General features: G+C 34.5%; 1 protein-coding gene across 1 annotated transcript; it reads left to right on the top strand.

The window, feature by feature from the left end:
- The first annotated feature begins 28,674 nt into the window (after positions 1-28,674).
- On the top strand, positions 28,675-113,028 carry LOC118192700 (uncharacterized). Its single transcript, XM_035363700.2, has 8 exons — positions 28,675-28,973; positions 40,202-40,381; positions 51,589-51,656; positions 60,849-60,959; positions 76,461-76,542; positions 79,646-79,903; positions 86,850-87,044; positions 110,827-113,028. Exons 1-8 carry the CDS (start codon positions 28,728-28,730, stop codon positions 112,426-112,428), a joined length of 2,742 nt encoding a protein of 913 aa, XP_035219591.2. The 5' UTR covers positions 28,675-28,727; the 3' UTR covers positions 112,429-113,028.
- Positions 113,029-144,179: the final 31,151 nt, after the last annotated feature.

The following is a 144,179-nucleotide window of genomic DNA, read 5'->3' as shown; positions in this document are numbered from 1 at the left end:
TAATTTGAGAAAATTTAAGCATTTCTGTTGTGATAATAATAAATTTTTGTTCATTTTTCATCGGACTTGTGAATACATTTCATAACGAACCCGTACGCACGCAACAATTTTTGGTGTCAGGAGTGGGGTTTGAATGCCAATAACAAGAGGGATGGAAGAACAATTGAGACATCTCATTACTGCTTTTGCTGCTTTCCAAGAAAAGATGGAAGCTGGCCAAACATCTTTTAAAGAAGAAATGAAATTGGGCCAGGAATCCCTCAAGGAAGAAATGAAAACGGCACAGGAACAAATGAAGTTGGGCCAGGAATCCGTTAAGGAAGAGATGAAATCTCTTAAAAATGAGATGAAAGCAGGTCAGGACGAAATGAAAAGAGAAATTACCTGCGTAATAGAAAATAAATCTGAGGCTATGGAAGGCAGAATAGACGCGGTTGAAACTAAAGTTGGACAAATAGAAGAAAGAGTTTCTTCGGTAAAAGAACAAGTAGAAGAAAGAATTTCTTCTGTAAAAGAACATATAGAAGAGTGAGTTTCTGCCGTCGAACAACAAATTGATGATAGGGTTTCTGCTGCCGTCGCCAAAGAAGTTGACAGCCTAAAGAAGTGCATAGCGACGGTAGGAAACAATTCTGAAGGTTTCAAATTTTTATCGATGCCTGCTCGTTCCGTTCTGAAACTATCTACATATGATGGGAAGACCTCCTGGCAGGTGTATAGGACACAATTTTCTATCGTTGCGGATGCGAATGGATGGGATTCCCAAGCTAAGGCCTGTCATCTCGCCGCTTCTCTGAGAGCAGACGCAGTGGATATCCTGCAGACGCTTCCCGAAAATCAAAGGCTAGATTTCGAAGCTCTATCCGGCGCTTTGGAGCTGCGCTTCGGTGAGAAATGTTTAAAAGACTACAGCAGGCTCCAATTAAAATCTCGTCAACAGAAGCTCACCGAAACGCTTCAGGAGCTCGCCACGGATGTTGAAAGGCTGTCACATCACGCCTTTTCGGAGTGCCCGACAGAAACAAGGGAAATCCTGTCCCTGCAATATTTCATCGATGGCATCCGGGACCCTGAAATACAGAAAGCACTGCAAATGGCGGATGTTAAAGATCTGAAAAGCGCTTTAGTGTATGCCATGAAATTTGAGGCAGCCCAGCAAGCCACCCGTCGAGACCGCCATCCAGTCAGAGCTGCTCAAGTCCAGGAGCCAGGGGATCAAGTCACTGCTCGTCTAGACGATTTAACTAGACAACTGAACGCCTTGAGACAGAATATTGGTGACAAGAAACCGACCGTAAAGTGCTGGAACTGCGGTGCTGAAGGACACATCCGACGAAACTGCAGAACACCCCAGGCCACGGATGCTAAGACCGCTCCTAACAAACAGCAGGGAAACTAATTAGTGGCCATCTCGCGGGGCGGAGGTTGCCAGATCATGAAAAGCCCCAGTTTAAACGCTTCAGATTTCTGCAGTGAGAGGCGGCAGTAATGGACTTTTCATAATAGGACATATTAATGGAGTTCCCTGCAATATGACGATAGATACAGGAGCCAACGTTACCATCATCCGAAAAGATTTGGCTCAACGACTAGGAAGCAAACTTATCTGGACGCCGCCCTGCGTTACCCTACAGACTGTGTCCGGTGAGAAGATCAACATCGATGGAAAAGTAAATGCTAACATCACGTTTGGAAGTGCCGCTTACCATCACACGGCATATGTAGCAGAGATCACTGATTCTTGCATACTCGGATTGGACTTTCTAAGGAAATACAATTTTTCCTTGGACTTTAAAAATAACGAATTGCATTCTACATCTGAGGACATAGCGTTATTTGGAGTCAATGATGAAGTTAAATCTGTCCATAAAATCACAGCACAAGACAATATCACAATACCGGCAAGAACAGAAATTTTACTTCCTGGATCCATAGCCGAAAACAGAAATTTCCGCTACGGCATCATAGAATATCCCAATAACTGTAATAGCCCAAAAGGAGTACTAGTAGCCTCAACACTCGTCGACCTATCCAGAACGGTTATCGCGGTGAGAGTCGCCAACGTAACTGAGAAGAGGAGAATTATTAAGAAAGGTGAAGTGGTTGCAGCATGTACTCCAGTAACCACCGTTGAAAGAAAGAGTAACATCCAAGAATCCGTGTCCTCAGAGAGAATTACATCGGAGTTATTGCAGAATGCGCAATTAAACGATAAAGAGAGGAATGCTGCCGATCGCGTCATTAAAGATCTTCAAGTTGTTTTCTCCCGCTCGTCTTCTGACGTGGGTCGAACTAGTTTGACACAACATAGAATAGATACCGGCGATCATCCCCCGATCAAGCAACATCCAAGACGTCTACCGTTTGCTAAACAGGAAGAGGTGCGAACACTGTTAAAAGATATGAAAGAAAGCGATGTCATCGAGCCTTCAGTAAGTCCATGGGCATCTCCCATCGTCCTAGTCAGAAAGAAAGACGGCTCAACATTTTGCGTCGACTATCGCCGGTTGAATGAGGTTACGAAGAAAGACAGTTACCCTCTTCCTAGAATTGACGACATTCTAGACACTCTTTCTGGCAGCAAGTGGTTCTCAACACTTGATTTAAAGAGTGGGTATTGGCAGGTGGAAATACAGCCTGAATACCGAGAAAAGACGGCATTTACTACGGGACAAGGGCTTTGGCAATTCAAGGTGATGCCGTTTGGACTGTGTAATGCGCCGGAAACATTCGAACGTCTTATGGAAACTGTTTTGAAAGGCCTTTCCTACGAAGCCTGCCTCATATACCTGGACGACATCATCATCGTCGGAAAGAGTTTTGAAGAACATTTAGAAAATCTTAGGAAGGTGCTTCAGAAACTGAAAGAAGCCAATCTGAAGCTGAGTCCCGCTAAATGCAAATTGTTCCGAAAGGAAGTGACTTACCTGGGACATGTGATCTCTGCAGAAGGTGTGCGCACGGATCCTGAAAAGGTATCAGCCGTTAAATCCTGGAAACGTCCCGAAAATGTCGATCAGCTGAGAAGCTTCCTAGGGCTTTGCACCTACTATAGGAAATTCGTGAAGGACTTTTCTTCCATCGCAAGACCCCTACACAAGCTGACAGAGAGCAAGCAAAGATTCTTGTGGACAAAAGAATGCGAGGATGCATTTAACAACTTAAAGAAGGCTTTAACATCTGCTCCAATCCTGACGTATCCTCAGCTCGACCGACCATTTATTCTTGACACCGACGCGAGCAATGAAAGTGTCGGTGCTGTTTTGTTCCAAGAAATAGACGGCCAAGAACGTGTAGTGGCATACTGGAGCAAGTGCCTGTCTAAACCGGAGAGGAATTATTGTGTCACCAGGAAAGAGTTGCTCGCCATAGTCAAAGCCGTAGAACAGTTCCATCACTATCTATATGGCAGAAAATTCCTGCTCCGCACCGATCATGCATCATTGACCTGGCTTTTAAATTTCAAGAATCCTGAGGGTCAAATAGCCAGGTGGATACAGAGACTCCAAGAATATGACATCACTATCCGTCATCGTAAGGGATCATCACACGGAAACGCCGACGCCCTGTCTGGAAGACCTTGCCAAGAAAGCTGCCGATATTGTTCCAGGGTGGAAGCGAAATACGAGCTGCTGACTCCGGTCGCAAGACAAATTACAACATCAACATCGGCTGATCGAGAACCGTGGAGTGATGATGAAGTCAGGAAAGACCAGCTGGAAGACCGCGACATTAAACCCATAATTGATTTAATGGAGTCATCAAACAGAAAACCTACCTGGCAGGACATTTCTAGCTGTAGTCCTACAACCAAACAATATTGGGCACTCTGGGATTCACTTCACATTCGAAACGGCGTCTTATACCGGAAATTCGAATCGGATGATGGGAAGACGTTCCGATGGCAACTTATACTTCCAAGATCCCGCATTCCTGATGTCCATAAAGAGTTAGATAGCACCCCTACTGGAGGTCACTTTGGAATAATAAAGACCTTGCAGAGAGTTCGTGAGCGCTTTTACTGGAATAATGCAAAGGATGACGTGCAAAAGTGGTGCCGATCTTGCGATGCCTGTGCAGGTCGGAAAGGACCGAGGAGACGCAGCCGAGGCAAGCTGCAACGTTACAACGTAGGGGCGCCTTTTGAACGTATCGCCTTTGACATCCTGGGACCTCTGCCACGAACTGCTGATGGCAACAAATACATACTCGTTGTCATTGATTACTTCACCAAGTGGCCTGAAGCTTATCCTATTCCTGATCAAGGGACTGTCACAGTAACTGAGGTAATGATACAGCACTGGATTTCCAGGTTCGGAGTGCCTCTTCAGTTACATTCCGATCAGGGAAGGAATTTTACCTCGGCAGTAATCAAAGAACTATGCAAACTACTCGGCATTGACAAAACTCAAACGACGCCATTGCATCCCCAGTCGGACGGCATGGTAGAGAGGTTCAATCGAACCATCCTTAATAACCTCTCATTAGTGGTTTCCAGAAACCAACAGGACTGGGACAAGAAATTACCACTCTTTTTACTGGCTTACCGCAGTGCTGTCCACGAGACTACCGGCTATTCTTCTTCACAGATGCTCTTCGGTCGTGACCTTCGTCTGCCTTGTGATCTATTGTTTGGCCGCCCTCCGGATGCTCCTTTATCGTCTGAGGAATATATTCAAGATCTCCAGGCCCGGTTGGAAGTGATGCACAACTTTGCACGAGAGCGAGTCAACCTGGCGACGGAGAAGATGAAGACCCGCTACGACACAAGAGCTACTGAACATCAGTTCCACGAAGGAGACAAGGTGTGGTTGTGGAATCCGACTCGACGGAAAGGACTTTGTCCGAAATTACAGTCACCTTGGGATGGCCCGTATACAGTCCTAAAAAGGCTGAATGACGTCGTGGTTCGGATTCGTAAGTCTTCGAACTCTAAAGTCGTTCATTACGACAGGTTAGCTCATTACTATGGCCATAGTACGTAATGTAAATAATTGTAAATAGTATCAGACCATGGTCCTTTTTGTTTATAAATGTGTATTTGATTTGATTTGTATTTAGTATTTGATTTGCATTTAGTATTTGATTTGTATTTAGTATTTGATTTGTATTTAGTATTTGTTTTGTATTTAGTATTTGATAGCATTTGATTTGTTTAAGTTAGTTATTGCATTTATTGTTTATATTGTTTGATATTGTAATGTAACGTTTATGCCTCAGTTGCATTTATGCCACAGTTGTAAGTTTAGCTTCCTGTCCAGGGATTGTACTGCCCGGGACGTGCAGTCCTTGGGAAGGGGGCAGTGTTACGAATTTGGTAATTAAAAAGCTAATGTTAGTTCAATTATAAATTAAATGGTTTTATTTCTCGCGCAGTGCAGCGCGTGACGAATATTAAAAGAAAGCTAAGCCGGAAAAATTAAAAATACAAGAGCGCGTGCATTAAATGAATAAATATCTCTTTTTGATTTCGAGAAAGTACTAGAAAATTCTAGCGCGTGATTTTAAAATCTTATAAAAGGAGGAAAACATCTCAGTTTGTAGTAGTTGCTTAGTTTGTTGTTGTTTAGAAAACTGCCGTTGTTGATTATAGCGAATTCGCGGATTAGCGTTCTTTAGCTGTTTTGAATTACGTTCTATTGTACATTTAAGTAGTTAAAAGATAACTACTGTGAGATATTGTGATACTGCATGATAATTTGAGAAAATTTAAGCATTTCTGTTGTGATAATAATAAATTTTTGTTCATTTTTCATCGGACTTGTGCATTCATTTCATAACGAACCCGTACGCACGCAACAATATTTTAATTCACTATATACAAAGCGTATTCTTAGGCCGCCGCCTTCAACATGAACAAATTTTACTCTTTTTTTACTATGCGAGCAACAGCGTCCTCTAGCCTTTTCTTTCAAATTACACAGCACTCCCCACCTGAACTCGGTGGAGAGTTCATCTAACAATAATATATTCTAGAATATTCAATTAATATTTCGACAATCAATGGTTAAATAGAGAAATGGTTAAATATAACAAACATGTATACATAATTATAAGCACATAAATTTTACAAAACATTAAATGATACCTATCAGCAAGGTCAGGAGAATCAAACCTAAAAATACAAAATACAAACATTAGTTAAGTTCCATATTATATAACAATTGTATAGGCCTTTTTAAGGTACCAGTAGGTGTTTTAATTATTCAAGATCTTATTTTACCGTCTCTATCTGTCATTAATTCCAAAATTTTACCTATTGTCCAGAGATTTCTGGGATATTTATCGTCATGAATCAAGACAATATCGTTGATTTTAAACTGAGATGCGTTAGTGGAGGATAAATATTGGCAGATCTCAGATTAAAAAGATACTCTGATCTCCAACGCTTCCAAAAATGATTTAAAATATCTTCATGGTATTTATATCGTTTAATAATTGAATTTCTTTATCCCATCAAATTATTTGATGTTATTTTATTAGCAGGCAGAGACAGTAATCGTCTACCAACCAGAAAATGAGAGGGTGTTAGTGGAGAAGGTTCATTGGGATCGGTAAACACGTAGGTAATTGGTCTACAATTAATCATTGCCTCGATTTCAATGAGCACTGTTTCAAGCTCTTTCACAGTAAGGGATGATCGACCAATAATTTTGTGTAAGCTGAATTTTATGTTTCGTACCATACGCTCCCAAAACCCTCCCCACCACGGACCCCTCTCAATAAAAAATTTCCAATTTATGCCTCTAGACGAAAATAATTCTTTCACAGATGAGTCACTCAAAGTTTTGAAAATATGTTTTAGTTTTTTGTCAGCTCTTTTAAAAGTCTTGGCAATATCGGAGTATACAGTGGCACACAGTCCTCGGCGAGCTAAAAATCTTCGGAAAGCTAGCAAAAAACTTTCAGTGCTGAAATCAGTTACTATCTCTATATGTAAGGCACGAGTGACCGCACACGTTAACAACAGCATGCAAACTTTACCTTGCCTGTCTTTCGTAAAAAATGGACCGGCGAAGTCCAACCTGGTCACAGCAAATGGAGGCGACTCTTGGGTTCTGTCTGGAGGAAGTGGAGAGATATCCTGTACCCCAGGACGAGCACAATATCGTCTGCATATCAGACGTTTGATGATGATAGTCTTAACACGCTGTCTTACCTTAATGATCCAATATTTGTCTCTGATCTGAGTAAGTGTCGAATTAACTAAAGCATGGAATACCTTTTCATGCGACTCCATGATGATCAACTCGGTAAACTTGCACTTAGAGGGTAATAGAATAGGATGTTTTAAATTCTCGTGACAGTCTGCAAATTGAATGCGACCTTTCAACTAAATAATTCCCTCCTCATCAAGTCTTGGATTAACCCATTAGCGCCCAGTGTCCTCATTTGAGGACGCTGTAAAAAATTGTTATTCCCTGCATTAAATTAAAAAAATTTTTTATATGTACAATTTGGTCCAATAGATGACACCACCATACAATGGGAGATGTGCAATTATTTTGGAACTAAATAAAATTGCGCGGGAAAGATAAAGTATAATTTACCCGTTTTTTGGTAATCGCGTTGTTTATTTTATGGTCCACTGTATGGCACTGGATTTATGAGGTAAATTCTTTCAATTTGTTATAAATATAATCTAGATAGCCCATATTGTGTCATTAGCATGTTTGTTAATATTTATTGTTGTAAATATATCCGTAATAAACAGGAAAACATATCCGTCCTCGTTTGAGGACACTGGGCGTTTGAGTATAGTTTTTATGCAGTATTCAGATTTATTTTTTAAGTGTTTGTTACTTTTGTTGCAGAAAAACTATAAATAAATCTTGAAAAATGAGTAGAAATAAAATATTTAAAAGCTTAGAAGAGGCAACTGCTTATCTTTTTTCTGAAGAAATAGAAGCAGATATTATATCGATGCCTCCGGATGTGGATGATCTAACAGATGAAGAGCAATTCGATGATGATAATTTGGGTACTCCAGTTGTATCAGATGTTGCAGGTACATTAGAAATTACAATGCCAGATGATAATGATAACCCTATTATTTCGGATAAGAGAAAGGAAAACAATTCCCGTAAACGTAAAAGAGAGTCAATTGTATGGACGAATGAAAGCCCGGCTTACACATTTGGGAATTTGGAAAATTTGTCCAAGAGAAATTCTGATATATTGACAGCGCAAACTAATAATATGAGTCCAGTTGAGCTGTTTGAAGAATTTTTTACTGAAAGTGTTTATAATATGATCGTAGAGGAAACTAATCGATATGCTCACGAAATGAAAAATAAATTGAATTATAATGTGACTAAAGATGAAATAAAAACATTTATAGGATTTCTGATACTTTCGGGCTATCATACTTTACCCAGTGAACGGGACTACTGAGCAGAAGCAGATGATTTAGGAGTAACAATAGTGAAAAATGCTATGACTAGAAATTTCTACTTAGAGCTCAAAAGATTATTGCATTTCCAAGATAATAAATTACATCAATATAACAAGAATTATAAATCATTTAAAATACGTCCCTTGTTAGAAATGCTTTCCAAGAATTTTCAAAAATGGGGCATTTTCCATGAAAATTTGTCTGTTGATGAAATGATCGTCCGGTATTATGGTCATCATACACTGAAACAGTTTATAAAATCTAAACCTATTAGATTTGGGTATAAACTCTGGGCTCTGTGTGGCAACGATGGATACTGTTATAACTTTGCACTGTATTGTGGAAAGGAAACAAATACTTCCGAATCTGACAAACTGCCTTTAGGTACAAAAGTGGTGCTAAATCTACTATCTATTGTAGAAGATCCGAAGAGCCATCGTGTTTATTTTGATAATTTTTTTACCAGTCATGCGTTACTAAAAAAATGAAAGAACTGAAGTTTAGAGCTAGTGGAACAATTCGAGAAAATCGTACTGAAAAATGCCCAATAATGGATGACAAGAAAATGAGTAAGAAAGAGAGAGGGTTTTACTATAGTAAATTTGACACAACAAATGAAATTCTTGTTGTCAAATGGAAAGACAATAAGTGTGTTTCATTGGCCACTAATTTTGACACAATAATGCCGCTATCTTCAGTACAAAGATGGAGTGTAGAGAAAAAAGAAAAGGTGAAAGTAAATCAGCCTCATGCTATAAGTTCCTATACCTCATTTATGGGGGGTGTCGATCTTCATGATTGGCTTCTTGAGAAACATTCTATAGCCATACGAGGAAAGAAATGGTATTTTTGTCTTATTACTAGGATGATAGATATGGCTGTTGTAAATGCCTATCTCATTTATAAAAGGATCCATCGTTCAATGTCAATCAAAGATTTTAGGAGATACATTGCAGTAACCTATTTGAAAAAAGGAGCCGACTGAAAAGCAATCCTAGGAAGACCAGTACAAAGGAGGATAACATGCAGATCGAACGTGCTTCCTGACATAAAATTCGACAAAATACAGCATGTTATTGGTAAAAGAGATAAACAAAGGCGTTGCCAATATGACAATTGTGCCTCAAAGCCAAGAACATATTGCATGAAATGCAATGTAACATTGTGCATTCAATGCTTTCCTCTTTTCCATAAAAAAAATCTATCTTAAAAATGTAAAAAAAAAAAAAAAAAAAGTTTTCTTACACGTCTTAAAATAAATTTTGATTTTTAACATTATTTTGTCTATTAGTTTGTTTATATATTAAAACTAAATCATTTTATGTAAAAAATTTTGATTTTTAAAAATTTTACATTTTTATATACAAACGCCCAGTGTTCTCAAATGAGGACGGCTTAAAAAATATGGTTGCAGTTAAAATTTTTCAAAATGCTTTTGAAATACTTTTAATTTATGCATTTCTAACAATGTCTATCAATTTCAAGGCAAAATTTCAAGAATTGTTAATTTGGGCGTTAATGGGTTAAGGGAGTAGATGGAAGAATCGAAAATTGAAGTTTTATTTGATAACTTAATTATTTCCACTTGATACGATTCTCGTTGCGTAATTTTTACCCAATAATGTTCAGCTGCTTCAATATCAAAAGCACTTAAAGGTCCATTCTCTGTAGACCTTTTCAGAAGCCTCCCAATAAATCGTAATGCATAGGCAGTAATTCGAAGTAATTTTCCTAAAGAACTGAATTTTTCTATATGCAAAATTGGGGATTCATTGTTAATTACAGGTGCAGTCAAAATAATACTTTTCCTTAACTCTAACGATTCTGAATTTGTTTGTAATTTCTTTTGTTTTGGAAAGTTTTCAGTAGGAAAACGTAACCAGTGTGGCCCATGCCACTACAGATCATTCTTAATTAGTGACTGAGCACTAATTCCTCGAGTCAGTAAATCGGAAGGATTTTGTTTTCCTTCGTAGTGGTTCCATAATTTTTTGTTGCATATACCCTGTATTTCTGTAACACGATTGGCGATAAATGGTTTCCAATTATTTGGCGAACCTTTGATCCAAGTAATGGCGATTTCGGAATCACTCCAAAAATAAACATCCTCAATTAATTCACCAAACAATTTTCTTAAACATCTATACATTAGAGCAGCCACGAGTGCTCCCATTAACTCCAAACGAGGAAGCGTGATTGCTCTTAATGTTGCAACCCTGCATTTCGACATGATAAAGGAAGTTTTAATTTTAGAATCACTCGTACGGTATCTGAAATATGCGATGGCCTCATATGCTTTAAGGGGGCTCATACACCTTAAAGGCCCGTCCACACGAGGACGCTCCCGACGTAGTTGACGTAACGTTTTTGACGCCGGCGTAAATTCGCAGGACGCAGAAGACGTAAAACTGAGTACGCTCCTGTTCAGCTTTTTGGCCCGCGACGCGCACGTATAGCCAATAGTCGACCGAGTTCTTATCACGTGTCATAATCAGAAAACCTTCTTGCTTACCCGTTTCAATATGGCGTCAGAGCCACACAGAGATGAGTTTTTGCTTAGAAATATAACTGTATACGGCAATAAAATAATCAGCATTGTTCACGCCATCTTCAGATTTCTCAAACCGTAGATATTAGTATACATTTAAAATTCTCATTAAAGGGGAAAACTGCATACTTATAAAGCAATGATCCGATTAGTATATCCATATGCATCACCTATTTATAACACCGTAAGTAATAGGAACCTAAATAAATTACAGTTTCTACGAAATCAAAGTTTCTGCCTTACAAAATTCTCCTTAATTATTATAAATATTGGCTATATCATGTGTAATAAAAAGCTCTATAAATATCCCAATATTAAATACACCAAAAACTAACTTTAGCAATATAATAACTTCTAAAATAAAGCAGTTGACTGTGAAAGAGTATTCAATAAAATACAATTATGAAATTTTGGAGGCAAGTTACAACTTGTGTCATACAGCAATCATTTATTGAAGTTTAATTAAATTACCTTTGCAGCGACTTCTACTTGTTACATTATTTATTACAAGAACTACTATCATAGATAGCTGAGTGGTCAGCGCGCTGCTTTGGTGGCGGAGGAATGGAAAGGTGGCAAGTTCGAACCTCACCCGTAGATGGTGTAATTCAGTTAGCTTTTCTCATTTTGAAACGTGTTTTTTATATTTAATCATGAATCATTATATTCTTATTTTACCTATCATTATTGTTTTCATTTCTTATTTTATTCATTATTACTATTGTTTTTAATTTAGTTTAAAAATGTGCAGTGCAAATAGAAATCCTTATGTAAAAATATATCTGCATCTCTTTATCATATATCATCTATAAATTCTCTATTTTTACTTTATTGCATATTTTATCATGCACATAATTTCTCATAAACTGTCCAAAGTTTGAACCTCATTCTAAATTCAAAAATAAATAAAAAGAAAAACAAAAGACCAAGGGAGAGCGAGTTAAAAAAATATGAAGTTGGTTTTATTATATGGTGGATAGTGTATATAAAGAGAATTAAGTAATTTAATTCTCTTTATATACTGTATTCCAAACCAATTTTATAAATCCTAATTTTCCTACGATATAGAATCTGCAAGTCTGTCAAACTGGTCGATACTCATCCTGAAGGAATTAAAAAACAAGTAATATACCCCCTCCCCGAAAAAAAAAATTAAGTCAATTCCTACTTAGGTCCACAAAGAAAAGTTTAAAAATACAAAAATAAATAAATAAAAATACAAACATAATTTTTTTAAATTAAAAATTAAAAAAAATTTAATATGTGAAAAAGCTGTATTAACATCAAGTGTCATTCACTGCAAGTTTAAAAAATTGTATTTGAACTTGAGTGGATGAATAAAAAGCATTTTATGTACTGAAAATTTGAACAAGATATAGGGAGAGTGTGAGCTAATAGTAGGAATTTAATAATTCCAGATATTCTTTTCGCAAACGAGGCAGTTAAAAAAAAAAAAAAAAAAAAAAAAAAAAACTCAAACTCTTTGAACAGGTCGCTCTAAATAAATCTTTCGGACCCATTCTTGCCATTTTTTGCGGTTTTGCCTCTGCTTAATAATTGCACATAATAGTAAAGTTTCAGCTATAAAAAAAATCATCTGATTCGGACAACTTGCCGCAAACATACAGAAGAACAGCGAAGTAATAAGATACAGCTCTGTCGACGCTATATTACAGCGTCACGTAATTTTTGCGCAAAATAATTCTATTGGTTAAACGCACTCTTCGCAAGCGTACTCGTTTGGACGCTTTTACGCTGGTAACGTAAAAGCGCGTTCGTCAGCTACGTTTCGAGCGTACTCGTGTGGACGGGCCTTAAAACCTATAAGATCTTCGAATATGTGACTGTTGCAAGAATTTGAATAACTTATTTATTTTAAAAGCAATTACTTCCAACTTTTTACAGCTGAGTATATAATATAGCTGCTTTCTGAAACAATGATCAGAAAGTTTGTGTTGCCACAAATATTTTCATAATTTAATCCGCTTTGTGACAAAAGTTTTCGTCATGTTTCCACCTTGCGCGCACAGTTTAAAACATTCTAGTGCATAATTAAATTGCATATTTAATATAGAGCTTTTATAACATTTGGAAACTACCTTGAAACAAAATTTCTAAGAATTTCATGTTAAATTTTTATTTTACTTGGAGTTAAGTTTATAAAATGTATTTTATTAAAAAATCTGTAATATTTTCTTGCATAAAATTTTTTAATTTAAAAATATTTATCAGATTTTTGGTTCAGTTAGAAAATAGTGTCCATATAAAGAATTCCATACAATTTCAAGTATGTACCATTAATCATTTTTAAAATATCATGCGCGCAAGATGGAAACGTGACGAAACATTTTGTCACAAATCGGATTAAATTACAAAATTATTTGTGGCAACACAAACTTTCTGGTTACTAGTTTCCAAAGCAGGTATATCATGCAGTCAGCTGTAAAAAGTTGGAAATAATTCCTTTTAAAATAAATAAAATATCCCAATTCTTGCAACAGTCACATATTCGAAAATCATAAGGTGTTTAAGGTGTATGAGCCCCCTTAAGACTAGCGTCCGAAAATAGGTGAAGGCTTATATTCATTGGATCGACATCAAAGAAATTTCGCTGTATCGATATTTCAGTTAAATCATTACGTTCCTCCCGCCAAATGTTGAATTTTTCCTTAATCTCTGCAGGAAGGACCTCATCCCAGTCAGAACCAGAACACCAGATTTCTTGCATAATAAATTTTGCCCGGATAACAAAGGGCGCAATAAATCCAAATGGATCGTATATTTGGGCGATACTTTGCAAAAGTTTCCTGTTTGTAGCAAAATCGTTTCCAGTAGAAAAGTCAATTTTTTAAATTTAACTTTACATTGTCCTCAATGGAATTCCAAATCATGCCTAAGAAATTTGATTCACTAGTTATTTTGTTATCTGATGCCTTAATCCCATTTGAGACTCATAAATAGTTTAATGCTTTAGAATTAGTTTTTAATTTTCTGAAATTCATCCCAGCATCCTTAAATATGTTAACCGCATCTACAGATAACCGATATGCATCTTCAACCGTTCCTGCTTCAAACCGTTTCCTGCTGTTCCTCTGTTCCTGGTCGTCGACATAGACAGAAGAAATCAACATTTTGAAACTGTCCGACATTTTATCTTTATATTTCCGAATGTGATATTTTATAGCGGCGCCCATAATGAAAGGTGATATAGTCAAACCGAAAGCTACGCGATACATTTGCATAATCTTAAAGGAGTGATTATTTTCATTAAACCAAAGAAATTTTAGAAATTGTCTATCACCTTCAGCAATTCCTATCATCAAAAAAGCTTTCTCAACGTCTCCACAAAACGCTATCTTAAACTTACGAAAATTTAACATAATGTCTAGTATATTTGGATTTAGATTAGGTCCTGATTCAAGGCAGTCATTTAACGAATTCGTGTCCTCTGTCCTTGAGCTAGCATCGTACACAATTCTTACCTTAGTAGTTTCACTAGGTCGTATCACTGCTCGGTGCGGCATAATATAGGAATGTCCGAATAATGATACAAATTTATTTGTATCATTATTCGGACATTCCTCCACAATTCCTTCTAATATCTGGTTCTCAGTTATATTTTTATATTCCTAAAAAATCTCCGGAGTTTTACTTAGTTTATTATGAAGGTTTGCGAGTTGTTTCTTAGCTACCTTAAAATTATTTCCCAGATTATTCGGACTGTATTTCCAGATTAAATTTGCCTCATATCTTCCGTTTTTAAACTGCAAATTTCTTTCAAACTGGTCTATTATTTCGCAGTCAATATCGGAAAAATCATCAGAATCATTAATTCCCATATGTTCTAATTCCCCAAAATCTCTTAAATCTTTCAACACAACCGTGTTTGTCATTACCGTTAAATTTTCATAACAATTTTTATTTTTTTTATTTTTTATTTTTCTCGATTCCTGCAGCAACCCAACCAAACACAGAACTGACTGCGTACAACCCTTCAGATATTTTAATTCTTTCTGAATAAATTACATTCCAGAATTCATCCCAGCCAATTAATATTTTAACATCTGTGTTATTTTTTCTTGAGCAATCGACGATCTGCAACCCCAGATGCTCCATGAAGTCTGCAATTTGTTTACTAGGCACACTGATGGGCGCCGAGGAAACAACATCCGAGATCAAACATTCAATTTTTATTTTATTATTTTGTTTCCAATTCTGAATTTCGATTTTAACGACCGGATAGGAATGTTTCATTGTCTTTGTTGCACAATGAATAAACAGAAAGTCTTTCATAACGGATTGGAATAAGTTTTAAATAGTCGGCCAATTTTTTCGTTATAAAGGATCTGTGACTGCCTTGCTCAAGAATGAATCTAGTTAATTTTGATTTACACTTAGAACAAGCATAAACTGTACAAATTTGTAATAATATTTCCCTGGCATTACAGTCATTATTATTATCACCTTGAGGAACAGAAGCAATCAATTTTAAGTTTTGAACTTTATTTCTTTCCTCAGAATTCAAATTCAGAGATTCAGTTTCATTTTCGGAATAACCTTGTTCCGACTTTTACAGGGGATTTATTAGTGCAAATCGATTCATTGTGATACATACCGCCACATTTATTACATTTAGTTTTATTTCTACGCTTTTTTGATGTATGAAATTTTTTAAAACAAGAATAGCAGCAGTTTTCGTATCTTAGTTTCTTTAATTTATCAGAAACATTCACTTCGCATTTAAATGACTTGTGCAAATTATCACAAAAGATGCATTTTCGGTTAACTGCAGTATGAAATGCAGCCGTGGGTGTATTTTTTACATATTTTCTAGTTTCATATTTTGATTGATCGACTCGCGGAGGCACAGGATTTTTCTTTTCATTTAATACTAGATTTGAAACTTCCCTGCATTCTATTTCCGTTTTAATAAATTGTGTTAATTCCGAAACTTCAACTTTATCTTTCGATCCTCTTTGCCGATTAAATTCCGAAACTAAATCGTCCGGAATTAATTTTAATAATATTGAAATTAGTAAATGTTCATATGAGCCAGAAGTTACTTCTAAAGTTTCCAAATTACGAATCGAAACTTCTAATTCGTCATACAATTTACGTAAAGCCTTTACGTTAGCAGAATTTTTAACGGCTTCTAAATTGAGAATTTTATTCATGAATGAGTTTAATGATCAAGTCTTTTCGACCATATCTGTCCTTTAGTGATGCTACACAACTATCATAATTACTTTCTTACTCAATGCCTGAAACAACATTCGAAGCTTGTCCCGTTAAGAATGTTTTTAAGTATGCAATTTTTTGTATTTTTGAAAGCGTTTCGTTTTTATCTATCAAATTTTCGAAACTATTCCAAAATTCATTCCATTGTTTGGGGTCTCCTCAAAATTTATCAATCATTAATTTTGGTAATTTCAGCGTACTATTCCCACTAGAACCTGAACTTACATGCAAATTTCCATCACCACTAAACTGGTTTAAATCAGAACTTTGGGAATTCCTTGCTGGCGGTACTGCGGTAACCGCATCTAGAAACTGCTTAATTTGATTACAAGCAATTATACATTTGTCATTGTATTCTTCGCTTATACTATAATCTTCTTCAATTAAGTTAACATCAATTAACTCTTGTATTTCATCATCAAGCGTTCTCAAATTATTTTTCTTTTCGGTGTAGGGTTTATATTTGTTTTAACTAACATTTATTTTAAGTTTAAACTATCTTTCCTGTCAAGCCTTACTTTCCCCTGGAACTGCCAATGCCAGAATATGTAAATTTGAGTAGAACGCGCAAGGATTCAAATTATCAGCGGAAGTATTCTGATTTAAATAGAAGGAAACGAGTTCGGTGTGATATTCTTACTGCACGAGCGCGGAGGTAGTTAGCGAGAATTGAAGAACCTCGCGTTGCGGCCTATGTGCTTGGCAGGAAGTAGTGGTAATCGTTCCAGTGAGCTTCAAGTCTGCTGAATTAGCAGCGGTATTGTAAAACGCGGTGAGTTAGTTATTTTAGAGAGCCTCGTAGTTAGAGTCTTGTCTTTTGTTTCTTTTCAGGTTATTATTTTTATTTGACTGCCGAGTTGGCACCGTCTGTAAGCGTCAAGAGGACGCAATTGTAATTTACGTTGAATAAAAAGGGACTTAAACCCTTTACAAGACTCTGTGTTTTATACAGCTTTCACAGTCACCTCTTGGTTGCGTGCAAGTTGGAGGCGCGCAACGTTATATTGGCGCCCGAACAATTATCGAACTGAAATGGCCGAAAATTGGATGGAAGCCGCTGGACAACACCAAGAAATGACAAACCAGTTGGAAGGATTTGGATACCTGGTCCAGACTTTGAGAGCGTCAATCAAGCCAAACGTCCATTTCGACGGAAAAAATTCGGTGGCGGTATTTCTAGAAGGTCTAGAAAACCACTTTCAGCTCTACCCTGTTCCTGAAAGACAAAAAGTTGCCATCGCCACATCAGCACTAAGAGGACAGGCCACGCTATGGTGGAAAAACGTAGGCAAATTTTTATTAGGGGAATTTGGAAGCCCGACATATATATTTGAAAATTTCAAAAAATCGTTAGTAAAGGCCTTCCCCATAGTGAAAGATTGCGCACGGCTGGAAGCCGAGCTATATAGTTTCTATCAACGGGATACAGCAGAATTGACGGACTTTATTCTACGAAAAATCAAGCTAACGGATATGCTGTATGGAAAGAAACCCGATGCGGAGATAATTGAAATAATATTACCAAGATTGTTACCCGCTGTCCAAGACTACTTTGAAATTAGAAACCCAAGCACATTGCAGGAACTTTTCGAATTGGCGGTGAAGTTTCAAAATCGCAGAATAGCGGAAAAAGCGAGAGAGGAAACATATTCTCAAAGTACCCGAAGGAAGGAGGAAACCAGAAATGGAAATCGCTCTTATGGGGGAAAGAACTATCAAGCTAACGCATCGAAACTCGAAGGTCAAGGCCCAAAAAGAAAATTTGAAAATAAACATCCGCGTACCCAGAAGACACAGATTGAAAGGAAAGCTTTAAACGACTAGAGGGGCTTGTGAAAGGGAGGGTCCAGACCCCGGAAGTTTTAAAAAAACCCTCAAATAGACATTTAAACACGGTCATCGTAAAAAACTCACAGCTACCAATTATACAAGTCCTGGTTGGCGATGTACCAGTAGAAGCCCTCATTGATACAGGAGCAGAAGGAAATTTTATGAGTGAAAATTTCTTCAAAAAGAATTTTTATAGCGTACGACTATTTAAAACCAGAAATACGGAAATTATAGCGGCGTAAGGAAAAACATGTCACTGCATCGGGAAATTATAAAATTATCAAAAAACTTACAGGTATAGAGGAAAATCTCAAAGTATTAATTTTTGTGGTGAAAGACCTGCAACACTCTCTTATTTTAGGTATGGACTTTTTAAGGGCCGCGAGGGCCAACTTAAATTTTCAAGATAGTTCCGTGGTGTTGGAGATGGACCAGAGGGTGGTGGAACATGTGGAGACACCTGATTGGACCTTAGCCATCTGAATGACCATGAAAGTAAAGCAATACAGCAAGTGGTGAGTAATTTTTCTCATTTGTTTTCAGAAAAACCAGGAAACTGCCAAATCGTGACGCACAAGATTCAATTAAATGCCGAAAAACCTTGTAGGACTAAGCCATACCGTTATGACAAACAAAAAGACTTAATCATCGAAGAACATATTCAGGAGATGTTAAAGAATAAAATAATAACGCCCATAAATAGTGAGTACGCGAGTCCAGTCGTACTATGTAGGAAAAAGAACGAGTTTCCTCCTTCGGATAAAAGGGCTTGGAGGTTTGCTATTGATTACAGAAAACTAAATAGTATTACCAAATTTCCAGTTTACCCTTTGCCGGTTATAGACGAGATCATTAGACAGATCAAATCGACAAGATATATGTCTACTTTGGACTTAACGTCTGGCTACTATCAAATAGCTATGAGACCCGAAGATATACATAAAACCGCGTTTATAACGAAATCGGGCACTTATGCATTTTTACGCATGCCTTTTGGGTTGTGTGGAGCCCCATCAACATTCCAGAGAGCTATGGACATTGTTCTAAAGCCTGTCCTAGGAAAATCAACTTTAATTTATCTAGATGATATAATTATAACGAGTAGTACGTTGGAACAACACATTAATGACCTCGAACAAGTTTTTAAATTATTAAAAGAGGCCGGTCTTACAATTAACGCCTCAAAATGCAAGTTCGCAACTAAAGAACTTAAATATCTCGGTTATAAAATTTCGCAAAAGGGTATAGAAACGCAAGATTCAAAAATAAAAGCTATTAAGAATTTCCCACCGCCCAACACCGCCAAGAAACTTTCTTCTTTCCTTGGACTATGTTCTTACTATCGATCTTTCATAAAAGATTTCGCTAATATTGTTGAACCACTCTTAGTAATCAAAAGAAAAAAGAGTAAAGTTACGTGGACAGCGAAAGCTAACACAGCTTTTGAAAGATTAAAAGAAGCGCTTATTAATGCCCCTGTTTTAAAATTCCCTGAGGGGGACGAAAACCTGGAAATTGCAGCAGATGCGTCAGACTATGCGGTGAGTGCGGTTCTTATGCAAAATAACCATCCGCTGGCATTTTTTAGTAAAACATTGAATCAGACACAAAGGAATTATACAGCTACAGAAAGAGAAACATTAGCCGTATTAATGGCTGTACACAAATTTCGAGTTTATTTCGGCAAATCGCCAGTAACAGTCTTTTCGGATCATGCGGCTGTTGGTAGACTTTACTCGGGGAAAAACCTAACGCCCAGGTTAATAAGATGGGCTTTAAAACTCCAAGAATATAATATCACAATAAAATATAAACCGGGTAAGGAAAACAATGTAGCTGACGCACTTTCTCGTATAAAACTGGACGATGAAGGAAATGAACTTAAATGCGCTGTGTTGACTTCAAAAATTTTAGATTCTAGAGATACGGTTATTACTGAACTGAAAGCTGATCCTGAATTAGGAAATATCTATGCTTATTTGAAAGACCCCGAAAGCTTCGAGCACACAGATATCGATGCGATAAGAAATAGAGCAAAAAACTATGAAATAATAGATAATTTATTATTCTATACGAAAACAACAAACGAAAATCTTGAGTATAAGCCAGTCATCCCAGCCTCGCTTCGATTAAGCATTTTGAAGGAGTTGCACGAAGAAAAAACAGCGGGCCACCTAGGGGTCAGAAAGACTATAAAAAGGGTACGCGAGGCGGTATATTTCCCGCAATTATACAAAATAGTAACGGCGTATGTCAGGTCCTGCAATCAATGTCAGTTAATAAATGATATTAATTACAGCCCGGCCGGGTACTTAAATAGCATTCGCGCTACATTTCCGAATGAAATTTTAGGCATAGATCTCCTTGGTCCCTTCCCCCAGAGCGAGTTAAATAAAAATCGTTTTCTTTTAGTAATAGTAGATCATTTTTCAAAATGGATAGAAATTGTTCCACTTAAACGCGCGTCAGCCAAAACAGTCGCAGATGCATTCTTACACAGATACATTTTAAAATACGGTGCACCGATAAAAGTCATTAGCGATAACGGAAAACAATTCATTAGTCAAATATTTGAAAACATATGCAATGGACTTGGCATACGCCATATCAAAATGGTTCCGTATAGACCACAGGCTAACATAGCAGAAAGAGTTAATAAAAACATAGTAAAAATAATTCGCAGTTACGTGAGCACACATCACAAGCGCTGGGATGGCTACATAAATGAATTAGCTTATGCTTTAAGAACGGCACATCATGATACTACGGGAAAAAACTCCAGCAGAATTATTTTTAGACAGAAAGTTAATTACGCCTTTAGATAAATTATTCTTTGTGCAACAAAGAGAGCAGAAGTTTAAACAAAAAGATGTGCAAAAGCTCATTGATCAGGCGCTTAAATCCTCGGATACGGCAAGAAATAGGCAGAAACTATATTACGATAGAAAACGCCGTGAAGCAGATTTTAAAGTTGGGGATAAAGTATTGAAGCGGAAATTTTCTTTATCAAGTGCCCCAGACAATTTTATGGCAAAGCTAGCTCCAAAGTTTGAAGGCCCCTATGTAATTCAGGAAATCTTATATCTTAAGAACGAGAGAGGGGAAATCTGTAAAGCAAGTCCCGACCAGGTGAAAAAATACTATAATCCAAATGATTTTGAAATCCTTAAAAGTTTCTTGCAGGACTCAAGTCTAAGCGAAATAGAAGGTCCAGAGACTACAACAACTATTCCACCACCCAAGAAACAGAGAATTGAAGAGAAACCTAGCACTTCTACAACCCGGACGTCGGTACCAAAAAGAAAAAATAAAAACTTTCAAACTCCAGCATTTAAGAAAAACAAGAATACAGATGCACCGCGTAAAGAAACCGTGGTAAAGAGGAAAACACCATCTACAACGTATTGCAGGAGAAATTATACATCAAGGAGAACGCTCCCAGGGCCAGAGAGTCAGGTGCCAGCAAGGCCGCCGTTCAGGAAACTGAAACGGAAACAGGAGGAACGAAAATACCAGGAACAACAGAAGAAATTCAAGAAGGACTCCAGACCGGAGGACGTCAAGACCAGCCGTCCAATGGAAAAACGGAAACGACAACAACCCGACGATTACTCCGCCAAGAGGCCAGCATGCAGAGGACGCAAAAGAAAAACTAATGTGGACGACACTCGGGGGTCAGTAAGGAGAAGATTGACGTCCATGAAACCTAAAACTTGGGAACAATATTGCCAGAAAAGAATGACGGAGTTTCAATCATCGAAAACTCAAAGGTAAGTTAAAATCTTCTATAATTTTTTTTTTTCACTTTTGTTCCGAAATGTTATGCATAAGTACGAAGGTCTATGTTTTGACGAAAGTCAATATGTCTCGGTTGAGACTTAGTTTTGTTTTACTTTATTTAGCTAAGGCAAAAGTATTATTTTCTTTAAGTATAAAAGCTAAAAACAAGCATTTTCTGTTGGTCGAAAGACTAATTCTGTTATGTTAAAGCCAAAATTTGGCCGAAGATAAAAATAACTTCGTATTCTTGTATTAATAAGAATTTTAGTTTCAGTGCCGCCAGCTTGGCGAAGAATGAGTAAAGTAAAAATTTATTTTCTCTTATTCATTTTATGGTAAATTGTAAAAATCATATGTATTAAAATTTTGTAAATGTACGTAAATACTTGAATGTTATGTAAAAGTAGAATTTAGTCTAGAAGCATAAAATTTTAGATGCTAAAAGTAAAATGCTCAAAAGCAATGAATTCAAAATTTAAGTATTAAACTGTAGATAAAGTCATGCTTTAGAGCGAAAGCCTGCATGTTTAAAGATGAATGAGGGGGAAGTTAGAATGAATGTGTTTTGTAGGGTTCTCCACCTACACTTGAATTTCTAAGAATGTTAAAGTAGCTCATCGAGTTGTAGAATGTCGAGTAAGGTGTGTCTATTTGGTCGTTGAATTCTAACAAATCATGGTGGTTAGGGGAAGTGTTGTAAGACTAAAACACGAATATTCCCGTTTGACACCACACACGGTGGAGAGCCAGGGTAAAGTTAAATTAATGCTTGAAAAATTGAATGAATGTGAAGTAAGCAATAAATAAGAAAAACGAATCGTTTAAAAACAAAAATTTATTGTGTCAAGAAAGTGTAAATTATAATGTATGTAGAAAGATACTGATACTTATTCCTTCCAGATGCTGGAAGGAAAGACCAAGCTTGATTGATGAAGTCCAGGAAAAGTTGCTGTAAGAAGAGAGCTTTGTAACGATCAACAGAATTTTAGTATACAAATGATTACATAAGATATTTTTTTTGTGTAAACGAGGTTCTCGCCAGTTAGTTCAGAATTAGAGAAACTTACAACAGGTCGTTTGTAGGACCTGCTTCCAAGTTTTCCAAATTCTGGCAGCGGCAAATGTAGGGTTTATATTTGTTTTAACTAACATTTATTTTAAGTTTAAACTATCTTTCCTGTCAAGCCTTACTTTCCCCTGGAACTGCCAATGCCAGAATATGTAAATTTGAGTAGAACGCGCAAGGATTCAAATTATCAGCGGAAGTATTCTGATTTAAATAGAAGGAAACGAGTTCGGTGTGATATTCTTACTGCACGAGCGCGCTAAAAGTTAGGGTAGTTAGCGAGAATTGAAGAACCTCGCGTTGCGGCCTATGTGCTTGGCAGGAAGTAGTGGTAATCGTTCCAGTGAGCTTCAAGTCTGCTGAATTAGCAGCGGTATTGTAAAACGCGGTGAGTTAGTTATTTTAGAGAGCCTCGTAGTTAGAGTCTTGTCTTTTGTTTCTTTTCAGGTTATTATTTTTATTTGACTGCCGAGTTGGCACCGTCTGTAAGCGTCAAGAGGACGCAATTGTAATTTACGTTGAATAAAAAGGGACTTAAACCCTTTACAAGACTCTGTGTTTTATACAGCTTTCACAGTCACCTCTTGGTTGCGTGCAAGTTGGAGGCGCGCAACGTTATATCGGTTAATAATTCAAACAATTCCCGTATTTCTTTAATCGAATTTTCCTCCTCTTGAATTTTTAATTTATCTTCAATCACTTTAATTAACCTTGTAACAGACGATCTCAATGTGGAACGTTTACGTTTCAATCTGTCTAACTTAGCATCCATTTTATTTAATTTAAATACACCCACAACAGCAATAAATACTTACTAATTTACTACAAATAATCACTAAATAATTAATTTAATATTTCCCTACCTTTATTTGGAATTCCATTGTCCCTTGAATATGAAATATCCATTGTTAAATCCAAATCGAAACACTCAGATTGAACACCTAAAATCTTCATAAAGCCTTAATTCCCGCCCTCATGCGCTATGAAATATCTTGTGCATTTCTAAATCAAATGATGGTGGATCAGTGAGTTTACTAATTTTAACACTTTTACATTTTTAACAATATTTTGATTCACTATATACAGAGCGTATTCTTAGGCCGCCGCCTTCAACATGAACAAACTTTTCTCTTTTTTTACTATGCGAGCAACAGCGCCTTCTAGCCTTTTCTTTTAAATTACATACAGTACTTGATGTGGCTTGGCAAAGGCTACCTCAGGCAGCTATCAATGAACTCAATGATAGCAGGCTCGCCGGATTGTGGCCTGTATCACTGCCCTATGTGGGCACAGTAGATACTGAATAAATTGGTTCATAATTATTTTATGTGTCTGTTTTTTTTTTTTTAATCATTTGCATATCTATCTCACAACTCTCGATCCTGCAATTTGAAAGACGCTACGAGCGTTCTTTCTTGGTGTTGCAATTTCACTATTGAGGAGTGTATGATACATCTTTATGAAATTTCTTGTTTACTTTATATGGCATATTTTTATTTATGTATATGAATTTTAAGTCGATTAAGTTTGTACAAAGTTCTTTCTATTTTGCCAGACAAAACTCATTTTTCTGAAATTCTCATAAAATAAAAGTGAACTCTTATTTCAGTAATTCGTCGTAATTAGAATTATTATTTACGGTAATTGTTTTTCCAGTTCCGTTTGCAAAATGTTTCTTTTCTTTTTTTTTAAATTAAACTTCTTTATTTATTGTCAAACTATCTATAAAATCAATTGTTAAAACATGCCTGTCGGTCGAGAGCCTTAGTCAATTATAATAACACATTTGATAAAGTCATAGTTTAAAGTACTAGCTACACTAAAATACTAAACAGGAAGTATAATATTAGAATACAATATATTTAACTAGCTATATCTGTGCGCTATTTCGGAAAACATAGCCTTTACTTGGAGTCAGAATTTTAACAAACCCCATAGTAAGATGGGTATAGCTAATGGGTCATAAATTGCTTACAGCAGGACGATTATGTGGGCAGCTTTCTTTTTTTTCCTGATTTCTGAAGCGAAAAGGATTAGATTGGCTTGGATTATGGCAGAGCAACTCATAGCTATCTGCTTAGTCAGAGAAATCATCGTCGAACACTTTTTAAAAGAAACGGGCTTATATTCGCTTTAAACATAGGAAAACGACGAAAAATCCCAAGGAGTCAACCTGTTCGCGGGATTGAAACCCAAGTTGAACTATCAGTGTTCAGAGATATTACTGTTCAGCCACTTGTGGATTCTAGGAGCGAAGAGGACGTGTAGGATAAATACAATTACATTGTTTCGATTGATTAAGTTAAAAGCTATATTTTATCCTTAAGTGAATAAATAATAAACTATTTTGCCTTATTAAATAAAATAATTGTAAATTCTTCCTTATATATTAAGGTGACCAGATTTTAACTTTGTAAAAAAAAAAAAAAAAAGCGGACACCATTGACCGGGGGAGGGAGATTCTTGATTAAAAATTTGGTCTATATGGAGCAACACAAATTTTCTTAGAAAACGCAAAACGCAAAAATAGTATTGTAATATATATATATTTCAACCTAAGAACAATTTACAAATTACATTTAAAAATTATGTATAGTATTATTTTATTCTTTGGCATATTTCTCATTTGAGTGAATTCTTTTAGTAGATTGCTGTCTTTTTTTTTTTAATAACTTTTGGACAATTTGTGATGTATAAGATCTGAAGGAATGATTGTGATTATTAGCATGAAAAGACATAAATCCTTCTGCTAATGCTAATTTCTTTTCTTCGTCTCCATAAATTGTTTTCCGAAAGAATTCCTGCATTTTGGAGGAAGATGCAGTAGTATTTAAATATTTTTTATGTTTCTGTGTCTCCGAGTGCTTTGAAATATCATTCTTCCAGCCGGGAGAAATAGAAAATTCCCTATTACATTTCTCACATTTTACCATGTGATCGCTTTTTTTAAAATTTTTTCTTTAACAAAAGGAAATTCACTTCTTAGATCATCTTTGAATTTGCATCTTTTGTTCTTGCTAATTATGTTAAAAATCTAAAGAAGTAATTTATTATAAATTTATAAATTATATTATAAATTTTTATCTATATATATTGTTTAATAACACAGTAAGTAGGTACATAATTACATGAACATATTTTATTGTTAGTTTAAAAATTAAATTAATTTGTTTGTTATAAAATTGTAAAGTCCTATAATTCTTTCTAAATAATAACAGCATTAACTTGTATTATTTTTCCTCTGAATTTGTCGTAACATAAGTTGTAAGCTTGTAAGCGTCACATTCAAGACCGACGCTAGACCTTCTGCCGACACTATAAAATATAAATAATAAGAGTACTGTCCACTAAATTCAAGAATATTTATGTGCTTGTGAAATACATAAATAAATTACGTACCTAAGTTATCTGGATAGCCGATTTGTTGACATCACTTTGTGGTGTTGCGTGGCCCCAACTTGTCCGCAACAATAGTAGTGACTGCTATAACCTGGAAAGTACACAACTCTTAAGAAGGGTTTAACTCCCTTTTTATTCCACTTTAGAAGTTACAGATGCGTTCACTTGACGCTCACAAACTACGCCCGTCGGTTAAATAAAAATAAGAAAGTACATCTAAAAATGAATAATAACAAGTCACTACCTACGAGGCTCTCTAAACGTAACTAACTTAACCGCGTGTTAAGATACAGCTGAGATTTCAGCAAACTTTCTGAATAAAAAGTTGAAAGATTCAACTAACTGCCGAAGCAAGCACACAGGCTGAAACGCGCGGTTCTTAAATTTCTACCTAGCAACCTTCACGCTCGTGAATCAAGAAAGCACACCTACAATCTCGTTTCCCTTCTATTTAAGTGAAAATTACTTCCGCTGAAAATTTGAATACTCTGCGCGTTCTACTAAAATTTACATACTCTGGCATTGGCAATTCCAGGGGAAAGTAAGGCTTGACAGGAAAGATAGCTTAAACTTAAAATAAATGTTAGTTACATTAAATATAAACCCTACAACTTGTTTAACTAGCACTAGCACGGAGTGTATCGTTTGAGAGACAGTTACAAAATGTTTTCGTCAATGTCAATGACAAAAAATGCCATTAAGTCCAAACAACGGTGGTTGAATTCTAACAACTGATCAACAATGCGAACTTTGATAAGCAGTTCTCGATAATCAGTTGTCAACAATTATCTGTTATTATTAAAATTTAACATTATAAAATTAACAAAAGGAATATAAGACACACATATCCTGGCGAAGTAGCCACATGGCCGCCGAAAAGCGTATTCTCACTCCGTTCCCTAGCTTATCGTGCATTCTTTCCAAAAATCGGGACTTTTTTAAAACGTCGCGGGACGCGGGACAAATTGTTAAAAATCGGGACTGTCACGCCAAAAGCGGGACGTCTGGTCACCTTATTTTGTATATATAAAATATAATTTATAACTGGAACAAACTGTATGATGCATATATGTATTACTCAACGTTTAATGCTGTATATTCAGAGTTTATTGCTCGTTTGAAGAAAACAAATGCTTTAATTGCAACTTGGGAAGTTGTCACATGACGTAAAAATTTTGCGGAAACCTCAACGCTTACTTTCTTACATAACCAGTAGAAAGCTCAAGTAACTGAACACCCGTTTTACTTGCAATAATCCAATATTTTTAGTATTATGCATGTAGTCCGTCGAGATGACTGTAACATCTATCTCATCATCAGCAGTTTTCAACCATTTTTGCCCCATGCATCCTTTTTAACACTACTGGAGGATTATCCCCCTCCCCGATGCCAAAACTAGAGAAATACATACGCATTTATTTAAACTTATTTTATTTTTTAATGTGTTTTATAAGGTAAGCAAAAAATGTATAGGAAATGATGCTAAATACTAAAACTTGAATAAAAATAATTTTTCATATTTATAAATTAAATAATTAACAGGTAACTAAAAGGCTGACCGTATTCCCCACTGAAAGTGTTCCCTTCTGGTTGAAAACCTCTGTACTAGAGATAGATTTCGTAACCATAAATCTAGACAACAACATTTATCCCGAATAGATGTTTTTGTGTATTTTTTGTAAATTTAATTGGGAGAAATTGCGAAGCTTCAATTCTGTCTTATTCTTTCTGTCACTTTACCCATCTCTCTGCTGCATTTTTGCAAAACTTCAGTTTCTTAAAATTGAAATTCAAGCGGAGCGAGAATAAGAAAAAATAACTAAAAATTGTTATTGATGAATAGTTATTATAACTATGGCAACAGAAAGTTATTATTATTATTATTACTGCTATTATTATTAAGCTATTACTAACTTATTTGTGAAAGGAATAAGTTAACTTACTGAATTTTCTCCAAAAGGAAATTAAAATGAGGTTATTTTATTTAAGCTAAATTTTAAACAGCTAATCAGTCCCGGAACACCAAACAAAGGAGAAGCAGAACTGACACAAACAACAACTACAAGCCGTACTTTTTAAGCTCTGGCTTTAACTCTTTCCTTATTGGATATCTGTTTTTGAAATAATTAAATTTTTATAGCGAGTGACTCCGAATAAAATGAGAATGGAACAGAACATCTACAACTACAACATAAAATCTACAAATTTTATAACTATTTTAAGATTTATTTCTTATCATTAAAATTGAAAACATTTAAACTATCATACGCGGTATGTAAAACTTACTTCTCCACTTTTATCCGGATTCATATTTACAGAAATCTATCTTGCATTAGTTTTAGTGGGCAAATATCTGACTAATAAAAACATTCGATGATTTCAATCTAAAAAGAGATTTTTTTTTCTTTACAGAAATTCAAGCTGATATTTCATGATTGCTTCAGAATTCCGCGCTCTATAAAATTCTAGAAATGTCATCGTCGTCCTATTCCTCACCTTCTTCACCTCGCAAGCCCTTTAAAGTGAAAAGAAGGCCCGTTCCGGATTCCACAGTCTCCGACCTTAGCGCATACTTGGAACAATGTGTTCAGCAAGATTCATCAGGATCCTTGGACAGTACGCCATCATTTCGCAAACGCAACCTTTTCCCAGACACCGTGCACTCGCCAACAATCCGAATGCAGCAAATACTGGATGTAGTTGATGATCAGTTTTTGGTGGGTGAAGTATTGTTAGCTATGGAATTTCGCTTATAATTCTCCTTTCGTTTGAGTCCATCAGATCAATACTTGCATTTATTAAAGCTATATTAATTCCGAATTAAATGTGCTAGAAAGAGAATATTCCATTCTAGTTTGCAACAGCTGAGTTAAAATGCGATTGTCATAACCTTTAACCCAGTTATTGTGCACATTTTTTGAAAGGCTTGAGACCCATTTTTAATGGGTCGATAAAACATTCGTTCTCTGTATTTATCATCTCATCAAGTTCTAATCAAAGTTAGTAGCATTAAATGTTTTTAGCTGCTTTTCTTACTTCCACTTTCTAAGCTATTTCGTACTAACCGACCTACGGTCCGATTCCATACTTGGGCGGCACAGTCAATGGAGAGCATACTTTGTTATTTTGAGGAGATGAGGGTCGAGAAGTACTTCTAACTGCTTTCTCGAAGAAGAAGTTATGAAACAAACTAAGATAACCAAGTCATTGAGCGATTAGATACTAATGCTTTAGGTTTAGAGAGTTCCCGCACCGAATTTACATTCAGCCACTGATTACTATCAGAATCAAAATCCAGTTTTTTTTTCTTTCTTCTTTCTCATATGCTGTGGCGGTGGAGGATGTTGGTATTAGATTTTCCACCGAGCAGGCATTATTACGTTCGGTTTTCGCCTTAGGTCAGAAGCCTCTTTGATGGCGTTACGGCGTGATCGCCTTCAAGATTGGAGACATAATTGAGCAAAGTTATTATCACCTTTATGGTACCCAAGGCTCTTGCCAACGAAAGAAGAACGCTGCCAAGAACAAAGGCACCTCCTTGCCACGATGAATTTCGTGGGCTCGCTCTGATATCAAAGAAAAAAGATTAGTCACAACAACCGTAGCAACAAAGATGTCGAGACAAGCTTGAAGAATATTATTATCGATATTCTATTCTTGAAGATTTTGATGATGAATCTGAGTTTCAGGATTTGGCAGATGAATCATTGGTGAAAATAGGAGCATATATAAATTTGATTTATAAAAACTCATAGCTCAATGATGATAAGATGTTAAAATCTGCCACATTTTATGTGGATATAAAATTTCCAAGGTATGATCTTACAACGTTTCCAAACCAGTTTTAATTCCTAGTTGAGTTTTAAATCTATATTTTTTAAGTACAATTGATTTTAACACTTCTCACTGACATTCAGAAATTGCAATATCTTCAAAGTGCAGTTTTCTATGATGATGCAAGACTTATTAGGGAATTCGCAATAACCTCTGATAATTATAAACATGCTTGGGACATTTCTATCAGTGGATGTGATAATCGGAGGGAATTAAGATTTTCTCAGTGAAGACAATTTTTTAATTTAAAATTTTCAAAACCTACATCTGATTCCATTGGAATGATGAGAGATACCTGCAAATAAGAAATTGAGAATTTTAAAAAACTCGGTTTAGAAAGTAATCAGTCAGTGGAAATTCTTCTGATATATGCCTTACAAGATAAGCTTGAAGATTTGTAGAAACATTAGGTATTTTTTGAAAGCAGACAAGATGAAAAATAGCAAACGCCTTCGCCGAGAATCGAACCACGGACCTCTGGAATACCGGCCCAGCGTGCAGAACCACTACACCACGAAAGACGCTAGGAAAGTGGGAGAAATACCTTATATACTCCCCTTTCTAAAGAGCGACTAGGGTTTTAGGAGACCTAGTCGCCAAATCCTGGGTGCGGAGAATCATCATCCACAACCCTTTTAGTTCGGGCGCCACTGTAGAGACATTAGGTATTTTTTGAAAGCAGACAAGAGGAAAAATAGCAAATGCCTTCGCCGGGAATCGAACCACGAACCTCTGGAATACCGGCTTAGCCTGCAGAACCACTACACCACGAAAGAAGCTAGGAAAGTGGGAGAAATACCTTATAGATTCATTTAAAATCAAATGGAACTAGAGGATAAGAATTTTTCATCTTTAAAAATGTTTGTTGTGTTTTTAGGAAAACAAGCTAGAAGACTTCAGAGTGTAAAAGGAAATTATACTCAAGACAGATCAGCAAAATCCATTGACATAACTCTTTTTTAAAACAAGTGTAAAATTCAAGAAAGAATGTTGTATGCTTTTCCAATTACCACAGCTTTTACGTTAATGCGAGAACTTTCTTAAAGTGAATGATAAATACTGGAACTTCATACGAAAAGCAAACCTGAGTTTTAATGGTCTGAATTGACCAAATCATAATGTTTCCTCATGCCAATTCACTATAGCTTGCAGGGCATGTAGACAGAAACATCACACAATTGTTCACCTCTTTCAAAATGCTGAAAAATATTCACCTGAAAGTAATTTACTCCATCCTCAAATCAACCTTTGTGTCAAACTTCAGCTAGCACCTCGGAAGAGCGGCAGTTTTACTTCACAAGGAATGTAAAGAATTCTAATTTAATTTTGCTTGCAACAGCTGTTATAAGAGTAGAAAATAGTAAAGGATAGTTTCTTGAACTCCGAGCTTTAATTAATAATGTTTCTCAAATATCTTTAATCACTGAATTGTGTTTTAATCGAATAAAGCTTTCATTTAAAAAATCTGAAAATACTCTTCTAGGACTTGAAGACACAGATGCCACACATGCTATGAAAGTAGATAAGTTAAACTTTACTCCTCATTTTAATAACGAAATTTTTTTTATAAATGCTGTAGTAGTCAAAAAGCTGACATCAAAATTACCAAACTTTGATATATATAAGAACTCAACTGAAAGGATTTCAATTAGCAGACCATTCTTTTCCCATAATCATAATCAGTAGAATTAACATCATTCTGGATGTAGATACAGTCTTAGATTTAATTCAAACTGCAAACTTATTGGGAAATAAAAACCAACCATCCGTTCTAAATCATTTCACTCTGATCCGTTTTAAATCGATTTCAGAATTCCTTAATCAATTGTCATGCTTTAGTAGGCATTGAAAATTTAATTAACCAATTCTGGGGAGTCAGTTCCAGATTTAAATCCCACTAGTCGAAATTCTGATGGTAGATTTGTTGTCAGTCTCCCATTTGTTAATTAAGCTCTCTTGAGTGATTCAAGTAATCAAGCGAAGAAACGATTCTTTTCCTTGGAAAGAAAATTTCGAGAAGAGAATCCAGAACACAAAACTCAATATATACACTTCATGGAGTATATCAAACTACGAATCATATGCAAATTGTTCCAAATGTCAATTTTTTAAAATCACCTTCAGGAGTTTTTTATTTACTTCATTTGGAGATCAAAGTGAAGCTACCAAATTAAGGGTTGTGTTTGACGTTTCTGCAAAATCTTAGTCAGGTGTTTAAATGTTATTTAACATATTGCTCCCAAACTTCAAAAAGAATTTTTAGATATTTTATTAAAATTTAGAACTCATTGTATCTCACTCACATGAGATACTGAAAAAAATGTTTCGACAAATTCTAGTCAATAATAATGATGTCGATTTCCAGAGAATCTTTTGGAGAGAAAGCCCTGAAGAACCGCTTCGTGATTTCCATATTTTGGCAGTTACGTACGGCACTGCTTGTGCTCCATATTTGGCCTTTCGAATATTAAAAAAAAATTTACATGGAGGAACAAACAAGTTTTTCAGAAGCTTCGAGAGTCACATTGGAAGGTACCTATGTAGATAATGTTCTCACGGGAGCAAAGAATATTGAGGAAGCAAAGCAATTAGTCTCACAAATTATCGAACACATGAAGAAAGGCGATTTTCCCAATGAGAAAATGGTTACTCAACGATCCTTGATAAAAAAACAATTCTATTAAAAACAGTCAGGTAACTTGTTTTTGCGACGCTTTTGAGCATGCATATACTGCAGAAATTTATCTAAGAACGGAATTCGAAGATGGACGATTCCACGTTTTATTGATTACATCGAAAAGAAAAGTTGCTCTCGGGAAGACAATAACATTGCCAAACTGCCAAGAGTTATGTGCAGTTCTTCTTTTTAGACTCATTCAATGTTCTTACATAAATTTGTTTCAACATCCTTAGTGAAGAATATTTACATTGATAAGACGATTTTTATCCTCGGACTCAATAGCTTTAGACTGGCTGAAAGATGGACAAGCTTTGTTGCTAATAGGATATAAAAAAATCAAGACTCAACTTCAGTAGCTTCATAGAAGCACGTGAAAAGTCAAGAAAATCCAACAGGTTGTGCCTCGAGAGGTATTTCTGCAGTAAAACTTAAATGTCTTTGTGGTAGGTTCTCAATGGTTGTATCAGAAGAATAGTTTCCCTCTGGATAGAGATACACCGAAAGCATGCATGGCTGATATCCAAGAAGAAATCGTTATTGTGAGTCAGCATCACCATTTCAGATACACCTGAAGTTACTACTATTTTAGAAATTATTTCCGAATACTCATCGTTTTCAAAATGCATTAGAATAATCTCGTGATGTTTAAGATTCATTAGACACTGCTAAATCTACATTCAAAGAATCAAAGGAGTATTATCCCTGAGGAGCTTGAAGCAACTAAATCTATAGTTAAACTCATTCAAAAATCAGAATTTAAACTTTAGTAGGACTATTTATAAAAGAGAACTTCTTTGACCCAGAACTGCAAAATGATTCTAGTGAATATTTTCCTTGATGGAGATGGGATTGTTAGAGTCGGAGGACGGTTAATAAACTCAAAATTAGAGCAAAATAAATAAAAATAAAATAAATAAATAAATAAAAAAAATTAAAAAAAATCAAATTTTTGTGCCAAAGAATCATTCACCACCTTGTTGGTGCAATATTATCACAAAATTTATTTACATGGTGGTTCTCAACTTACTTCGTGTTGTACCCGTTTAAAGTATTGGATACCTTTTGGGAGGGATGCAGTTCGATGAATTCTATCTAAATGTTTGACTTGCTTTGGATTGAAGTCGAAACTATGCAGTATCACCATGGGAGACCTACCTGTTCATGGAATTAATGTCGGCAGAGCATTTCTTAACGTTGGACTTGATTTTAACAAACCGTTTGTAACAAAATCCAATCTGACGCGCAGTAAAATAAGAATGCTTACTAATATTATAAATGCGAATGTGAGTTCGTTTGTTATTTTGTTACGCTTTCACGCCTTAATTACTTAACCGAACATCATGAAATTTTCAAGAAATATTTTTGATATATTAGAAAAGGTTATAGGCTATAAAATATCTTCGTACGACTTTAATTAGCCGAGATATTAATTAAAAACTACTTTTCCCCTACATTTTCCCCTTACTTTGTTGGGGTTTCTCCCTATTAAAGGGATTTGGCTACGCACCAATTTATATTTTTACAAATATCTATGAAACGGTGGCTAGTTAAATTTCGAGACATACACTGCTCGACAATGAAAATGCAACACCAGGAGTGGTCAGAAAGTGATGAAATTTGGAAAAATGACAGAGACAGCAAGCAGCAATAAGTGATCTTTATTTCAAAATGATAGTCAGAATACAGAGCGAGAACGGCGTTTGCTCAGTAGGATATGGATATGGAGAAATGTGGTGGACACACATTGTTTAACCATTGGCAATGCGGGTATTGTCCAGCCACACTAGATATCCAGATAAATTACACCCCACAGGACTTACAGGGGATGCTGCCAGGCGTTGCTTGCAATGCTTTGTATTTTACCAGACCGCGGGCAGTGCCTTTTCGTTTTCCCTTAAATATACATTGGTGTTTTTACAGTTGGTGCCTTTCGCACGTACATGCTATGGAGAGCAGCTCCAGGTCTGCTTGCATACTATGTTTTAAGTAATAGCTTTGTTATATTAGGAACCACCGCGGGCAGCGATGCACGAAGAAATACGTCTCGGCATAGAGTCGATAAGAGTGCGTATGGTGTCCTGAGGGATGGCTCTCCATTTCCTTTCAACCATTTGCCACAGTTCGTCTTCTGAACGAGGCAGGGCAGAGTCTGCAAACGGCGTCCAATCACAACCCATACATGTTCGATTGGTGACAAGTCAGGAGAGTACGATGGCCAGGGAAGCATATGTATACCTTGCAGAGCAGGTTGACAGATGCTAGCACTGTGTGGTCGGGCGTTATCCTGCTAAAAATTTGCATTAGGCAGCCCCTGAAGGCAGGGGATTGCCACCGGCCGCAGTACATTATCCAAGTATCGTTGGGCCGTCATAGTGCCCTGAATACGAACTAGAGGTGACCTGGAAACGTAGGCAATAGCTCCCCAAACCATTATGCCACGTTGTCGCGCAGTGGAGAGTTCCACAGTTACTGCCGGATTAGATCTGTCTCCACGTCGACGCCACTCACGTATGCGGCAACTGCCACTGGATAAACAGAAGCGTGACTCATCTGAGAACAGAACGTTTCGCCATTCTCTCATCCACATCGCTCCAGTCAGGCACCATTTTAAACGTTGGCTCTATGTTGTGGGGTCAATGGTAGTCTTCTTAACGGACGCCGGGAGTGCAGGCCACGTTCAACCAATCGACGGGAAATGGTTCTGTTCGCGGGAACATCCAAGGCATCTTGCACATGCTGCAGAATCGCGGTGTGAAGTGACTTGCGGGACCGCCACAGCTTGTCGGCGGATCCGTCGATCCACGCGTGCTGACGTCACTCTGGCTGCACGCACCTGCACCCCTCCTTCTTCCTATATTTCCTTGTTCTAACCATGTTCGCCATAGCCGATGCACCGTGCTCGCATCCATGTGGGTATCAGCTGCGATTTGACATAAGGACCAACCCGCCCTTCTTAGTCCAATCACCATAACCCTCGCAAAATCGTCTATCTGCTGGAAGTACCTTCGTTGACGGCGTCCTGGCATTCTCTCCTATTACACGTATCTTCCAGGACAAAAACCAACTTTCTTCGATAATTCGTCTGGCAGAAATAACGGCACAAATATTGTCCATTCTACACGTTCCTTCCCTTATAACTTACTTCACGTGCTGCGCATTTCACATCATTCGCATAACTCAGTGACGTGCGTATACTCTAAAATTTGCATAAATTTCTGACCACTCCTTCTTGGTGTTGCATTTTCAATGTCGAGAAGTGTATATCCGCTGATTGCAAAAATTTGTTGGAATCCATCGCTACCATTCTCATCTTCTTACGACTTTAATCAGCTGAGATATTAATTAAAAACTGTGAAAACGCTAATTTGAATGCGACTCAATAGCGGCATTAGGGATTTTTTTTAGTCTTCCCGTGTGGATCCAATAAATTAGTGATAAAAATTATAACTTTTGTCTAATTATCCAAATTTCTCAAATTTCTCGAAATTTAGAAACTTGTGTCGCTCTCTGAATGATAGGAACAACGGTGGTGTAACTGTTTTAGTCGCTTAATTATTTCCAGCTTAATCACAGATGAAACAACATTCCGCTTGCTATTGTTAACTCTTTGTTGACAGGCTGCGATTCGAAAGCGACGGAGGGGGAAGCTGGTATCCGGTCGACTGTTGGGTTGGCGAAAAGCTCAAAGTTCACGGATTTACACGTGGAAAATCATTTTAAAATTAATAAATCTGTAACTTCTGTCATTAATTTTAAATTCACGCGGAGTTGAAACTTATTTAAGGACATCAACGCGAGCGAAGTCGTGGGTAAAGCTAGTTAAATCATATATTTAATCATATTTATATTTTTATTCTTTTTATTTATTTATTTATTTATTTTCACTAAAGCAATTAACTTCGAGGTTGTTTCAGACTTATCAACAGATACCTTTCGAACGGTTTCAAGACGGTTTATCTCCAGATGTGGAAAACCCGTAAATTTGTATTCAGATTACGCAACGAATTTTCGAGGAAAGCAACCTATATACAGAGGCTGTTCACACATTTTTTAGACGACGTATATTGTATTCACAAAACTAAATTACATAAAATTCTTGTGTTTTAAATGTTCTATTTGACATCCCTTATTCTGAGCTATCTTTCGACACCGCAATTTCCAGGATAATAATGCCTTTTGAAGTGGCACAAGAGATATTCTATCCCATTCCTCCCGAACAGCTTTCCAGAGTCCTGTTAGGGTTTGGGGACAACGTTTGGATAATGCAGTTTTTAAAAGTCCGAAAGCACAAAAATCCATAGGTGACCCATCGGGAGATTTAGTAGGGATATCAGTTAAGGGTATGGCCTTGATACCAGTTTTTTGTTCCATTTCTTTTAGAAAATTTACAGTGGATTTTGATGTGTGACTGCTAGCTTTGTCCTGATGGAGTCTCACAGATAGATGGCACTGTGGGTAAAGCGATGGTATTTCATTCAGAAAAATTGGCGATAAAATATATTCCTGATAGTATTTGGAGTTAATCTTGACATCTTTTGCACTCTCTTTATTTTTAACTTGCCATTATAAGAAAAACCAGCAACAATCATGAATCCCTTAGAAAAATGTTCTTTCGATTCTTTGAACCATGTACTTAAACTTTTTTCTCCCATTTTATGATAATAAATGGCTCTTTTTTGTTACAATCATTTGAATACACCCATGCTTCATCTATTGTGACAATTGTCTTCCATTCTTCTTTGGATAAGTGTTTCTCATATAGAATTCTGCAGCTTGTCCTACATTGAGCGATATGCTTTGGAAGAAGACGATGTACAATAAGTTTTTTCGATTTCTTAAGATTTAAAATAACGTTTATCATTTTGTTTACAGTGGACACCGAGCATTCTAATGATTTTGCAACTGTCCTTTGACTAGCGAGATTTTCTTTTAACATTAAACAACGTATCTTTGCAATAGTCTAAGATGTCCGTTTTTGTCCTTGGATATTTGTTTGGAATTTTTGTCCCACTTGAGGCTCCAATTTCACGTTTTTTTCCTTTCTTGTTGATGATATTACCTATCGACGTTTTAGATATTACAAAACCATGACTCTCACATCATTTTTGGATAACAGAGTATGCATTTTTCTCTTCGGAAAGCGTGTAAGTGTAGCCTTCGAACCACTGCTTTGTTAAATTCGCCATTTTGAATAAAAACAAAACTTTCAATCCACAGACGATAATTTTGACTTTTAAAAACATAGTAAAATTGCATTTATTTCTTTTGCAGCAAACAATTTTTTATTACCGCTTACCAAAATCGTCTAAAAATGTGCGAACAACCTCTGTAAAAGAACAATAAATGTTTTTCAATTCTGCTAAAATTCAAAATTTTGCAGCTCAGAAATCTATTTTATGGTATTTTATCCCACCTTCAGCTCCACATTTCGGAGGACTGTGGAAGGCTGGAATAAGGTCTGGGAAGCAACATTTATTCAAAATTTGCAAATCGACTAAATTAGTTTTTGAGGGACTTAACACTCTAGTAATACAGATTGAACCATGCCTTATTTCCAGGCAACTGACTCCTCTTTCTTCACATCCTCAGGACTTAGAACCTCGTACTCTAGTACACTTTTTAATAGGTGTTCCTATAACGCCGCTTCTTGAGAAAGCTGCATCAAAATCGGTTTGCTTAAAGTCAAGATGGCATCTGATTCAACGACTTCATAATCAGTTTTGGTAAAGATGGCAAAAAGAATATCTCAGTCAAGTAGAACTACTAGAAAAGTGGATTTTGCATGTAGAGAATATTCAAGTAAATGACGTAGTGTTTCCCAAGGAGGATTCTCTTCCTTCTCTGAAGTGAAATCTTGGAAGAATCAGAGGTTTTCCTGGAAAAGACGGAAGCGTTCTAGTTGTCGAAGTAAAAACTTTGAATGGGCTTTATCGGCGTCGGATTTCCAATTGCTGTCCTCTTTTTAAGTAGTCATCCTAAACTTGAGAATTCAGGTGGGGGAGATTTATGCTAAGTTTCAAAATGTTTTTAAGCCTTATTTTATCCTCCTGTATAGGTGGGCTGTCCTCGCGCCAGATGTTTTTTCTGCGTATTTATTTTAAATTTTGTTTTTGTGGCAACAGCTGCAAAAAACAAAACTACTCAAGAATTCAGTATTTTATGAAAAAGTCAACATGAAAAAAATTCTATTAGTGCATTTAAAAGTCTAAATCTTATTTATTTTATCAATATTTATTTATGTCAAAGACAAGTGTTTCCAGATAACTAAAAGTCTATAAAAGTTCATAGTAAGCTATTAATAAATAATTAATTATCGAATTTAACACCAAATAGGGAGAAACTGTAACTGTGAACTGGAATGTTGTTAAGGCCAACACTTACATGGTTATCCTAATAGTATCGTATCTACACAAGGACGCAACATCTCCTCGTATTGGAGATGTTGTGTCTCAGTTGTCACAGTGAAACTCATTCGAAAGACAACATTTCTTGAATATGAGAAAATGATCAGCTGCATTCTGCCTGTGAAAATATTCTTTGGTAGTATTGCTTTATGACTGTTAATAGCGCTAAAAATTCTTAAATCTTGCTCTGATTTACACTAACAGAGTACTGATGCTTCCTTAGCAGCATTGTTATAATGCATTATCTGTATTTTATCAGTACTTTGTTCACTGGTTACCAATAATTAGCAGAGATCAGAAAACGCCAATAAATAATTTCCAAAACTAATAAACATGGATGAAAATTAAAAGAAGTACTTTACTTGAAAGTTTCAAAAATTTTTGATAAAAGTTTTTTCAGATGTTACCATCTGAATTTCCATGTACTTTCTCCAGCATTTAAGTTTATAACAATTAACTGATGCCCATAGCTTTATTTGTATTATAAATATCAGTTAACAAAACTGAAGCGAGGCAATTAATGAATATAATAATTACACAGTCATAGCATAAGATGTAAAATAATTTTTAATTTCTTCAAATGATTTGCATCTTCTGGAGTATTAAAAAGAAAAAAATTATTTCCTAATCATGATTTAAGATTTTTAGTCATAAAAAGCAAGTGAAGTTTATATTGAACGGTGTAAATTTCTGAAATCTTTTAGTTTGCAAGCGTTTAAAAGGAATGTGTTTAAATATCCTTGAAGGTCTAACTATTTACTATAGGATTTCTATCTTTCTTGCCAGTGTTTTAGGATTTGCTTCAGCCTAGTATACGATGTCCAGAGTCTCTTGAAATAGCTTTTAAAAATCGCTGTTGGGACAGACTGAATTTAATTAGATTTACGAAATAATTTTTAATGTCATGTTTTTGTGGATCTAATCTACACCGCTCTTTATGTATCTTATTAGGGTATTATACAATTTTTACCCTATGGATTTTCATTAACGAAAACGAAGCTCATTTATTTTTTTATTATGTTTTCAGAGAACATGGTTTCGCAAAAACTACGAAAAAGTTGAAGGATGTGATTTTCTAACAGTAGAATTAACATGCCTACTGCAACAGCATGTACCTGGAATACAAGTGAGCAAAACTTATTCGCCTAAACTTCTAATAGAAGTGTTGAAGATGTTCATACAGGATCTTCTCTTCAAATTTGAAAAGGTTTGTGTTCATTATTTATCACTCCCATCGAAATGAATAAGGAAAATAAAGAAAAAATTATTTATATGATTTTTCATTCAGTTAGCAAATGAAAGAACAAAAGACTAAATAAATGTTGATAATTTAGAAGTAAAACTGATATTATGCCTTGTAACTGAGCAAAAATGCAAGCTTAGTAACCTATTAAAATTACCACAAATCATTAAATTATTATTAGAATTAAAATACATATGTTAAAGCAACGAAACGTGAGTGAGCTAAAGTAGCAACAGGTATGCACGCAATATGGAAAGGAATGTCTGAAACAGGAGTTCTCAACTGCGGAGGAATTCACCCCCCCAGGGGTTGGGAATTTCATAGAATAATTTTCAGGACGGGAACTATGAAACTAGGTTCAATTAATGAAACCGAAACTATTATGACAGGTCAGCCTTTTGTTTACCTATTAAGTGCTTAGTTTTAATTTATGAATATAAAAAACTGCTTTTGTTCAAGTTTTGGTATTTATCAACATTTTCTGTACTTTTAGTTGTTCAATTAAAAAAGCACATTAATAAATAATCTAAATTTAAATAAATGTATATGTATTTTTCGAATTTAGAAAGAGGAGGGATTGATCGGTTACCAGTGGTGAAAAAGTCCATGGGGCAAAAACGTCTGAGAATCACCTCAAAACTGAAACCTTCCAGTACTGAAGAATAATGATTTTTAAATCTGCAGTTATGCTGTAGCTAAAAATAAAATTCTCATACATTATTTCCTTTTGATTATGTTTCTCATACGTTTTATTACTTTAAAAAACTGTGAAAATTTGAACAGTAGCATTAACTTCAAATAAAAAGGTGAAAAAAGGCGTCTTTTCATTTTAAATCAAGGTGGTATAATGAAAAATTAGTTACATATTTTATTACAGATCAAACTGGAGTTTATTCCTCACATCTGTCGCACAGATTATTGCATATATCACGTCCACGAAAGTCCTCACACGGCCATTATTTTGACAATCGTTGGACGCAGACATATACTTCCAGGTACAAAAGTGTTTTAAAAGGAGCAAAAAGATTCATGTTTTGGTATATTAAAATTTAATAAAAAAATCGTTTCGTATAAAATACAGAATATTATTTTTTTTTACGTTCCTCTGGTCTCTATACTTACATTTAGGAAAATGTTATACTTATAAAAAAAAACCACTAAAAGTTTGATTCTGGTACAAAAAAAAAATTAAAAGAGATATTTAATTTTCCAATCTGCAATTTTGATGTCATTTTCTACTTGAATTAAGAGGTCATTTTGTACTTGCCATATATTTGAATAATTCCAGGTTGCTTTTTTCCTCTTAAATGCCATTTAGTGTTATTGTGTTAACATTACTAATGTGTAATGTTTTTTAATTTATAATTTTGTTAAATATGGTAGGCCGAATGAATTTTCATACAAAGAATTCATTAGCTTCGAAACGTTAGAAACATGTTATTAATATTCTAATGTAATTTTACTACGTTAGAATCCTAATCTAAAAATCATACAAAAATTCACTCGAAATAGTTTTAAATTTTACTTTGCGCAAACAAATTACGATGTTGGTAATATGAAAAAAATGAAGCCTAATAATGTCTTCTAGAACAAGAATTCCGTAAGATTCCATAATCAATATGTGTTGTTTGAAAAAAAATATATTGATCAATCCATTTGAAGAATAATGTGTGTATATATATATATAACAAGCAAGGTAGTTAGTATAATACTGTATGACCAATTTGGTCTAGAAAATTTTTTGCGCAATATGCTGCAAAATTAAGTAAATTAGAAATTGTAGTAAGCTCGCCTAAAAGTTACCAGGAGCTGTGGCTCCAAAAAAGTTCAACACATTTAAAAAAAACAATGTCACTGAAGGGTGAGAAATAATGCTACACTAGAAAATAAACACAGTAAAATACTAAGCTTTGGAAACTAGTAATGGCAAAAAAATACAGTTAAATACCTATCGATGTGACACTTGAAAAATTAAAACATATGAAAATCAAACCAAGGAAGAAGTTGAAACATAAAACAAACAAAATCAGATAAAAATAGAAAGCGGAAAATGGTAAATTAGCTGAATTCGAGGTCCAATCTGGCTTTTCAAGGGAAATATCTAATTGAACGTCGAATCAAGCTAACTCCATTACGCGTTTTGCCGAAACAGACAATTGAAACTTTTTCGCTATAAAATTTTTAATTAGACAAAGTGTCTTGGAAAATTTATTAGTCTCAATTCTCTGTTCCAATTTCACGACGCGTCCGCACAAAATGACACATTAAGGTGTTAAAATATGTAAAAACTATTCCGATTACATCAAAAATCAAGACAAAAATAAAAATAAAAATAAAAATAAATAGCGGTTTGCTAGTAGTCCTAAATATACAATAACATACGGGCTGGACCTGCAAGCTTAAATATTTATACCTTTATAAAATTTAGAAATCTGTAATTAAATTTAAATAAAAATTTAAATGAAAACAAACACAGTGGGTCTTGCTAAGACCAAGAAAAAAGTTGTAGTAAAAGAAACAGAAAAAACTGATCTGTGGCGATGCAGAGCTCTCCCTCCTAAAACTATGTTGAAAAGGGGTTGTAATTCCCTTCTGTGTACTTCAGCGTCATCCCACTCGTCGTGTGACGTAAGTAGGGAGAAGCGATGTCTTTTGGGCATCAGCCAATACGAAAAGACTGTACGTTAGCTGTAACTCGTCTCTAATTTTCGAAGGGAGTCGGAAAGCTTGGAAAAACGTGAAAAGATTTCAAAATGGCGTCAGTCAAGTTGTTGGAAAAAAAAATTGTTACTGAAAGTGAAAATGGCTAATTCAGCTAAAACTACTTAACATGGCCACTAAATTAAGAGTAAAAGAAAAAAAAAACAGTTATTTTGTTAATAAAAAGTCATAATTCTTCAAGCTAGCGGGCGATCAAGCTACTATGAAAAACGAAAAGGCCCGATTCGTTAATAAAAGTAGTAGAAATGGCCATCAAAGAAATTTAAAACTATTTAAAAAATAGTATTAAAAGTATTGTGCCAAAATTTTTTTGGAGGAAAGAAAATGTAGTAGCAAGAATTATCTGTACATTTTTACATTAGATTCTCTGAATCACCCATCCACTTTATACCGTCCCATTGGACTTTAAGCATAAAATATCACTATCTAAGTCAAAAAATCTAAAAATAGGTAAGGCTAATGCCAGCTTTTTTAAGGTATTTTTAATTATTTTATGAGGAATTAGGTTACTTTTCAAGATAGTTACGAAGTATAGTATTTCTTCTTGTAGGTGTTTTGCAGTATTGCAGATTCTTTTTATTCTGAGTAGCTGTGAATAAATTATGTTAAGGATGACTCTTTTGGAAATATTTGAATTCCAGTTGGTTAATTTTAGTGTGGAAAAATTAAATTCTCTTCTTTTGTCGTAAACTTTTATAAAATTGTAATCAATAATATGTAAATCAAGGTAGACTACATTATGCTGCTCTGTATTTGTTTTATTTAGTTTTAAGCATGTAGGGTAGATATTAGCAACTTCTATTTGGTTGTAGTTATTAAGTGCAATGACATCTTCAATAGATGTGTTGGTAAAATGTATGTTCTTCTGTACTGAGTGAACGGACAAAGGTCAATTCTTTTGTAAAAAGGATAATTCACAGACAGAACTTGAAAAATTACCACCCATTGGGATTTTCTGCACTTGTTTAAAGATGCTATTGTTTAATTGAATAAAATTATTGAAAAGCATGCTGGAGAGGAAAAGTTGCTCTTTTTCGTTGCTAATAATGGTAGAAATTTGCGGAAATAAATCTGGAAGAGCAAGTAAGCTTGTAAATATTTCTTCAAGTGGTAGAGAAGTATACAGGTTTTCAAAGTCGTAGCATTGGATATGGTCTATTTTAAGTTAATTTACAGTTTTTAGAACTAGTTCGTTACTAGAGATCATCCAGTTGTAATGCAGATCCTTAAAATCATAGTTATTAAATTAGGTCACGTATCATACGAAGTTTTTGTGCAAAAAGATAATCTATTTCTTTAAGATAACTTTTGATACTATTAGCTATGAACCTGAATTTTATTGGAGACTTATGAAATTTTGGTAGGGCATAGAGATTGGCAAACCTGTTGTTATATTTCTGGGGATGTATTTTAAGCTTTTTATGTAGTGCGTTAAATTTATTGAGAAGAATCTTAGTGCTGGTAGTGATTTTTTTGGTAAGTGCAGGTGTTATTTAACTCTTTATGCAGAAGGTTGAAGTAAAATTGTTTTCAAATAACACTAAAATTGTTGCTGGCTTTATCAATCTTCGTGATGATAAAGATATCTTGCAGTTTTTGAATAAGATCCTCTAGATGCTTTTTATTGTGTGAAGAGTTGAAAAAAGGTGACTTGAACAGCAAATGTTGAAATTCTTTAATTAGTGCAGCTTTCCATTCAAGAAAAGTTGTAGTAGGTAAATTGTATCTATTACTAGCTCATATGATAAATTTATCAAGATCATTATTGAATTGTTTGAGGCAAACGTGCTTATTAATACCGAAAGTAGGAATAAATTTGGTGCCAAGTTGCATAAGGGTTCGCAATTCTATATCTTCAATGATATTAAGATCTCCAGTAATAACATGTTGGTGGAAAGGATCGACATATTTTTTGTAGACAAGCATTAGGCAATTACATTTGTTTTCAAGTTCTGTCTGTGAATTATTCCTTTTTACAAAAGAATTGACCTTTGTCCGTTCACTCAGTACAGAACATAAATTTTACCAGCACATCTATAGATATATTGATGATGTCATTGCATTTAATAACTATAACAAAATAGAAGTTGCTAATATCTACCCTACATGCTTAAAACTAAATAAAACAAATACAGAGCAGCATAATGTAGTCTACGTTGATTTACATATTATTGATTACAATTTTATAAAAGTTTACGACAAAAGAAGAGAATTTAATTTTTCCACACTAAAATTAACCAACTGGAATTCAAATATTTCCAAAAGAGTCATCCTTAACACAATTTATTCACAGCTACTCAGAATAAAAAGAATCTGCAATACTGCAAAACACCTACAAGAAGAAATACTATACTTCGTAACTATCTTGAAAAGTAACCTAATTCCTCATAAAATAATTAAAAATACCTTAAAAAAAGCTGGCATTAGCCTTACCTATTTTTAGATTTTTTGAGTTAGATAGTGATATTTTATGCTTAAAGCCCAATGGGACGGTATAAAGTGGATGGGTGATTCAGAGAATCTAATGTTAAAATGTACAGATAATTCTTGTTACTACATTTTCTTTCCTCCAAAAAAATTTTGGCACAATACTTTTAATACTATTGTTTAAATAGTTTTAAACTTCTTTGATGGCCATTTTTACTACTTTTATTAACAAATCGGGCCTTTTCGTTTTTATATTAGCTTGATCGCCCGCTAACTTGAAGAATTACGACTTTTTATTAACAAAATAACTGTTTTTTTCTTTTACTCTTAATTTAGTGGCCATGTTAAGTAGTTTTAGCTGAATTAGCCATTTTCACTTTCAGTAACAATTTTTTTTTCCAACAACTTGACTGACACCATTTTGAAATCTTTTCACGTTTTTCCGAGCTTTCCGACCCCCTTCGAAAATTAGAGACGAGTTACAGCTAACGTACAGTCTTTTCGTATTGGCTGATGCCCAAAAGACATCGCTCCCCCCTACTTACGTCACACGACGAGTGGGATGACGCTGAAGTACACAGAAGGGAATTACAACCCCTTTTCAACACAGTTTTAGGAGGGAGAGCTCTGCATCGCCACAGATCAGTTTTTTCTGTTTCTTTTACAACTTTTTTCTTGGTCTTAGCAAGACCCACTGTGTTTGTTTTCATTTAAATTTTTATTTAAATTTAATTACAGATTTCTAAATTTTATAAAGGTGTAAATCTTTAAGCTCTCAGGTCCAGCCCGTATGTTATTGTATATTTAGGACTACTAGCAGACCGCTATTTATTTTTATTTTTATTTTTATTTTTGTCTTGATTTTTGATGTAATCGGAATAGTTTTTACATATTTTAACACCTTAATGTGTCATTTTGTGCGGACGCGTCGTGAAATTGGAACAGAGAATTGAGACTAATAAATTTTCCAAGACACTTTGTCTAATTAAAAATTTTATAGCGAAAAAGTTTCAATTGTCTGTTTCGGCAAAACGCGTAATGGAGTTAGCTTGATTCGATGTTCAATTAGATATTTCCCTTGAAAAGCCAGATTGGACCTCGAATTCAGCTAATTTACCATTTTCCGCTTTCTATTTTTATCCGATTTTGTTTGTTTTATGTTTCAACTTCTTCCTTGGTTTTATTTTCATATGTTTTAATTTTTCAAGTGTCACATCGATAGGTATTTAACTGTATTTTTTTGCCATTACTAGTTTCCAAAGCTTAGTATTTTACTGTGTTTATTTTCTAGTGTAGCATTATTTCTCACCCTTCAGTGACATTGTTTTTTTTTTTTAAATGTGTTGAACTTTTTTGGAGCCACAGCTCCTGGTAACTTTTAGGCGAGCTTACTACAATTTCTAATTTACTTAATTTTGCAGCATATTGCGCAAAACATTTTCTAGACCAAATTGGTCATACAGTATTATACTAACTACTTGCTTGTTAATATATATATATATATATGCTCTTCACCGTCACGCAATCTTTTAACACGAAACCTTCTTCTAAACTTTTATTTTTGGCTAAGTACAAAAGCAAATACTTCCCTCTTCAATTTGCGTACGGTTCTTGAATATTATGTTCAACATTTAAACTAAAGATTTCGGTGAATTTTTAGTGTGTTCGAGTCATACATTTTACATTGTGTTTTTATAATGAGAATGACATTTTATGAAATTTGAGTATGGGGATTGGGGAGTATATAAAAGTTAAATTTCGTAATTATTAAAAATTTTATTTTTTGAAAGTTTAAAAAAGCCAAAATATGAATACTTGTGACATTTAAAATGTGTTTGTAACAGACAGTATATATCTACGACAAATAATTTCGAAAAGAAAAGCAGAATACGGACTTTTGTCGGTGAATTGTATATACATATATACACTCCGTATATACACTCCACCGACAAAATACTACATACATTCACTGCAAAGTTCATACTACATACACTGCAAAGTTAATTAATTAATACTACATACACTGCAAAGTTATGGAAATCTCCATTAAAGAAAGAAATTTTTAATTTCAGTCTCAATCTTTCTGCACGTTAATCTTTATTTCCGATTCAAAACAATGTTTGCAATATAAATTACTGTAGTACAAATTGATATTTTTAGGTGGTCAAAAAATACGCAGTAAAGAAAAGAAAAAAAAAGTTTATGTCAATAAATTCAAAAATGATTCAACGAAGAAAAAGATTGTTTAGACTGCTTACCTGAAAATTTAATGTGCTATTTAATCAAATATTCTTTCACCAGCCTCTCAATATCTAATATTTCCTTCAATTTATCAGCTCTGTAAGCAATTCTGCGAAACTTGAGTAAAAATAATTTATTTCAGCAAATCTCGCAAAACCTGAAATAACGAACTCTTCATACAGAGCTTCCCGGATGACTACTAAATCTTGACTCTTTCTTCTGTGTGCATTAATTTCCTTTTCAAACTGAACTAAGAACAAAGTTATTTAAAATAGCGGATTCGATTTCACATGAATGCAATTTCGGATCTATCATTAATTTGAGTTCTAGAATATCACTAGATTGTTGTTAATAGAATATGTATGCGTTTTTGTAAATGTTCCTCCTGCCCGTTCTAGGGAATCTGTAGAAACCGGGATTTCCAAATTTGTTCCCTTACGCGCTGGATTTTACGCACTGCTACTTTACTCTTTAGCATACGTTAAAGGTTCTGGTCAGATGAATTTAACCGTTAAGTCCACATGTTTTTTGAGCAGCAATTTTATTGCTGTGGAGAGAATAGCGAAGTATATATTGGAATAAATAAGGCATGAATTATTGTCTTGTATAGTTGATTACACAATCGAAGTAAGTTACTCGAAACACCTATAAATAAACTTTAAACTTTTACTAGTTAATTCCTGTAAATTTAGACAGTAAAGGCATCTGAAGTAGACTCGGTGACTTTGAATGAACCTCTAGCTGGTTTTGAAACAGTTACCAGTTTATTTTTAAACGACAGCACATCAGTCTCCTTTTCTACATAATTTCCGCCAATTTATCGTATCGTACAACCAGTTTATGAATCGCCTCTTCATAGAAGTTTGCCGCCTGATTTGACAACCACTGCAACACGGTCGTTTTGATCTCATCATCGTTGTTGTGGAGAAGACCGCCCAGATGCTTCATCAAATGCAGAAACAGGTGGTAGTTACTAGGCGCTAGATTGGGACTGTACGGAGAGTGTTCAAGTTTTTGCCAACGTAACGATGAAAGGATATCTTGAGTTCATTTAACCGACATGTGGACAAACATTGTCACGAACCAAACGATCCCCGTTCTCAGCATGCAACGCCTTTTGTTTTGGATTGCACGAGGCAGTTGGTTTAAGGCCTTGCAATACGGCGCAGAATTTATTGTGTCAAGACGAGGCAAAAAATCCGCAAGCAACACCCCTTTCCTGCCCCAAAGCATAGTATACATGATTTTCTGGACTGAAACTATTTGCTTGAACTTCACTCTGATATTGATTATGAATGCCGCCATTCCATGAATTGCTGATTCGATTCTGGTGTAGTCTAAGCCACCCAGGTTTCGTTCCCTATGACTAATTGGCTTAAAAAAATCATCGCCTTCCATACTGTACCGCTGAATGAAAGTTAAAACACTACTTAAATGACTGTTTTGTACACCTCTATCAACATTTGTGGTACTCAGATTGCCTACAGTTTTCGATAATTTAAACGTTCACTCACAATTTCATACAAAACGCTGCATGAAGCCCACGAAAAGTCAATATCATAAAGCGTCTGGTCTGTTTCACTCGTTCGTCAAATTTCTGCTCCAAATCTTCTAAAATGATAGAAAATCTCTCACTTCTTTCATCATCATGAGCATTCGTGAGCCCATTTTATAAGCTCTAGACCATTTCTGTATTATTACATTTTACATAATGTTTTCTTCGTACTCTTTAATATCCTGACGATGAATTTCACCTGCTTTCACGTCTTTAGCACTAAAAAACAAATCACCAATCGTATTTCACAGTCGACGGTATTCTCAATTAGCAAAGCTATTTTATATACTCAAAAACAAATGTTAACATAGTTGATAGTTTCCGTAATAACGCCTACGGCTTACCAACAGATGTAGGTACACAGGGCGCATGAGCAATATGGCGACCGCAGTGCTGCCTCGCTGGAATTTCAAAACGGGTCTTACTTTAAAAACGCATCTCGTATATGGGAATAACTTTAAACTAGCTTATAAACTATGAATTCAAACCTTTCAGATTTAAAAAAGTAAACCAATGTTACAGCTATGAGGCTCGCTGCAGGGTTTGGGTGCCGACATTCCTGGCGAGCGATTTTGTGAAGTCATTGATTCCGTACTGCGTAATGTCAAGTCAGTTCTGAGAGCAAGAAGATCAGATCAGTATTGAACCAATCGTCCTATCTCATGACATTTTACATATTTTATGAAATAAATACAATAAAATGTAGAAACTTTATTAATTTTACTAATACAATGAAATAGGGAAACTATTAATGTAACTGCACTAAACTCCCGATTATCTATACTAATGCACAAACATACTTCGATAAGCGAAAGTCCTGGGTATTCCAAAAATGGCCTGTGAAATTGTGATTAATGCACTGCAAAGCTGAGATGTCTCGAAAAGTTCGAATGTAGTTTTATTTCTCATATAGTTTGGCCAAGAGGTTGTTCAAAGGTTTCCGTGTCTCATCATGGTAATCGTTGCTGTTTCGTTTTGAACCTCTTCTTTGCGCTGCTTAAGTGGATCTTGTTGAGTCACTGCTTTAAGATGCCTTACTGTGATAAAATCTTACAAACCTTTTATCTTTCGTCATACACAATCCTTGTGTTTTCTTCATTTATATATTCAAATTCATAAACAACTGGAATAATTTTAGCGACGACAGTTTCTATTATATAGGCAGTACCTTCTTATACCACACAATCAGGGATTGATGTTTATAGAAAGGAATTAGCGTTAAGTTTTTAACTTAGAATGAATCAGGAGTAATAATGGCATTTACTGCATGAAGATTGCAATTTCTTACAAGAAAGTTAGTACGCGTTTTGCTGCACAGTCTTTTACAGAAAATGATTTTTCACAGCTTAAACCCATTTGGTCTTTAAGAAGGCATTTCTTATGGAATAAGAGAGAAAAAAGAGTGTCCAACTTACTGAACAACTTTGACAGTTTGTTGTTTGGGAATGGAACAACTTATGCCTTTGGTACATTTCACACTTTCACAAGAAAAGTCCAAAAGCTTTGTGATGAGTGGCACAAACTACAACATCTCGACATGCGATAAAATGACCTCCGGTTGATAATCCTTCATTGATAGTTAAACGTATTTAATCAATGTATTGAGGTAACTTCTGTATGTTACTGTTGGTTCATTGAAGGAAAATGATCTTAAAAATCCTGTCATGAAGCATCCCGCACAAAACATTCACTTTCGGGTTGTAACGCTCCAACTCCCTTGTAGCATAAGGATTTTCGGATCCTCAAATCTTCTGATTCTGCATAAATTAAACCAAAACAAATAGCTGAGAAAACTTTGATATACGTGTAATAACATTACAAACATTTACAGCACTACCTCTTACAAGGTACTCGCAATAATAGCATATTTGTGGACACCCTATATTTTTGCAATTGTTTACAGAATTAGAGTAATAATCATCAATTTTAATAACAAACATACTTGAGCTAAAAACATTTTTGTGAAAGAAACGCAATCGAAAAATAAATCTTCCATTTAATAAAAAATTGGTAGATCTAATAATATTGATGAGAAAGAGTATCATATCTAAAGCGGTTATTCTAATTTAATTTAAAACATATTTAGAATAAACTATCACAGCTAAAATAAAGTATGTCGTAAGTAATGTATTATGCAAGGAGGAAAAAAATGTTCTAAATCAATATTTCCTTTCCAAATGTTTAAAAATATTATAAGTACCAATTTTTAAAATTTAGTTTCTTTTAGATCAACATTGAAATTGGAGAATTATCTGGGTCTGAATTTGCAGTAAAAATTGAGGATCATAAAAGAAGGTAACATTCGAAATTTTTTTAGAGGACTACTTGAAATAAAACTTATTTACTGTCTTCTGAATAATAAACTCAATCTTGCTCTAAAATACGAACTGTCAAAGAAAGAAATACATTCAGTGAAAAATCTGCATTTAATAGTGATGACTTATTTCTAGAAAATAATTTGGTGTACATATTAACCCAGAACAAACAAATTATTAACAATTATTATTTAACAATTTTTTGTAATAATACTGCTGCGTACGTACGGGTTCGTATTAGACGGAATGCACAGAGGTCCGATGATAGGTAAATAAAATTTATTTTTTCTAAATACACGCTTCAAAGTTGTAGAATTTTCCGCATAAGTATTCGTACAGTGGTTCACAGTATTACAGAGTACAATCAGTAGTTACGCTTCAAACTGATAAGAACGTTACGCAGTGCAAAGCGCATCTAAAGCTAACCCGGAAATATCTCCAATTCACGCTGAACTAACAACTCGCAACAATAATAACAACAGCAACTGAGAGCAGTTCTTCGACCTTATATAGTTTTTCAGCCGGCCGCCGAGATTTTTTTAGTATTTTCTGCTTCTCGAAATTACTGGAAAGAAATATTAGGGTCGAATTACTGTTGCAGCTAATATACTGATACAATTACATTTATTCAATTACTATACCTATTATGGTGGAAGAGGGAACAGACCAGGCGAACTTTTCGCAATTTCTCACCAAATTTGAAGATAAAATAAGTCGCCAAAACCGTTGTTAGCTTGGCAATATCTGGCCAAATTACCGAGCCAATTTACTCAATGCTAAATGAACTTGCCCCTATATTCTTACTTTTCCGGCATAGGTCTTATCTTTAGATTTTTATATGTTATACTATACAGAAGAAGTACAACAATTTTACTTAAAATTTCTCTAAAATTACCTAAGTACAAAATTCACAACATTGCCCCATTCCAAAGGACTCACGTTCTAGGCAGTAAAGTCCCTGGACGGGGAGCCCTACTTACAACTAAGGAAAATCAATGCAATACTTAAAAAATAATTGCAATATATAATATACAATGTACTAAATCACTAAAGGAGTGCACAAATTTACAAATTTAGAAATAAATAGGACCATGGTCTTAGTATACTACTTACATTATTTACACTAAATACTACTGTCATAGTAAGGAGATAACTTGTTGTAATGAACGACTTTAGGCTTAGAATTCGGTGATTTAAAGATACGAACTACGACGTCGATCAGCCTGTTTAGGACTTCGCAAGGATCATCCCAAGGTGACTGTAGTTTAGGAGAGAGTCCCTTCTGTCGAATCGGATTCTACAACCAAACCTTGTCTCCTGCATTGAATCGATGTCATGTAGCTCTTGTGTCGAATTGTGTCCGTCGCCAAGTTGACTCACTTTCGTGCAAAATTGTGCGTCATTTCAAACCGTGCCTAGAGATCATGGATCATGGATCATGAGTAGTGCCTGATGTGATGAAAGCGCATTCGGAGGGCGACCAAAGAAAGAAAAACGCAAAGCAGATGAAGATAACGACAGAAGAGAGTATCTGGGATGAGGAACAGCCGGTATTCTCGCGGACAGCATTGCAATAGGCCAGTAAGAAGAGTGATAACTCCTTGTCCCAGTCTTTTTGATTTCTGGAAAACATCAGGGAGAAATTCTTAAGGATGGTTGGATTAAACTTTTCTACCATACCCTCTGACTGACGATGTAAACGTGTCGTTTGGACTTTGTCGATGCCAAGTAACTTGCAGATTTCTTTAATAACAGCCGAGGTAAAATTTCTTCATTGATGGGAGAATAACTGAAGAGGTACTCCAAATCTGGAAATCCAACGCTGTATCATAACCTCTGTTACCGCGACAGCCTCTTGATCAGGAACAGGTTACGCTTGAGGCCACCTGGAGAAGTAATCATTGACAACGTCGCACGGGCATCGCATGATTGGACTACTTTTGTACGTTTTCCTTTGTATTACTCTAGTAGAAGTACTCTCAAACTCTATGTAACGTCTTCTTTATTCCGAAGTGGCCTCCTGTTGCACTTCTATGTAATTCTATAAGGATGTCTGAGAAATATCAGCTACCATCGGAATATCTTTCCATCACCCGATTCGAACTTCCGGTAGAAGACGCCGCTTCGAATATGGAGTGAGTCCCAGAGAAGTCAATATTGTTTTGTCGTAGGAATATTGTTTGTCGTAGATCGAAATGTCCTACCTGGTGACTTCCTGTTTGAAGACTCCATTAATTTAATCATGGATCTAATGCCGCTGTCCTCCAACTGATCTCTCCTGACTTCTTCGTCACTCCATGGCTCTCGATCAGCCGATGTTGATGTAATGTTGAAGTTGTCGTGTCACCGGATTCAGCAGCTCGTAGTTTGCTTCGACGCTGGCGAAATATAGGCAGCTTCCTGGGAAGGGTCTTCTAGATAAAGCGTCGGCATTTCCATGTGATGATCCCTTCCGGTGCCGTTTGACTATGCCATATTCCTAGAGCCTCTCTATCCACTTGGCTCTTTGGTCTTCAGGATTCTCTAAATTTAAAATTCTAGATCAACTATACATAATCCCTGAAGAGCAGGAAATTTCCGCCGTATAGATAATGATGGAAATGTTCTACGGCTTTAGCTATGGCAAGCAACTCTTTCCTGGCGACACAATAGTTCCTTTCTCGGTTTAGAATCAATAGTTCCTTTCTCGGTTGCACGTGCTCCAGTAGGCAGCGACTCGTTCTTGAACGTTTATTTTCTTGGGCCAAAACAGCACCGACACTCCCATTGCTCGCATCTGCGTCTAGAATAAATGGTTTGTCGGGCTGAGGATACATCAGGATTGGAGGAGCTGTTAAAGCCTCCTTCAGATCGTTAAATTCATCCTCACATTAATTTGTCCACAAGAACTTTTGCTTGCTCTCTGTCAGCTTGTGAAGAGATCTTGCGATGGAAGAAAAGTACTTCACGAATCTCTTATAGTAGGTGCAATGCCTTAGGAAAATTTTTCAGCTGATGGAAATTTTCGGGCCGTCTACACTCTTTAACTGTTGACACCTTTTCTGGATCCGTATACACACCTTTGGCAGAGATGTCATGTCCAAGTTAAGTCACTTCCTGTTTGAATATTTCGAATTTAACAGGGCTGAGCTTCAGATTGGTTTCTTTCAGTTTCTGCACTTTTCCAAGATTTTCTAATTGTTCTTCAAAACTCTGATTCATCCAAATATATTAGACAGGCTTCGTTGGAAAGACCTTCTAAAACAGTCTCTATGAGACGTTCAAATGTTGCCGGCGTATTGCATGGTCCAGACGGCATCACATTGAACTGCCGAAGTCCTTGTCCGGTAATAAATGCTGTCTTTTTCATGGCGTCAGGATGCATCTCTACCTCCCAATATCCACTCTTTAAATCAAGCGTCGAAAACTACTTGCTTTCAGAAAGAATATCCAGAATGCCGTCAATTCTGTGAAGAGAGTAGCTTTCCTTCTTCGTAACATCGTTCAACCTGCGATAATCAACCCAAAATCTAGTTAAAGCTTCTTTGTTTCTGACCAGGATGAAGGGAAATACTCATGGAGTTGCTGAAGGTTTAATGACTTCGCTTTCTTGCATGTCCCTTAGAAGTTTTCCTATCTCTTCCTGGTTACCAATTGGTAGACGTGCTGGATGTTGCTTAATTTGTGGATGATTCCCTGTATCGATTCTATGCTGTGTCAAACTGGTTCGAACCACATCAGAAGACGAGCGGGTGAAAACATCTTGAAATTCTTAGCAACTCTCATTGGGGCAACTGTTCTCGATAAGTCGACGAATGCCGAGTAGTACACCCCGCGGGCTATTAGAGATCTTGAAATATTACATTAAAACGTACCGCAAATTTCTGTTTTCGGCTACAGATCCAGAAAGTAGAAATTCTATTCTTGCCGGTATTGGGATATCGTCTTGAGCTATGATTTCGGGGGTAGATCCAACTCTTTCAATATTAAATCCGAATAAGGCTATGTCATCAGAGGCAGAATGCAGTTCGTTTTTTTTGAAGTCCAAATAAAAATTGTATTTCCTTAGAAAGTCCAATCCGAGTACGCAAGAATCTGTAATTTCTGCCGCATATGCCGTGCGATGGTAAGCGGCATTTCTAAACGTGATGTTAATGTTTAATCTTCGGTCGATGTCGATCTTCCCGCCGGACACAGTCTGAAGGCGAACCCAGAGCGGTGCCCAAATGAGTTTACCTTCCAGTTGTTGAGCCAAATCTTTCCGGACCTTGGTAATATTGGCTTCTGTATCGATGGTCATATTGCACGGAACTCCATTGATTTGCCCATGATAATGAGTTCATTACTGGTGCCACTCATTGCAGAAATCTGTAGCGCTTTAAAATGAGATTTCTCATTATTTGGAAAACCCCGCCTTCCGAGATGGCAAATAATTAGTTTCCCTCCTTCTGACTGGAAGCAGTATTTGCTTTCGTGCTCAAGGGTGTTCAATTCCTTCATACGTGCCCTTCACCGAAGTTCAGCACTTCAGAGTCGGTTTTTTGTCACTCCGGTTCCGTCCCAAGGAATTGACTTGCCTGGTTACATCGTCTAAACCAGCAGTCACTTATCCACTCTCTCCTGGACATAAGCAGCTTTAATTGAGTGGTGGTGTCTACGAGTTGCTTGCTGGGCTGCCTCGAATTTCATGGCATACACCAGAGCGCTTTTTAAATCCTTCACATCCGCTATTCGCAGAACCTTCTGTATTCCAGTATCCCGGATGCCATCGGTGAAGTATTTCAGAGAGAGGATTTAAATTTTTTCTGTCGGGCATTCCCAAAAAGCGAGATGAGACAGCCTTTCAACATCCGTGGCGAGCTTCTGGAGTGTTTCCGAGGACATCTGTTGACGAAATTTTATTTGAAGTCTGTTGTAGTCCTTTAAACACTTTACCCCAAAGCGCAACTTCAACGCGTCGAATAGAGTTTCGAAGTCTAGTCTTTGGTCTTCAGGAAGAATCTGAAGAACATCCCCTGAGCCTGCTCTCAGAAAAGCGGTAAGATGACAGAACTTGGCTTGGGAATCCATCTATTCGCTTCCGTCAAGCGTCCGTATATAAGAAATTACTTCTTATATACCTGCAAGGAGGTCTTATTATCACATGGGAATAGCTTCGGAGAAGGATGAGATAGCATGGGTAAGAGATCTAAAACCATTAGAGTTACTTCCTGCTGTCGCTATGCACTTCCTTAAGATGTTGACGGCAGAAACTCTCTCTTTGATTTGTTCATTGATGGAAGAAACTCTTTCTTCAATTTCTCCAACTCTATTTTCAACCATATCTATTCTACCTTCCATAGCTTCGAATTTGTTTTTTGTTATGCAGGTAATTTCTCTTTTCATTTCCTATTGACTTGCTTCAATCTTTTCATGTAACGAATCCGTCTCTTCTTTAACCTGAGCAGTTTTCATCTCTGCATTTAACAGATTTCTGAAGAGCTTTCATTTCTCTTTTAAGAGATACTTGACCAGCTTTATCTTCATTGACCAGCTTCCATATTTTCTTAAACGACTTTCATCGCCTTTTTAACGGATACTTGGACATGTTCTATCATTCCTTGAGCGGTTGTCTTCTTTAACGGATTATTCACAAGCTTTCATCTTTTTTCTGAACGCAGCAAAGGCTTCCCCCTAACTGCCTTAATCGTTCCTCCAGCGTTCTTGTCACTCACATTCAACCCACTCCTGATACAAAAAAGTGTTACGTGCTTACGGGTTGGTAATAGATTGGGATGAACGCGTATCCGATGATAGGTAGATAAAATTTAATTTTTTCAAATTAAACACTTCAAAGTTCTGAAATTTTCCTAAGAAATAATCGTACAGCTGTTCCCAGTATCATAGAGAGTAGTTTCTCTTCAAACTTTTAAGAACCTTAAGGACAACGCAATGCAAAGCGCATCTAAAGAGAAATCTAACCCAGAAATATCGCCGATCTCACGCTAAACTAACAACTCGCATCAATTACAATAAGAACAACTAAGAGCAGATGCTCTCTCCGGCCTTATATAGCTTTTCAATCGGCCACCGAGGTAATTCTAGTACTTTCTGCTTCTCGAAATTAGTGGAAAGAAATATGAAGGTCGAATTACGGTTGCAGCTAATATAGTGATCAATTACATTTAGTCAATTACAATACTTATTACGGTAATACAGGGATCGGAGGAAAATGTCACTAAGTTTGACGACTTCTCGCCATATTTGGCGATAAAATAAGTAAAAACCGCTGTGATAAAATAAATAAAATAAATAAATAAAACCGCTGTGAGCTTGGCGATATGTTGCCAAGTTACCGAGATACCTACTTACTCAATGTTAAATGGACTTGCCCACGTATTCTTAATTTTCCGCATAGCTCAGCTCTTAAGATTTTTACATGTTATGTTATACAAAAGAAATGCAACAATTTTACTTATAATTTTACCTAAATGAACTATCTAAGCACAAAATTCGTAACAATACATTTTTAAAATATTAAAATTGTCAGCCTTGCTTCACAAAGAACATTTTGTTTTCTAATGAAAAGAAATATGACCTTTTTCATTAACATTAAGAAGTCATTTTATTTGACATAAAAGGTATGCTAGTAGCCTGAAGGTTCATTTCAAGACTTCCTTTCACGAATAAGTATTTCAAACTCTACAGAAAAACGGGCCAAAGGTGAATATTAGCTTTGATGCATAGAACGAAGTTTCTAGCCTCGTTCTCGTTTCCGGAACAGGTTTAGCAGAAGTCACTTTTCTAGCTCAAAAGTGTGGTTTGTTTGTTTTAGTTGACTACGCCAAAGCACGCGAGGGGTTATGTGCCTAAGGGGAGGGATGCCTTCGTGGAGGACTTTCTAAGGAAAACTGGCTCGTATACACGTTACACATGGCTAAAACCACGAAAACGCCCATATAGTAAGCCCTCTGCCAGCTACCAGTATTCAGCAACTTCATCGCTCAGCCGCTGGTGTGAGCCCTTCGTAGCTAAAAAATTTGCCAGGGAAACCCCAATTCATGGCATTAAAAGAGACGCTAAGAAAGGGAAATATCATGTTCTGTTTGCTTCCTATAGGAAAAACATCACTAACAAACATCAAGTTATTACTAAATTACGATTTATTTACATGAATATAAAAGGATAAGAAAGAAAAAGAAGAATAATCATAATAGCGTCAAACATCTACATCGGCCGTCGTCTGCTTTCTTATCTATGCGCTCATCTAGATGGCGCTTTAGCATTATATGAGTTAATCACAATTGCATGGCCATTTCCCACATTACTACGATATAAGTAAATGAATCTAACACAACGCGCACAGAAGACGAAGGAAATCAGAACTAGCTTCGAAATCAAATTTTACCCTAACTGCCTTAATCGTTGTCTATAACGTGTTAAAGGAGATAACAAAATATAACATTACTTTTATGCACACGTTTTCCCGCACAATGCTTGAAAGTAAGAAAAAACAGCTTACTTGTCTGCGCTAAAAGAAAGAAAGGAGAGTAAGGCCTTCGGTAATGTAGAATAAACTTTCGATAGCAGGTGATACTGGAGAAGACGTCCAAAGTTCGGTTAATACGACACTAGTTAAAATAACCACAGGAAAACTGAATAACCAAATCACAATTAACAGAAAAATGCTGTTAACAATTTGTCTGTTAGCAATGGGATTTGGAGAATAAGCTGATTTAGCACCTAAATTAAACCAGCATTCAAAACAAGAACACATTTCAGAGCAAAAAGAACAATGTTAAAGATATAACAGTTAATAAGAATAAATGTAGTAAACTTGCAGAATTAAAACTATCTCGTCTGGGCCTGGCTTTAGGAGCAGCAAAGTTTTAGAAATTAGGAAGGCACTGTATGGCAGAAGTTAAGAACCGAAAAGAGTCACAGACTTAGAGGTGAAAAGCCTAACATTGACACAGTCTTAAAGACAGACATGTAGGAAAGTTTCTATGTATTACCAGCAATACACGAAAAGCTGGCTTTGTGTTTATGCAATATGTGGAATATCTAGCGCTTTAGGGAAAGTATGAAATACCTTAGTTATTTTAATGTTATACTCATACTCTTCCTAATAACTTTATGCAGTATCTAGATATTATATGCAATGGCAAATAGTATTTACACAAAGAATAAAAAGAGAAATACTCAATCAAAGATTTTTATTGAAAAGATGAACATTAAAATGGTAAAAATGCAAAATAAAATATAAGACATTTTTCTTGAGGAAAATAAAGAGAATAGTGTGGAGGTTCCTTATTAATAGCCATCTTCGCCTGTTCACTTCGCTCATTAGCTTCTGGTGACTAGTTTCGGTTAAGAAAATGTTTTTTTCAGAAGAGGCTCGCACTTTCCTTAAACACTTCATGGCATATCAGTATGCAATGATTTCGTTTTCGGACATTACACCTTCTATTTTCATAAAGCACATTATGGGCTAGAATCTCCGCTGAAAAAATTCAAAGTAGCATATTTTATTACTTCTGAAAGATTGAAACGTAAATCATGTAAGGCAAGCGTCGAGAGTGAAATTAGAAGGAGTATTTCATACTTTTTCGATTTGTCTTTCGGCACTGCATTTCTATGTATTTCTATCTCTAGGAAACGTGTTAAGTATTAATAATTTCGTACTAAATCATTTTACACTTTGAAATCCACTTTTCTGTATTCTTTATATTGCCGAAGCACTCTATACAATGCCTACTTTTGTATATTGCCGGTAACATATATAAATTTACTATTTACAGTGGTATGCATTCGATTAGGAAAGGCCTATTTTAAATAAAAAATTGCTTTTCGATTAAAAATATTGTATTTTATATCTTATTTAAGCAGTTAAGATTTAGATCCTTTGTATTATGCAGGTGAACAGGTCGGTAAGCCATAAGAAACTTAAAAGCCTGTATACTTCTTTAGAACCCTAAACATGAAGTAGCAAAAAGCTTATAATTTACCATTTGTAAACAATTCATGAATTTATTAATTTAATTGTAAAATTGCATAGTGAATAATTTGAATTACTGAAAGAAAATGGGAATTGAGAAGATTTTATATAAGAGTTGAAATTTTAGTTTTCGAAAATAATTTTTAATTCTTTGAATATATATTCCTGGTATTTAATAAAATATAAAGAATGATTTCTGATTAAATTCGGTTTCAGAGTTGTGGAAATAATTAACGAGTACGAGCGCAGGCTGGCGGAGACTACAGAAGAACTTTTCCAATGCAGAGCGCACATCATGCGCTTGGATTCGGAGCTGACTGCAGCCTTGTAGGTACAACTCTTCTTTCCTCATTTATTACGAAATAAATTTCTGTAAAGCGAAATGAGTTGTGTTAGTTTTGGAGGTTTTGAATTGCAAATTTTTACTTCGTTAACGTCAAGATCCTGAGAGCACGGCAGGATTGTCATTTGTAAGGGACAGATTAATTCAACAATATGTTTATCAAAACTCAGAAAAAATAAACTGTTTGAGTGCTCAAAATTTCATGCTTTTTATAACTCCCAGAGTACAGAATAGTTAGCAGAGGCTTTTGCCACAGGTACAGGTAAAGTGTTGGGAGCACCAGAACTTCATTAAAGATTGCACAGGCATAGCTCCCAATCACTAACCGAATAGAGCAAGGAGGGAAGGACAGAAGACGAATAAAGCCGATGATAGTTCTTTTGAGGGAGATTTAGAAGTTTATTATTAAGAGAGGAGGACAGAAAGGGGGAACGATATTTAGAAGAAAAAGAAGAAAACTATAAAAAGGGTTACTGTGTAGTGAGTAAATCAATTATTAGCCCACCGGATGAGACCAGATCTCGAAACTTTGTACCGTTGGGAATGGAGGGAAATCTAATAAAACAAGTTTTACATTAAGCTAGTATAAAATATATCATATGGCAAATTTAGAATAATTCTTAAAAAAGAAAAAAAAACAGAAAAAATATATAGAGAATAATACATCAAATATACAATAACACATAATATGTCATTATAACAAAATTTCAAATTCGGAATAAAATGCTAAAACATAGAATAAATCATGACAAATACAGAATAATACTTAAAATATAGAAAATATAGCATAGTACATAAAGTATAGAATAGTGCACAATATATCATATAACAAAATTAAAATTTTAAATAAAGTGCTAAAATATAGGATAATACATGATGTATCACACAAATTAATAAAATAGAAGTATAAAATGTAGAAGAGAATAAAATTGTATTTTAGAGTTCATGATTACAAATCGTTTTCAGTATTCATTAGGCAGAGTTCATGAGTCATTAAAGTGTTCATGAGTTCATAAAAAGTTGATGGTTTAAGTTCATATCTTTTACATGACTCATACAATATTCATTGCTCATTTTTATCATGACATAGAAAATCAATATTATGACTCACCTTTTCAGTTCTAGTTTACTGTCCTGACTCAGTTTTTATATTTCATTTTGTTTATTCTGGATTTTGTAAGGCTTTTGTTGTTACGATCAGTACAAGTAAGTATTTGTTACAAAAGATCGATAATTGATCTTTAAAATTCTACAAGGTCGAAAATTAAATATTTTGTTATATTTCGTTTGTTGTAAATGGGGTTACTCTGCATAGATTTGATCTAAGTGTTTTAAGTTTTTGGTGAATTTGTTTCATATTAGAATGAAGATGTTGAAGTTTGATGATCATTCTTTTTGAAGGATATATCAGTATTTCTGGGTGTACGAATATGAAAATTTTTCGTGAGAGAGCATGAGAAAAGATAGTGATCACCGTCTCCTTTCTGACCGCATATACAGAAGTCAGTGTCTATTAAGTTTCTTTGATGAAAATAAATAGGATATGGCCCATGGCCAGTAATATAACATGTTAAAAGGGATTTTGTACTCTTGGTGTCAGTATTGCATTTGGGGTAGAACTGGTAAGTACGTCGTACTGTAGATGCGTTATTCCATTTTTTTTGCCATATTTGAGTAGTTTGTTCTTTTGTGGAGAGTCGAAGATAAGATTTGGGGAAATTTTATATAGAGAAAATTGCTTTCTTGATTAAGAGCAGCTTCTTTGGCAAGTTTGTCGACTGTTTCGTCACCAGCATTTCAACTATGACCTCTTATCCATGCTATATGAATTTTTAAATTATCTGTTATTTTAGAGAGGTTATTGATGTCATAAGCAATAGAAGATTGATTTTCTGGGTTAGAGATAGCATAGATGGTAGACTGACTGACAGTATTAAAATTTAACTCTATAATATTATTTTCATTTGCTAATTTGATAGTTCGCAGAAAGTTCAGCTTAATGAACACTGTTTGCATCTTTTAAGAATCCTTTACATATAATACTTGATTGTAGAAATTTTTGCTTGGGAATAAAGACTACACAGCCAACTTTATTATTAATTTTTGAGCCGTCTGTAAATACTTCAATTGAATTGTTTTTAGTTTTAGAGTTTATTGCTGTGTTTATTTTTGTGTGTGATACAGCAGGATGTCTATTGTAAGGAGCTATTGTATTATATTGTATGCTTTTACCACAACATGCCTGTGTTCGAATAGGGGGCAGGCTCAGTGATGACTAACTGGTAGCCGTAGCTAGACTAACAAAATTTATTATTAGTGGCTGAAATTCTTAATCTCTATTTTTCCTACTTTTAATTACCTCAGGACTACCTTCATGGGAATTGCTACTTCTTGAATCTTAAAACAACAGATATGTTGATCACTTTTGGGCATATTCATTAATATTTACAAAACGTACATATGGACCGCGACCGCAAGACATATCTTAGATTGGCCCTTGAACGTGCAGAAGATGGCCATTGGTGGTATTTAAAGTGTGGGTCACGACACTCCAGTGGATTGGGAAACAATTTTTGATGAGTCGCAAAAAATTTTAAAATACACTTTTGCATTAATTATATATATTTACTTTTAATTAAAATTTAATTGCCTGTAATTAAAATAAATTAAATTTTATTCTTATAACTTCATTTTAACCTTATTTTCTTCTAAGAATCGCTTTTTATTTTCCTCTTGTCTTTAGTCGGATCTTTCTACACGTGGGTCGCAATAAATTGCAACTATATACATGTCGGTTGCGAGGTTAAAAGTTGTAATCGTTGCACCTAGTGAAATACTTCAAATCGATCAATACGAATCTTCTCATTTGGGTGATGGCAGGGAAAGAAGGATAAGTAATCATCAGGTACAGGTACAAGTAAAAGTATGCAGACATCAGCGATGTACTAAGGGTCAGCTGGTAATGCCTTCCCACATTAATTCTAAAAAATATTTGTAAGCCTTATAAGAGTTTACATAGAAGGTTGAGAAAATGAACAACTGAAGCTTTCTAAAGGATTTAGAGTTTACCTATTATGGTAGATCGTGCAATCCCACCGTACACCCCACATATAGTATTTAATAAAATAATGATTTAGGACATAAAGGAATTACAATATAGTTTCAATACAATTTGAAATTCACAAATTAAATTGAGCATCTATTTTGGTGTAACAAAAATAATATATAAACATAAGAAGTATCAGATAAACATAATGAGATAAATACAGTAAATACTAGAAACACAGTGTTATAAGGAAATATAATAATAATACTTAGATTTGTCCACGGAGTTATTGCAGTGATAAAAGGTTCCTACGGTTTATGTAGTTCACAAATGAAATCCTTTTGAACGTATTCACAGGCTGTAAATGTTCATTAAGTTTATGCAGTATGAGAACTTATACTTGACGAAGATCTAGGCCGTAGGAAGAGTTGAAATTTTTTGAAACTTCGGATACCGATGTTTGTCTTCAATTAGTAACCTTTGGAATACCAGAAAATCAGTTTTTAGGGATTTTATGTGATTATCCTCGGCTAAGGGACGTCCTGTTATATAGTAATTTAATGAAGGATCCGAGTACAGAGATGTAAAGCATACGTTGGGAATCAAGTTATATGTGCGTCATCCCTCTGAAGCATTATTTTGCAAATCTTCCCAATGAGATTCAAAAGAAGCAAGTTGTTTTAGTTGGTAGTTGAAATTTGAGCAAGGCCATGGAAGTGTGATTTCAATACCATCTTGATTAAGAGTTGCTTCTTTGGCTAATTCATCTGCCTGATCATTACCAAAATGGCCATTATGTACTTTGAACAATGAAATTTGAATTTTGTAGTTTGGAATTAAGCAAGAAGAGAATTTATGACAAAAATCAATGGGAAGAAAAGTAAGGTATTCTTAATCGCTAAAATAGCTGCTTAGAAGTCAGATTTTATGCTAAATTCCTTCAGAGGTTTTAGAATGGCTATTTCAATCGCTACTTTTATAACTGACAATTCAGCCTGGAAACTACTATTATTATTATCGAGATGACCTTCTATTTGATGCCCATTTATTTATTTATTTATTTATCACCACCAAGCAGGCTTCTGACCTAAGGTTTATATCAAACAAAATAGTTCTTACTCAGCATGAGATCAAGTACAATCCAACAGCCGCCACCGCAGGTGTTGGGCTGTATATTTTTTTTAAAAAAATCAGAGAGTACATATAGCAGCAGTATTTCATAAACAAAGACAACTTGCATTCATATGCTACATATAATTCAGAATTATAAGTTGGTACTCAGTATAATATAAACAAATTTGCCGATTAAATTTTACAAATATTTAATATAATAAACAACAACAAAAATACAGTAAAAAATAAAATAAAAACAAAATCTGAAAAGTTTCACATTTTAAATTACGTCCAAAGAGACTTTTTTTAACGTTCTGTGTGTTGCCTTTATTTATTAAACCATAAATAAACATACATAATAATACATGTTCTTTGCATTTAAACCATAAAATTCAGTTCAACAGCAGTGTCGCAAAATAATTTTAAAATGAGCCTATCTTTAGAATTTCGATACACAGTTCCGCGAGCTGGAGATAAAAAGTTCCCTCCCCCGTAGAGTGTTGCCATTGCTCGCTTTGAAATCCTTCAGTTTGTTAATCAAAAATTAGTTAAAGCTTTACAAACTATGAAATCAATAATAAACAAATTCCAAATTTCAAATTTGGGCTTCCACATGCCTATATTAGCAGTAGGATTACGTCATTCAAAACTCGATAGCTCTATGTACCGTTGTTTTATTACAATGCGAGAAATATACATACATTTATGTAGATTTTTCATTTTTTAATTTCTTCAAATATAATTCAGGACTCTAACATTTGGTGGCAACAGTTTGAAAAGTGAAACAGACATTTATAGTGAACCAACGCAAAATCGCAAAACGAAAACAAAAGTCCTTCAGGGACAAAGCCCCTTTGGACTAATAAGAGCAAAAATAAAATAAATTAAGAGGAAAAATAATAATAATAAAAAATCTTTTTAACGTTTTGTGTGTTAATCCAAAGGGGCTTTGTCTATTGCTTTTGTTTTGCGATTTTGCGTTGAATCACTATAAATGTCCGTTTCACTTTTCGAACTCTTGCCACCAAATGTTAGAGTCCTGCATTATATTTGAAGGAATTAAATAATGAAAAATCTGCATAAATGTATGTATATTTCTCGCATTGTGATAAAACAACAGTACATAGAGCCATCGAATTTTGAATGACGTAATACTACTGCGAATATGGGCATGTGGAAGCCCAAATTTGAAATTTGGAATTTGTTTTATCGATTTCATATTTTGTAAAACTTTAACGAATTTTTGAGTAACAAACTCAACAATTTGAAAGCGAGCAATGGCAACGTTGTACAGAAAAAATACTTTTATCTCCGGCGCGTGAGACTGTGTATCGGAAATTCTAAAGATAGGCTCATTTTAAAATTATTTTGTGACATTTCTATTGAACTGAAATTTATGGTTTAAGTGCGAAGAACATGATACTTAATAAATAAAGGTAACACACAAAACGTTAGAAAACGCCCCACGCCCCTTTGGACGTAATTTAAAATCTGAAACCTTTCAGATTTTTTTATTTATTAAATATCATGTTCTTTGTACTTAAACCATAGAATTCAGTTTAATAGCAATGTCGCAAAATAATTTTAAAATGAGCATACCTTTAGAATTTCCGCTACACAGTTCCGCGCGCTGGAGATAAAAAAGTTCCCCCCCCCGTAGAGTGTTGCCATTGCTCCCTTTCAAATCCTTGAGTTTGTTAATCGTTAATTCGTTAATGTTTTACAAAATATGAAGTCGATAATGAAACAAATTCCAAATTTCAAATTTGGGCTTCCACATGCACACATTTGCAGTAGTATTACGTCATTCAAAATTCGATGGCTCTATGTACCGTTGTTTTATCACAATGCGAGAAATATACATACATTTATGCAGATTTTTCATTATTTAATTCCTTCAAATATAATGCAGGACTCTAACATTTGGTGGCAACAGTTTGAAAGGTGAAACGGACATTTATTTAGTGATTCAACGCAAAATCGCAAAACGAAAACAATAGTCCTTCAGGGACAAAGCCTCTTTGGACTAATAGAAACAAAAATAAAATAAATGAAGAAAGAAATAATATAAATAGAATAGATATATATAAATAAATAAACATAACAAGGTATATACACTGGTGTGCAAAAATTAAGGACGAAGTCGAAAAATTAGCATATCAGCTGAACGAAGAGGCAGAGCGGACACAAAGACCAATCAGGAGATTAAGTAAGGTGATGTACGGTAGCACATGCGCAGATATGCAGGTAGACGTAATGGGGGAGTGTCTGAGTAGTATAAAGCATGTTGTCGGTGTAAGGTCAGTATTTCTGGAAAAGAGATTGCACGCCGTATAGCAGTTAAAATCACATCGAGTTGCTGCCTGAGCGAGAAATGGCGAATAATCAATCTGTTAGACGACATCTGGATGCTTTTACCCGAGGTCGAATCATTGGGAAATTGGAGGAAGACCGCAGTGTGACAAGTGTGGCTGCAGAGTTCGGAATGGCTCACAGCATCGTTTCACGACTTTAGAGACAATTTCAAACTACAGGAGCTTACAGTTATCCGGGGGTTTAGAAGTGGTCGTCCACGAGGAACCACACCCGCAGATGACCGGTATATTGCCTTACAGGCCAGAAGAAACAGGCGGCAGACAGCGGGAGAAATCGCTAGACACACGACACAGGCGACTGGACGACCGATATCGCGTTTTACAGTGGCCAGAAGACTGCACGGTGGTGGTCTGTTTGCACGACGCCCTGTACGGTGTGTACCTCTAACGCCTGCCCATCGGAGAAGGCGTTCTCTGTGGTGCCGGGAACACCGGAATTGGAGAGACAATGAATGGGGACGAGTACTCTTTACAGATGAGAGCAGATTCAGTCTGAGGAGCGATTCTTATCGCATACTCATCTGGAGAGAGCGGGGAAGCCGCAATCATCCCTCGAACATCATTGAAAGGGACAGGTATGGAGGTGGCGGTGTTCTCGTTTGGGGAGGCATCATGCTTGGTAATCGTACAGACCTTCACATCTTCGACGCAGGTTCAGTCAACGGGACCCGTTATTGTAACGAGATTCTTCTTCCATATGTGCGTCTTTTTAGAGGCGCTATAGGTCCGCAGTTCCTTTTCATGGACGACAATGCACCATGTCATCGCACAGTAGCTGCCGAACAGCTCTTAGAGAGTGAGGATATTGAACGTATGGATTGGCGGGCACTATCTCCGGATCTCAATCCCATCGAGCATGTATGGGATTTTCTAGGCAGACGCTTGGCAGCTCGTACCTTACCACCCGTAACGATTGCGGAGCTTCGATTGGCGCTGCAAGACGAATGGGCAGCAATGCCTCAACAACTCATTGACACCCTCATTCTCAGCATGGACAGACGCTGTGAAACCTGCCTAGCAGTCAGGGGAGATCATATCCCCTATTAAAGACCGGATGTTTCTTGCTGGACACCCATCACAGGGATGTTTCGGCCTTCAGTCGCATTGCGCTGCATGCTACGTTTTCAATAAAGCTTCTTTTTATCCCTCTGATTTCTCTTTTAGTAAGTGTTGCTTACATTACTCATGTCCTTACGTATTGGAGATCTTACATTATTAAATGTGTCGATTTGGAAAGCCTTTGTACAAAGTTATATTGAAAAAACCGTCTCGTCCTTAATTTTTGCACACCAGTGTATAAATAGAATAGGTATATATAAATAGAACAGGTATATATAAATAGAATAGGATATAAGACTTATATCAGGTATATTTGAATAAATAAATGTAAATGTAAATAACAAATAAATAAATTAATACGTAAAAAAATTAAAAAAGTGTTTATACATCGATTACTTAGCTAGTTGAATGAGTATGAATATTGAATGAGTACTCAGCTAGGTGATGATTATGAATATGTTTCTTTACAGAATTGTAATATTATTGTCAGTTTAGTAAGAGCTCCCTTAGGTTTTAATGGTTGTGAAGTCCATTGTTTCAAGTAGTGATCAGATGGCTTGGTCAAGTTAAAAGGTTTTGTAAGACAACAGTAAAAGGCACAATGAACCGGAGTTGCTGGCCACAGTCACAAGTATCCAGTTCTGCAATACCAAAGCGATGAAGATATGCTATGAAAGGTCCATGGCCTGAAAAAAAGGTTGTCAATGCAGAGAAAAATGTAAGCATCTTAGTAGAGACATGGGGGCAAAAACGAAAAGTCCGTCTTCCCGTTGTTGCAATATTCCATCTGGATTGCCAGTGATTTATTAAGTATTTGTAAGTAATCCTTTTAAGAAAAGAGCTTGGCAAGGACAAAGGATGTTCCGGAAATTTCGTGCCAGTTGCTGCTTGCTTGGCAAGTTCATCAGCAAGCTCATTGCCAACTATGCCCGTATGTGCTGGAACCCAGTATAAGCGTGGACGAAATTCTTGTTGAGGAGTAATTTTTGAATTTCTATGACTAGCGGATTTCTGGAATTTATACCACCAATTGCCTCCAAACTAGATAGAGATTCACTGCATATATGGGCTTGTGTATCGAATCTATAGGAGAGTTGAATAGCTTTCTTTATTGTCGTCAATTCAGCTTGAAATATTGACTTCCGATTACTTAATCTTCTTTACAATCTTCTTTACACAAGTTTACACAGCATTTGCCTGCTTCAGTACGCAAACCACCTGTGTAAATGGCGATCCCGCGAATTGGCAACTGAGGCGATCTAGAGCAATTATAAGAATCGAGGCCATTATAGGAGAGGTGGCAAGGATAATCTGAATTTTTGCCTCGTAGTCCGAAACTGAAAAGTAAATGTTCCATAGAGTGATATGTTTATCAAGTCGTAATATACAGGAATGTATTTCTTCTCGCTCCGCAGTTAGGTCGAGAGGATGAATATAAGTTAATACTTGCAGGGCTGCTGTCGAAGCTGTGCGGTACCTCCTACTGATTTGTAGAAGAAGCATTCTTTGTATGGAAAGAAGTTGAAGACATTTATATTTAGTTAAAGAAGTTGCCCAGATTACCAGCACAATGTAAAATTATTCTTTTTGTGACTGTCTGATACCAAATTTTTAGTAAGGAATAAGAGACACTTTAGGTTTTAGCCGTGGTCCGCATCTTATTATTTTCAATATTCCAATTCGATTCTTAATATTTTTCAGGTGAGGCAGCCAAGAAAGTCTGGAGTCAATTGTGAGACCTAGATACTTCACTTGTTGAACTATCATAATGGAGGTTAATTGTGGGCTTTCGTTTAAAAGGGGCTACAGCTCCTATTGTCATAGCTTAAGTCTTCGAGATTGAAATAGTAATTTGTGATCTCTAGCCCAGTTGCTGAACTTATCAAAGCAATGTTTTGCTGATGATTCTAGTTTTGATTTCCCGTTGACGGTCATCTGTATATGCTATGATAGAACGATTAGGTGCTATTATTGTCCATGCCAAAATCTTGTGCACAACTGTTGTTTTTTAAACTGTATTCTTGCTTGTTAATTGAAACTGAAGAATTTTCATTTGCGGATGTTGGCATCATGCCGGGTTGTGGCTTTGTCCATATATAACAATTTTTTGAGTTGATTTCTATAAGTCTGGCATATTCTTTCATGAGCACCGTGGTCAGTAGGAAATGAAGAACCAGTTTCTTGGTTGTGAACATAATTTACGCAGAGTTTTGCGTTTGAGAAACACTCTCTATGAGAGTGCTGTTTGGCGCAAATGGAACAGCAGGAAGCGACTATTATATCAAAGGCCCTGATAATGAAGACAACGGGGAAGTGAAATGTAAGAACGGAAAGAACACGAGTTGAATACAGTGAAGACTTTTGATGAGGTAAAACAGTCACAAGAATTTGAGTAAACTTCTTGAATCAATTTATTTGTATTATCATATCGGTGGACTGGAGAACACAGAGAGACACCAAGATTATTATTTATGTAGCTCTTAGAAAAGCAGGGTTAATATCTTCAGCAGTTGTTGAATAAGGTGCATTAAACACTATTATCACTATTACTACTTTCGAGTTTTGAAGTACGAACAGTCACGGAAGCTTGCATTAATCTTTTTAGTGCTTGATTGGTGTAAATCTTCTAAGTCTGCTTTCTTTTCGACACTGATTAAAAGCTCTTTAAAGTTAATAGCACGATTATTGATATGAACGCCCAGTTTTTTGGCTTAATTTCCGAACTTGGTTGATTTCTGATATCTTCAGGTGTTCTTTCCGAATCTTTAGGTTTTAGGCATAGAATATGATCTTTGATTTGACGTTTTGGAACTTGTTTTGAAGGAATATTTTTGGTGGAGGCAATAGCGTAAGAATTTGAGGATTGTTCTAGAACGTTCGTCTCGAAACATTTTCGAACATTTTGTTGTTGTTCCCTTACTTTAGAACTAATTGTAATGCTATGATGTTGGAAAGACAGTTGCTCTCTCAGTTCCGAGATTGTGCTTTCCTGCTTTGCTAGAGTAAATTCCTGGTCTGCCACTATATTACGAAGAGCTGTTAAATGGCTAGAAATATCTTTATGTTCTTGGGCATTAAGTTTTCTATTTTTGGAGATATTTAGTTGGTTTTTAAGTTTAGCAGAAATTCGCAGAATATCGTTTAATTTGGTGGAATCAGCATTATTATCAGGATACCTAATAACAGAATGTGAGATCTTAGTAATATGGTCAGGAAGATCTATCTTTAGAAGCTATTCGTAGGGGTTTACAAAAATTTCATAGCTCGCACAAAAAAAGTCGGACAATAAGTCAGAACCTGTTGTACGATTTCAGCCTGATAATCTTTCAAACAAGTTTGTAATCTAGGAAAATCATGTATTAACTGAGCTGATTATGTCACTATTTAAATGAGATGCACTTCCTTAATTAAACAATTACATCTAACAGTATTCGGAGCCATCCAGGGAGTATGAAATAATCAAAAAGTCCAATTATTTTTGTGGATAGTAACACTATTACACAGTAAGAATTTGATAAAAATTTGTGATCCTTGGCACTTCAATTTACCACTTTCACAAACAAAAAGGAATTAGGTCCGCATTTCACGAGAACAATAAAAACTGCAATATTTGTTAAAAAAATATATATATCACGTGTACGAAACCTTTGCAACACTATGTTCGCCGTAGACTGCCGAATCTTGTGATGTAAGACTGAAATTCACTTGTGCAATTTTAGCGGCACTTACAACAAATTAAGCGAAAGATCATGAAATTGCATCTACACAACACCGGAGGAGAGAGAGCGAAGAGGAGAGAGAAGCGAACCTCATATTTTCCCCGTCACTTGCTCTCATTCAAAAACTCAGGTACTCCATTAGACAAAGCCATACTGTCAGAGGCGTAGCTAGAGGGGGTGGACCCCCCTCCCGGGCGGTGCATTTTTACAGGCGGCATTTTTTGCATGAAATATTTTTATAGGGTTTAGCCAGGTGTGTGGCCGAGACAGGTGAAGAATAATTTGATTTAAATTTTCATATGGAAGATGAAGAAAAGAGTTTTAGCTCTAGATAAATTATTTAAAGAAATCACCTATTGATTTCAACAACTACATGTATTTAAACTTTTTTTTTTGTTCCGTAGAAACTTTGAATGTAAATTATGAACATTAACTAGTATTAACACGGTGTCATTCATAAGGAAAGAAAGTCTTCCTCGTTAAGAAAGAAGTATTCCAGAGTTTTATTTCTTTTTTGCTAAGAAAATCGACATAAGGTCGCGGAATCCTTTGAAATTTTTTTAGTTTATTCTGAATTACAATCGCCAGAGCAAAGTTCTAAATACTGTAATGCCAGTGTGAACTTTCCCTTAATTGCTGAAGGTGTTACTACATGTGAGATGCGTTTTCAAAATAAAAATCATTTAAAAAGTATGAAGAACTTCTTTAAGAAATACAGAAAACTACATATATATATGTATATTCCATTCAAGAAAGCTTTCCTTACTATATACATGACAATAGGAGCAATCAAATAGACTTCTACCATATCACTGAAAGTTTTGCGAACAAAACAAACGAGCAAACTAATAATATAACTTTTTAAAATGTTGGAATTAAATTTTTTTTTCAAAAATAAACGCAGAGTTTTAATTTATTTCCCTACATGTTGTTTTGACATTTTTAATAGTTACTTGCTTATATATTAAAAGGAGTGGCAAGTTCAGAGTCATCCAAGAGGAAATCTCAGGGTCGCCCCGGCACGCAAAAGTTCTAGCTAGGCCATTGCATGCTGTAACTACACTGCTGCCAGTAGCAGATGTATTCATTTGCACTGACGGTCGCCATGGTTTCTTCAGAAACTAACTAAAGGAAAATAAGGGGAAAAATTGATAATAAAAATATTTTCATATTTCGTTCACTTCTTTTCCCGACAATTTCTTACATCTAACAAAGAGAACAATACTGCTGTAATTCTTCTCTAACAAAGATGCAAAAAATACGATTCATAGTCATACATTTTTCAGTCTGATGCCAAATGGAATCTACATAAAATATTTCGATAGAAAAATAAACTAATTATCTCCCATTATATAAGTAACAATGACACGCAGTTTTTAATGATTTTCGTCTTTCTAATCAAATGGTCGTAAAAGCTCAAGTTCCATCCGATATTTCACCTATATACAATTTTAGTTAATTAAATGTGGCAAAAAATGTATCATAATTGATCAGAAATCAATAATGCGAACAAACACACAAACATACATTTTTCTTTATACGTGCAGATTTTCTAAAACCTACACGTTTTTTATCAACAAACTTGACGATTTGAAAGCGAGCAGTAGCAACACTTTTCGAAATAAAGTATTTTTATCTCTAACGCGTGAGACTGCTGCCTATCGGGAAAATGAGCGCGAAAATTAGCGCTTTCAGAGTTTTTAATTAATATTTCGGCTGATTAAAGTCGTACAAAGATGGAAGTAGTCGAAATGGCTTCGCGAATTTTTGGTATCGAGAATAATGTATTTAATATTTGGCAATGGTATAGTTATTTCATTATAAAACTTAGAATTTTTTTATTAACAAACTCTAGGATTTGAAAGAGAGCAGTGGCAACAACTTTCGAAATAACGCAAATTTTCATCTCCAGCTTGCGAGACTGTTGCCACTCGGAAAAATGAGGGCGAAAATTATCGTTTTTCAGAGTTTTTAATTAATATTTTGATTTTAGCTACTTTTTTTGGAAAAAGTGGATGTCAGCATTTTCCAGGATCCAGAAAAGAATTGTAAAACGTCTGGTGACGATAGCTATAAGTAGTGACTGAGTTATTAAAGAACAAACAAACACACAGAATTTCTTCTTTATATATGTAGATTGCTTGAAACAGTACTCAGAGCTCAAGCTTTTCTCTTCATACCTGATTATTCAGGAGATCTGTATAAACCATAACTCACTTGATAGCACTTTTTTGCCGAGAAAAGAAAAGAGAATGCCAAGTGAAGTTAAATATGATTACCAGCCAAGTTTGGGCTTTGAATTGCAATCGATACTCGCTATATGGACTACTCCTTCCAATAACCATCCCATGACAAAGACCGCTACAAAAATTCTTAATTAATGAGAGTATATTGGGTGATACAAAAGTAGCAGAAAATGCAAAATCAATAATTTGAAGAGTATAGGTAGAAGAACGATTTGATTTTAACGGAAATGCACAAAAAGACATGACACGTTTTCATGATGACCAAGTATTTTATTGCCAGAATATCTACGATTGGCAGAGAGAGGTTGTGCTTCACTTCCGGACGCAGTTAGGGTTACAAATATTCAAGACTATCACTGCACATACGGGCCTTAGACGTGGCACGACATAGAATTGAAAATCTTTAGCCGTAATTCATGTCACTTAATGGCGAAACTAGTCTTTTAAGATAACGAATATTATTAATCGACGATTAATTTTCAAATTCATGATGGCTTTATATCTCTGATTTCAAACAACCCAAATTTGCAAGGTATAATGAGGTATAATGTCAGGAGATTTTGATAGCTATTCCAGCCGGAAAGAGCGACTAAGTATATGATCATCGCCAAATGTTGATCTCAGCAAGCGCTGGGAAGGACCTATGTAGAGGTGCAATATGCTGCATGAATAGTACACCTTATCTCTTTTGCAAGAAGGGAATGACGCTGTTTCTTAAAACGGCTGCATGATGCTCACCTGTGACCAAAAGAGTTTGAAATACACTGTGGCCTTTCTGAATGAAAATGGAACCTATAATGAATAACTCAGGGGGACCTCTAAGGTATTTCCTCCTTCCTTTCCCCATGTCTTCGCGGTGTGACTGGAAGCATATTCAACGCGTATTCGGGAGGTACGGAGTTTAAGTCCCGGCGATGACAATGCACATTTTTCACTTTCTAGAACTGATATAACCTAAATAATCTACAAGGGGCATCCGAACTAAAAAAGGTAGTGGACGATAATTCATCACTAACAGAATTTGGTGACTGTTTTTCCCCATCCCCAGTCGCCCTTTAAAAGGGAGATTATCTATGGTCTTTTCTCCCCCCTTTCGGAATGCCTTCGCAGTGTAACTGGAAGCACACTCAACGAATATTCGGTAGATCCGGAGTTCAAATCTCGGGGCGGACTGCACATTTTTCACATCTCTAGTATCAGAAAAACCAATGACTCTAAATCCCCACATCATGCTGTCCCCTTTGGCAGATACGAAGAGGTTTCTTTAATTGCACGAGGGTTCCTTTTCAACCAGATGCGGCAAATATATGCATTTATATTTCCGCTAAGAAAATAACGAAAAGTGCTTGTCGTTAGCCCATAGGATCAGTCTGCAGTGTTTGAAAACCAGCCAGCAGTGTTTCCCAGTTGCTGAAACATCGAGTTTTCAAATTCATGATGGCTCTCGAAATTGGTTGGTTTCAATTCTTACACGTTTTATATTATCTAAGGATACTTCTTGGTGATGATCCTGAATGACTTCCATACAGTTCTATACGAAAGTCCAATTCTCCATAATCGCCACTCCCGTATCGACGAAAAATGTAATTATTCTAGCATTAAAACTTTTCATAATTACAAAAATATTGTCCATAGTTTTCAAATCATTGAAGTTTTACTTTTCTTGTTTACGTTGGATTACCTAGCGTATTAAATCCTCTTCCCTTATAGTGACCATTCATTATAGCGCCCTTTTTCTGCAGAATACAGTCATTCTAATGTTCAAATCTACTTCCTAACGATTTCATTGAGCAATCGCTTCATAGATGACAGCTAATCTTAATATTTAAGGAGTGTAAATGACAGATGGTCGAACATACACAGATTTTTGTCAGCGCAAAAGCAAAATTTTAATTCTAAAAATATTAAATCCGATGTTTGATTTTAGATCCAGAATTCAGTACTTGGAAGAAGGAGAAGCATGGTCCAAGGATTTAGATGAAGTTCCAGCTAGTCAAGAAGAATTCGTGGTAAGGAAAATATTTGCTATAATTTGATATGCCTTTTGTACCAATTTTCATGGTAAAATTCTATGATCACAGTAAATTTTGCATGAGCGTAGGTAAAATCTCCTAATCAGAGAATTAAAAATAAGATCTCCATCGTCTGTAGAGGACGTATGAAAAAGGTTGCAAAATAAAGTATCTCTTGAATGGTTGGTCGAAGAACCTACGATGCTCAATTTCAATGTTTCTCACTTCAGGTATTCTGAAAGGTAGCAACAAATATCGTGTCACATAAAGGCTTTTCCTTTCCTTTTGTAAATGTTCGGAAAAGGACATCAGAAATCGCCATATTTTAATACTTCTTTCTATTTTCTTCATTCATTATATTTGATAGGGAGAAGTTTGGGGAGGGAATAGGTCCCCTCCCCCCAACTTTTTTTTAAATTTTTTTATTTTTATTTATTTATTTATTTATTTATTTTATGTGAACTGCTGATGGAAAGGTTAAAGGAAACCTATTTTATTGACCGCATAGTAAAAGAATAAAATAGAACAATTTTCAATAAAACCTTCATTTGGGGAAGCCTGAAGTGGGACATAACCGAAGAACCATGGTTCCAGTTTAAGAAAAAATGAAATAAAATCAGGTTTTGTCTAAAAAAATTTTAATGACACCACAGAATTTAACGGAAAAATATAAAATTTAAATTCTTTCATACGATTCCTTCAAAGAAAATTTCAATCGATAAAACGTTTTTTATCAAAATAAGCGTAAATATATTTAAAGATCTAATTGCGCAATATGCAAAAATAAACGTGAAGAGGAAAAGCTGCCTTAATTATAGAACTTTTACATTGATCTTAAGGAGCTCAGTTACATTACTAGAAATGTTTTCGAATTTTAGTAATTTTTACAAATGAGAATAAAGAAAAACTTTCTTAATACATTTATGCTTTTCTGGTATGAAAAGTAATTTTCGAGACCATATTCAGACCATACCTGCACGACCATATTCAGAAACTTGCTTTCAAAACTATAAATATATAGTTGCCTATAACAATATTTACTTATCGAGAACTTTGACTATAACCCCCCCCAACCTTCTATTTACAAACGTTCGTTTTAAGACGCTTTTTTTTCTTTTACCAAAGACATCAGTCAGCAGCTTTTTTTGGTTAACGAAAGAGTTTCGAAATAATTAAATGATTGTCATTTTTACGAGCAAAGTTAAATATCGAAAATAGGGTTCAGCATTTGTTTTCTGCAAATAATTACAGATAAGTATGACTAAATATGATATAGTGTTTAGGTACAGATGGATTAAGACTTTTAGTGGCCCTAAGCAAAAAATTTCAACATACTGAGACTTGTTTTTTCTCCGTGTTTTTCTATCTGGACCTAGGTTTACTTGTACCATACATGCCATGATAAAACTTGCACTAGGAAACTTTTGTGGTACGCTCTTTCCTTAAACCTCTAAGCATCTTTATGTAAAGCCTCCTTCCTCTCCTTGATGCTCTAAGCACGTGCTTATTTTCAGTCCAGTTTTGTTGACTTAAGAGGTTTTGCAAAATGTCTTGGTGGTCTGCGAGAAATGCACAGTAAAAAACAAATATATCAGTCTAAGCAGCCAAACGTGCTGTAATGTTTCAAACTTTTCATATTACGTAAGCGTTCGACTTCTGTATTATGCCAAGCATAACTGCAGTCACAAGTAATTTTATTGTTAGAAATAACCACAAGCATCATTATCTATGGTAGAGATTTTCCCATGCATAAATTGATTGCAAAGGCTTTTACATCTTATATCATTTCGAATTCGAAATATTTCCTAGAAACGCTCTACTTTCGTAAAGAGAGAAACCTGCAATGTTATCTAAGGCAATTTTCATTGTTTGAGAGCATATCTCTTCTCTCTGTGTCGTTCTAATTTCTTTTCCTTTCTTTCTTTCCTTTTATTTTTTATTTATTAATTACTTTGTGCGAAACACTTTTCTCATTACTATTTCATTCTGCAGACACAGAAAATTTAAATGTTGCATGTTTTAATACATTATTTATAAAATGCCACGTTACAGAGGCCGTTCGTATCTATGATCCACCATTCAGGAGATGTTAAATCGGGCAAGTTTTTGCATTGCATTTAATTAAACAGCTATTTTATATTATCAATCATTACTGTCACTCCTATCCTTCCGGTTTCCTGCCAGAATGTAAATTTAGCTCGCGTTTCTTTAAATAAGAGTTTGAGATTGTTTTAATCAGAGCTAGTTCCACTTGTTAAAGGCCATGTTGCTAGCTGTTAGTCTACGATCACCATTTCTGTCTACGGCTTTGCTTTATTAGTGACGGTAGTACTGTCACGCCGGTGTAGGTTAAGAACCAATTTGCGAGTTTAAATCCCTTTGGCTAAATAAGACTTAGATTTAGTTTTAATTTAATATTCTACTTTTGAGTTCACCCCATAAATGCTAGCAAGTTTGTAGGTACCGGGAGAGCCATCTGTTCAACTTACTGAGTTCTTAATAAAAGGGTCTATTTCATCGTTAATGGGTTTCTATTTGCTTATCTAGAAATAGCGATAATTTGCTTTCTTCTACTTAGGAGTCTTGACTTAGTGTGTGTTACCAAAACAGGAAGACTCTACAGTGTAGAGTCTATACTTTTTTAAAACACTCTGTATATTTCATAAATTTGCTCGTATGAACTCAATAGCAAGATTAAATATATTATAATGAGCAATAGCAAGATTAAATATATTATAATGAGCAAAATTCAATATATAATTGCGATATAAAATTCTATCCCATATTGACGGAGGTTTCATAGAAAGTTTCTATATGCATTTCAAGAAAGACGGATATCGAATTTTTCATTAGGGAGCAAAGACAAAAATATTCAGAATACGTTTTTCATTTGGAAAAAAAGGGAGGGGTTATCGAAATGCATAAATTTTCTGTTATAAAATAAAGCTAATGTAAAGTTTAACTTTTCTAATTCTAATTTAAAACTGGCATACTTCTATTTCCATATATGTTAATTTTTGTATGGTGTGAAGCACATCAAATAAAGAAGGGAAGCTTATTTCTTGATGCGTAAAGTAATAAATTCTTTTTTTAATTTCAGCAAGAATTAAAATCAAGGTTGGCTGCGAATGAAGCCTATGCGAGCAGCTTGAAAGAAGAAATGGCAAAAGAGAGACAGAAGAACGAGATGCTACAACTCCAGCTAGGAAATTCTAAGAAAGAACAGGCACTAGTTGAAGAAGAGTGTATGAAAGAGATTGCCAGCTTGTCTCGGAAATCAGAGCTGAACTCTATGATTGAGCAAGCGATGATGTCGATGTTAGGAATCAGTGGCACAGATTCCGACCTGGGATTGAAAGTAAATTCTGCAAAATTTCTGATTGTTTTGAAGAGTAATTTGATAAAACTAGATTCGAAACTAAGGCATTCTGACGGCATGTATGCTACTACTGAGATACAAAAATTTACACATTCGGTTCCCGATAAACTTTACTGGAAGTGGTGATTTGGTATCCGGATGTAATATCACATCTATGGATGAGAAACGCAATAGACAACTTTTATCAACAATACTTTCCCCCAAACTTTTGAATGGCAGGTTTCCAATATTTTATGAGGATGGAGATGAAAAAAGTTGCTTGAGACTGTGTTTCGGGTAGATTAACGAATCACTAGAAAAGAAGAATCGCGGGATAATTATGTAAAATTCATGGAAACAAAGATTCTCCCCTAAAAATTGCCCTCGAAGAAGTGTTGAGGCAATTTTGACGGTGAAATATTATCAGCGTGTAATTATAATTGAGTAATTTCGTAAGTTTATAAACTTTTAAATCATGTACTTAATTTCCATTCCTCTAGTGAAGTCCATTTCACCTTTCGATGTAAGCGCAACATAAATAATTTCAGGACTTTGAGAAATATTACAAAGTTGAAACTGATGACCACCTCTGAAAGGGATCAGTGCATATTTGAACAAAGATAAGCATTTGTACTGAACAACACTTCTCTAAGGCGACCATAATCACAGAAGTTCGGAATCTACTTCAAGGAATCTTGCTGCATTTATTATTAACATGTATACTTACGTTTGTTTGCATTTTTGTTTTGAAATTAAAGATAGCGTTCATCAGCATTAAAAATTAATATACATGAATGTATAAAATGTGATAGCATACTACATAATAATCAAATCTAAAAACCCGATAGTGTGTTTTCTTTCATGATAGTTACGTGGTAGGATTCAAAAGAACGTTTAATTTAATAAAAGAAACTTTGATACTTAACTTATTATTCAGCACATATTAAACATTGCTAATCTAAACTCTGTGACTTTGTTTTACTAAATTGCCCTCAAACCTTATCGTTCTGTAAAAAAAAACAAAGAAAGTGATCGTTAATGGTACCTCAAAGAATTCTCTATGTTTAGGTCCCTATACTTTTCCTTAATCGGAGTTTGGCTCTCTCCATTTTCCATTTCCAATTTCATTTTCCATTTCCAATTCCAATTTCATTTGAAAATTTTCTGGAATTATGAACTTTCTGAAATGCTATCCTCGTAATACTTGAACTGCGCATTTCAAAACATTGCTAATTTTTGGCATCAAGTGAAAGAATAATGATGATAAAAAAACATTACAAAGCTATAAGAAATATAAAGACTTTTGGCTAAGGTTACTGCACCTTTCTATTAGATTTGAGATTGCTGGTTTATTGTAACCTCTACAGATAACTCTGTAGGTTCTAATTATTAGGTACCACTGATTTCTTTTCCCGAGTTATAGAGATGGAAGAGATATTTCTAGGTTCACGCACACAAGAACTCAATAACATTTAACTAAAAACTTATCTTGAATGAATTTCTACTGGAGAATTGACATAAAAATACAGAAAACAGTCCACTTGACTACGCTAAAATTCCACTTTAGAAAACAGTTCACTTAGAGTAAAACAGTTTACTCTAAGAGAATCCATAAGTCTAATATTAATTTGCTAAGCTTTCAGTCATCACCTGCTGCTTTCCAGCGTCTCAATATTCTAGCTTGCTCCACAACACCTAGGTCCATATTCGGTTGAAATTCAGATAGCAGTCAACTTTAGACAGTCTAGAAGATCAGACATCAAACAACTTCTCAATTACAGTTAACCCATTTATACCCCTACGTTCGTCCGAAAAATCTATATAACTGTATAAATAATCTATATAATTGGAAGAAACGAGCTACATGACTAAGTCAGAAGTGATTAAAAAATGCAAATTAAAAAGATAACTTGTTCATTAAAGTATCAACTAAATTATCACAAGGCAGACTACCAATTCTGCCTAACATGGCCTCATAGCTCTAATTCAGGTAGACATATTTCAGCTTCAGATATGAATTGTAAAGAAAACTGACAGCACTGAGCTTCTACATTATTTATATGCTAAGCGGAAATCTATTTAGAAGAATTGGTATTTTTCCCTTTAAGATTTAAATCTGTTCATTCCTAACTCATTTCAATATCAGCTAAAACATTCTTGGACTTCACAGGAATAAATTGCGGAAGGATTTAACGTAAAGACTCTGGAGAGATAAAGTAAAGCTCATTGCAAAACTTAAACTGAAAAAAATAGACGTAGTTTACATTTTTCTCAGGCATCTATATTTTGCAAAATTCAGTTGTCTTCAAACTATATTTTATGGAACCCCTGAAGTTCCAATGCAGTTCTTAAGGTTTTATGAGGAATTCTCTCCCTCCTTCCAGCATGCCTTAGTGGTGTAACGATTAGCACACTCTGTGCGTATTCGAGAGGTCCGAGTCCCGATGAGGGCATTGCTCATTTTTCATGGCTGCTGCTTGCAAATAACCTAATGACTCTACAGTGGCACCCGAACTAAAAAGTGGTGGATGATAATTATTAACCACCAGGATTTGGCGACTGGGCCCCCTAATACCCAGTTGCCCTTTAAAAGGGGGAAGTGTATGAGATATTCTCTCCCTCCTTCGTGGGGTAACGGTTAGCAAACTCGGCGCGTATTCGAGAGGTCGACTTTCGAAACCCGGTAAGGGCATTGCTATTTTTCATGTCTGCTGCTTGCAAATAACCTAATGTCTCTACAGCTTCACAGTCAAATTAAAAATTCGAAAGAATTTTTAAAAGCTACTCAGATCGCAAAGCTAAGCATCTAAAATAATTAAATATGTAGTGCTTTCTTACTTCTCTTGATATTGTTACGAAATAATATTATATAAACTTCTTACAATGTAAGGTATTTCTCCCGCCTTCCTAGCGTGCCTTCGGGGTGTAGCGGTCAGCACACTGAGCCGGTATTTCACAGGTCCATGGTTCGATTCCCGGCGAATGCGTTGCTAATTTTTCATCTCTCTGGCTTTTCCAATTAACCTAATGTCTCTACAACAAGTAATAATAGGATGTATTTTATTACTATTTTTCATATAAATTCATTATTCATAAATTTTTAATTTTTATTATTTACCAATTATATTTCTAAAAACTGTAAGGGTTTCCAAACTAATATGTTATAATTTCCTGAGCGGACATAATTTAAAGACCCCTGACTTAGCTTAATAGCTCTAGGTATTGAGTGAATACGATAACTTTTTTGTTTACTATTCATACCATTTTCTGAAAAAGTAAAAATAATAGAAGCTCGAAAGTTTACATAAACAGCTGAAATAGTGAAATTCATTTTTTCACTTTCGTTCTATCATAATGTGGATTTGATATAGAACTTTTTTGTTGCTGAAGATCCGAAACATATCTAACAAATGCTAATCGTAGTTAGCATCAGTTAAATGTGCTTCGGATCGGAACAAGAAATGATTAGTTATACTGTGCTTTGGATCAAGTCGCTCGGAATTATGGAGCAGTTTGTATCGTCGAGTTTTCGTATTTTCAATTTTTAAGTATTTGTCACCCATTTCGCATATATTTCATCTTAGTTTACAGTATAATTTTCAATAAATTTTGTATTCACTTTTTTTGGCGGGGGGGTAGCGCTAAGGAACATGAATGTATTATATTGTATTATATTTTCCCTGAATGTGATCTGTAGGTACTTAATACACGCTGAAATATTTAGATATACATTTACTGTTGAAATGTTTAGGTATCCCTTTACTACTGATGCATACTACAACTAAGATTAATATATAAAAAGCCTCGACTGGCATGATTGGCATTTGCAACGGTGAAAGGGTTTAATGTTTTTAAAATCATGTAATTGCTAAAGGGTTTATTTTATATTTCGTCAGCCATATTATTGATATATTTTCGTACTGTCCTCTTGCTCCTCAGGGTCCGCTTACTGGTTTAGGACTAGGAACGGGCCCTCTAGATATTTTCAACCTCTACTCAGCGATGTTTTCAGCTTCTTGGGATACTGCTCCTTATAGGAAGTCAAGTGATGTTGTCTCTTTTTCTAGATCACTATTTCTCAACAAAGGTTTATTGGAACCTTAGAATTTTGCAATAACTTGGAAAAAATCTCAATGAATAAGTTAATCATAATAAGATATATTTTTCATCATTTTTAGTTCAATGCATTTAATTTTAATTTATACATGCAATATACTGTCTTAAAAATTTCTTGATTACCATAGTAAAATTTTCAACATTTTGCATCATCAAAAAATGTAGCAATCATGAGAAATATATTTAGCAACAGGTTTAGCTTTCATCAGGAGAAACGTAGTTAACAACAGGAAATATAATAAAAGACATTTACGCATCTGTTAGAAATTATTTGTCAAATAAATTTTAAAAATTAAAATAGTTTTTTTTAATTTTAGGCTGACAAATATTGCTTAATATTCGCCTGAATGAAAACCTTCATTTGGTCTTAAACCAAGGTCTCTTAATCTCTTTAGTTTTTTCCGGGAAGTATTATTGAGAATTTTTTTTATTATACCAAATATCTGAAAAAAGTAAGACTTCCTTGTGAATTTCTCAACAATTATAAGTTTATAAACTTTGCTTATTATTAATGTTAAATTATTGAAGATTTATTATTGGTGAATTAATTAAGATCTTATATGAGAGATATATAATTAATAAAATATCTTATATGTATCATAATATACGGGCTTTAAGGGAGAGTACCCTGAGACTTGAATATTATTTAAAGGACTGCAACAAATAAAAGAGCCCGTAAGCGCTGCTGCAGTCAACGAATGTTGGCGGAATGGAGCTGATACTAGATTGGACTCCTCCCTTCATCATCTGTGGTTCTAATAAAATAGAGGATTAAACAGAATTAATTTCGTACTAACAAAATTACATTATAAGCGAAAAATTACTTTTTTTTTATCATTAATGTAAACTGTAAACAAAAGAACGCTAGTGTTAAAAATAATACTTACTTTTTATTAGTACCAAACGAAAAATAAAAACGTGCATTTACCAGTCAATATTTGAAAATAATATTTGTCAAATGCCCTATTGCACAATGCATTCTTCCAGAGAGTTTTCAAAGCTGTCCATATTTGTTATAACATTATGCAAGAGATATTTTGTGATAATAGTTATAAATGCTGAACTTGTATATGAATTATTTATGGTTTCAACAAAGCACAGTGAGAACGCACCAGGCAGAATGAGCAGGTCTTTTTTTTTTTTTTTTTTTTTTTTTTGTAGATATTCATTTTTCTTTATAGTAAAATCTCTGCTCACTGGGTCTGATTGTTTTATGGGACTATCTCGAGCAAAACTTTTAACTGAAGACCCTCATAAGAGCTGCCATCACCATTATACCTGGGTCCCTGGCTATATGACAACAGATGAAGGGCTTTTAGTGTTGCTTGGAAGAATATGTTGAGCAATGAGACAGTTATTTGACAGAGGTCTGTTCAAACACTGACCCATAGCCAGCATTCCTCTAATTACTATTTGACTTGAAGAATAATGAGTAAAAACCAGAACCAATTCCCTTATAGTATGATTTTATTGATGTACTGTAAATTACACCATTGCTTTATAAATATGATATAATAAATCTATATAAGATTTTATAACTATCTGAAATGTGTACAGGAAGCGTCTATTTACGACAGAGCTGGAGAATCACTGAAATAGCTGATCATTAAAAGCAGTAGAACTTCAGTTGCTTGAACACTGACAAATCCAAATTTTTGATAACTCGATACAAATATTTCCCACAAATAAAATTTTCAAAAAATTAATTTTAACTTTTAATCGAATCGACAATAAATCGAATTTCTTTAATTCGAAATATTTAATAAATCGATTATTATTTTTTTTTTAGAATTCCCGAAGCGAATTATTCTCAAATTATAACACATCAGGCCTTCTTTGAGAATTGTTATACGAAAGCAATTTTGCACTCTCATGGTTTCCTGAGCGATCCCACAAGTGACCGCGCTTCTGCTTTAGTATTTCAGATGTAACTTAAAGAAGTAATATAAATCAATAATTTCTAGAATTTCAAGGATCTTTAGAATGAAAGCGAATCGTTAAATTCGGATGTAAATGATCGGGAGTAGATATTGAAGCTTTAAACACTCTCGCAAACACAAAAATATGTACACTTTATTAATTTAAAGAAAAATATTTAAACACTCCGAATTATCAGACTTACGACTTTTCTTTCATTTTCTTCTTCACGGTAGAAAAAGAATCAGAATGGCAGGGCACCTCCTAATAGTCAGTAGCATCAATTTATAACAGAAATGCATTCTATATTTTACTTGAAATATAGCAAGAAAATTCTTCTGACATTCAACATTTTTATTGCATGTTTTAAAATATTTCGCATATTTTCTTTAAAGAATAAAAATATAACGTATTTAAAATATTACTTTTCTTAAATTTTTATATAAGAGTTTTACATAATGTTTCTCCAATTGAAAAAAAAAAAAGAAAGAAAAAAGAAATACTATAAAAGAAAAATAGACTTAATTTTTACTAATATATTTAATGGAACATAGGCCATATTATTCTCCATCAGAACCATGACATTTTATGTAATCAAATTAATTTTCACAACTCTGTTATCTGTCAACAGTTCTTATGTATTTAAATAACTTTCAGCATCAAAGATTACAGGACTCAGATCTAGAAATCGTTGTCATTAAAGAACTGAAGCGAATTTGCTGCATAATAGTAAAAAACCCATTAAAAATATTAGAATAGCCTCGAATTTTATTGTGCAAATATATTAAGGCTTCCTTTCTATAACCTAGTGTTAATTAGTTTTAATAAATAAACATGCCGAAATAGTGAATGTTTTTTAACATTCATCAATTCCTATTTTAAATAAATATAAATTCATGATACTAATTTACAGGCCAGAAGTCCAAATATAGAAGAATGCAAAACTGTAGTTAAAAGTTGGTTATCTCTGATGAGAGAAGCCATAGGCCAAAACCAACAAGAAATTAATCAAATTATGCATGAAGTCAATCTGAAAAATGAGGAACTTGCCCAGATGGAATTCAGACTTGAACAAGCTCAGGAAAGACTAGAAGATTTAGAAAAACAGGTGAGTTACCAGTTATAAAAGTTGTTGCACATCGGAGCGGGTGTAATTTTTTCACCTAACATGTAAACCTGTTAATTTTATTTACTATACTTGCCTGTTCTGGCAAAATAAAAATTCATAAACAAGATTATACTCGGATATTGATGGGTGAGAAGAATGGAAATGATACAGAAAGAATTCTAGGGGTTGTTACTATATAAAAAAATAGATATTTAGTTTATATTCACCCTGCCCTCGTAGCTATAATAAGAATAATAAAAAGAAGAAGAAGAATAGTAATAAAACATCTAAAATTTTTTTTAAAATTTAAAATAGCTGTAAACTTATTATGTCACATTTTTAAATTATAATTTGTTGCAAACATTTATTTATAAGTAAAATTTCCGAGCTTCCCGATCATATCCTTCACGAAACTTTCAGATTTCATCAAACATGTGAATAAAAACATAGAGAACATTGTCTCATTTTACAGTCGTCCTCAACATCCAAAATAAGGCGTATGAAGAAGGCTCCAAAACAGGCCGTATAAGTGTTGGGAGCCGTAAACAGGCGCGTCCCCCAACATTTGCAGCCATAGACTATGGAAAGCTGCTGCCTAAGTTATAATATAATTTTATGATAAGACGTTTTCCTGTCAAGTGGCTTCATATTTATACTGCATTGCATTTATAATTGTACCTTTTGTTAAATTCAACAAATGGCGGATAGTGGTGAGAAGCTTCACCTGTGCGATTCAATTTGGAAGTTTCTGGTGCTCCTCCCACTTTTACCTGTACCTCATTAGGTGACAAGATCACTCATCCAGGTTCCAAGGATGAGTTCCCTACCTCGTGTATAGCAAATGAAATGGAATTTTTAAGCATAACTTTGATTTTGCTAGCATAGTCCGTGATTTGAATGCGAAGCATTCGCGTAGAATATAAGTAGCAGCAAATATAGCAATTACGTAGCGCTGGGTTTTTTGCGAAGTTCGGTAAGTGAACTCGCTAATCATACTATAGAAATGATCCTATGAATGTCAAGTGGGTGGGTTACGTCATATGAGAATGACAAAGCACCTACGAGGGATATCTAATTAAGGGAAAGGATGCTTTCACGGAGGATCCTTTAAGGCAAACTGGCTGCTATTTACTTTATACATGGAGAAAGCCACCCAAACCAACTATGCGACCAGCCCATTCGGCCTAGGTTCGAATCTGAATCGAAGTACCTGTATTCAGCGGTTTGTAACCCCCTGGCATTAGTGAAACCTCCTAGAAAGCGGCACGCAGGTGATACGGCAATGATTATTGCTTGAGTAATGTTATGTAAAGTGCTGTCATGTACCATCGCTAACAACTAGTGCTTGGCAGTAGTAAATGCATTATACTATTAGATAGACAATCCTCATGTTGCTGCACAAATGGTAATGGAAATGATTTAGTACTCAACAGATGAGGAGATGATTTAGTACTCAAGAGATGATAGGGTTTCAAAGTATATTAAGATACGCTTTGTATGGTAGTTTTTACCCTACCGAAACAAGAAAAACCTTTAATAGCAAATACCGAAACTACGTAGGATATTTCCAAATTTCAAGCAATTTAAGTATAATAATTATTTCTTCAGTTTTCATTAATATTACAATGCAGTTTTCCAAAAAAATCCACATTTAATTAAGTACATTTATCTCAACGAGAAACTACTCAAGCCGTCCTCAAAGAACATTTTCATGTCTCCTTTCTGTCTTCTTATGGATAATTAAATTTAAAATTGAACAACCTGTAAATGTGTTTTCCAAATGTGGGAACAGAATACATTTTTCAGGCATTAAATGAGTTCTGAAGGTTTCACACCCTCTTTCCACAAAAGGAAAAGGATTACTCTTGGTATCTTCCCATGATTCCAATAACAGTGCTACAGAAATGTGACTGTATCAGTCTAACAACTGAATCGAATTAAACAATATTGCACGAGATATCTTCACAAATATATTACAATGCAGTTTAATATCAAAGTACATATCAAGAAATCTGACCGATAGCGTTGCTTGTAAGTTATAGGAAGTGAATAAAACTCACGTACTAGAGTTTTGGATACATCCCTCGTACACGACAACATAAAACAAAATACGATAGTTTGTCACGACTCGAGACAAATTGCAGTGTTCTGTTGTGTCTGGATGCTTAACGTTCTGCAGGCCTAACTATACACAAGACCGAGTTTTTGCTTTAGTATGAAATAATGAGCAAGTCATAATAAGTTTAAAATAAACTTTTTATTTAAGTTTTGAAATTAAGGCACTAATTGTGCTACAAACCAACCTCTGCTACTTGCTTGCGTTTAACTTGACATAAGATGAAGTTAACTTCAATGAAGGTAACGTAGTGTGAGATTACAAACAAAATTGATTACTTAAGGCTCAAGATAAATAACGGTGCCTATTTTAAACGTCGACTATCAAGCTTCTAAATACGGAATAATTTTGGTAGAGCTCGCGAAAGTACGTAACCGCAGTGCGAGGCTGCCAGAATTTCTAACTCTGAAACATTCAAATTCTCAGCTCAAATGCACAACTAATTTGCCTTCTGGTCAAGATTACGGGAAGAATAAGTCAAATTAAAGGTTCAAATCATAATAGCTGGTCAACTAACATAAAATCCTACGAGGTAATACAACGGAACACAAAGCGGCATGAATTCGATAGCATATGCGAATCAAATTCTGGAAGGTGAGTAAAGGAGTGACGGAGGACGTGAGCACCATCCCTTTACCATTACGGTTAAGCGGTACTGCACGAAGTCCGCATTTATCTAAAGCAGCGATTTTCAACCTTTTCACTAACGCATACCATCTAAACAAAAACTGAAAAACTTTAGTACCACCACTAAATTTTACCGTGATTTTTCAATTTCTCAATAGAAATATTAAAAAAGATATATATTCTGCCATTTGCACAACCTATTCGCTATTTGTATATGCACACAAGAAATATTAGATTAAAATTTGGTTACCATTTTAATTATCAAAATTCGAGTTATAATACTTTAATTCTAAAATTTAGTGTGAAATTTGGGCCCGTTTAAGAGAGATCAGTTTCTTTTACTGTCTAGTCTTATTTCACTTAGTTTTAACCTTAGCATCCGCTTTTAATTTTGTTCTCTATTTAATTTTCAAATATAACATGGACGAAAATCCTTGTTCACACAAATAGGTTGTCCGAAAAAGGCAATAAAAATTTTATGGCTTTATTTAAAATGCTTTTAATTTTTTTTTTTTTTTTTTTGTTTGGCGAAAAATTAACAAGTGTGTTATTTTTTAAATCTCCAGTTCGAGTTCGATCCCAAGATATTTCTATCAATTGTTCTTTTCCCTTACGAGATAAAATTTCAGGTACACAGCTCAAAAGAAAAAAAAAAAAAAAAAAAAAGGACAGTTTTATATCTCCCGTTCTACTGGGCCGATTGACAAAATTCAAATTGCGTTCTTCATGTCTCGAAAGCGCGACTTAAGATATATATTAGATTTATATATAGCACTATTCTAACATAGGTATTTTGGCACAAAATCGGACTTTTTCTAAAATAACATACCAATTTTTTTTACATATTTCGATTCTATGACTCAAATTACGCCTAAATATGAAATTTTGTAAAATTTGGAGCGAAATTTACGGAGAAATTCACAAATTTATGTTGGCACTTTTTTGTTAGTTTGCGCCAAGAATACTTCACTTGGCGAACTTCTTAATATATGGCAACCTAGTTTCCTTTCCCGTGAGAGGAAAAAAAGTCACCATCGTTCCTTTTTTCCAAATAATATTCTTTATATTATATTTTTAATTATAACTTATTATTTTAAGTAATTTTTTCTTTTTCGAATTTCATTTTAATTGTTTAAGTTGCATTTTTTTTTTTTTTTTTTTTTTTTTTTCGAAAAACTGTTTTAAAAATTTCTATTTACCTATTCGAACTGCGTAAATAAAGGTGCAGCGTTTATTTTTTTTCAAATAGTTTTCTTTATATATTTTTTTGTCATAGTTATTATTTTAGGTAATTTTTGTAGGTAATTTTTAAATTTTTATACTTTTATTTTAATTGTTTGTGTTGCATTGTCTCTTCAGATAATTGTTTTAAAATTTTCTATATATTCCTTCGAATTGAGCATTTTAAATATATTTATTAATATAAATTTTGCAGAATTTGATTTTATTTATTTGAACTGCGTTTCTTTCGGAAGAATACTTTGTAACCCAGACTACGATGCCCTTGAAAACTGCATATATTAAAAGAGAAAATACAGTAAAGCACAGTTAACACGCCTTTCAATGTTCCGTTCAGAAAAGATATATATAAATCAGAGAGATGTATAACCGACATTTTAACTTAGGATGACTTGCATACACTGCAACAACAACTTAAAACAGTTTTATTATTGTGCCCATTGCTTTACACAATTTTATCCTACATTTGGTTTCTTAAAATGTTATTCATATTTTAGTCAAATATTTTATTTTTGAAATCGCAAGAATCAAATATCATAAGATTAAAAGGTTTTAAATTAAAAAAAGTACTAATACTAACTTTTACGCAAAATTTTATTTTATTTTATTTTATTTTTTTTTTTTCTCTTTTTCTTCGGGCATTCTACTTTATTCTTGCTCTTTTTCTTTAGGCATTCTGCAAGTATATTAAAAAGTATCCAACTTTTCGAAATACCTTGATATTTCTGACAATCATTTTAAATAAAGTTATCGCCTTCCATTTCATAAAGGCCCACAAACGGCCGAGCGGTAAAGTCGCTGAACACTGGCAGTTCACTCCGGGGTTCGAATCCCGGTAAACGGGCTGGCCTCATGGGCGTTTTCGTGGATTTTCTGATGAGTACCATGTATGACAGCTGGTTTCCCTTAGAAAGTTCTTCACGAAGTATTTCGTCAGAGCCTTTATCAGTCTTTAGAGGCTAAACATTTTGAAGGTATGATATGAAAGGAAAAATTGGTTTATCAAGAGGTTTTGGTTTATTTAATTATGACAAAGCACACTAGTGCTATCTGCCTAAGGGGAGGGAGGACTTCGTGGAGGACTTTCTAAGGGAAACTGGCTCGCATACACGTTACACATGGGGAAAACCACGAAAACTCCCATACAGCCAGCCCGTTTGCGGGATTCGAACCTCGGACCGAACTACCAGTGTTCAGCGACTTTACCGCTCGGCCGCTGTTTCATCAGGAGGGAAAAAAAACGTCTTTAGATGACATCCACATACATTATTGGATAAACTCCTGAAACTTCAAATAATTCGACTGAGAAAATCATGGGATTTTCCATTTATGATACGATATGATGTTCTATAACGTAATTTAAATTTATACAACCATATTGTCTAAAACCAGTCGCTCTTCACTTTAATCTGCAATGATATCATTTTTGTCTTTTCTGCTAACACAAGCTCAATTGTTGGTATTTGCTGGTGTACACGTCCAAGTGTTCTCTTTGAACGCCTAAATTCTTTGAAGTATCCTGAAAGTATATTCAAAAGCGTCCAACTTTTTGAAACATCTTGGTATGTCTGACAGCCAAATTTCCCTGCAAATTTTTGCTTACATTTCTTCTTAATTTTCTTTCCTTCTACAGTTATTTTCAGTGCTCACACAAAAAATTAAGATTTTTCGATTGTTAGAGTTAAATAAATTTTGCATTCTTGTCAATTTTTTAAAATATCAATTACATGAATTGCGTTTCAGCTGAAGACAGCTTTTCATTTTCTAGTCATTTTAACTATAAATAAAGTTTAAAGCGAAGTCCAAAAGATAAATATTTTAATTAAAAGATTTTTGCTAAATGACAAAGAAATAAAACAGTCCAGCAGGGTTTATTCTGTACCACCGAGTGATCAGATTCTTATATCGGCTGAAACAATCTAAATCATATTAAAGATCATGTTTTTTTATACAATCTATAACGCGAAAGAAAAATTAGCTTCTTAAAACATTCTTTCTAAGAGGATTAATATAAAAGATTTATTTATATATATATTTTTAAAGCTGGGACTTGAACCAAACCGTCAAACTTTTAAAGTTTAATTTACATGGTGGTTATAATTAAATTTTCAGTTTGAAATGGCCATAAAAGGAAAACTACCGGACCAAATTTTATCAAACTTGGGAATCGTGTAAAGGAGGTTATGGGAATTTATTTTCCGCGGAAAAAAAAAAAAAAGAGTTCAAAAACTCACCACAAGGGTGAAAATGGCGCTGTATACAATATTGTTAAATGAAATAAGACACGAAAACATATGTTTAAAATGTGTTTAATATTTTCCGAAACGTGTTACAAAGCATGTTCAATGTAGCGTCCAGCATTTTCCGAAAGCAAGTTAAATCCTGTTACTGCATTCTCAACAGCAGCTCTTAGCATATCAGGAGGAATGTTACGGACATGTCAGTGTATCACATTTTTTATTTCTGCCAAATTGTTTAGATTATCACCATAAACAGTGCTTTTGAGATAACCCCATAGCCAAAAGTCACAGAGGTTGAGGTCTGGTGGAAAGAGAGGAAGTGTTGGTCTATAATTTCCTATAAGACGTTCATTCATGAAATATTGCCTAAATAACTGTGCGATACACGTGAGGTGGGGCCCAGCCCTGCATAAAAATCGTAGTATCTAAAATGCCACGTTACTGCAGTTCATGTATCACGAAACATTTTAACATTGACTCTAAGTAAGCTGCAATCACAGTAGTCCAGCTGTCGACTGCTCTTCAGAGAAAAATGGTTCAGTTATAAAACTAGCTGTCATTCAACACTAAACGGTGTGGAATGACTGCTATGCAATCGAATGCAGTAGGAGAATGCAATGGAACTAGATAGATAACATGAGGAATTTCTCTGGCCCAAATCGATTAAAAGCGTTTTGAATCAGTATCTTCATGTTTTAGTGCCGAAGTCAGGCTTCAAAAATTACAAATTAGCGATCTGTAAGAAAACGATTTCCAGATTGTACGCACTTGTGCGAGTGATTTGCGATCTCACATTTTCTAATCGCTAATTCGTGGTTTTCACGGACGAATTTCTCACTTACACGGATGGCGCACTCGACGTTTATCGAATTTAACGCCTTTAAATAATAATTTGCCTACTTCAAAGTTTCTTAAGGGTATACAACATATTAAACCCGTGTAACAAAAGGTTAAGTTAGATTCCGACTCATATTTCGTTTAACAATATTGCATACAGCGCTATTTTCCCCCTGGTGGTGAGGTTTCGAACTTCCTTTTTTTCGCAGAAAATAAATTCCCATGACCTCCTTTACACGATTTCCAAGTTTGATAACATTTGATCCAGTACTTTTCCTTTTATGACCGTTTCAATGTGGATCTTTAATTATAACCACTCTGTATATTATTAAATTTTAATTTGAAGCTATGCGTTATATGTATACCATGCGTAAATTTTTCGCTTTTATGGAAAAATAAAGAATCGAAGCAAATATACTTAGGATAATGGATCAAAACTGAAAAAATTTCCCCTCCCTCCGAAAATGAAATATTGAAACTTCGACCTTGAATTTATTGGGTTATCGAAATATTTAATTTGACTTATCTTCTAAGTCCTAGTTCCGACAACAATTCCGTCATAAATTCCAAATCACTTAAGCTGAAGTAAAAGATTTAGTATATACTCGTATTTACTGTACGTTAATAAAGTAATCTGAGTGTAATAAAAATAGATTATAGAATTTACGCTGATGCAACTTTTTGTCTGACTGCACAACATGTAATGGAAGAGAAGGCTTGTAGAGGTCTGTTTCTGACATGCCTCTACAAATAGATGTCATACTCCTTTTGTCACTTTAATGTGAAAAAACTTTCCTTTGAGAGGCAACTTTAGTTTTGGGGAAAGAAAAAAAATGACAAGAAGACAAATTTGAAGAACATGCAGGACGATTGAGTACACATACTTATTTTCGGAAAACAAGCGGTTCTCCGACTGGTTATTGAATAATGAAAAGATGCATTGTCATGCAATACAAAACATTTGGAATACGTTTTCTGACTGAAAACGTAAGATTAAATGTCATCTGCTTAATTCACAGCCATTTACAAGTCAACTACTCGGGCAATTGCAGAATCGTTTTGATCCTGAGCTTGTAAGACAAACTTAATATCACTGGATTTAAACACTTCTTTAATCTTCCGAGAACGTTCCTTCCTTAGCTCATATTCCAAGAATATTAAGTGAATACAATTATTGCAAAAGAAATTGAATATTCATTTTCACTACGGCTTGGTAGTTTACTAACGAGTTAACAAAACTTAAATTCTGCTTTTTGTGTCTAAGAATACAACATTATTTTAAATATTTACAAATAAAATATTAAATTGGAGATTTAATTGGAGCCTCATCAGTTGCCTAGCATTTGAAGATTGTTAAATACTAATTGCTTGTTGCGAAGACTAACCCAGGCTGCATGGTTGGTTTTCGTAGTTTTCTAGGTTCTCTTTACAAAGATTCTCTATGAAAGCATCTTAATCAAATAGCTCCCATGTTCTTTCTACGTTCAAATAACCAGCTAACCTAGTTTAAGCGCGATTTCCAAGTGAAGTTACTAGCAAAACCCAAATACTCATTAAAAATTATGTAGCTTGCCAATCGGAAGTAACATGAAAGATACGGCGCCAATAATTGAATTGCTGTTACGGTGTGCTGTTTCTAAACATAGATGGTCATTCCTTAATTAAATAGCCCACCAGAGGCCGAGCGGTAAAGACGCTGAACACTGGTAGTTCGGTCTGAGGTTCGAATCCCGCGAACGGGCTGGCTGCATGGGCGTTTTCGTGGTTTTCCCCATGTGTAACGTGTATACCAGCCAGTTTCCCTTAGAACGTCCTCCACGAAGGAATCCCTCCCTTTAGGCAAATAACCCTCGTGTGCTTTGCCATAATTAAATAATCCAATCCAATCCTTAATTAAATATAATTGATTTGTAACTTCTACTAGAACTGACGGTAAGAATTGAAGTGCAAATAAATAATATCGTGTGCAATCTTGATTAATATAAAATTAAAAATATTTGCATTCAGACAGAAAGTTTTTTGAAATATTTGCAGTTATTTTATAAGGAGGATTTATTAATAACCGTAATAATTACTTATTATATTACTGATGATTAGGATTCAGTTCTTGGCAATTACATTCTAAATTAGAATTTTAAGGATATAATGAAAATACGCTACGCACAAAAATACGTTTTAGGATAAAAAATTAGTTGATTTTTTATGTTTTAAAACTTCTTAAATTCATTTAATAAACATTGTATCCTCGTTGTTAATTGAATCCAGAATGTTGTGTGTCGTTTATATAATTATTCTTACTTGTCCACAGAACCTGCTGACTTATTCAGCCATTAAGTAGCTGCAGATCATTTCTACATAACCATTGAACTTCCATTAATTCAATCTCTAGAGCAAGGATGTCAAACTCGCGGCCTACAACAAATATTTTTGCGGGCCGGCCAATATATCGGCAAATAATAATATATAATAATAACATATCGACGAAGAAAAAAATGAAATGTTTACTGCTAAGTAATTAACGATAATTTATTCAGTGTTGTTAGATTACTCACAGCGAGCTGACATACATACTTCTTAAATTACAAATGCGTGTGAGTAGCTTGCTTTCAGCTACCTTCGGCTTTTGGGTGACACCAACGACTTCATATAACAGGTATACTACTATCTCGTTGGGTGACACGTGCACTCAGAACTTGTACGCATCCCCCGATAGCCGAATGTGGCCGAACTCATGGTCTCAGTTTTCCAATCATAGTTTTGTACGATATATTGGTGCATGCATGTGCATGCACTTTGCTTTATTATTAATTATTACTTAATTCATATTGTTACGGATTTCATAGTTATTTATTTATTTAGTTTTTTTTTTTTTTTTTTTTTTTTTTTTTTTTAATTTAGAACTGTAATTAGATTTGCTTCCTGTTGCCTTAGCAATGCAGACGATTTTTGAAAAGACAGCTGCGTTGGAAGGTTAAAAATAGAACAGCGCGTGCATTTAATACCTAATAAATAAATATCTCGTAATTGCTGTTGCCATCCACAAAAATCCAGATATTTATAGATGTTTCCAGTATATTCGAGAAATTAATTATAAAGCTTATAAAAGCCGAGAACAAACAACTCAAATATATTTTGTATTTTATTTTGAATGAGTCTTATACGTATAATCTTTGATTTGAAATGAGCATTTTATTGTGCAGTTTAATATGTTTTACAATTGTATGTATTTTACTTAATGCACTTTTATTGGTTTTGAAATATATATTCTATTCTAGAATGGATTGTATATTGTTTGTTATACATGTTGGTGTGTTTTATTATTTTCAAAACTGAATATTTTGTTGCCTTTTTTTTTTTTTTTTTTTTTTTTTTTTTTTTTTTTTGTTGTTGTTGTGTGTGTGTGTGTGTGTGTGTATGCATAAATACAAAGAAAATCTCATCTCAGTAGTAACTGTAGTTCTAGCGAACTGTTTGTTTACTTAATGCTGTGATTGATTTGTAGCGATTTCGCTGTGAGATAGAATTAGTTTCTCTGTTTTGAATTGATTTTTGCTAAACGTTTGACATTTTGTGATATTGTTAGAATATTTTTGAAGAAATATTTCAGCATTTTGATTTATCTCTTGTGGAAAGAATAAATTTTTGTTAACTTTTTAACGTTAACCGTGTTTATTCCAGCCCTTTGTATTCAGTATGTCTATATCAAAACCAAGTGGTAGTAAAATTAAACGAAAAATTGTATTTTTTGCGGCCCGCCTAAAGTTAAACCTTGTTTGTTTGGCCCAAGTGTACCTATGAGTTTGACATCCTTGCTCTAGAGGGTTGTATGTTTATATCATAATTTGACTTTTATAAAAATGATTATTCTAAATCTTATGTTTCTATAAAAGTATACTGTGCTTTAAAAATGTGGATGATAGCATCAGCCGCTCTTTCAGCCACTTCAAAAGCAACAGTTTGTTTAGAAATAAATTATGCAGTTAATGTCATAAAATTCAAATAAACATCAAACGAAATTCTCAGTTTTAGACAATTCGATTTAAACGAAGTAAAGTAGCAGACGATAAAACGCCGAACGTAAAATTTACTCTTTCAAAAATTTACTGTTATTTTTTTTTTTTTTTTTTTTTTTTAAGATAGAGAGAAATTGAAAAAAAAATAGTTAAAAATTTGAATACTATCATCTATAACTTAAAAAAATAGCTTTTCATATTAATAAATATTTATTACGCATCATTTGAGGGAAAAAATGTCATATAATTATTTCTTCCTAGAATTTTACTTGAAATTTAAGGTTAAAAATAGCTGTGGCAATTCACTGTAACAAAAATCCATAGACCACATTTGGCGTTATTATCGCTCAAAAAAAAAGATGCCAAATTTCAAAACGCGAAAATATGTAAATTCGTATATATCTTAGAAAATTTTGAATAAAAAAGTCTAATTTTTTTTCAGATATGCTTAAAAATACACCTACTTTAAGATGATGGTAAAAATTTTATAGTTTATAGTTCAAAATTTTTTTCGAAAAATTTATAAAAATTATTTAAAAAATAAAACAAAAAAATGGGTAAATTTTATTTGGAATGAACCTAAATTTCGAAATGTGAGAGAAAAAATCAAAACAAGTTTAATAAAAAAAAGAGATATTAATAAATATTTGCCAAATTCAATTAACATTGAGGAGCTAAAATTTTGAGAGCTAATATTTTAAAAACTACTCGTACGATTTTTACAAAACTTGGTATTCTGGCATAATTTGAGTCGTAGAATCGAAATATGTAAAAAATTGGTATGTTATTTCAGAAAAAGTCCGATTTTGTGTCAAAATACCTATGTTAGAATAGTAATTTATTTCCTTAGTGCTACATATAAATCTAATATATATCCTAAGTCGCGCTTTCGAGACATGAAGAACGCAGTTTGAATTTTGTCAATCGGCCCAGTAGAACGGGAAATATAGCACTGTCCTTTTTTTTTTTTTTTTTTTTTTTTTTTTTTTTTTTTTTTTTTTTTTGAGCAGTGTACATTTGAACAAAATTTATTTCTAATCCAATTTTCGTTTTCATAATCCTCGGGAAAATACATGTTGACATTATTTATCAATGGAGAACAATGATTTTTAATGTCGGATGCTAATTCTTCTCTTATTGTCAAATTGTTTTCGGTTAGAAAACTTTCTAAAAGTGGTAAAAGGCTTAAAATATTATTATCCAATTCTTTGATTATTAGCTCAAGTTTTCTTATAATTGAATTTATATTATATCTAGTGGTAAACGAATTAACATTTTTGTCTTTGCCATCCTAAATTTAATTCATTTACCTTTCCAACAAATATCACCTAAATATGCTAAACACGGCAACCATAGTTCACTAAATTTATAAACATTTTTGCAATCCAAATTTTGAATCACAGAGGAAAATTTTAATTTCTGGTGGAAGTTCAAAAACACGATTTAAAACTTTGGATAATTACCTCACTTCGGAATGTAACAAGAGCGTTTCATGTTCCCTGCCCATCTCTTGGCAAAAATCGTAAATATTCTTGAATTTAAAGCTCGGCTTTTAATAAAATTAACAACTTTCACAGCTTGATTCAAAAGGATTTTCAAGTTTTCGGTGATTGCTCTAGCTACTAAAGCTTCACAATGAATGGAACAGTGAGTAAATTTAGTTTCAGGTGATCCTTTCTTTATTTGAGAAATAGCACCGGAATGGTTTCCTATTAAAGCCCCAAGCTCCGTCACTGTATACGGCACTTATTCCAAGGAATACCATTCTCAGACATAAAATTATCAATTACTTTGAAAATTTCATTTGCAGTTGCTTTACCATGAAGAGATTCACAAAATATATACTTTTCGACAATTCATTTATCTTCCTCGAAAAGTATGTAAACTAATAATTGAACAAAATTCGTTATATCAATACTTTCATCCAACTGCAATGAGAAGTATCACTCTATTTTATTTTTTGAATGAGCGTCTCTTTTAGGGAATTTGACATTTCATCAATTCGTCGACTTAGTATCATTTGATAATGAAATAGTATTAAGTTTATTACCCCCTTTTTCTTTGAATAATATTAAAACGATATCTTAAAATGCTGCTAAAATAAGGTTTCTTTCCAATAGTGTGAGCCTGCCCAGTCTTGGCAATTTTTTGGCTTACTAAGTAACTAGCTTCCGAAGCTTTTTCACTTGAAGCAACAAAACCATACATTACTTATTTACTATTATTTTTGAACTTAGATAATTTTCTCTTAAAATATTCTTCAGATATGTCCTTTAAAATGGATGCTTAGATTCAAGCTGTCTAATAAGAAACGATGGTTTCATACTTTGATTGTATTCACTGCACACAAAACATTGAGGTTGAGGATCCATTTCATCTCCATTCAAAGTAAACTCAAATGATAATAGATTGTACTGTATTCATCATCTGTCAGATATCACTTTTCCTCTTAGTAAATCCTAGCTATTTTTCATTTTGAAAATTTAAGTTTGTTTTATCACTTTTTCACAAATATTTAAATGCACAGTTTATTACGATTTCTTCAAAAACAAACGACGATACTCTCAAATCGCACAGAAAAGTAAGGAATACAAAACAACAAGAAGACAATGCAAATCGACGTAATAAAATTATTCTAATTGAATATAGAGCAATATAAGCCCGGATATGGTGGAGACATAAAATGTACACATGCTAATAAATCGGTCAACTCTAAAAGAATTAATACGATATTATTATATTTTTATAGAAACTTGTTTTAATTTCTTGTTAAAAAATACCCATTTCTATTACTCCTTTTAAAAACATCATTTGTAACAAATTTTGTTATGTCTATGGCTGAAAGAATATTTTTGAAAATAAAAACGGATTATTTTGCTAAAGTCTATGAGCGGCTATTGACACTGAACAAAGCTCAGATCGCATAAATTTACGAATGTTAGAGCAATAACTTAAACAGAACATTGGGGACATTAATTTTTGAGTTTAATAGTTAAAAATACTTTTTTGTTTGCGTACCACCTATTTTTCTCTTGCGTACCACCGGTTGAGAATCGCTGATCTAGAACAAATCCCATAGATGGTAAACTGGGGCGAAATCAGAATCCCGCATCGAACGCCGAAATCCAGCTCCTTATGCTTGCAGTTGTAGCAGATAACATAAACATAATACAAAAATAAAATATAAATAAATATAAAATGCTAAACAAAACAAAACAAAAATCTGAAAGTTTTCAGATTTTATATTACGCCCAAAAGAGCTTTTTTTAACCTTTATTTATTAAATGTCATATTCTTCGCACTTAAACCATAAAATCCAATTCAACAGTAATATCACAAAATAATTCAAAAACAGCATATCTTTAGGATTTCAGATACACAGTACTGCGCGCTGGAGATAAATATGTTATTTTCCCCGTGTAGTATTGCCATTGCTCGCTTTGAAATCTTTGAATTTCTTAATCAAAAACTCATAAATGCTTTACAAAATATGAAACAGATGATAAAACAAATTCTAAATTCGGGTTTCCAGATGGCCATATTTGGGCGGAGACATACGTTATTCAAAATTTGATGGCTCTAAGTACCGTTGTTTTATCACAATGGAGAAACATACATACAATTATGCAGATTCTTCATTATTTAATTTTTTAAATGCAATACAGGGCGATAATATTTGGTAGCAATAATTTGAAAAGTGAAACTCCAGAAAATTCCAAAACGAGATTAATAGCCCTTCTGGGCTAATGCCCTTTGGGCTAATAAAATGTCCGATGTATTGGCAGTTTTTTAAAAGTCATACCACAGTCATATAGTCATATTTATGTTTATAGTCTTATTGCAGTATAGGTCATATTTTGTATATATGTCGTAATCTTTTAGTCTTGTGATCTTATAGTCTTGTAGTCATATTGCATAGTTATGCTATTAAATCTTTATTTTAAAACTATGAATATTGTAGTTTAGGGGATATGACTTTGTTCAAAATCTAGTTGTGATAATTTATTTATAATTTTAATAACTTGTTTGATTAAATGATTTTGCTTTCTCAAGAATTTGCGGAATGGCCTTCTGTTTGCAAGCGTGATGGGATATGCAGACCGTCAGTTAGTGGAGAGTTCACAGTGTAATGTTCAGGTGTTCCTGTTATCTCCACAGCTGCACTGGTTTGTAGTTTCAATGGCATGTTTGGCAAAGTGTTATGGGAAGGGGCCGTGTCCTGTGATGTATCTGATTAAAAGTGGATTGTTAATTTTTCGAGCTGTGTCTACATATGCGATGTGATAATTTGTGTGGCAGCCTGTATTGCTATTGCCCCATTCCTCTTGCCACATCGATACAGCTTGCAATCTGAGTGATATTTTTAAATGTGCAGTTGGCTTAGGGTATTATTTTGCTTCCAGAATCGATGTCTATTTCTGCTTCTTCAGCAAGGCGATCTGCTGTTTCCTTTCCAAAGTTTCCTATTTAAATTTTGTCGATTCTAGTTTGGTTCGAGAGTTTTTATACTAATGTAAATCTTCTTGTGCTATTTTAAAGATGAGTGAACTGTGCTCTGGATTCATTATAGCATAAAGTGATGATAGCCTGCCCGTTTTGATAATGCTGTTACTCAGGCTAAGTTTGTGCATCTATCTGATTGCTTGAAATATTGCTTTGGCTTCTTCTTGAAAAACAACACTGTTGTGACTACGTAGGTAGCCTTTCCATTTAATAAACTATCTGATGATATTTCAGAACTACTTATGCATAGCCTACTTAATTATAAATTACTTAATTAAGCATTATAAATGGTAGCCTTTCCCTTTATAAACTATTTGATGATGTTTCAGAACTACTTATGCATAGCCTACTTTTTTTTAGCCATCCGTATTAATTATTGTACTTACATTTGATATTGATGGATTCTGTTCCTTTAATTTGACAATTACCTCTAAGCCTAGACGGTTTATTGCTTCTTCGTACTCTGATGGTAACAAGTAGAAATCTAAAAAAGAAGCTGCTCTACGTAGTTGTTTAACCAACTGTTGCACTGCTTCTTTCTCTGAACTTATATGAAGTGGTAAAAGGCCTGCAAGGACGTTTTATTACATCTTTGGAGGTCCTTCAATAAGCTTTTGTTAAATATAATGCAAAGAGCCTTTGCATACCAAGCAGATGCTTTATTTTTTGTCTTTGCATAGGTTGAGCCCATACTGCTGCGTTATATGTTACCATTTTTTCTATGATTGTTAGGTCTAGAGTCTTTCATATATGTTAATTTAAGTTCCCTTCATATCCTTGTATTTGTCTTAGCGATGATCATGGTTCGTGTTTTAAGAAGTTGTATCCATGTTAATTTGGTATCAAATGTAAGTCCTAGGCATTTGAGTTGTTTTACTGTACGTATTCTTTCTCCATTTATTGTGATGTGCGGCTGTCGTGTAAGTGACCTAACGTTTTGGGAATAAGCAATATTTGTGATTTATGTTCTGTCATTTTCAGTTTAAGCTTACTGCATAGAGAATGGAACAATGAACATGTCTCGATGGCATTTATCTGCAGCTTGTCTTGCCACTATTAAGGCTGCATCGTCTGCATATGGAATGAATTTTGTGTGTTTTGGTCATGGCTGTGCTTAAACGTAATTAAAAGTTAGATTCCATAAATGAGGTCCTGCTCAAGATTCTTGTAACATCTTCTTGTTTGTTCATTTTGTTGTATTCCATTACTATGCATAGCAATAAGTCGATAGTCCAATAGATAGTAACTCAGGGAGCATTTAGCAAATGTTCCGAGAGCATTTAGCATTTCTTAAGGCTCTTTGTATGGCCGACCACCAAAGCATATCAAATACACTTTTAAGATGAATATTTATGAACGCTGTGTGGTGGCCACGATGCTTATTGTCTAAACTTTTGTTTCGAATTTCTACAAGAGCGTGCGTAGTTGATTTTCCAGGTCGGAAGCCATGCTGATTTGGTCTTAAGAACTTGACTGTATTAAGGTGGTGCCTGAGCCTATTCATTAATAGTTTCTCGAAAGCCTTCCCTAACGCAGAAAGGAAGCATGTGGGCCGGTATGAGTCTGCATTGACTGGGCTACGGTTTTTCTTTAAAAGGAAGATTGTGAGACCTATCTCTAACTGTGCACATGCACTAACTTAGATCCTACGATGAACCTGGCGAATTCTCGCACAGGCCGTGAAATAAATACCAGCACAGAAGAAGGGTGAAAAATAACCCTTTATTAACTCAAACTAAAATAACAGACAGCACGGACTTCGTGCGTTACAAAGACACCGTTCACTTACGGCGATAACTTAAACATAGACGAGAATAGAAAATCAAATCTGAAAAATAAAACGAGTGCAAGAACGCACTTCAAAAACTACTCCTAAGAGATGGACTCACAGAGATCTAACCGGCGTGATACTAAACTGATAAGGCCAAAAGCTTACTCGAGAGACCGCGAAATAACAACGAAACGTGCGCTAGGCTAGCGAAACACGCTCTGAATAAACTGAGATAATCACACGTTTAAATAGCACTTCACTTAACTTAAAATTTCCATGCTGGCGAGAGAATGTGAGGGGAAGTTTGAGAAGCTGAGAACAAGTAAACTTAAAATAAATTTGTTATGCAAATTAAGAAAAACCCTACAAGATTACTTGTTCTATTTTAATTAAGGCATCTACGGAAGATACCAGTAGAGAGAAGTTTATTAAAGTGTACTCTGAAGATGTTGATATTATTATCCATGACTACTTTGACGATCCTGTAGTCGAGCCCATCTGGGACCGGTGCTTTCATGCTACTAAGCTGTCGTAGGACCCGTTTAATTTCTATATTGGTGAAAGTCTGTCATCAGTTCTACTGAAACCAAGTTCAAGAAGATTTCTCTTACAACTATGTGCAGTTGTATCATCGTATATGCTGTCCTAGTAAATTCTAGAAAGTGAGTAACACGAGATAATGGAATGTTTCAAACTTCACAGATACGTTATATTTTACATTTGCAAATCATACAAATAGAATCAGCTCTGCCCTGTTCTGAGAGTTGCGGAAGAACCTGAAATGTTATACTTTACACCTGTTTTTTATTATATACGTAATGACTCCTGAAAGTTTCGCGGTAATTGTTATTGTCACCTTTCCTTGCAAGTCAAACTGCTATAAAAAATCTACTGGCTTTGCACCGGGATCTAAATGCGAATTTGCTAAGAACTATTTACTTGTAGACTTGGTTAATTCTTGGATTTGCCAGGAATAGCGAAAATAGGGAACCGAGTATACAAGATTAGAAATCACTACTGCGAATTGGAAAGTGAATTAAAATTCAGTACTTTCAAAAAGGAAATAAAAAGGTGCTGCTAATCGTTTTCTAGTTCATTCAGTACTATAAGTAAAAACCCACAGTTAATAATAAGTTAACGAGAATTTCCAAACCTCAGTAACTGTTTAAACTTATTTATATCATATTTTATTGATCTAATGAAGCAGCGGATGTTTTCACCAAATTTATCCGAAATCATTTGAAAGAAGTGCCCCATTCACTTCGACCACATAATACATATAGCATGGCCAATGTTGATCGTTTCGCTAAACAAGCCCCTTTACCAATACTCGCCAGCCAACGTAATAATATTGTTATCTCTTACGAGTTTGTAGATTTGGATCAATTGACGATAACACTTGATAAGGAATAAAAATACAATTTATTTGCCAGTATTACACAGGAAAGTTCAAAAGACACGTTTAAGTTTGTCGAAAAAGTAATAAACACGCTAAAACAATCAGCAACACAGCCTCCTGGCTGCAACGGTGAAGACAGCTTCACGGCAAAGCACTAAAGTACAGCTTGCGACTTGGTCGATCGCTGTCAAGCCAATCTCTGAACTCGACACTACTACTGATCTACTAAGATATTACTTCCTCCCGGGACAGGCAGGGAATATAGAGCTTTAACCTACCTTCAAGAACATTCCCAAGGAAAACCGCTAAGAAAGCGTTCCAGAATGTTGTATCTCCATCTATGGCATATCGCTAAATTTTATCGCCAAATGGGCAATTTCGCGCCAGATCTGACAATCTTGCTTTTGCTATTTTTTTGGTAAACCTAACATCGCTTTGCGGGGAAGCTATCTTAATGCAGTTACGGCATTTCAAAACAATATGTTTAAATATTTATCAGACAAAGACCGCCCACAAGAATCATGCTTTGGACCGATCTTGTGGAACGCCGCAGTGGATGGAGCGCTTAATCAACTGAACAGTCTCAACTGTAATATATCTGCAAAAGCATATGCAGACGATTGCTCGATAAGAGTAGGGGCAAGTGCCAGATGAATATTAGAGAGAGGAGGAAATCATGCGTTAGACTGTCTCATGAACTAGTGCTCCCAGTATAAGCTTATGCTCTAATACGAAAAACCAGTTGCCATGGTGACTGGAAATCCCAAAACCCTAATCAGAGTTCCAATTTTTCCAGATTAAAGAGCACTTAGTCAAGATAAGTAAAACATTAAAATATCTTGGAGTTATTTTAGATGATCCATTCTACTGGATTCTGCACATAGAAAGAATGAAACATAGTACATTTCGACTGTTCAACAGTCTGCTCTGGATGATATGGAAAACCTGGGATATCTCCTCGACACTTCTAAAATGTTGTATTCCACTGCGACGGTGCCAATCGTCTGCCATGGAGCATCAGCTTGATGTACCACTTTATATGCACATAAAGTCATAAAATTCTTAGCTTGCAGAGGCGGATAGCTTTCTTAATCACAGCAACATAGAAGACTGTACCGACAAATGCAATACTCAGTCTTGCAATCTTGAAACTACTATCTGGTAGTGCAAGAAAGGCGCATAGCTGCAAAAGTTTTAAGTTGAAGAGTAGACGTCATCACACACGATGCCGCCTACCTGATCACTAACTGTGAGAAGACAATACCAACGGCAAAAAAACCCATCCTGCATGATATAACCATGAGGTCTGTATGAGTGATAGAGTAGAAGGGATAGCAGAATTTGAAATATATTCAGATGGATCAAAATTAAGGACAGTACAGTCAATGCCTTCTCCACGAAGATGAGGAATAACTATATTTTTCAGTGATAAAAAACTAAAGAACTTAAGTCTGTCTTTCAGGCAGAATTATTCCCAGTTCTCAAAGCAGTAAAGTGAACTCTTTGGAATGAAAACTTTGGAATATGAACAGACAGAATGTTTAGTATTGAAACTATTGGCTCCTATGAAAATTAGCTCGGATGTGTTATTAGGAAACTTCTCCTTGGTAATAATGGTCTTATTCCCTGCAATAGAACAAAGCGCACGAAGGGAACGAAGGAAATGAAAAGGCGGACATGTAGGCAAAAGTAGCAACAACATGACATACATGTTGCTGGTTACAGGACATATTCCCAACCCAAAACCAACATTAAAAATAAATGCGAACAACAGCTGGCAAAGGCAGTGGGATACAGAGATTAAAGGTGCAAATAATCCATAACTATTTTTCATTACTCTCTTCAACTATAATATCCGAAAGCTCAACCATAATATCCGAAGCTTGTTGACACAACTGTACACTAAATACTGTTTTACACTAGCCAATCTACATAGGTTTGGCCTTACAGGCTCAAACCAGTGTCGCTTTAACAATTTGAGACATTACTTATTGGAATGCACCCTAACACAGGATATACCTCTCTCAGAACCCTTTGAAAATAGTCTTCAGACCTGGAGAACTCGACTAGTGGAAAATGAGAAAAGTGTAATGGAAGCTCTTAAGATAATGGCAAATATAGGGTCCGGCAGAAATAATCTATTACATTTCAACGGTTGTTAGCTCGTGCGGCCCTGCAGTGAGATACAACCGGGAGGAGTAGAGCGGAGAAGGAATGATTCGAGTTTAGTTACAATGGAACGTTGGACCAAGACGCATCGCGCTTTTTGTAATTGAAGCGTATTTCAAAAGTAGTGATAATATGGTAGCTACGCAGTGGAAGTTTCGACAGCAGTTCAGTTTGGGAGATATGGGAGAATACCAGAATAGCACCTAATTCGGAGATGGATTGATCAATTTTGTGATATTGCAATTGCCCCAAATAAGAACTTATCGGGAAAGGCCTAGGACAGTGCGGACACCAGAAAACTTTGAGTGGGTAAGAAATGCTATTGTCCTAGGCGTTGAGTAAGTAAACATGCTCTAGTTTTACATTTGTCAAACAGAAGTGTGCGCCGCATTCTCTTCAGCGATTTAAGCTATCATCCGTATAAAATGCAGCTGAGTTATCCGCATCCCGAAAATAATTCGGTACAGAACTTATCGACGTATTGAACTAGAATAGGGATACTTTCCCCAACTTGATTATGCCAGATAAAGCGCACTTTGGACTGACAAGAAAAACATGCGATACTAAGGTAATGTGCAACCACAGAAACTCCATGAAAAACCACTCCATAGTGACATGATGACAACGTCATGTACAGTTTTCGCAGGCAGAATCACTTCAAATTTTTGGGACATCCCGTGGCCTGCCAGATACCTCGATTTGAGAGGTTGTGATTTCCTTCTGTGGAGATCCCTCAAGAGCCGAGTGTTTGCATCACGTGTCCCCAACTCAGAGAATCTACAGCGTGTCATCAGTGAAGAAATCAAAGCAATTCTACCTAAAATGATAATGGAAGATTTTTCAGGGACAGACGATTTACCTTCATGCCTTTTCCGGGATTAGAACCCGGGCTCTTCGATACGACAGCGGGAGTGACTAACCACTTTTCTGTATGGCTGCATGACGGTGAAAGACTAATGGATAATTTCGTTCGTCGAATCCGTCAGTGTATTATAAAGGACGGATGTTATCTCACAAATATGATTTAAAAAAATAAATAGACATAAAACAAAAAATGGTTTTATGTTATGTATGAATTACCACTTTCGTCCTTTACAGTCTCTATGTAGTGTTACAGTAGGACCCTATAATAAAATGATGGCTTGCTTCTGCCGGACTCTTAACGCTAATGCTGATAATATTTAGGCCTCCTTTTGGATAATATAGTATTCCTATCTCAGAATTGTCTATTGCGATGTGAATTGCTTAATTTCACAACTTTTAAATTGTAATGTGCATATTTTCCTCTAGTTGTCGAAGCTATTATTTTGTAAATAATATATAAATAGTTATGTGAATTATTATTTTGATACTTGCATATATTTTGGGCACAGTATGTGATCCTGTGAAATTGATGTAAATAATATCCTATAATTTTTAGTCCTTATGATATACTGTTCACATGTAGCAACACAGGATTTCAAGGTATTTCCTTCGAGGACCTTGTATGCCCATGCAACTCAAGACATTTGTTTAAATTATGCCGCTTGTCCTCCGGGCTTTGGCCGTGATATACACATAAAAATGTTTTCCTCCATAAGACACGCAATAACAGCTTAAGCATGATAGCAGGCCTAGTGTCCCAATAGCGGTTTTCCCGACCGATGCAAGACTCCCCCCCCCGGGTGTTGATTTAGGAGAATTCCTGGGAAGTACTGATTAGAATCTGTGCCTAGGCAGTCTCAACCACGGGGGCATATAAATTGTCTTCACAGGACTAGAACCCGAGTATTGTACTTAGGTTGGTTCATGCTTGGCATGGACCGTACTGGTACTATCGTGTCTGTTCCTCTGGCTGTGGTGGAGCGAAATAGTAGATAATCACGACCTTCTCGATGTGGAATTTGGCCCTTATAGTCCCAGTGACGGGAACTGACGGAGTAAGGTAAGGCACCGAAGCGAATTTATCTCTGCGAGGGAGTGATGCCCCGAGGCAAAGATGGCGTAGCGACGATTTTTTTGTATTTAGTTTCAACGTTTTCGCCCTTGTTGAAGCTACGTATAGCCGGGAAGGGACTGTGATGTCTGCGCCGCCACTGAGGGGTCATCCATGGCTTGGATATCCTAACTTCGAAAGGTTTATTCCAGGTCGGAATTCCAGGTCCTGGCTGTGGCAGACCTGTCCCAATAGCGGTGCAATTAAAAAAAGAGATAGAGTACCTCGGGATTTAGCCGGCCAGTTTTAAGTCGGGTGCAGAAACATCGGGCAAAGATAGAAATTAACTTTTTTACTTATTAATTAATTTAAACTATTAATAAATATTCATTAATAATTAATTTAAACTATTAATTTATTTAATTTAAATTAAACGAATTTAAATTTCGCTTTCAATTATTTTTAATGAAACTGATATCTTTGGAATTAGAAATATTTATTTGATATTTTATGATATAAGTGTTAAAAGCTGCATTTTATCATTGGTTGGATAGTACAGAAGAATCCCTCTTATGCAATCACCTTCCTAGGAAAATCACCTCTGAAACAGATCAGTATTTCTTAAAAGATGACTACGCATCGGTACTGAAAGTCAGCTCTCTAAACCAATCTTCTTTACAAAGACAAAAATCATTCGAAACCATGGCTGATAATTTTAGTGTTTATTGTATTTAATTTTTAATATCATAGTTCCTTGTTTTTAAAATTACTTTAGAAAAAAAGATAAGTTTTCTTTACAAGCATTCAAATTTAATCAAGGTAAGAGAATGATTTCCAGAAAATTTTCACCATCTAAAGAGTCACACACAAATTTATATTTCTTAATATAAAAGAGAAATTTTATTTTTTATGTATTTATTTACTTTGTATTTATGTATTAATTTATTTTATAGGAAAGAATGATCAGAGAGATCATTCGAGGAAAAGAAGAAGACGTTATTTCTTTAGATACTGCAGCACAAGAAATGACAGAATATATTCAGCAGTTGGAGCAAGACTGCGAACTGCTTGCTCAAACAATTGAACAAAAGCAAACAGAAATACAACAAATGTCAGATTTCATTAACAAATTAAATGTAGCAGAGCGTTATGATGATCATGCAGGGATTTATCCACAACAATATATGGATTATTCAGCTTCTTCCAGAGATATACAAGCTGCTCAGCCTTCCCCATACATTAGCACACCACAAGAAAGACAGGGACTTATCACTGTTCCAGGAACAGAAACGATTCCTGCACCTACAAGGAAAATAGCTCCAGGAACAACAACAATCCCCAAAGCAGGAAGAACTATAATTCCAGGAACAAGTAACATTAGCTCGCCATTTGAAATAGAAGACAGTGTGAAGAACAGATTTGATATAGGCAAAGGTCTTGCAATGAGAACACAGCAGTCTGGTACTCCTAAGGAATATGCTCAAAGAACAAGACTTGAAAGCAGTATTTCTCCAATACCAGGGTCTGGACGCATGGTGGAATCGCCAGTAAATTTACAACATAGAGCTGTATATACACCCAGAGATTTTATTACACCTTTTATCTCCAAATCAAGATTTGGGTACACAGATCCCAATGCTCAAGTGTTGAACATTCCACCTGGTGACGATTTGGTTATAGGGTCAGCTGTAAAAAAAAGCGTTTTGTTAACCAGTCCACATAGAGAACACCCATTATTAGTTAATATAGATGTACAACCAAAACCATTAGTTCAATCTGAAAGTGGAGAGCATTTCGTTTGCGACATATCTCTAAATGTGCAAGACGCAGTACCGTCTAAACAAAAAACTTTTGCATACTACGGAACAATTCCAAGTACACATTCCGTTGATACCAGATATGATGAATTTACACCTAAAAGCATCTTTAAAAAGAGGCATATCGGCATAAGAAGATTGTTTGGTTCAGATTACGAAAGTCCAGATATTTCATGGCCATCTCATCATCTTCCATCTCATTACTTAAATGTACCACAAAATGGGTACTTTCCTTGGTCTAGACCAAACCGAACATTTGACAGGACCTTTTTCCCTCGAATAAATAGAACATATGGTAGAACAACTTCAATGTCTGATCAAAGCCCTTTAGGTGAAGTTAATAAGACGTACGATAAACCAAGTCAACAGCTAAACAGGACTTATGACAAATCAGCATCAGAGCACAGTAGAAAATTTGATAAAAAACTGCCTCAATTAAATAAAACATATGATTCAACAAATTCCCCGTCTAATCAAAGTGCTTCAAATGAATTGAACAGGACCTACGATAAACCAGAACACCAGCTAAACAGGACTTATGAAAAATCGTCATCAGAACAAAACAGAGCCTTTGATCAAGTATCTTCTCAGTTAAATAGAACGTATGATCCAGCAGTGCCCATGCCCAGTCAAAATGCTTCAGATGAACTGAGCAGAGCTTACGATATACCTGGGCACCAGATGAACAAGACTTACGATAAACCAAGACAGCATCTGAACCGGACTTACGGCAAATAAACATTGGAGAAGAATTCAATTTTTTATCAAATATTATCACATAAATTATATCAGATTTTCGCAAAGATATACTCACAAAACTCTCTTCCACAGAGGACATTAAAGAATCATTTTTATAAAAGAGAATATTCAACAGAACATTGATACTGTACTCATATAAAAAAATAATAAGCTAAATGTTTACTTTACATGAAATAAACTTTTAACCAGTATCATAATTCAACAATAGATGAGATGAAAAATCACTTCTACCGTTTTCATAAAGCAGAAGCATAAAATTGAGTAAAGTTATGGAAATGTTTCGCACCGTTTCCCGAGGAAGTATATCCAGTAATATAACTCCAAGATAACGCAAAGTATTTCGAAGAACTGCAGGAAAGGGACATGATCGCAACATAGAGTTTCCTATATTTACAATGACAGAAATATTGCTTTTCCCTTTCAGGTTAAAAAAAAAAAAAAAAACCCGAAAGGTTTTAAATATTATATTATGCACAAAAGAACATTTTTTCCATTTACACACTCGTACACGTTTTGAGAGCATTTGGGCTAAAAGTATTTTAAACAGAATATCGTTAGAATTTCCGATGAACAATCTTGCGCGCTAGAGATAAAAATGTTTTATTCCTTACAGTGTTGCCACTACTCGCTTTGAAATAGTTCATTTTTTTAATCAAAAATTCGTGTAAGTTTCAAAAATATGAAATAGATAATAAAACAAATTCGAAATTCAAAATCCGGGCTTCAAGGTGCCCATATTCGGGTGGAAGACTACTTTATTAAATTTGACAACTCTAGATACCACTGTTTTTTTGCACAGTGCAAGGAATATGCATACATTCCTGCAGATTCTTCATTATTTCATTTCTTTAAATATAATACAGGGCGATACAGGCCGTTTCGAGATCCTTCTGTGTAGTCCTTCTGGACTAACGGCTCTTTGGGCTAAAAGTAATTTTTTTGTTGTAAACAGCAGAAATTTTGCTTATCAGGTTTCAAGACTTCGCACTATAATACATAGGCTGATTGAAAATCTTTGAAAGTAATTTTCTAAACTAGAATCGGACGATTCTAGTTGCCGTATCTCTCTCCCTTTTTTTCATATCTAAGCCTTTTAATCTGAATTAAACTTTTCACAGCCTTTTTCTAACCGATTAAAAAATATAAGATAAACAGTAGCGTAGCTAGCGTGGGGCAAGGGGGGACATCTGTCCCCGGGCGCAGCATCCAAGGGGCGCCAAATAGATGCAACGAAATTTTTTAATGAAATGTTTTCCATTCTTGGCACACAGGAAAGGGCGCAAATTCTTCAACTGTCCCCGAGCGCTGGGAACTCTAGCTACGCCCCTGAAGATAGACTACTCTCTGCATGCCATTTGAAACTGCAAGTGTGTATTACTTCCTTGTCTGAAAACCAATTAAAAAATATAAGATGCACTACTCTCTGCGTGCCCTTTGAAAGTTCAAGCGTGTATTACTTCCTTGTCTGAAAGGAATCTCTTCCTCAGCGGTGTAGCTAGAGCTTCTGCCACTAGTGGCGATCCATTTGTCACCGCTTGCAGTGCACATCAAATAATCTACAAAATGTCAAAACGACATTTAGAGAAATGTAAAGTTCTGGGTTTATATCTGAACTTAAAACTTTCATTCCAACATTCTAAAACTCTCTTTTGTTTGTTTTTCTGTAAACAAAAGCGTCGGTAACATTCTAGAAATTTGTTTCATTACTCCAGTTGCTGTTCTAGAGACAGTAAAATTTCTTTAAAATTCTTCATCGTTTTGTACTTGGAAAATTTCCACTGGCACCAAGTAATATTTATAGCAGTTATGAAGGAAAGTCCTAGTAGAATCAGAGTATTTCAAGCTGCATTCTGAAGATTGCTCTTTAGAATTAAACTGAAAAAAATTTAAAGCTTTCTGGCATCAGTAGTGGCCTGAATACTGGAGTTTCCACCCTGTTACATATTAGGTGAGTGGCTGGCTGAAGGTTGTTTTTAGTACTTTTTCCTATGTATAATATGAATACGAGCCTTAAAATGCTTTCCATGAAGGCATCCTCTTCTTAGACCGAGCGCCCATTGTATGCTTTGCATTGTATTCATATAACTTAACATTTCAAACTTTCTATTCCATCTTCCGTAGAAAAAACAGAAATAAAATTCTTAGATACTTCTTTCTAAGTAAGAAAGAGCTTTTACTTTTCCTTATTCATGTCACTGCGATCATAAATTAATTGATATTCACATAAAGCTCCGATTTAGAAAAAAATCGTAGCAAGAACATGAAATCGCTGAAATCTCGTTGTGATATCTATGTTCATCGTGAAACAATTTTGTCCTTAATTCAGCATATCTCGATTTTTCACCTCACTAATTATAGACTTTGGCTTATATTCAAAAGAACGAATGGCTGGATGACAGTTTTCTTGTCTTACACTATGTATAACGTGACTCCCAGACATGTCTCTTTCGTAACGTAAATAGGAGCAATTTTCAGTTTCGAACCCTTCTTGGAAACTCCATAAAGTTATTCCTTTTCGTAGGCAGAAGTCTTTCCGCAAGCGTAGTAAGCGCTGTATTAACGTAAAACAATCCCATTGGTTCTTCCTGATTTTATGATCCATATGATTAATGTCTATAACATATTATACTTCCCTCCAAAAATCCAACTCCCAAAAATGTGCCGCTCGTAACAGATCGCCGCCTTTTAGCTAAGCCAACCCTCTTTCCAGGTAATTGTTTTTTTCAAGTATTGCGCACCAAAGAGACGTATGTCATCACTGAGTCTAGGCTACGTGCAGGATATTCTAGCACTCGCGGATCCATTTCAGACAGCAGAAACATGTAGCTGGGCATAGTCCTAAATGAAAACTAATGCTCCTTGAGAAATCCGTGTTTTCAGTTCTCACTGTCAAGGTGTTTACAAAAAAGTCAAAATTCGTTGTTTGTTTGTGGGTGTGCGATGTTAACAATGGACATTGTCCATAACATCAATGAATAACCACTAAAACATGTTTCATCGAATACTCACTCGTTACCTTTGTGACTGAGTTAAAAATTATGTGGTTAATTATTTCATTAGTAAATCTATATACTGTAACATTTCTGTAAAATTTATGCATTCAATGCGACTGAAAATACGCAGAATTTATTTCATTTGAACTGCCTGATATTATTAATTATTTTTCATCAAGCTGTACAGAAATAAAACGCTAACGGTTAAAAATTTCTCAACGTATGTATTTCAGCAAAAACACGCATAGATGCCTGATAAATAAAGCACGGTGGTTTATTCTGAAGGGTGGTTTATTCTGAAATTGCTTTTTGGGTTTAGTACGGATGTCATATTCTTAGAAAATTGTTGTATTTACGTTCGTTGGAATCAATAGGAATGACAAGCGAGAAATACGCTGCAATACTGTTTTCGCTCGTGGAATCCTGCATTTCCGAGGAAATTTTACGAGTTTTGCTTAGAAATCATGCATCAATAATTTCAGCAGAAAATTCTCACTCTAAGAAATTGAAACAATTATTGTTGCTTTTAAAGAATGAAGTGCAAGGAGAGCAGAGAATTTTTTTGGAGAAAGCTGGATTTAAATGAACTGATTCGGGTGCAAAGAAAGCAGAAGGATTAATAAGTACTAGAGTAATTATTTTGTGCCTACAGTGAATGAGTTATTCTCAGGCAATAACAAAGGAACCAATTATGGAGAAAAGAATTCTCGCATATTTTGCGAGAAAAATCATAAAAGTCGAGATTGCTTTGTTGCTCAGAAGAAGACTCTGAGTCAAAAGAAAGATGAAATTAAGGAAAGGAAGAGTTGCTTCTTCTGACTCAAAATTGGACACAATGCCAAGCAATGCAAGACAAATGTACATATTTGATATGCTTGAAAACGTACTTTATCATGGGCAAGATGATTACATTTCAGAAAGAATCTCCTTGTCCATGTCTTCAACAATAACGTCCATGTTGACTCACAGCAGTGACACAGAAAACTTGTGAAAGCTAGAAGCACTGGGAATTACAGATGCTAAGGAAAATAAAACTGATTCAGACTTAGAAGAAGCAGTATGGGATCACTTTCACAAAACTCTGAAGAGAGTGGATGATCGATATGAAGTCAGTTTACTTTGGATCAACGATACAGAAGCTTTACAAAGTAACAGAGAAATTGCTGGAAAATGATTGATTTCCACGGCAAAGATGTTGAAAGATAAATTTGACATATACAATGAAGTGTTCGAAGAGTGGTTCGAATCTGGAGTAACAGAAGGAGTACCAAAAGAAGAGGAACTAGTTAATAATCATCTTCCCCACAGACCGGTCTTCAAAAAGAAAACTGTTCAACAGCACTAAGACCTGTATTTGACGCTTCAATGCAATTTCAATTCAATCAAAAGGATTTCCTGTCACTTAACCATTATCTAGCAATAGGTCAATATTTAACTAAATTTGATACCTAAATTGCTTCTTGGATTTAGATAAAGAAAATAGGGACTATCTCAGAGATTAGAAGAGCTTTTCTTCAAATAGCTGCTAAAAGTAATGATCGTGATTTTCTATGATTCCTGTGGTAGAAAAATTCGAAACAAAAGGAAATAAGAAAAAAGAAAATAAGAAAATTTCGCTATTGCAGAGTAGTCTACGGACTAAAGTGCAGTCCTTTTCTTTTAGGAGCAGTGATCAACTCTCATTTAGACCATGTGAACCTTCTTTGAAGGAAGTGGCTATAAAAGTGATTTCCCCTTCCCTTTTACACTCCTTTGAAAGTTATACTTGCAAAAAAGCTGAGAAACTAAACTGAGCTGGGATGCAGAGCTATCTGAAAATATCAAAAGAAAATTATTGAAGTGGGTCAACGGATTGCCCTTGTTGTCATCCATGAAGATTCCCAAACTAGTTTCACTGACAGTAGGACAATCCTTTATGTTTATATATGTTATGCATATTTTTTTCGATGCTTCACAGGGATCGTATACAAGTGCGGTATATTTGAGAAATTAAAATAAAGAAGTCAAACTGACTCTACTGCAAGCCAAAGCAAGAATAGCTTTCTTGAAGAAAAAACAAATATACCACGATTTGAATTGCTTGCTTGTCTTATTAGATTCGATTAGCCTCCTTTATCAAGATTCTTAAAGTCGAAATTTCAAGAGAATATTACTGAACCGATTCTTCAACAACACTTGTCTGGATAAAGGATGCAAAAGTCTGGAGCACTTTTGTGAATAATAGTTTCAGAAATTAGAATCCTAGGGTGCTCTGAAAAAAAAACATCCTAAGAAACACGGTGTAATTAGCTTTAATGCGTCATGTATAATGAAATTTATAGCACATTTTTTTTATTTATGTGCTTCGCTCTTAGGCACTACACGGAAGGGGGATGCCTTCGTGGAGGGCTTACTAAGGAAAACTGCCTCGCATACACGTTACACATGGGGAAAACCACGAAACCGCCCATGCAGCCAGCCTGTTCGCGGGAATCGAATCTCGGACCGAACTACCAGTATCTAGCGAGTTTCCCGCTCGGCCGCTGGGGGCCCTATAGCACATGCTGAGAACGTTTTGAAAAATACCAGTATTGTTTGTCTAAATGTACGTTATAAGAACACAGTTGTAACACACTTCTCTTTAGCACATCATGCAGAACGTACTTTATAGTATGTCTGCGAACGTTTCGAAAAATACCATTGTTGTACTTTAAAATGTATGTTTGAAGAACACGGTTATAATACGCACAGCTTTATCACGTCCTCTAGAACGTACTTTAGCACATGGTGAGAACGTTCCAAAGAGTATAAGTGTTGTACGATGAAATATGCGTCCTGAAAACACGGTTATAATACGCACCGCTTTAGCACGTCGTTTAGAACGTTTTTCATAGCACATGTTGAGAATGTTTTGAAAAGTACCAGAGTTCTACTTAGAAATATACGTCCTAAGAACACGGTTATAATACGCACTGTTTTAGCACGTCGTTTAGAACGTGTTTCACAGTACATGTTGACAACGTTTCGAAATGTACCAGGATTGTACGTTGAATTGTGCGTTTTAAGAACACGGTTATAATACGCACCGCTTTAGCACGTCGTTTAGAACGTATTTTCTATCACATGTTGAGAACGTTTCGAAAAGTACCAGTGTTGTACGTTAAAATATACGTCCTAAGAACACGGTTATAGCACGTCGTTTAGAACGTATTTTCTAGTACATGTTCAAAACTTTTCCAAAAGTACCAGTATTGTACGTTGAAATGTGCGTCCTAAGAACACGGTTCTAACACGCACAACTTTAGCACGTTATGTCGAACGTATTATATAACACAATCTGAGAACGTTTCAAAAAAACACGATTGTCGTACGTCGAAGTATGCGTACTAAATACACAGTTGTTACACGCACCACTTTAGTACGTTATGTAGAACATTCTAAATACACCTAACACCGTTATAGAACGGTATGACACGTTCTCTGAGCGTTTTCGGAACGTTCCGGTGCTGCTTGGGTACCGGATCATCAAAAATGGCAGCATGTAACAGAAAACCCAGCCGACATGCCATCAAGAGGAGGTTCTGTGAAGAAACTTATTGAATCAAGATGGTGGGAGAGTCCACCTTGGTTGACAGTGCCGGAAGAAGAATGCTCTTATTCTATCCCAATAAATAAGAGGTTAATACTGAAAAACGTAAAGCAGTTACAGTTTCGTTAAGCAATGTTAGCGATATGTCTTCTCGATACTTTGGCTATTTTTCAAAGTATAAGAAAATACTGAGAATAATTGGGTGGATACACAGATTATAGGAAATACCCGAAAAAAGAAAGAGAAACAGGAGAGTTAAAAGTTTATGAATTGACAAGAGCTAAGAAATCTATTGTGAAGATTATTCAATATGATCTTTTTCATCTGATGATATTAAGAAGCTGAAATCAATTAGCGTGTTCAGAGATTACGAAGGTATTTTATGTGTCAAGTCTACGTTGACTGAAAAGAAAGACCATGACAATTTTTTTTATCCGATGTTACTTCCGAAGAATCATAAAACTGTGGAGAATTGATAACTGATAAACATATATCTATATCTCATGCAGGAATTCAAGTATTAATGTTCGCACTTAGAGAGACGTTTTGGATTCTGAAAAGCAGAGCTACGATTCGAAAAGCTTTATATGCATGTGTCAGGTACAGGAGACAAGGAAGTAAATATACTACAGACTGTGCCTGCTACACTATCAGAAAACAGAGTTAGAGATGCTCATCTTTTCGAGATTGTCGGAGTTGGTTTAGCTGGCCCATTAATTTTGAAGGATAAAAGAAAAACTTGGCTTTTACTTTTCCCTTGTGCTGTTTTCAGGGCAGTTCATTTTGAACTGATTTTGCGTCTTTGAACTCAAAGATTTTTACTTGGCCTTAAAAGATTTGTTAACCGTACAGGGAGACCATCGATAATTTATAGCGACAAGGGATGGACTCCACCGTACAAGCCGCTAAAATATCACATAGTGAAGAACTAAACGCTGTTGAAAGCGCCCTTCAGTATTTTGAACAACAAAGTGCGTCGGTGACAGACTTTCTATTCCTTCATCGTCTTAGCGGCCCACCAGCGGCCGAGCAGTAAAGTCGCTGAACACTGGTAGTTCGGTCCGAGGTTCGAATCCCGCGAACGGGCTGGCTGCATGGGTGTTTTCGTGGTTTTCACCATGTGTAACGTGTATACGAGCCAGTTTCCCTTAGAAAGTCCTCCACGAAAGGCATCCCTCCTCTTAGGCAGATAGCCCTAGTGTGCTTTGCCATAATTAAATACACCACACCACACCACACCACACCACACCATCGTCTTAGCGACTAAGCAGAGTGCAGTGCGGAAAATAACAGAATGTTACGCATTCTTTTAAAAAAGGTAGCCAGCTGAAGGGGCCCTATGACGATATCGAATGCAAGTAGGCGACGTACGATCTTCTCGGAGCCTCCAGACACATACTCTCCGTAACCGTGCTTTTTCGCCTCTTTCTCCTTCTTCGGTCAGTGACTCCGTTTGTCCCCGCTCCGACCATCACAAGGCTCTTAGCTAAACGCTTGGATTCAATGGTAGTTTGCAAATGCGGTCAAGAGCAGGAGACTGATGTTAATTACGGAAGGGGAAAGTAAACGGCTGTGTCAGGGATCATAAGATGCGATATAGGTATTTTAAAAGAAAAGTGTTTTTAGGTCTCATACAGTATCAGTATATCAGGAATATATATCGCGCGCTGGAGATAAAAATGTTTTTTTTTTTTTTTTTTTTTCGTACAGTGTTGCCATTGTTCGCTTTAAAATCGCTGAGTTTGTTAATCAAAAATTCGTTTGTGTTATAAAATATGAAATCAATAATAAAACAAGTTTTAAATTCAAATTAGGGCTTCCGCACGCCGATATTCTATGGAAGAATACGTTATTCAAATTTTGATGGCTCTAGGAACCGTCTTTTCATCAAAACATACATACATTATTTCTGCATACATTATTATGCAGACTCTTCATTATTTAATTTCTTTAAATATAATACAGGGCGATAATATTTGGTGGCAACAATTTGAAAAGTGATTCGCCGTTTATAGTTTTCAACGCAAAATGCCAAAATGAAATTAATAATCCTTCTGGGCAAATTGCCCCTTTGATCTAATAATGTATTCTAAGAGCGATGGGCTGATGCCTAGCAGTATGGGTTTGGAATCAAGAATATATTTCGCAGAACCATTATATTACTTGCAAGTATTTGATTAACTTGTAAGGATCTTAAGTTTTACTAACGTTTATTTTATTTTAAATCTTTACTATCACTTCTTATTTTCTACTTCCGGCCAGAATTAAAAGCGTTAACTTATTTATGCAAAATTTGTCTGGCGAACGCCAAGTACTTAAGTTGTGGCTTTTTGCCAAGCGAGAGAGAGGAAGGAGTTAGTCGAAGCAGGCCGCTTACCTTAGAAGTTTTACTCAGTTGCTGGTTGCCTTCCAGGCCAGAGGTTTAATCCTCTTGATAATTTTAAACGTATTGTAGTGTTCACAGTTCTCTGTACTACATACGGCTTCCTGTTAATATCCGGCCAATCTTCCCCGTAGACCCTTGTTTATTATTCCAAATTTAAGTTAGAGTTTATTTAGTATTTTTATATTCTTACGTTCAGACCACAAGTAGTTGGTCTCTGTATTCCGAAGTACGGAAATTATTGTAAAGAGTGAAAAATAAAGGGTTTCGTATACCCTTCCTGTGCATCTTGTCTACTTCCCACATTTATTGAACATAGCTTTAGTAAGCTCCCTGTTCCGAGTCAGGTCTGTGCATGTTCCCAAAGAAAGTAAGACGGAACATAGAACCTGATAGTGGCGCCCAACGAAGAAGAATAACCATGGCCGAGTTTCAAGAAGAACCTGTGCTGCCTGCAGAAGCGGCTCAGAATCCAGAAATGCCAGCTGCCGCCCAGGAAGGATTTGGTTACATCGTCCAGACCATGCGCGCTTCGATGAAACCAGAAGCAACATTTAATGGAAACTCACCGGTAACCAGTTTTTTGGAAAAATTGGATGACCAGTTCATGCTCTACCCCGTGCACGAGTTTCAAAAAGTTACCTTAGCTACCAGCGCTTTGAGGGGCCAAGCGCTTAACTGGTTCAAATGTATAGGCAGAAGTCTCTTGGGTCAAGCAGGAAGTCCCACCTATACTTACGAGAATTTCAAGACTGCCCTAGTAAAAGCCTTCCCTGTCGTAAGGGATCGTGCGAAATTAGAAACGGAACTTTTCAGCATATATCAGCAAAGAATCGAAAATCTCTCAAGCTTTATTTTAAGAAAAATTCACGTCTTCAAACTCTTGTATGGAAACCGTCCGGATCCTGAGATAATTCAAGTGATTTTGCCGAGGTTACTTCCCCAAGTGCAAGACTTTATTGAATTAAGAAATCCGACTACACTGGAAAAGTTATTTGAGCTAGCAATCCAGTTTGAAAGTAGAAGAACGGCGGACATTGAAAGAAGACGCCAATATCAACAACGAAATCAATTTGGTGCGCCAAGACCACAGCAAAGTCAAGCACACGGCTACGGAAGCAAAGCGAATCAGTGGGCAAGGAAACCCGAGCATTCAAAAACAGCCGGCGAACGTCGACAGTTCAATAGCAATCCAGGAAAAAAGTCTCAAGGCCAGTGGAAAAAGAAGGAAAGCATGGAAACAAAAAAGGATTTAAACTAAAACGGATTTCTGCTGACGGGAGGGTGCGGAAATCCGAAGGCCAAGAAAACCCCTCTTCCTTCCCAAGCAGCACCGGAACGTTCCGAAAACGTTCAGAGTCCGTGTCATACCGTTCTATAACGGTGTTAGGTGTATTTAGAACGTTCTACATAACGTGCTAAAGTGGTGCGTGTAACAACCGTGTATTTAATACGTACATTTCGACGTACAACAATCGTGTTTTTTGAAACGTTTCCAGATTGAGTTATAAAATACGTTCGACATAACGTGCTAAAGTTGTTTATGTTAGAACCGTATTCTTAGGACGTACATTTCAACGTAAAATACTGGTACTTTTCGAAACGTTCTCAACATGTGCTAGAAAATACGTTCTAAACGACGTGCTAAAGCGGTGCGTATTATAACCGTGTTCTTAAAACGCACATTTCAACGTACAATCCTGGTACATTTCGAAACGTTCTCAACATGTACTGGGAAAAACGTTCTAAGTTACGTGCTAAAACGGTGCGTATTATAACCGTGTTCTTAGGACGTATATTTCAACGTACAACACTGGTACTTTTCGAAATGTTCTCAACATGTGCTGGAAAATACGTTCTAAACGACGTGCTAAAGCGGTGCGTATTATAACCGTGTTCTTAAAACGCACATTTCAACGTACAATCCTGGTACATTTCGAAACGTTCTCAACATGTACTGGGAAAAACGTTCTAAATTACGTGCTAAAACGGTGCGTATTATAACCGTGTTCTTAGGACGTATATTTCAACGTACAACACTGGTACTTTTCGAAAAGTTCTAAACATGTGCTAGAAAATACGTTCTAAACGACGTGCTAAAGCGGAGCGTATTATAACCGTGTTCTTAAAACGCACATTTCAACGTATAATCCTGGTACATTTCGAAACGTTCTCAACATGTACTGGGAAAAACTTTCTAAATTACGTGCTAAAACGGTGTGTATTATAACCGTGTTCTTAGGACGTATATTTCAACTACAACACTGGTACTTTTCGAAATGTTCTCAACATGTGCTAGAAAATACGTTCTAAACGACGTGCTAAAGCGGTGAGTATTATAACCGTGTTCTTAAAACGCACAATTCAACGTACAATCCTGGTACATTTCGAAACGTTGTCAACATGTACTGGGAAAAACGTTCTAAATTACGTGCTAAAACGGTGCGTATTATCACCGTGTTTTTAGGACGTATATTTCAACGTACATTCTGGTACTTTTCGAAACGTTCTCAACATGTGCTATGAAAAACGTTCTAAACGACGTGCTAAAGAGGTGTGCATTATAACAGTGTTCTCAGAACACATATTTCAACGTAAAACACTTATACTTTTTGGAACGTTCTGATCATGTGCTGAAGTACGTTCTACAGGACGTGGTAAAGCTGTGCGTATTATAACCGTGTTCTTCGGACATGCATTTTAAAGTACAATACTGGTTTTTTCGAAACGTTCCCAGACATACTATAAAGTACGTTCTGCATGATGTGCTGAAGAAGTGTGTGTTACAATTATATTCTTATAACGTACATTTAGAAATACAATACTGGTATTTTTCTAAACGTTCTCAGCATGTGCTATAGGCCCCCAGCGGCCGAGCGGTAAACTCGCTGGATACTGTTAGTTAAACCGAGTTCGATTCCCGCGAACGGGCTGCTGCATGGCGCTTTCGTGGTTTTCCCATGTGTAACGTGTATACGAGCCAATTTCCCTTAGGAAGCCCTCCAGGAAGGCATCTCCCTTCCGTGTAGTGCCTAAGAGCGAAGCACGTTAATAAAAAAAAAAATGTGGTATAAATTACTTTATACATGACACGCTAAAGCTAATTACACTGTGTTTCTTAGGATGTTCTTTTCAGAGCATCCATTGGTAATTTTCGGATGGCTCACTGCATGCTATCAAGCGCATTCTACATGACGTGCTTGTTACACCTGTACTTTTCTCTACATTTTAATATAATAAAACTGCCGTGTTGTACCATGTTTCTTCGTTAAAACATTTGGAGCGTGTGCTATAAAGTACATGCTACTCACATTACAATTATACTAATTACCTAGGTTTCAGGCAACCGTCAAATTATTCATTTTTCATAAATACTTCAATATCTTTTATTTTGCCGCAGTATTAGTTATAGAAAACATTTTCATTATATATGTACTGTAAAGACAGTTCGTAAGGCTTGTATTTCAAAAATAGATAAAATAATGTTTCTTAAAAACTGTATTCTGCTTATTAAATGTAAGTTATTTAGAATTTCAAAAAAATAAATAAATAAATAAAAGTTCCTGCATATTTTTTCAGATGAAATTATGTCGATTTTTTTTTTTTTTTTTTTTTTTTTTTTTTCCCATTTCGCATTAATCATTTGTGTTTGCAGTACATTCATGAAACGTGTCATGAACTTTCTACTAGAACAACCATGTGAATATTATGTAGCTTTCTATGTGCAATATTGGTATCTTCCATAACATTTGGACATGGGGTAAAAAAACTACATGTTATTCGCGTTACAAATGCGATTGTACATATTTAGAATAGCAACAGAATTATGATGATGTTAGGACACGTTTGCGAGCGTGCTAATTTTTTTCCCTAAAATGCACGAATTATTCGTATTGTAGGTGTTAAATGTCGTTGGTGATGAATTGTTTCTTTCAAGTGAAGAGAAAAGTCACTTAATGATTTTTATTTAAGAAAATTGTTTTATAAATTTTATTAATTTTACAAACATGTAAACACGTATACAATAATAATAATAATAATACACACGTATACAATAATTTTAATAATAATAATAAGGATACAAATTTGGGGCGACAAAATCCGCTTTTTTGCTTGAACATTTTCCATGTTTCTCACCGCCTAAAACAGGCGTCATAAAGAGGATATTTGTCAGGCACACAGACCAAAATCTCTCGCGAACCCCCACCTTCACATATTGCAACAATCTATGATATTGTACAAGATTTACAATAAAGCAGAGTGATACTATAGAAAATTTAGGATAAAAATGAGTCAATGGAAAATCAAACTTATTTTCGAGCGCATGTAAAATAATTAACAACACATGGACCCGAACTCTTTAATTAATTACTTAAGAGGCCTCGAGGGCCCTAAGTAATTGATATGCGCGTTACCGAATATCAGTTATAGTGAGAACTGAAAAGTGCATGACATCAGTAGAAAACCACTAGATAACAAGCATTAGTAAATGCCAATAATCTTATCTAGTAATACGTTAATGCTTAATTGCTTTTCTTTGAAAAAAATGAAAAGGCCTTGGGATTATTGCAAGATTTGGATACCTAAATACGCCACAAATGGAATCCCTTCTGAGTGATCACCAAATGAGTCATTTGTCCACTATTACGTTTTTACAGAAAAATAAAAAATTGAAAATTAGGCAGCATAAGAAATTTATGAATTCAAAATATCTTGATGTTTTACACTTGTTATCCATTTTCATAGACATGAAAAAAGAAGAGTATGAAAAAAATAGTTTTTTCAACAGCATTTTAATTTCATACTCTATATATTTGTTGCTTTAATTTTTTCCCTGTTTAAAAACTCTGCGAATTGGGAAAATTTAATCCTGTTATTTTTCGCAAATTTAAATAATTTAATCATTATTCGGAAGATCACATATATGAAGCTGAAATTTATCAATGATTTTTAATCACATGCGAGAAATTTATGTATATCTGCATCGAAACTGTTACGAATATTATTAAGCTGTAGATTTTCAAATGAATTTATATAGTTCCTTTTATATAAATTTGTCCTTTATTCATATCAACTTTTAACTCAGAATTTGATTTCCTGTATGAAAATCATGTCGTCCAATTAACTAGAAGCTATTTACATATTATTTCTGATATTTAGCAAAATATTCGTTGGTTTAATGAAAAGCAAATTTTATTTGCATTGCTCATCTATTGACAATAACATGTAAACAAAGTATTCTTGAAAACGCTTAACTTTTTGAACAATCGTGCGTGCAAAGCTTATGCACATTCGGTAAACATGGAAAATAATATTTTACTTTACTTCCAAAAGTTTTTTCGCAGAAGTCTATGAGCAAATGTTTTTGATTTCCTTAAAATTTTTACCCTGTGACTATGACTCATTCTCGAGGATTCAAAGTTTTACACCGAACTTGGCTGAAAGGCCTCAGGTTCCCGCTGCTTTTGACCATTCTCAAACTAGCTTTCAAGACATCGTGGGACGCCAAGTGCCTCGCCTGTGGCCACGTCTGTTAACAATAAAACTGATCTTTCTGGTTACCGACCGCATTATTTCCTTTTCACGGAATACAATAATGTTTACGTCCATTCCCAAAATGTCAATATAAAACAGCAATTGGATCGTTTCAAGATATTCGATGATTAAGAACTTTAGGTTTTCTTTATAACACTGTGAAGTTCATCAATTCCAGATTTCTACAACTTTTCAATTAAATCTAAAAGTGCATTTTATTTCCCTTTATAACTATATCCTTTCAGTATTTACTCTTATTATTATTATCATCATCAAAGAACCGTTTTTTGTATACTGTTTATAAGGAACAGAAAATGTTTTACTTTTCACTTAGCACTGTTATCTCTGATGAAACAAAACTTGGTATGTACAAAATTTATTCACTTGTAGAGCAATAATCACATTTAGCCTACAAATAAAAGATTTAAAGAACTACCCAGATTTTTCAATTCAGAATTTAATATCTAGTATTAAGTACTTTAGAACTTTGAATATTTGGAGTTATAAAATACTTGTTTCGTATCCGTAATTAGTTCAACAAAGTAAATAAATATTTTCTACATGCGCTAATCCAAACTTTAATTATGAAACAGAATATGCTCTTATTCAAGAATAATTTTATTTTAAATATGTGCATACTGCTCTACTTAGAAAAAAAAAATGAATGAAAATTTCAAATGAAGTGAGTTTCAAATGAAGCAACACAAAGCGAGTTATGTGTTTCTTCAACAAAAGAAAAATAGCTTTCTAGCAACATGGTGGTTAAAAAGAAGATTTTTCTCTAATAAACTGGCTAAAATAACGCTGATTATTGTTTAGAAACCAAACCTATATGTTCAAATATTTGATTACTATTATATAAATGTTCACATAGAATTAATTAAAATTTACCATAAAATATTTTAAGAATATTTATTGTTAAAATATCCACATAAAATTATCGCCGCCCCCCCCCTAAAAAAAAAAAGAAAGAAAGAAAAGAGAAGAAAAACTTAACTTAAATGGTGCAGTGTAATAAAATCTATAAAGACTTTATATTTTTAATAAACGTGCACATATAAAATTTCAAATACACTCAAAAAATCCTTTTGCGACTACAGTATTTTAAATTGCTGCATACAATACGTCTGCATGCATATAACAACATTCGAAACCTGTTAAACATTTGTATATCTTCTTTTGTAATAAAAAATTATGAGATTTTCATAAAAATTGCAATCGGATCCTGCAATATCCAACTTAATAGCTAATATGAGTTTAAACTGAAGGCATTCTGTACCATTTAAATTATACATGGCCATAAAAATTTTAACTTAAATGACATACGGTGCATTTAAATGATGTGTATAAGCATAAAAACTTTTTATTAACAGGGGAATTTATTATTTTCATAGTTATATGAATCTAATGATCGTTATAACGTCATTTCGCATCCTTAGAAAATGTCTTTGAGTATCAACGGTATATGAAAAGTAAATCAAATAATTCAATTGAAAATAAAATTCAAAGTAAAAATTGCACAATGTTAAGGAAATAATGTTTAAAAAATATTATTCGTTTGTTCTATATTGCACGCTAGACGTAATTAACGTCAAAAAAAGTTGAATGTGATTTTAAGAGTGATGATGGGCGTTCTACTTTTGTTAGCATTATTTCGATATTTTGAAACTGTAACGTATCATGGAAAAATGTTCGCTGAATTACAATTTTATTTATTACCTGATCTTTGGATACCTTGCAGATTGCCGTGTAGAGTCATATATGAGGATGGAAAACATGGAAGGTAAAACATAGTCGGACACATGCATGAATTTTTCAGGAAAACACAGAAACTCGTTATATCTTGTTATGCTCATAGCAGGAATGAATTGCATTTTTTATTTATTCGTAAAAGGCAGGGATTTTTAATTTTATTTTCTGCATCTATGTAGCGCGAAAAATTCTGATAGTCATGTACAATTCACGCTGAAAACAATCTGCGAAACTAGTTGAGAAATGAGAACTGAAAGCTGTAGTCTCAAATTCCGGGCATTCATAACTTAATACATTCTTAGGAATGGCCAGTCTTCATCAGTTATTTAGCCATTCCATCACCGAGAACTTTGCTGTAAGTGCGACCGATCTTCTGCCGTGAGAAAGGGAAAAGTTTCGTCGCAGTTTTGATGGAGAACACTCCGAGGGACTCTCACTTCTCTTTCCTAGCCAGCAAAACACTCAAGAAAACTTCCGTCTTATAAATGCTTCTTTAGAACTGGTAAGAACTTAAAAATATAATATATGTTTTAAAATATTTTAAGGAAAATTTTAAAAGAAATTCCATATGTTTCTGTGAGACATCTAGTTAAATAAATTGCAGTGTTTAGATTTTATTTATCTCTTACGATCTGGTCTAATACTTATTTTCATTGCAATAAAGTTAATAAAATAATTCAGCAGAAAGATTTGCAATTAGAAATCGCAATTTGCAGGAAGAAAGTGCCGAATTTGAAGAGTTCTTTTACTATGCTTCTATTCTATTTGGCTATGGAAAACAACGTAATTTTGAAAATTGTTGATGCACAAAATATATTTCATAAGTAACTTCAATTTTTAATTTCAGAATAATAGGGTGAAGGATAATAAATTAGGTGATAATCTAAATATACTATAGAAATTGCAATTTAAAAGAGAAACCCCGTTAAGGGGTCCTATGATCCAGCTTGCGAAGACTACCAAAATTACTTAAACCGACCCTAACGATACGATGTTTTACCTAATTGTGGAGAACAGTTTTTCCTGCTATTCTGTTTACATTATAAGATTTTTTCACCCTTCTTTCCGCATACCATCGTAGTGTAACTGCAAGCACGCTAATACGTATTCGGAGGATTCGGAATTCGAATCCTGGTGAGAGTACTGCGGATTTCCTGTTTCGTGAGTTCTAAAAAGCTTTACAAGGGGCGCCCGAAATAAAAGATGGTAGACAACAATTCGTCACTACCAGGATTTTTCGACTGAGCCACCTCATACCTAGTCACCCTTAAAAGAGAAAGTATATAAGACTTCTTTTCCTCACGTGTTTCATGTTTCCTGGATCGATTTAACCTAATGATGCTACGATACCGTAACTGATCCTGCTATTCTGTTACTTATATAATCGACTCAAAAATAGTAACCAATGACACAAATAACAGGATCATGTTCCGAAAATGTAAAGCAGGCGTTATTCACGGTGGTGTCAGTAACGTTTTACAAGAACGTTCTGAATTATGCCTATCTGTTACACCTTTTATCCGTATAATCGCACGTCAATTACCGGTATTAACAGTTTCCATTACATGTAAAGACAGTATAAAAGTGTCTCATAGACGGTATAGTGGTTAGGGAAGCCTACTACCACACTGAAGGTCCCGGGTTCGAATCTCGGAGAAGACATGAACGTTTGTAAATGTATAGTGTCAGTGCGGCATGGCGGCACTCTAAATATGCGGCGACCCGAAAGTCATTTCGTGGGGATTGGTGGAAGGGGAGAGGAGTGGGATATCCCCGGGATGCTCTCTCTCAAAATTTGGGGTGGAAAATAGAAGTCCAACCTCTCTTAGGAATAAGCTCTGGCAACCATTGTTCCATGTAATATGGACACGACAACAACAACAAAGTATAAAAGTTTACGTAGTAGAGCACATTAAAACGTGTCACATGGACAGTGTATGTTCATGAAGGGTATCTTTTTTTATATGTTTAAGTATGATATTCATAAATGTCTCTTAAGAATAGTTTAATATATATAAATCAAATACGTATGTGCATTTATGGATTCTTTGAAATACTAATGTTTCTTTAAATATCATTATGATGTAATAAATAAAGATGTATGCTTTTTAATATTTCACAATGCATTTAAAAAGAAAGCTAAGAAAAAGGATGCTTTCTCGCGAAGCATTCAGATGCAGAATTCAAAAACACACACGAACATGCCCAATAAATAAATAAATTAAATTAAACTCGGAAAAGGACACTCTAATACTTCTGTGTTAATAGATTTAAATTTCCTACTACCTTCCAATCATGAAGATCAGCTTAATTTCCAGATATATTGGACAAATTTCAAAATATTCGAATATACTTTTTAACCAACTTTTGTTTACTATCAGATATAAAATATTTCATCATAGTCGTGCCATGGTACGTTGATTTTTCTATGATAATTTTTCTAAAATTATAAAAACATTTGTTGATGTCGATGAGAATACGAAAATATGTAGGTTTTCTGCCATAATTATCTGATTAAATTTTGAAATTAAAGTAACTTTTGTAATGTGTGGAACTTACATCACTTGCAAGGAAAGCTGCTAGTTAAATTCTCGACTTAATGAAAAATTTTAAAATTAACACCTCTGTTTTTGATTAACTATTAAACTATTACCGTATAAAAACACTATAAAAGCCAAAACGTCTCTGCAGTGAATGTGTTGTAAATTGTAAAGTGCCTAGTAAAACATTTTTAATTTTTGGTCGATGGATTAATCAAAACAAAATGTTTTTTGTACGTTTACTTTTTTATCATCTCACTTGACTTATGGATCTGCACACAGTAGACTTTAGGCTGGAGCTCTTTCCGCTTCTCCATATGTTGTCCCACAGCACTATTTCTCTCAAGGACGAAATCACTTTTTTTCTCTCAAAGTACTCTCCCTCAAAGTATGCCCTGCGGTCCAAAAAACGTATGTAACCAATCAAATCCTGAAATTACTGACGTCCGGCTGACTCTGACCTCAGTCATTCTTAAAGAAGAACGATTCGAAAGACCGGGGTTTGAGGTCATCAAGAACACCCCTAAAATTATTCCAGATCGAAGGGAAGTATTGATGTCTCTGTTTTATCCGCTCTACTAAAAGTGTAAGTATGCATATTTTCACATTTTTAATCGTATTTTTAATAATGAAAGTTTGCTAAAATTGTTTTGTATGTGTCTAAAATCTTCCAAATGTTATAATCATATTGATCTCAAACTTATCATACTCAAGTTTTCAACTCAGTTCCAGTTTTTCATCACATCTCAAGGTAAATTACCAAATCTCGAGATTTTAAAGTCTCGAAATTTAAATCTTTACTAGAGAAAATTTTTCCCAGCAAAAAAACGAAATTTATCAAAATAATGAAATTTTTAATTAGGCGAATTGTATTCGTCCACCTGTAATGATTTTCATAATAATTTTTCTTGTTAAACTTTATTTCACAAAACTGTATTTTTTTATTAATTTTATTGACCTTAATAAATTTTTCTTATCGGATTTCGTTTAATCTGAGTTGTTTTAATCTGCTGTAGACATCAGTAGATTTTTATGTGAAGATTTAGGCAATGTTTAATTAGTTAATTTTCGTGTTTAATTTTGTTTACTTTAGTACCTGGCATATTACTAATTTTATCTAGTGTTGTTATGTATGTTAATTATTAATTTCACATGCATCGTATATTTAAAAATACTTTGATAAATAAAAGCTTTGCTTCACTACTGAAGATTTCCTCAGCATAAAAAAGCGAGGAAATAAAAAAAAATTAAATTAGTAAAGAGCATAAATTTTAGACTATCTAATAAAATGCTAATGCATCTTACATCAAAATTGAATTACAAGTACTATAGTAACCTGAACCATCATGCATCATAAACTGAATCAAAGCGAGTTTGGAATTTCTTTGAAATGGTATAACCTCGCAGAGTGAAAAACCTTTCATTTTTCTAGAGCAAACCCGTCTTTAAAGGAAATCTCGTCTTTTAAGATTTTCCAAGGCTGGAAACTATGATCTGCATGCATATACGATTGTGTTTATGGCTTTAGAAATACAATTTTATTCTATTCAAATGTAGTACTGGTATTTTATGCACGTACTGTTTTCATTAAATTGTAAAGAAAAATTAAAACACTAAGAGAATTAGATATCTTATATTTACACAAGCAATGAAATAGACATTTTTTATTATTTAGAGTTGAAAACTGAAATTTTGGCTAGTTTTTTTAACTTTTTGATAACTATTTTAGAGCAGTTTAAGTTCTCCAGCTAAAGCGGCAATAAATAAATAAACAAATAAATAAGTAAAAATTTTAACTTTCAATAAATCACTGGAACTGCACTGGAGCGATGTAAATGAAATATCTTCATCTCACATTGGTCTAAGACATTACGTACCAAGCGAATTTAGTCGTAAACCTAGAATACTTTAAGAAATACAGAGTTGGAAGGCAACAAAGTTTCTTTATTTCTTTTATACACTAGGCCTGTTGTTATGAATTCAATTTTACCATCTGCTATGTACAACAACTTTCTTTTACTACATGTGGAAATTTTTATTTTAATAAAGCCTTCAGATATTCCTTTCTGTAATGATGCATTTGCAGAAAATGATTTTAGAGCTTTTAAACACAGTATTCGATTACATGGGAAAATATTTATTTAATAATTTATTTAATAATGTATAATGTTCTATCTTTGATTCATTTAATAAATGATGTTCAAGTATTTGGGCCTCTTGACACTTTTTGTTGAAAACATTTGAACTTTTTGGGGGAACTGAAAAATATGCTTTGTGTTCTTTCAAAACCTTTGCAGCAGCTTGCACGCAGATATGCTTAACAAACACGTTTTGACGAAGAAAAGGAATCAATAAGTGAAATTAGCAAAATATATCGTTTCAACTCTCAGAATTTAAGATATCTGCTGACACTGGTGATAATTGTTGTTTATTTATAGACAAATCAGTTCTAATAATCAAATATCTGTTAGAAAATTCATCGGAAAAAGAAATTGTTTTTTTACAGATTTAATAAACAAAAAGAATTTTAGTCATCCTTTCAGTTCTCTAAATTTAGGTGTCATTATAGTTTCAGAACTATCAATAAATTTAGAATCTACATCAGTGGAATCTGTTAACTGTATATATATATGCTAGTGACATATAGGGATTATTATGTTTGTTATCCATTATGTTTTTAATAAGGTGTACTAACAGAGTTTCCCTCACCTAGAAAATTTTAAACTGCCATGGAAAATACAAAATATATTCAGAAAGTCAGGGAGGAATTTTCCCAGAATGTCAGGAAGTTTGAGTTCGTATAAGACAAGCTTTTTAATATTGATAATTAACTACATATAAAGTAAAATTGCTTCCATTCAGTCTCAGAACATTTACGGATTTATTTCATTACATTCACAGAAAATGGCATTTAGCGTTGTACATTTGCTAATGACCGATGAAATGGCTAGTGGCTGTCGTTCAAGCAAATGAGTGTCAGATGATAAAAAGGGACATGTAACTGGCCTTCGTATAAAGAAAGAAGTCACACGGAAAGAGCAATTCTGGAACACAGAGAACCAGATACATACTGAGAGAATTTTTATATTGTTATCCTGGGAGAATATTGTAAGTATTCTACAAATGATTTTTACGTCTGTTTTCCCATATTAATTTAATTGGTAGGAAGTTTTTCGAGAGCATAAAATTGAAATAATATGTTTTCTGAATTGAAACACTGAAATTTTAAAAAAATGTTTTGATGCGTAGGAAAATGTATTAAGCATACTTTAATTTTTCTAAACAAATATTATTTATCCTTATTCTCTCTAATTAATTGTGCTCATATTATATCAGCTTATGTTTTAATAGTTTCGCTCCGAAATAAATCATATCTACATTCTTAATTACGGTTCATAGTAAGACTCTAATATTCAATATACTTTGCTAGTTTGTGAATTTTAATACAACCTCTTTAAAAACTTACCCATATATAAAATAATGGATGCTCAAAGGAAGACTGAAGGAGAGATTTTAGCCTGCGGATCCATATAAATGTCAAATTCAATTCCATTGAGTGAAGTCATGAATCAGGCTCCAGAATGTTAACACTGTGTTTAAATTTAATTAAAAAACGCCTATCTATATATTTTATTTACAAATCTGAATAAAAATATAATTTTCAATAATAAAATTTGAGTTTTCTATAAGAAATGTTAAAGTGATTAACGATTCTAAATAATAAATATGCTGTTGAGTTGAAAGATGAGACTGTATCTAATGAAAAATGTATGCATTTTTGTAGCTAATTATGCTACAGTTGAATTTAAGTCCAAAAACGGCTTTAAAGACATTGAATTTTAGATTCAGGTTCAGACTTTGAAACACCAAAACAGAAGCGAAAGAGGCCATTAACATTCTGATACATGTATATGTATCAGAATACTAATTCTTCGGATGATAAATTAAATACAAAAAGAAACAAAACAGAATTACCTTCTACTAAATTAAATTATAGCTAAATAAAAAGAAATTCCTTTTAATTTTTCCTCATGCGGTAGTAAATTAAATTTTACTACACTTTCTTAAGCTTCTTTACTTAGTTATATTAATTACAGTAGTAGAAGATGTTTTTAATCATTTATTTCAGTTTTTATTTTTTTTTAATAATTAAATCGAAATTATATGTTTAATTCCATTATAATAATTTTGTTTGCTGATTATTTTTTCCTTTATCAAAGTCAAATTTTATTTTGAAATTTTTCATTTTAACAATTTCACATTATGAATGTTTTTCTATTATAAGATTTTTGAATTCTGCGGTTTTCTTTTTCTTGGTGGCTTGTGCTTTATGTCACTGTACTTTTTCAAGTTCTTTTTATAAAAAGTTTGTACTTTAGTAGTACTTTTATAGTACACTTTATATAAAAAGTTTCTAACTTTCAAATTAACAAAATTTGCTCTTTTCAAAAAAGTGTTGACTTTTTCATATTTTTATATATTGGGTAACTAATTTTGAATCACGTCAAAAATTAACTAGCTATTTAGTCATTTACTTTTATTTTTCAAGAATGTTCATTTCAGAGACACTTAGCGCTATATTTAATTCCTCAGCATTAACTTTGCTTATTAGCTATTTTTTCACGATCTAAATTCATTAATCTTTTTTTTAATTTCATAAGTTTACTAAGTCCATATTTTCAAAATTTGGCCAGCTTTGCCTTCTCCGTGGTTTTGAATTCCGCATGCGTCTTTTTTTTTTTTTTTTTTTTTTTTTTTTTTTTCATGTACATTTATGTCATTCCTATTTTCCAAGTTATTAATTTTTAAAAACTAAAAGGTAAGTGATATCGTGATAAATACTGATTTCAGATACTTGCAGTTTTTATCATTATTTTAATTTGCCTCATCGATTGCTAAATGTATAACACTAGCGAAGACTGGGAGTTCGTCTTGGCTTCTATTCCAGACGAACGGTTTTGTTGCGTAGTTGGTTTTCGTGGTTTTTCCATGAGTAGCATGAATACGAGCCAGTTTTCCTTTGAAATTCCTCCACGAATTCATTCCCTCCCTTAGGCAGATATCATTTGTACACTTCGTTATATTCGAGTATCCTTAAATAATCATTAAATAATTTTTAAACAGTTTTAAATTTTTTGAAAATTTTTAATTTTGAATTAAGGTTTTGGTCTTTTAATTCAAAGGACTCTTTGATTACTTGTACAATTCATCCAGATATAATTTGATTTCTCTGTTTATAATTCCGTTTTCTTTCGGCTGCTCTTTGACAAAGACCGAAGATATTTTTTAATTCTTTAAATTTCATGCGAACTTTGTTTTATTTATGTATTGATTTCATTTTGCTCCAATTTTGTTTTCCATGTTTTTGATTCATTCTTTTGATTTGTGACTTATTGTTACAGAGTTCATCATTTTAGGTTTATATTAACTCCATTTGTTTGAATTCACATGTCTCTCTGTATGTATATATATATGCAAGGAAGAGGAAAGTTCAAAAGCGATTGCTTAAAAGTACATTTGGAAATTAAAATTTTAAAATCAAAAAATACCCTCACTTCCAATATTTCACTTAACATGATCTTTGAGACTAAATCGCGATTTCAAAATACATAAAAATCATATTCTAACCATATTCTAATCATATTCAAAAAAATTTCAATGATTTTTTTCAAGGATTGTATATTTTTCTTCAAGTGAATTTAACTAAATTCAAATAGTGACATTACAGAGCGTGTTAATTTTGTATTTCAATCTCGAAAATGATTGCTTTAAACGGCGACCATTTCGAGAGCATTTTGACATAACTGACGATATATGAAATTGAAGCGCAATTTGTTGGCGACGTTTGGTGCTAAAAACAATTCTTGACCAATAATCTTCTTACAAAATTAATTTTAGTAAGTGTTATAATTTGTTTGTCATTACTAGGATAACCCATATTGATTTTTTACTTTATATTTATTAATTATATACATATGTATAGATTTATATATATCCGTCGATCTGTTTTTTTATATGTGTTAACTTTTCACATATCACATCGATAAGATTAGTTTTTAGTGCATTCACATGTTTCCCAACATTGATTCTAACAGTTTTATTTCGCGTGTAGGCTGTTTTTTCACCTTTCCATGTTAATATTTTTTTAAAAATTACTTCCATGTTAATATTTTAAAAAATACTGCGTTGAACTATTTTATGGAGCCACAGCTCCTGGTAACTTTTTAGCGAGCTCACTAGAATATTTCTTCCTATTATTTCATATTTTTGCAGCATTTTGCGCAAAAAAAAATTTTAAGACCAAATAGGTCTTACGTCAAATTACTTGTTAGCTTTTCAATTTCTATTTCAATTTATATATATATATATATATATATTAATATATATGGCATTGCTTATTAAAAGTTTTTTGTGGTTAAAACTGATCAGATCTATTTTAGTAGAATCTAATGAGTAAGTATTATGTTGCGCTTCTTGTAGTTGTTCTCCATCACAGGTTTAAAATCATAAGCACTCATTAAATGAATCATGAAATAGCTTTAGCACTACTGTTATATTAATAGATGTAATTGTTGCCCCAAAATTTGGCTACTCGGCTTTCCTGAAGTCTATTGCTCTAAAAAAAGAAAAGTCTATAGTAAAATGCTTTATTCAATTTAAAACAAGGGTGCCAAAATTCCTAAATACATATTTGTAGGAATGAATAGAATTACATATTAAACGTTTTTCTCACTTACACATTTCTCCATTTAAGTTGACAAATTTTCATGACTAAATACTACTTCACTTTTTGTTAAGATTATTTCACGTTTAATTAGATACCTGCGCAAATTTAATGCAAATAAAGCACATTTAACAACATATAATGACACAATTCTAACTAATCAATGCACTAATCTCTAATATTAAATTGAATTTACATTGTAATTTGATTTTAAATTAATTGTAAATCTCTCATATTAAATTAAATTTTAATTTGAATGAAAAACTAGGATAAAAAATTATTCTGATTACTGAAATGTATTCATATATGCAAAATGTAAATAGCAAATAATGTTTCAAATCAAATTTCTCAATTTTATATTTATACTTATTATATGTATAATAAATTTTAAAATATTTAGGGAGTCATTGTAAGATATTTTTGCTTGTGAGTCAAAGTTCTATTTAATTTCCTTAACATTCGTATTAAAATACATATATAGTGTGTATATACATACACACACATATATATATAAATTTATTTCCTAAACAATATTGATTAATTGATTATATTATCTCCTAAGTTTAATTAAAGTAAAATTATTTTAAAAGAGTATATATATATATATATATATATGTGTGTGTAAAACGTTTATCTCTACATGCATATGCACATGTACTTAAATTTTTATCATAGTTGCACTGTATTCTCTTATTTTAATATAAGCATTTCAAGGTGACAGTATCCATGCTCCTTATTTTCGTTCGTAACATATATGTTGCCATCTCTTCAATGAAATAATTTTTTCTACTCCATGACTGTAACTCATATGAACCTTTAAGCGCGGTGCCGAAATAAAAGGAAAATAGGAAAAACGAATCTCCAGAATCGAAAATCTTTTGCAGCACATGTTACCCTTGTTCACTAGAGAAACTAAATGGGGAAATAGCTACTTGAAAGAAACACAATTCGACATTTTTTGTTTGTAATACTTCATAATTTTATGACCATTTCATTCTTTTCAAATATTTTAACTAGACCAGCATTTCATGATTTAAATAACCATTTTCGTTTCTTTTCTGGCAAGGAAACAAATTTCATTTTTTTATTGTTGATAATGCTATCTGAGAATGCAAAAAAATGAGGTATTTGTATTGCAAACTTCAAAATCTTTAACCAAAAATTATCTGTTAAAAAATCCTTTTTCTTAATTCCATTATATTTTTAGTTCCCGTTTTCTAAATAACAGTTCAATTTGCACTTATCTAATTTTTGAAAAATTGAAATTTATCTAAAATTTTGATTTTTTTAAAATCAACTCTAACGGCGAAATCTCAAATTGAAGCATTATTCAATAGTACTATTTCAAGATAACATAATTTTACATTAAACTGACCACATAGGATGAAACAGCATCGCTTTTATTAAAGTTTGAGAAAATTTATTATTTCTTGATTATTTAGTTTAAAAAATATTTTTTTTTATTCTTTTAGGTGCTTTCAAAGAAAATCGGGCCACCAGAGAGGTACCTTGCAATATTATTGAACATATTATAAAAGACTGGTTGAAAAGTGTTTCATTTAGAGAAAAGTATCATAAACAAGAAGGAAACAGAAGGAAGTTTGTAAACAATGGAATAAAAAATTTGTGTATTAGCTTGTACGAAAATACTGTAATTAAAGTTATTAATTGTTCAGTTTGTTTCCTAACTTTCATGAAGACTTGGATTGGTAGAGGATACTTAGCTTAAGCAAATATTGTATTACTGAATATGAAAATAATTAGTTCATTGAATTTGAATGTTTGATTCCAGAAGAGAAATTTATTACATGAATATGCAATATGGAAATTAATTTCATTACATTTCCTTTAATACTTTTAATTTTGCTTTAAAATTTTATGAAATAATATAAAACTATCAGTTTATAGATTTTGGGAATTTAATGCATTCCTAGTAGCTGAATTAAATTAAAACCTTTTGCAATAAATGCTTCAAATTTTAAATTATGACAATAATTATATTTTAACTGAAAATTGCTTGTTAAGAACCTTATCCATTGACTGGACCATCCACTGAACTAATTTTATAAATCAAATTTATGGCAAAATAATGAATTTGTGAAAGATATATGTCATTTTATTTATTTATTAACTTTCAAAATATGCCTTCTAACTTTATAAAAAAATTACATGGGCAGAAGTAATTTTAACAGAGAACTGTTTAGTACAGTTAAATTGCTTGTAAACAGAACACAAGAAAAAATATTTATTTTTAAAATTTGCATACATTTAAATGCAAACTTTTAAATTTATTTTAATGAAAAGAAATATCCAAGCATTCACTTTAAATTCCCATCATCCTGATGCTTTCAGTCTACTGCAATGACAAAAACTCTAGACAGCAGTAGTCTCATATAAAGTTTAAGTACAGTTATTAAACTCGCATATCAGAGCTTATTAGTGTTGAAAGAAAACAATTTGTTTTTAATTTACTGCAAAAAAAGTACCGAGGATTATATTTAATAAGAAATAATTATTTCGTCCAGAATATAATACAGTCTCCCATTAAAATAGTTTGGTGTATATGATCACATGAATAAGGTTTCAGAATTTTGAAAATTGCAATGATTCTGGCCATATATTAAAAATCGTGATTTGCAGTCTGATTCCTTTTCCTTCCAGTAAGAACAATAACTTAATTTGTTGGTTAATTTATTAAAATTAAAATACATTTCTATCATTAGAACTGTAACAAATCTTGTTTTTATATGTAGTTAATAAGAATGGTGTGTAAAACTTCTATGGGAATATAAGGTCTAGATAATATTGCATTGGAGGAATTGCATGTAAATGTAGAGAAAAAGTGTAAAGTTTCATTAATAAATGGCATGTATGTAATGAACTAAGAGAATAGAAATAAATAATAGAATTTGAATTTTGATGCACATATAAAGCATAACATATATTTGTAAATGTAACATTTTAGGCTCAACTCTTCAAACAGATAATGTCTTTTCCAGAAAATTGCAGTGTTCTCTTCCGTTAAAGAAATGTAAATTATCGTATGAATTCACTATTTGGAAACTAAGTTTCGCATTAGACGCAAGTATTACAAACACAAATATTTCATGTACTGTTGTCCTTCAGAGTCTGTACATATAGACCGGATTCAGAACGTTCTAGTTAGACGTAACTCAAAACGTTCTAGTTAAACGTGATTCGGAACGTTCTTTGCATGTTATACAGAAGTGTTAACAGTACAAGTATTTGACGTGGTATTGCTCGTCATAAACCTTTAATCTATAGACGACAGTCAGAACGTCTGCCCAAACGTTAAGAGAACGTTCTGCTAGCACGTTATAGAAACTTTCAAAGAACGTTCTAGGAACGTTATATAAAATTATTACTAGTACCTCATTTTGACGTTCTATTGTCCATTAATGAACTACATCTTACAGACGTAATTCAGAACGTTCTGCCTGAACGTTAAAGAAACGTTCTGCTAGAACGTTAAAGAAACGTTCTGCTAGAACGTTAAAGAAACGTTCTGCTAGAACGTTGAAGGAACGTTCTGTTAAAAGGTAACGGAGCTTCCATATAACGTTCAAGGGACGTTTTATAAAATTGTTAGTAACACCATTTTTTGACGTTCTACTACCCGTTATTGAACTGTAACATACTGACGTGATTCACCACGTTCTGCCTGAACGTTAAAGGAACGTTCTGTTAGAACGTTAGAAGAACATTCATAGAACGTTATAAAAAAGTGATAGTAGTACCACTTTTGACGTACTACTGTCCGTTATTGAACTTCAAAACATAGACGTGGTTCAGAACGTTCAGGTAAAACGTGTCGAAAACGTTGTACTAGAACGTTAATGACACGTTGCATGAAAGTGTTACAAACAAAAGTATTTGACCGTCTAGAATTGTAACATGCCCGTCTTAGAACTGTAACATGTAGACGGCATTTTGAACGTTCTGCTTGAACGTTCCCGGCACGTTTGTGAAGCACTTGCTCTGAACGTTCTTGTGCTAGTTGGGTTCAAGTTAAATACAGTAATGGTGAAAAATTTGACTCTTCCGATGCCCTATCCAGAATTAAAATAGATGAAGAAGATTGAAGTGTTGGTGAATAATATCCCAGCCACCGCACTCCTGGATACAGGCGCGCAGTGTTCCTGTGTGGCAGAAGATTTTTTTAGCAAGTATTTTCGGAAATACCGCATATATAATTCGGATAATACGACAGTGTTAGCGGCGCAAGGAGAAAGATGTAAGTGCATAGGTAAATTACCACTATACATCCGTATAAAGGACGAACAAGTAAAGGTTATGTTTTTTATAGTAAAGAATCTGCAAGCACATATTATCTTAGGAATAGATTTTCTTTCAGAGGCACAAGCAACGCTGGATTTTAATGAAGATTCCCTTAAGCTGACGATGAAACCAGTTCGAGAAGAAAAGGCTGAACCGCCGATGTTAAACCTTGACCCCCTGCCTAATGAAGAGCAACGAAGAATCCGACAAGTGGTAAGTGAATTTGCTTCGTTATTTAGTGATATTCCAGGATTTACTCAGGTTACTAACCATAGTATTGACACCGGAGATTCAATGCCAGTTCGCCACAAAGCATACCGGTATGATAAGAATAAGGAAAAAATTATAGAATGGCATATCACCGATATGCTACGTAAAAAGATCATAACGCCCATCTCAAGTAGTTATGCTAGCCCGGTGGTTTTATGTAAGAAAAATAATGACTATCCATTGACACATCCAAAAAGGTGGAGATTCGCAACTGACTACCGTAAATTAAACTCCATAACTAAATATCCGGTATATCCGTTACCTATTATTGAAGAAATTCTAAGGAACATAACATCCACCAAATATATGACGACTTTAGACTTAACGACTGGTTATTTTCAAATAGGGGTTGGGCCTGAGGACGTGCCTAAGACTGCTTTTATAACCAAGTCTGGCACTTATGCATTTTTGCGTATGCCGTTTGGCCTTTCAGGGGCACCGGCAACATTTCAGCGATGTATGGACATTGTGTTAAGACCTGTTCTTGGAAAGTCCACATTTATCTATTTAGACGATATCATTATTACTAGTGATAATCTCGACCAACATGCACAGGATTTAAGACAGGTGTTTTCTTTATTAAATGAGGCCGGTCTAAAAGTTAATGTCGAAAAGTGCAAATTTGCAGCCCCTGAATTAAAATATTTAGGTTACAAAATATCCCAGAAAGGAATCGAGACAGACGAATCAAAAATAATTGCTGTACAAAAGTATCCGACTCCAAACACGGCGAAGAAGCTCTCTTCCTTTCTAGGACTTTGTTCATATTATAGGTCCTTTATAAAAAATTTTGCAGCTATTGCTGAACCATTGTTAAAATTAAAAAGGAAAAAGGCAAGATTCTCGTGAACGGCCGAAGCCAATAGTGCTTTCGAAAAATTAAAACAAGCATTAACGCAAGCCCCTGTGTTGAAATTTCCTGAAAAGGATGAGAATTTAGAAATTTCAGCGAATGCTTCGGATTATGCGGTAGGAGCGGTACTTTCGCAAAATCATCAGCCCGTGGCATTTTTTAGCCGAACTTTAAATCAAACACAAAGAAACTATTCCGCGACCGAGAGAGAGGCACTTGCAGTTCTGTTAGCAGTGCAAAAGTTTCGAGTCTATTTTGGAAAGGCGCCTATAACAGTGTACTCTGATCATGCGGCGGTAACTAGATTGTACTCAGGGAAAAACTTATCCCCAAGGTTAATAAGATGGGCACTCAAGCTACAAGAATATAATCTGGTAATCAAGCATACCCCCCGAAAAGGAAGATATCGTAGCAGATGCCCTATCCAGAATTAAAATAGATGAAGAAGGTAATACTGTAAAGGTGGCAATGCTCACAGCATGTACAATAAATTCCCGAGAAACTGTAATAACCGAACTGGGTAAGGATCCTGAGTTTGGAAGCATTTATGAGTATTTAAAGGATCCTGAAAATTTTAGCCACCAAGATATTGTGGCGATAAGAAATAGGGCGGCCCATTACGAACTAATAGATGATCTATTATTTTATACAAAAACTACGAATTCCAACAACGAATTTCGACCTGTTATCCCAGCTAGTCTTAGATTAAATATCCTGCAGTAGTTGCATTACAGCCCTTTAGCTTCTCATGCTGGTATTCGAAAAACTATACAACGCGTACGCGAGGCAGTCTATTTTCCTGAACTGCAAAAG

Source organism: Stegodyphus dumicola, chromosome 4 (assembly GCF_044657685.1).
Source record: "Stegodyphus dumicola isolate Sdum_Otavi_A_Nest chromosome 4, ASM4465768v1".
Classification (NCBI taxonomy): domain Eukaryota; kingdom Metazoa; phylum Arthropoda; class Arachnida; order Araneae; family Eresidae; genus Stegodyphus; species Stegodyphus dumicola.
This window is presented reverse-complemented; position numbering and strand designations above follow the sequence as displayed.

What these genes read in the sequence shown, in the direction of transcription:
- LOC118192700 (XM_035363700.2), top strand. Translation starts at nt 28,728, where the DNA reads ATGTCATCGTCGTCCTATTCCTCACCTTCTTCACCTCGCAAGCCCTTT. An exon ending in TTCTCTTCAAATTTGAAAAG is followed by an intron (nt 40,382 to 51,588) that starts GTTTGTGTTCAT and finishes AGTTTCTTTTAG; the next exon opens with ATCAACATTGAAATTGGAGA. An exon ending in CTAGTCAAGAAGAATTCGTG is followed by an intron (nt 76,543 to 79,645) that starts GTAAGGAAAATA and finishes TTTTAATTTCAG; the next exon opens with CAAGAATTAAAATCAAGGTT.